A 120,082-nucleotide genomic window follows, 5' to 3' on the forward strand; every position below is an offset into this window, starting at 1 on the left:
ATACATGAGAAGAGAATAACTATTCAGTAGCCAAGTAATGTGGGAGGGAGAGGGTAAGATGGAAAATATTTAATAAATTTTATTTTGATTTTGTAAATGAATAAGTAATTTTGATATATATTTTTAGTAATGCGGCCAAGTAATATGGGACGGAGGGTGTAACACCCCGTACCTTTAACCTAAGCTTTGACCATGATCCTAGACTTAGAAAACCAGATAAAGAATGTGGGAATTGGAAATTTCCTCTTCAGCAGTGAGATGGTGGTTTACGCCCATGAACAGTGATCATATTTCAGTTTACGGGCCGTAAATCAAATCGTAAACTGGTAGTTGAATGTCATATGGTTAAATACGGACCGTATTTCACAATACGGCCCGTATTTCAAATCGTAAACTGAAACCAAGGATTTCTGAGCATTCTGGAATTTGGCAATTTGATGTCAAATGGTTAAATACGGACCGTATTTCAAAATACGGCCCGTATTTCAAAATGTATTTAGAATTTGGGAAAACTTCCTTCATGAAAGTTGTAGAGCTTTGAAATACATTTGCAACGGTATATTATGGGGGTCAAACGGACATCTGTGCAAAGAGTTATGACCATTTTACTAAAGAGACGCAGTGCAGTCCATATGTCAAAATACGGACCGTATTTCAAAATACGGCCCGTATTTCAAAATACGGCCAGTATTTAACTGGACCGAAAATCTAATTTTTCCCGAACAGTATATATTCATCCATATCAGTTCAAATCATTATTTTTCATTCGTTCAAGCCCTAGAACGACTTCCTACCCTCTTCCATCATCAAGAACACCAAGGTAAGCCTACTCTAATTATTCCAAATCAATTCTAATACCTATCCTTGTAATCTAAACAAGAAATCATCATTCCAAGACTAGGGTTTTCAAGAAAACCTATCTCAAGGTTCAAGAATTCAAGATTTTGGAAATCTTCTTCAAAGCTCAAGTCTTTAATTCAAGTTTTGAAGCAATTAAGGTATGTACAACTTCCATTCACATGTGGGAATCTCTACGTTCTTCCCCATGCTCCGTTTCTTGATATCCATGAAGTTCAAACCCTAGGGCATTAAACCCAACATATTGGTAGCCCGTATTTATGTATTTATGTACATGAATTTTGTATCTATATTCGTTATTGTATTCCTAATCTTCCATTACGGTTATTAGGAACCCTAGCTTAATCCATGAATCATGAATTCTCATTATGTTTATATGAAACTTTATGATTTTTTGTAGCAAGTTACAAGCATGTTTTCAAGTCAATTATATATATATAATTTTGAACTATTGTTATTACTTATGAATCAAGAACATGTTTGCAAAACTATGACAAGTTATCTCATGAAACCATATTACAAGATATTTCATGAAACCATGTTTACAAGTTATTTCATGAAATCATGATTACAAGTTATTTACAAGTTATTTCACGAAAATCATGGGCTTCTTAGCCAACTATATCATGTTCATGTTTTTGGGAATTGCTTAGTTAACCGAGAAGGCTCAAATAGCCTGAAACTACGTTGCCACCGTAGGATAAGGGTTGTCAGCAAGGAGGCAACACCTTCATTATGCAGTTTGGATCCTTACATGCTTATTATTACTTAAATCTCATATCCCTAGCAAGGTTGTGAGTGTTCTGCTGGTAGGACGCAAGTACTAGACCATGTTGTCGGTTATACTATAGCATTCCCCACGTTACAAACAGTTTTACATACATGTATTTTCATTGATTTACTGTTTTCAGACTTTACTCACGTTTTATGCTCATGTCCAAGTTACATTCAGTTTCAGTTCATATCCTATACCTATACTGTGCCATGTTCTTCATTTCAGCAGGTTTTACATACTAGTACTATTCACCATGTACTAACGTCCCTTTTGCCCGGGGCCTGCACTTCACGGTGCAGATACCGATTTTCAGGAGCATACATCTGCACAGTAGGATCAGTTCAGTTATCAGCTTATTGGTGAGCCCCACTCCTCTCGGGGTTCAACATAGAGTCAGCATTAGTATTCAGTTTATGGTAGTCTAGGGCCATGTCCTGATAGTTAGTATTCAAACATGTTTTAGAGGTTTCATAGACAAATGTTAGTTCACAGAGTCAGTTGTGCTTTCATGTTTGCAGACTATTATGTTTTCATGATATTTCATGCTATGAGAAAATTTCAAGACTTTATTCCGATAATTACATTTTCTTGATTCATTTAAATTGCATCATATATATTATGTTGTTTTGATGCCCATGTTGACAAGCAAGCCATGAGGTTCGCTCGGACACATGCAAGCAAGGCCCGAGTGCCGTGTTACTCCCAGGCCATGGTTCGGGGCGTGACAGAGGGAGTACTTCATTTATTAATTCTTAAAGAACGTAAAAAGTCAAAAGTGAACAAGTAAAAGTGCACGGAGGAAATAAATGTGTCAGAGAATTAAAATTGAAGTGCATACGTGTATACATGAGAAGAGAATAAATATTTAGTACAATGATATATGTCCATGTGGGATAAAGAAGTATTTGGTTAAGGTGTACAATTTATATAGCTTTTGGTACAAGTATCCATTGCTATGTTAAAGTGTACAATTTATATAGCTTTTGGTGTAAGTATTCATTGCTATGTTAGTCCCTCTTGGACACTTATATATAATAGAAACTAGTGTCACTTGGCCCGTATTAAGTCCGGGCCAAATTGATGTTTAAAATTAAATTTATGATTTTTTTTTAAAAAAATATGCTCTTAGTTTTTGTTTTTCTAATATTAATTTGACACATTCTAAAGAATTGTAAAATATTAAAGTACGAAAAGATATCTAAAAGTTAAAGAAAAATACTTTTAGTTTATATACTAGACTTTTTTAAAACAAAAAATCAAACAAATGAAAGCTTTTCTAATTTCTATTTTGCAAGTTTTTTGAGGTTATTCCGATGATCCAAATTGAGCTATTTATATGTTAGATTAATTTCATTTATTTCTCTAAAAATTGAACCCACATTAACTAACTCATTTTTTGCAAAAAGATGTTACAGTATTCAATTAATGTCAAAAATATTTAATGCTACAATATTTTTGTACGATGAAATCAATAAAGTTAACATATAAATAAATATAACTAACCAAAAGCCTTGGTAGTGTAAGATACTTTTGTAGATGTTCTTTCAAATTAAACCATACAAAACAATAATGAAAAATCAATGAAATTAAATTGTTCTTACTTTAACCTTTCTTTTCTTTCCAAAAGATGCATGTTAAAAAATAACATTTGCTCCCTTTTTTTAATTTACTGAATCTTTTTATAATTATACAATGTAATAACTTTTTCATGTTGAACTTAACTATTTTATTCGAAATTATATAAAACATTGACTATCCCGTACTTCGTAAAATATTTTAATATTAAAAATTTGAAAATATGTTTTTTGCAATTGTTTAGTATTATTACTACTTGGAGATCAAATCATATTTTCTTTAACCACAATTTTTTTTTTCAAAAACTTTCAGAATATATATGAAAACAATGTTTTATACTTCCTCTATTAATATACTCATTTATTAGGTAATTTTATGATCAAAGTGTGTACACATAGAATTAGATGAATTAAACCGTACTTTGGAATTCAATTTTCGGTTGAGACGGATGGACTGTAATTTACATTTTTGATACATTTTAAAATATTTAACAATGAAATAAGTTATTTGTGTTTATTCTTTTGTTAAAGCTTAATCCTATCTTAAGTGAAATCTTTGTTAATTACTTATGTTTAAAAGCACATACGACACAAAATTATAAGGAAAAAATAAAATAAAATAAACTTTACGTTTAATCGGATGAATAAAATTTAAATAGCAAATGATAAGTTTCATAACATCAATAAATAATAAATAATATTATAAGAACAATACTTTAATTCAATAATTCAACATATATTAAGATAAAAGAAAGACTCAAATATATATGAGTGTGTTTTGTGGGGGTCACTAACACCTTTTTTTCGTGACATTATCACTTTTAGAGATATGGAAAAAAGTTTTCAAGTTCTTAAAATTTACCAAAATGTGGGAGAACTTACAAGGTCATTAAACTTTAATTAAGGCTAAAATGAGACAAAATTCATGTGGACTATAAAAACTTGATATTCTCCCTTATATATAGTAGTAATTTCTCTCATTACATTGGGGGATGGGAAGGGGGAAGGAAAGTCACACGGCCGATGGGGTTTGAATCCTTTACCTTAACCGTGAGGCAGGAGCTTACTATGTGAGTTCGTCCTCAACTACAATTTGCTTTTTCCCTCTTTTCTAAATTCAATTAATTAACTTTAACTTTTCATAGCACCAGTGAGTGCAATGTGCTGGATGAGTGTGTTTACCTTTAACTAATGTCTTGTATTCAACAACAACAACAACATATTCAGTGTAATTCTACAAGTGTATCCGGACCTTATCTCTATCTTGGAAAGTAGAGAGGCTGTTTTAGATAGACCCTCGACTCAAAGAAAGGCAAAAAAAGCAACCCGGACAAAGGAATAACCAAAAGTAAAGGAACAACAAATAATAACAAAAATCAGTCTGGAAAAAAAGGAATAATAACACAACTGCTACAAAATCATAAGATAATCGAAGGACAAGAAACACCAGATAATAACAGAAATCAAAGGACAAAAAATTACAAGAGAAAGACTACGACTTCAAGTATGGAAAGAAAAGCATGACAACGCTCAACTACCTACTAGCCTTCTACCCTAGTTCTTGTCCTTCATAACCTCCTATCTACGGTCATGTCCTAGGTGAGGTAGTACTGTGCCAAGTCTGTAACACCCCGTATCTTGGAACTAAGTTTAGACTCATATCATTAGAGTTTTAGTGGAAAAACTGAAGGTTTGAACGTTTCGCGAAAATGGTTGATAGGCCTACTTCGGGCAGCGATAACTCCTTGATTAGTTGCGAATTTGGGAAAGTACCCTTAATGAAAGTTGTAGTATGTAGAAGTACCTTTCTAACGATATAAGTACCAGGACAATCAGAGATCGGAGCAAGGAGATATGATCGTCTCAATATGGCTAATAGTAAGGCACTTAATTCTATAGAATCGGCTAAGTTTTCGATACGTTTGCGTTCCAGTCAAATTTCGTGAAAATCCGTTGGGCATTTGAGGACACTTAAAACATGAAAGTTGTAGCCCCTTGAAATAGCTTTCCAACGGTATATTGTGGAGCCCCACCAGAGCTCTGTACAAGAAGTTATGTCCATTGTACCAAACACAGTGCAGAACCGACACCCGTCGCTTCTCGGGGCGCGTGAAGGCGCGTGGAAGAGCGCGCGATGGCCCTGCTTCACGGAACGATCTCGAAACTCTGAGTTTTTAGCTACAGACTATTGCGCGATGCACCCGCATCGTGAAACCATCACGAAACAGGTCGATTTCGGGTTAATAGTTGGGATTTCGCGTTTTAAGTTACATTTAACCTTGGGGTTTATTTTCCTAACACCCCTAGTCACGAAAAATCACCCTAAAGTCATAGGGAACAAGTACCAAGCCTCAAGAACCCTCCAAGGTAAGTTTTATCATGATTCTAGGTTGAATTCAAGTCCCTAATCTCTTTCTAACTTGAGTAAACCCTTCTAATCAATAGAGTTGTGAGTGGAACATTATTGTTGGGCGTGGAAACCCTAGAACTTGAATTCAAGAGGATTGAACATCAAAAAGGTAATGTTTCTACACTCTAATCATTCATAATAGTGAATTGATGAGTTCTTGGGAGAATAGTAAATGGGTTTAGTAAAGAGAATTACACGAACTATAGTAGGGTTTTGAATTGTTGACTTGAGATTGTTATAATGATATGCGTGATGGAGAATGATGTTAATTACATCTAATTGAGATTGTAGAATCACCTAGAAGTAATAGAATGGGAATTGGGTGAAGAAACACCATTAATGGAGATTGTGGAGCTTTATGCCCACTAAGTGTTTGATAAAACGCTTAGATCACCAAAGCATGAATATTATTGCTAATATAGAATCCCTTTGGCTTGTATTGATATAGATCAAAGTTGAAAGGGGTGACGAACATTGTATTACGCTCAAAGGCTGGAATTAAGGTATGTGAGGTTAACTATCTACGTTAGGGAATGTTCATGATTCTCCCTACGCCTCATTCTTCATACTTGTCAGTAATTTGACTCAAAATATAGTTTAGCCCTAGTTTCATGATATGTTGTAGAACTGTTATCTTCTAGGGTTGCCGTTATAGAATTCGTTCATGGTTGTCACTTTGAATATCATGAACTCAGCACGTAATCTTTATAGACTTATGTATTGTTACCACATGAGTCTCAGTCTAGAAATTCAGTATGCTCAGAAACAGTCAGTGTTTTCAATTCAGTCCAGCATGTCCATTTCAGTTCAGCATTGTTCATTGTTGTTATGGTCTCAGTCCTTATTAATTAACCATAATTATACATATGTGATTTTGCCCAAGGGCACAACATAATCTTGTGTATACGAATACATGGCCGAGGCCATTGACTGACGCACTACTAGGCCGAGGCCATAGCGTGCATTTATTATGGGGTCGAGGCCCCACATATATAAACACAGATAATACAGATGATTCAGATACAGAACGGTGAGTATTCATAGCTCTACTTCCTTGCTATTACAGTTACAGTTATCAGTTTCAATTTCAGTTTCAGTAATTTATTGCTTCAGTTACATTACATACCAGTACAATTCAAATGTGCTGATGTCCCTTTTTATTGCTTGGGGGCCTGTGTTATGACCCGTGTTTTCACACGTTTGGAAAAACTTGGAAATATTGGATTTTTTTTTTAGACATAAGGTCAAATTTGATATTTTGTTGAACATAGGAGTTGTGCATGAAAGAATAGAATCATGAAAGCGTGGGACAAGGCTAAGGGTAATTTTGGAATTTTGAAAATTAGTTTCGGGAATTACAAAATACGATCCACACCTTGTTGGGCTTGAAAAATGTGAAGCAAAAATGAAGCCCAATTCCTAAGGGTGGCCGGCCATGCTAGGCCTTGGCCCAAGCCCATTTTTAGTTGGTCATGTGCTTGGTCATGTGACCAAGCACTTCAACTACATATATACAATTGAAGCCTTAGGATAAGCATAACAAAAAAAAAAACAAGAACAAGAAAGAAGAGCAAGGTGCTCTCGGGTTTGCCCTTCAAATTTAGCCCTAAAAAATATTGCTTCAAAAATTCAATTCTTGTTGATTTCCCACTAAGTCAAGGTTCCTTTGCATCTTGGTGTAGTTGGTTTGGAGTGGGGAGCAATAGAATCTCCAAGTTGAACATAAGTTCAAGTGAAGAAAGCTTAAAGGAAAGGTAAGAATTTCTACCTTTTTATTGTGTTGTTGAGCTTTGTTTGTGTTGTAGTATGTGGAAATGTGTTGATTGTATGAAGAAATAGAAGTTTGCAAAGTGGGTGTGTGTGTGAGTGTGTGGCCGTGGGTATGTACTACTTATATAGCCTCTATGTGTTGAATTTGTGTTATAATCTAGTCATGATTGTAATGAAATGCATATGGGAATTGAAAGTTGGATGAAATTAGTTGATGTTGCAAAAGGAGCATATGGCCGTGTGGTGTAATGGTCTTGGGATAAATATGAATCAAGTTGTGTAATGTGTTGGAGTGTTGGTATTGTGATGTTTGTAATGTGAATGAAGCTAGAATGATATAAGTTTGTGTTGAATTGGAATGTGAACACTTATGTCGTTTTAGTATGATTTTCCGATATTAAGAAAATGAAGTGTTTGGCTGTGAATTACGATGATCATTGATGAATTTGGAAGTTGGAAACTTGTTATGAAATTGTATGCCAAAGATTTGATGTTTTGCATAAGTTATGATTTTGGCGGAAGATTGTATATCATGTATATCGAGTGTATATCTTAAGGAAAACAATATGAAATGTTTCTAGAACTATATGGTGATGATCATGATGGTTGTTGAATATGAAATTATTGATCTTAGTTGAAAGTTGGGTTGAATTGAAGATTATGTCAACTTGTGAGAAAAATGACTAGTTGAAGGATATTTGTGTTTTTAATGTTCATTGTTGATATTGTTGTTGTCGTTTGGGTTGTTGTTGATGATTTATAGCCGAGTTGAATTCTCGGGGTGTCATATGTATAGGGGAAGTGCTGCCGAAATTTCGGTAGCCAAATATGCTTAAAGTTGAAATAATGGCATTAATAATTCACAATTGGTAAACTTGACCAATTGCAGTTTTTCGACGAAACGGGAAGTGAGTTTGGAAAGGCTTAAGGAGCGCGAAAAGTATGTAAAGCAAACCCAATTCTTCCCTTGGCATGCCCTTAGTGTATTAGGGTCGGATCCGGGCCTCGAAGGACCTCTTGGCCCTCGGAATCCGCAAGACAAAATTTCAGTTTTTCCTTCAGTAGAATTGAACCTCTTTGCTACGCTTTTTCTGAAATTATGCAAACTTGCTCTAAATTATTCAGAAAGTCATAGAATGTCTGTATAACCTCTTTAGGTGACACTATATGCTTAGAGGGCACAATTTGAGCCCGCCGCCTTATTTGTCCCGAGGCGGGCCCACTATTTACGGTTTTGCCCCTAATACGCTAAAGCTTCCTTTTTAAGCGATTTTTGAAAGAAATGTTTTAATTACCCTACTAATCGCTTAACGAATATTATTTTAAATATTCTATTAAATCTTATAAATTATTTTGACACTCGGAATGACTTCGGGAAAGTTAGACTTCTGTAATTTATTATGATATCTGGAATACATTTATTATGATTCCGTCCGACTCCATTTGATTTGTTTGTCTTTGCTACGCCTCATCGAGTCTTTGAAAATACTTATGATATTTTTAAATTGCATTAGTCTCTCACTACTCCATTCGTGGATGTCCCAATGTTTCGCACACTGAGCCCGGGCCAGGATATGTTGTCAAGCGTAATTCTCTGCATTGTTCGCCGCGTCCCGATGTGAGGGGGCAGGTATACGCGTACATGGGTCTGTGGAGTATGATGTGCCATGTCCGCCTATTCTGATCTGATCTGTTATGGCCATTTTGATATGACATTATATGATACGGGGCCACGCCCCTTTTTCGGATTTCTCTGTATAGTGGCACCAGCGTCGGGAGGGTGGCCACATTCTGTCTGCCGAGTCCTGTGGCAGGGACCGGATATGATATGATATGACATATGTTTCTGTACGCATTCTGTCTGTTTTGGAAATATGCATTTGACACTCTGGATTTTGTACTCATTTTCTGTAACCATTATGAGTTGACTTCTGTGATTCCGCTTTGCATATTCAGTACATATTTCGTACTGACCCCCTTTCTTCGGGGGCTGCGTTTTCATGCCGCGCAGGTACAGACGACAGGTTTGCTGATCCGCACGTTTAGGATCCCATTTCTGCTATTTTGGGGCGCTCTCTTGTACAGAGCCCATCTTTTGGTACAGTCTGTCACTGCTATCTGGATATGTACTTTGTTCAGGGTATGACGGGGCCCTGTCCCGTCTTATGATTATGATATGTTCTGTAGAGGTCTGTGGATACATCTGTGTGGGTTCTGTACATATGTTTGGGATACTTTGTTCTATGATGGCCTTATCGGCCTATGTGTGCCAAGTCTGCTTTTTCTGATAAATTCTGTAGCATCCACTAATATTATTATATTATTATTCTGATAATATGCTAATTTGGGTATCGGGCACGTATAGGTGCCCAGCTAGGGCACTGGTCGCGGCCCACGGGGTTGGGTCGTGACAGCCTGCATCTCGCGATGCATTCAACGATACACAGGTTGACGAATCAGCTATTTAGGAGCACGTATCAGCTACTGGTGAGCCCCAATTTCCTTCGGGGCGTTGTCAGCTATCCAGTCATTTCAGTTTATAGATAGCTTTATTATTCAGTGCTCTTAGAGGCTTCATAGACACAGTTCAAACAGTCAGATATTTATTATGTTAGCCTTGATGGCAGTTGTTCAGTCGTTTTGGTTTAGCCATGTTGGCTACTTTTACATATATTTCAGATTGTCTATGTATTTCGACATTATGATTTCAGTCAGACCTTTAGTATATCAGCATGTGTTTAGTTGGTTCCACATTCAATTATGTTTTGATATCACATGTTGATTCAGTCAGCCAGTTGGTTCGCTCGGTCACATGCAGTCAGGCACCGGGTGCCGTGTTACGTCCAAGCCCAGGTTCGGGGGGTGACAAAGTCTTTGTCTAATCAACTCTCTCCAATATTTCTTCGGCCTACCTCTACCTCTCTTGAAACTATCGATAGCCAATCTCTTATACCTCCGTACTGGGGCATCCGTACATCTCTTCTTCACATGCCCGAACCACCTCAGCCTCGCTCCCCTCATCTTGTCCTACACTGAGGTCACCCCCACCTTGTCTCGAATATCTTCATTCTTAATCCTATCTCTCCTCGTATGCCCACATTGTCATGCCCCGAACCATGGCCTGGGCGAAACACGACACTCGGTGCCTTACTGTATGTGACCGAGCGAACCACATGGCTTGCTGAATCATCATGAGGCATAACATGAGCGGAATATAACGTGAATGCATGATGAGCCTTTATAAAACGTAGTAAGTGATAATACTTAATAAAAATACTTGTTTAAACATGAGTGCGGAAATAACATGAATGAGCCAAAATGGCTATACGACTCCGAATGTCTGACATAACATATCTGACTTGTCTAGTCTATGAAACCTCTACCATGAGTCTGACTGGAACACACACTTACTGGGACAAGGCCCCAGCATACCTTAGATGCATAACTAACCATAAAACAAACAGTTGACCAAACCCCGAAGGAGATAGGGCTCACCAATAAACTGATACGAATGCTGTCCTACAAAGCAGATGTGTCGTCCTGTAAATCAGTACCTGCATCGTGAAATGCAGGCCCCCGGGCAATAGGAAGGGGACGTCAGCACTTTGAATGTACTGGTATGTAAAGTAACTAAAAGAAATAACATGGGATATGGAATAACATGATAAGAACTGAAATTGAAAACCTGGACATGAGCATAAGCATGAGCATGGGTACATATCTATATATATAAGAGCAAAATATGATAAGTAGGGAGAGCATTTCATAAACCGACATGTGATATCGCCACGTAGGTACGTGGAGTCTGGTACCTCGCCGGACCAGCAGAGCCCTCATACCTTGCCAAGGTATAAGGTGGTAACGTGCCTGATGGATCCATTCAGTGTAAAATTAAGGTATCGTCCCATCTGGGCGGAGCGATCCTTGTCTTACGGTGGCTACGTAGTTTCAGGCTATCTGAGCCTTTTCGGTAATTCGTGCAACTCCCAAAAACATGAACATAATATAGTTGGCTAAGAAGCCCATGATTTTCATGAATTAACTTGTACTTGTCTTGTAATCATGATTTCACGAAATAACTTGTAAACATGGTTTCATGAAATAACTTGTAAATATGGTTTCATGAAATAACTTGTATTTAGTATGTATGTATCTTGTATCATAGCATGAAAGTAATTATATAATATAGTTGCATGAAAACTTGTAGACATGTAGGATATTCATGAAATAATCATTTTATTTAAAAACATGCATGCAAGAACTCATAGAATACAAGATATGGGTTTTCATGGATTACAGACGGATTCTCAATAATCATAAAGAAATATTAAGAACTCAATGATGGAATTATAAAAATTCATACATAATATAATAATGGACATGGACCTAGGGTTATCATGAGCATGGTATAGAAACTCTAGTTTTAGTAGAGAATCATAATTTATGGATTATGAGGCGTGGGGAAGAACAATAATGTTCCCACACGTAGATAGTAACTCTACATACCTGGTAATACTCAAAAACTTGAATTAAAGATTTGAACTTTGAAGAAGATTTCCAAAATCTTGAATTCTTGAACCTTGAGATGGGTTTTCTTGAAAACCGTAAGTTAGGAATGATGATTTCTTGTTTAGATTACAAGGATATATATTAGAATTGACTTGGAGTGATTAGAGTAGGCTTACCTTAGTGTTCTTGATGATGGGAGAGAATAGAAGGTCGTTCTAGGGCTTGGGGGTGTGAAGAATGAAGTGAAAAAGCCTTAAAACGAAGTTGTAAAATTGTTGTCGGACCCATTTTACGCCCCATTTTACGGCCCATAAAAGTTTTACGGACTGTATATCCCACCGTAAATCAATTACAGTGATTTGGGCTTTCTGGACCAATTTTACGGCCTGAATATACGGCCCGTATAATTTTCACGGCCCGTATATTCCACGGTAAATCGGCAGAACACTGTTTTAGTAAAACGGGCATAAATTTTTTTACAGAGGTCTGTTTGACCGCCATAATATACCGTTGGAAAGGTATTTCAAAGATCTACAACTTTCAAGAAGGAAATGTTCCCAAATTTCTTACAGATTTTTGCGTATACTCATTTAATTGAGATATGGTGCAAACTCACTTGAAAACACGCTCCGTATGGTAGCTTCCGACTTTACTTTGCTCAAGGACTCTTCCCATGTCTTGATTGGGTTTCAAACACCATTTATACAGTACTCAAATTGGGTTCATTATACGTCTTACGAGTCAAATCTTAGCTCGAATGCACAAGGTGTTACACACACATTCATCGCAAAATCCTTATCTCTGCCGCCTTCAACTTCTGGACGTGAGAGTTCTTGATTGGCTAACACTCTGCTCCATACAACATAGTAGGTGTAACCACCGCTTTGCAAAGCGGAGCCACATAGGGCCGAGGGGGTTCGGCCTTCGCCGGAAAAAAAACACTGTTTATACATGATTAAAATTATTTTTTATGTATATATAATAGATGTTGAACCTCCTTTGGCTTCTTCGTATGTGTGCTTTTTTATACTTTGAACCCCTTTAGTCAAAATCCTAGCTCCGCCGCTGCCGCTCTGTTGAACTTACCTTTAAGTTTTGGTGACACCTTCTTATCACACAAGACTCCGGATGCAAGCTTCCATTTCATCCACCCTGCACTAATACGATGTTTGACATCTTAGTTAATTTCCGCATTTCTTTGAATAATATACCAAAAATACTTGAAACTTTCTCTTTTGAATGACCTGGGTATCGAGCCTCACCTCAACGCAAACCTAATACGTTATATCATTAAACTTACACTCCAAATATTCTGTCTTAATCCAAACTTTAAAAATGGAGAACTCGTGATAGCCAATAGAGAAACTTTTCCTTTAAAGGCTCTAGACGACAAAAATATGAAATAGTCTGACCAGTAAGTGTTGGATATCGGATAGTTAAAGAAAGTTTTAACTCCACGATGTAAATAAAGAATCCATAAGATCTTTAGGTAAAGATCATATGATATTTAAAACTTGAAACAAGTAGGACAGGATCTTCCAAACTAGTGTCACTTATGAGCTCTTGAAGTTCTTAATAAAATAGAGCGTAAAGCTTGCTGAGTTGCAATTAACTTTGAAAAGAAGAATAAAAAGAGGTTATTTTTTGGAAAGTGCAGAGAGAAGGATAACTCTCAATTAATCATTTTTTTCTCGAAGACAAGTGAATGATTTATCCATTGTTACAAGTAATTTCTCTGTCTCAATTTATGTGATACACTTTTTTTTTTTAATCTATTTAAAAAAGAATGATACATTTTTTTATTTGATAATAATTTAACGTTAAACGTTATCTTTTACGCTTAACTAAATGATTTATAATTACACAAATATCTTTTACTTGTTTTAGACCACGAGATTCAAAAGGCTTCGTTTATTTCTTAAATTCTGTGCCGAGTCAAACTCTACTACATAAATTGAGATTGCGGGAATATCACGTAAAATAGGACGTGAAATCGTAAAAAAAGAATGTGGAAAATAATACTCCTCCGTCTCATTTTATATGAAGGTGTTTGACTTGACACGAAAGCTAAGAAATAAAAAAAGACTTTTGAAATTTGTGGTCTAAAACAAACCATAAAAATTTGTGAAGCTAAAAATTATTTTATTAAAGGTAAAAATATAAATTTAAAGTTAATTTTTTACTAAATGTAAAAATGTCTCATTCTTTTTTAGAGTGACTAACAAAAAAAAGTGTCATATAAATTGATACAAGTAATGATCTGAGCCTACATTTTTGACAAATGGCAATTCCCTAGTGATGCCACTTAGGTGGGCTAAGAAGCATAGGCTAGGCTGGTGCAATTATTAGTGGAAAACATACGATAAGCACGTGAAAGAGTGGTCCTAATCACATGCTGTGGTCCACATGTAGGTTAACATGTGGCTTCTATTCAGGAACTGACCGTAACAAACCGTTTCACTCATTATACATTCCCATTTGGCACTTCCAAATTCCCTCGATATATATCCAACTTCTCTTTGTTTATTCATTTCGGTCTTTATTGACCCGATTAATTTAAATTTGAATCATCTATAGCTCGTTCAATAGGAAGTACTTACCTTTGAACAAGAACAGAAGGTTTCCATTCATCCTAAAACGGCACTTTGGTAATCCAGCTTTAATCTTATTATTTTATTTTTATTTTACAACAAGAACAATATACGCAGTATAATTTCACGAATCCGGAATCAAAATACCCCCAAAAAAACATTTTCAACCAAAATACCTCAATAAAAAAAAATGTTATCAAAATGCCTTTAGTGCAGTAAATTACTGCGCTAAAGCACTTAACGGGGACGACTCCGTTAACTGCTATAGCGCAGTAAATTACTGCGCTATAGTGCCTCCTTTTTTTTTTTCCGACCCTTTTGGTTAACCCTTCTTCCATTACACCTTTTAACGTACTTTGACCATAGATTAATCATGCTTGGGGATCCCGAAACTTCAATATTTTATATAGAACCCTACTTATTTTTGTGCGATTAATAAGGTAGGATCAATACATCAAGGATACGCAAAAGTTCGGATGGCCGTTTTAGTGGCTGAAAAGTGCTCGAACGCCATTTTCGTTTGAAGGCTCGGTGACATTAGCTTAAAGTTCTTTACGAATACTTAAACTTGTTCATTAATAATTAATCAAAAGTTAGTCAAAATGGCAGCATTCATACAAAAAAAAAAACTTAATTAAATTGCATCATTCATTCATAACCTTGAGTAGATGAAAATACTTAACATACTAATTAATAAGAAAGCCAAACTTTTTAAAATACAATCACCAAAGTAAGAAAAAAACTTAAAAAACATTCATCAATTAATGCCCTTAAGTTGATCTTCCGCCACCACCGCTAGATGTGCCACCACCACTAGAGGTACTTCCACCACAAACGTTTCCTCCACCACGAGAGGTACTTCCACCGCGAGATGTAGTTTGACCACCATGTCGAAAGGGACACTTGCGCTTATCATGACCAACACAATTACAAAATGAGCATTTTCGAGTGTAGCTCCCCAGTGGAACATCCATTTCATTATGAATACGCGAGTATGCATTCTTTCTGAATTTACGGATAAATGCTTTATTTGCAACCATTGAAAATGGATCCGGTGGCCAATAACTCTCACTGCCAAGTGGGTAGAACCTTCCAACATACATTCTTGCATAATTTTCAACTGTATATTCCTCGGCCATGTACGAGGAGGCGTTATTTCCCATTGTGATAAAACACTTGAAGGCATAAGAACATGGCATGTGATATGATTGCCACTTGCCGCATGTGCATGTTCTTGGAATCTCACAAATTGTGTGAATGTTACCTCATTTACCTTGGTGCACACTTGTTGTGAGTTCAAATATGCGCTCTGCAGGATTGTACTCCATCCGGTCATGTTTCTGAGCCTTATATTTGTGGTACTCGAACAGTTTTGACGGTTTTGGCATCCATCTTAGACCTTCTGTTGCGTATGCTTTGGCCTCTTTTGATCTAGTGACGAACCGCTCCACAACCTGCATAAATGTCATTCTCACCGTTGCGGTGACGGGTAGTCCGCGTGCAGATTTCAACAAGTCATTGAATGACTCGGAGCTATTTGTTGTCAGCATACCCCATCGCCTACCTTCATCCTGGTGTAATGTCCATTTGTCTTTATCAATTGCATTCAACCAGTGGAAGGCTTCCTCATTCGCCCGCCTAATAATGTCCATATCAGGTGTATTACCCCTAAATAATATAATCGACATCATTAGTAGCATTCAAGTGTCACTACACATAATAATAATAATAATAATAATAATAATAATAATAATAATAATAATAATAATAATAATAATAATAATAATGTAAAAAATGAATATTTACCACTGCCCGTCAAATTGATGACTTAAACTATCCAGAGGCATTTGGCTAGTCAAAATGCTTTCATAGGTACTCAAGTCAGGGTAATTGTATTGATAAGTAGGTTCCGCTTGAGTGACTTCGGCCTGAATTATAGACGGGGCTTCCCGACGAGGTCTATTTCGGGCTTCCCAAAGCCCTAGCCATGAATTCAAGTTGATTAATGGGAACCTTCTCTATATACATTTCAAGGACGTTTAAAGTTATGCATTACCTATAATCATAAGGCGCCTTCAAATTGTCACACTCTAATCTTGATAGGGCATGATGGGCACCCGACCCTTACATAGGGCCGAGCGAACCCGCTGACTCTTATTACACACATAATCTCTTTGGACTCTTAAATCAAATAAAAATGAAATACATAGTAAAAGCTTTCAGAAACATTCTTTTCGTCGTTCTCAAGCCAAGTAAAATCTGTAATCATATGGAATTTGTAACATAACGCAAAATGGTACATCGGCTTGCAGAGCCGCTTACAAGACTGACGACCCACATACGTGACTCTGTCTGCAAAGTCTCTAACATCAATCAGGAATCATAACATATATACTCTAACTCGGCAACACTCCGGAAGGAAACGGAGCTCGCCAATCCCGCTGGAACGTCTTCTAGCAATGTCTTCTACTCATCTGTGTGTACCTGCGTGGCATGAAACGCAGCCCCCGAAGAAAGGGGGTCAGTACGAAATATGTACTGAGTATATAAAGCATAGAGTATAGCAAACAGAACCATAATCCGAACAAGAAGTACAGAAAGTAAGTACATTATCCAAAATATCAAAATGCTTACTTTTAAAACACAAATCATGCATGTCAAGGGGATATGTCACATCCGGCCCAATATGGGACTCGGTGGACAAAACATGGTCGTCACCCCGTCACTGGCTCCATAACACATCATACTCCAGAATAGGGAATAACTCCGTAACACATCATACTCCAGAATATATATACATATACCGTACCCGGCCCTCTAATGAGGGACTCGGTGAACAATGCAGTGGAGTGCGCACGATAACATATCTTGGCCCGGGCTCAATGAAGGACATATTGAGGCATCCACGAGCAGAGTAGTGAGAAATTATATGCACACAAATCAATTTTTAAGACTCGATAGATAAGTACACAAAACGACACTTGAAGGGTCGTAAACACGTTTCGGGTCAATCCGAGTTTGCATAAGAAAGTTATGATCATCATTTACTACAGAACCCTCTACGAACGTTTTAAAGCAATCCGAGACCGTCTACGAAAGTTAGGGACATTAATACTTATAGAACTCTTTTAAAAACAAGAACTCTTTATGTTTTGCTCGTTATTCAATCATACAATAAGCTCGTCTATACTAAGTATACTCATATCAAGAAGTGAATAAGAATCGTAAACAAGCTCGGAAATAAAGAGTAGAGTTACCCCAAGGTGCGTGTCATACCTTACTTAGCTCTAGGACATGCCAAAGAAAGAAAGGGTAAGCCTTACATACCTGGAAGATGATTCTCGACTTTCAACTTACTTCCCGTCTTGCAACTCGCTTAAGAATTATTTGTAGCCTCGTATTCTACATATGGAATCTTCATAATATCATTAGGATCATCGTCGTACGTTCGTCTCGAAACTTTAATTAAAACCCTTTTAAATTCTGCCGAAATTCGGGCAGCATTTCCCCTGTTTATATGCCTAGCCCGAGATTCCAATTCAACAACCAACAACATCAACAACAATACCAACAGTATTAACATCATTTCCAATACCGACGTATGCCATAAAACAGCCCGCGCACTGTTTTCTAAATTTCTCAACCAACCAAATTTGCGATATAACTATTTAATAATTTTATTTTGCATAAAGAAGCTAAAATTAACACTAACAACATCAATAACCACATCCTCCACATTTTACAAGTTAAATACATTTATTTTCATCCAAAGGTTTCTCCAAATCTCGTTCCATAATTCACAGCACTAACAAATGAATTTATCAGGCTATTCTCTCTGTTCTAATCCGTTAAAACTCTAAATAAACTCGTTAACAATGAAAATGAACCTTATTCATACCTTAAGCATGCAGCCACCACGTTATCACTCTTCTCCTTGGTTGATTTTTAGCTCAAATTGAAGACAACGCAGCGCACAACACTTTTCTCTTCATGGGCTTCGGGATTCGGGGCTCAGATTTTGGTCAAAATTGGTTTTTCTTCTCTCCAAGGCTCTTCTCTCTCTCTTTCCAGAATTTTCTGGTGTTCTTGGTCTGAAAAATGAGGAGAAAGGGCTAAAATTTCACTTAAATAGGCATGGGTCATGGGCCTAACCCGGTTGGGCCCGGATTGGGCCTAGCCCACTGACCTTTCTGCCTTAAAACGTCTGTATCTCATTGTCCCGACGTCTCCTATGGACTCACGAGCTATGGTTGGAAAGCTAATTCAATTATCTACAACTTTCATTCTGGGAGGTTTCCCAAATTCCCAAATACCGATGGGGTTATGGCCTCCCGAAGTCAGATCACCCAAAAACGTAACTTAAAATTATTTGTTTGGAGGGTTTTCATTTTGATTTGGCTCAAGGGTCCTTCTTGAGTTGTGTTTAACTTCACATACGTGATTCATATAACTTATCACATGTCCCAAAAAATCTCGACGTGTGGGCCCCACCTCAGCTTACGAATAATCCGACGTACAAAAATACGAAATATAATACCATCAACGTGAGTTTGCATTATGTAGCGACAACATGATTGTCAATTTTGAGGAAGCACGTGTCACGCTCATGCTCTGAAAACGCGGGGTATAACACAAATAATCAGTCAAAGAATCATCGTCTTGAATGTACCACTGTCCATAACTAGTTATATCTTGCGACGTAAATGACATTGGATATTTTCCAATTATATTTAGATCAAAATCACTTCTACTAACTTGTAGTCTATTATACAAGGCTTGGAGTAGTTTTGAGAATTTTAAGTCAAGTGGAAACTTAACATGGTATTTTGGGGGAGAATCGTAGCGCAAATTATTTTCCTCGAATATAATTTGTCCGTCCCAGAATAAAGAAACTCTAATTCTTGGAACATCTACCATATTTTGAATAATTGCGGAGGAATACAAAATGCTAAAACTAGTTGAAACTTAGAATTTTATGCTTTTTTTTTTTGCCTTATACGAACTCGGTATTAATAGAATTCGAAGTTTGAATATAAAACCAACGCATGCATGCAATTACAGTGTCTTGCAGTGTTACGTCAAATCAAATTAAGTATAAAGTGTTGCATAACGCATGAAATAACTGTGTTATGGCAGAATAGCGCAGTAAATTACTGCGTTATTCTGTCACAGAGCCTCACAACGCGGTAAAATAATGCGTTATGTCAGAATAACACACTAATTTAATGCGTTATACTGGTATAACGCAGTATTTTACTGCGCTATGCTACTGTATCGTATTGTCACCTCAACTGTCAAACAAAAAAACGTCATGATTCGAATCAAACTTTATATAACGTAATTTGACGAATAACTTACCAACACAACATTCCACACAAAATTGAGTTACGATGTCATTTTTTGACCAATTTAGAGATATTAATCGTGTTATATCGTTCATTCCAGCAAACATCTTTGAAGCAATGGGTAGGACCTGCGAACTAGGTGATGATGATTTTCATTACTCAAATAACCCTAACGACAGATTCAATCGAGAATACAATAATAAAATGAGAGAGGAGTGGGATTGGCGTGTTAGGGAAGCTGAAGCACTGGAGCACAAGTTAGCGTCAGTCTGGCTTAAACGCCCAAAAAAACGTGCTATGTCAATGCCTCGCGGAACTCCACAAGAGTTTAATTTGGCTCTTAATCGTTTTCGTGAAGAGAACAATCGGATGCAAATATGTTACCATAGGGTAGAATATGGTATACATGGTAGCATAAGATTTAGATCTAAGTGGGATTCGGACTGTGAAATGTCCGATGAAGATTAATATTTTTCTTACAATAAGGTAAGTAGGTAGGGTCATAAAGACCCTCCCCCTCCCCCCCCCCCCCCCCCCCCCCCGAAGGTACTTGTGGGTTTGCAACTATATAAGTAGCCCTTTCTTTTGTTATTAGACTACACCATATTCAATGTCGAGTAGTAGAAACTCAGCTTGGTCTTTACTCCTTTCAAAAGAACCAAATAGCAGTGATGATGGGAGTTCAAATCATAGCAGTTTTTCGAGCGATACCAGTGATTTCAAACTAGATGAGCTAAATCCCCACCTTCTTATAGGGCGTAATGATGATTTCTGCAGTGTGAAATATTCAGATCCGCGGGAATATTATTTTGGTTTACGCCAAGAATGGTCACATCGGCTTGCCGAATCAGAACATCTTGTTCGTGACTTGAAAAATCTCAACGCTCCAATCCCAACAAGGTACTCCTTAACCATGCCTCAAGTAGGTCCAGAAACTTGCGAGCTTGCCGTGCAAAGGATTAGAAAAGAAAACAACAGAATGCTGGCAAGACGATGTAGATTTTACATGCTACAGTTGGCCGAAGAACAAGCATCATCAACCAGTAGAGAACTAACTGCTACTGAAAAAAGATGTGTCTTAAGAAACCGCCAATATTTTTCTGAGGACGATATTGAGGACTTGTACTCTGATGATGATTAAGAATGTTGTGATTTTAGTTTTGAGTTTAATTTATTATTATGCTGTTATTTTGAAGAATATTAGTATGTTAAGTATTTTCATCTATGCAATTTAATTTATTTTTTTTTGTATGAATGCTGCCATTTGACAAATTTTTGATTAATTATTAATGAACAAGTTTAAGTATTCGTAAAGAACTTCAAGCTAATGTCACCGAGCCTTCAAATGAAAATGGCGTTGCGAGCACTTTTCAGCCACTAAAACGGCCATCCGAACTTTTGCGTATCCTTGATGTATTGATCCTACCTTATTAATCGCACAAAAATAAGTAGGGTTCTATATAAAATATTGAAGTTTCAGGGTCCCGAAGCATGATTAATCTATGGTCAAAGTACGTTAAAAAGTGTAATGGAAGAAGGGTTAACCAAAAGGGCCGAAAAAAAAGGAGGCACTATAGGGCAGTAATTTACTGCGCTATAGCAGTTAACGGAGTCGTCCCTGTTAAGTGCTTTAGCGCAGTAATTTACTGCGCTAAAGGCATTTTGGTAACATTTTTTTTTTTAGGTATTTTGGTTCAAAATGTTATTTTTGGGGGCATTTTGGTTCCGGACTCTAATTTCACTGGGAGGGAGGGTGGGTGTCTGAGGAGGGTAGATAGGGGAGGATTTAGGGTATTGCATGGGCTATCTCGGAATCAATAACTTTTGCGCAAATTCTTTATTTATATTAAAAAATCCAATACATATATAAAAAATACAACTTGAGAACCCATTAGTAAAGTGTGTTGTTGGACCAATGGTAGAAAAGGAACCTTTAAACCTATGCTGCCCTCTTGGTCGAATCGGATTCGAATCCCTTGATCACCATCTAGGCCTTTATTTTGTCTCTTTTTATTTTTCAATTTGAGATAGATGAGAACCCATAAAATGTAAATCCTGGATCTGCCTCTGAGGGTAGAGTGTGACCAGAGTGTGCCTACCTCGAGAGGTAAAGAAGTTGTTCCCCATAGACCTTCGGCTCAGGATAGTACGCTAAGCGAATAACAAGAGACAGTAGATAGTAACACTAATCAAAGGAAAAGAAACTACATGAGAAATACTACGACTACAGTAAGGAAGGATAAGCGAGATAACGCTCTATTACCTACTAACCTTCTACCTTAATCCCTGTCCACCACAACCTCATATCTAAGGTCGTGTCTTCGGTAAGCTGCAACTGCGCCATGCCTTATCTAATCACCTCTTCAGACTACTTCTACCTCTTCTGAAGTCATTCATAGCTAACCTCTCACATTTCCGCACTGAGGTATCCACACATCTTTTCTTCACATGTCCGAACCATCTCAATCTTGCTTTCCGTATCTTGTCCTCCATCGAGGCAACTCCCACCTTGTCCTAAATATCTGCATTTATGATCCTATCTCACCTAATTGTCCACGCATTTACCTCAACATCCTCATCTTTCCTTTTGTTTTACGCCGGCGCCAAATACAAGGTACGATGATAAAAAGTTGAATTCAATAAAAGTTTAAACATAAATTTCAGTACTCTCCATATTTAAAATTACACAAAGATCAGAAATCATAATGTTGTAGCTATAAATATTTAGAAATTGCTACTCATTTTATTAATTATATTTCTGCACATTATTTTGAAAAAATTCTGAAATAGAAAAAGATTTTCATCTGACTTCTGATATTGGTTTTTTCCCTACAAACATCATTACAAGGTGACAAATTTCATGCCATGTCCAGAACTCATATAGAACGTTTTCATCTGAACTTGACACCATTTTGGGAGATTTAAGTAAAGTGAAAAATGATAATGTGATACAAATGTAAGAGACATTTTGCTGACCTGGGCGAAAAGTTTTGTAACAATGAAAAATAAAAGAGGAATTAAAAAGAAAGAACAGCACAACGACTTTTCTTTAATGGAAAGTGTACGGTGGAATGACATTTTCATTATAACGAGATGTGCGTTCTGCCCTTTGTTTCTTGGAGTCGTACCATGGCTATTATTAAAATAAAATACAGCCTTAATGCATATCAACCCCCTAAATTTATCTCTTTTTTTTATTTTGACATCTCAACTAAGGCCCCGTTTGGACATAATTTAAAATCAGAGTTTGACACATAATTTGAAATTATGTTTGGACATGCGATTTGGATATTTTAAGGAGTATTTTCTCTTATAGACATAAAAACCCCACAAGTTGTGAAAACTATCAAAACATTCTCAATTCTTATACAATCTTACCAAATGAGCAAGTCATAATTTATAACAAAATTAATACGCTAATTCATAGCAACCGACTCAAAATTAATACTAGAAGACCTTTCTAAAAATACAACATCAATTGATCAAATTTTAGTTCAATAAATAAAATTAAACTATGGGTCTTTTTTTTACAAAATTAAAAGGTTGGTAGACATAAATAAAATTTGGTGGAAGTTAATGAGATTGGTAAATGATTGATGGGGGTAATTGTTAAAAATATCTACCAACTTATGGGTCTTTTTTTTATAAAATATAAACTTATGGGTTAAATTTTATATTTAAAAAAATTAAAACCATGCGTAAAAACGCATGTCCAAACGCTAGTTTGAAACCATGGTTTCAAAACTCATGGCCAAACGCCTACTAAGTGTTGTTTCTATTGAACCTCTGAACTTATCCTCAAGTGTGTCTATCAAACCCTCTAAATCTGATTTTTATTAGAAGCGAACATAAATTGTGGTAATGAAGGTAAAGTAATATTTTAGACGTGCGTTAAGCAATTCTTTAGGTCATGGATGTGTCAATTTCTGCTGGTTCTGCTCTTTCACTGCCAACTTAATTAAGAACTTACTCTTTTTTCCCTCTCAATTGTTGCTAATCTTAGCTAAAAATTGGCATAATTAAATTAGAATATATATTAGCATGTTGCTATATTGAAGATAGAATACTATGTAAGTCAGATGGTGCTTGATAGACACACTTGACGACGAGTTCAGGGGTTCAATAGGAACAACACTTAGTTGAGATGCCGAAATGAAAAAAAGGGATAAGTTCAAGGGGATGCATATGCATTAAGCCTAAAATAAATAACAATCTGAAATAAAAGCTGGTAAAAACATTTTTCAAGCGTCATGTAAATTTATCTTTTTTGGTTAGTTCCTACATGTTGTTTGATATTCGTATTGGGTCCAATTAAATTTGAACTTTGCATCGGATAATCCCATATATGAGGAAAAGTGTTCCCTAATATATCCGCTTCATACTCAGGACTCAAAACTCAAAATCTCTGATTAAGAATGAAAAAGTACGTATCACTCTACCACAATCTTTGTTGGTTATGTCATCTAAAATGTCTAAATAACTTAAAAGGTGGCATCAAACATTCAAACGTTTCCTTTTTCTTTATCTATTAATACGCAAATTCAGTACTGACTCAACTTATTCCAATTACAAAGTGTACAAAAGTTAAATATGATAAATAAACATGTAAATTTATCTTTTTTGGTTAGTTCCTACATGTTGTTTGATATTCGTATTGGGTCCAATTAAATTTGAACTTTGCATCGGATAATCCCATATATGAGGAAAAGTGTTCCCTAATATATCCGCTTCATACTCAGGACTCAAAACTCAAAATTTCTGATTAAGAATGAAAAAGTACGTATCACTCTACCACAATCTTTGTTGGTTATGTCATGTAAAATGTCTAAATAACTTAAAAGGTGGCATCAAACATTCAAACGTTTCCTTTTTCTTTATCTATTAATACGCAAATTCAGTACTGACTCAACTTATTCCAATTACAAAGTGTACAAAAGTTAAATATGATAAATAAAGTTTTAAAGGATTTCGTTTAAATAAGTGCGCATAGCTTATAGAGTGGAATCTTGAAAATATATAGCCAAATGTTCTAGAAAAGAACGAAGGAGTTGAGTAAGAGGGTCAAAACTTCAATCTCAATTTTTGTATATCCATTTCTACATAATTTTAAATTAAAAGTAAAAAAAAAAAAAAATACATGAAAAGGTCCGGTCAAAGAGAAATTATTTGACTTACTAGATAATACCAATTTTATAAAAAGCGAAACAATATATTATTTTCTTGTTTAACAATTTGGAATGTTGAACACACTTATTTTTACTTATTCTTTTTGGGTTGATTAACGGCCAATTCCTTGTCTTATTTATGGAATTGCAGGGAATCCTAGAGCAGCCTGAGTTTGGTAACACTGTCCTCATTGTATAGTTTAGCAGGCAACTAATAAGTTTAACAACATCACCATAATCCAAAAAAAATTATTAGAAATGTAACTCTCGGTCATTTATTCGGAACCCATCAAGGTGCGCAAAATTTTATTGGTTACAGTAGAGTTTATACCACTAAGGCATGGTGTAACAACCTTATCTGGGACATAGCCGTCACTCGGTATAGTTTAATAATACTACAACCTTTTCAACCTCTAAGCTTGGTCTACAAGAACATATATAATGACTAAGCAAAACTTTTAAAAAATTTAAGTACACTATAATATCTCCAGAGACCAGAAATAAATGAAAACACCATGTCTGAATACCAACGACACCACTGTGGGGCTCACCAGAATTCTAGCTTGTAGGAAATAATATCTATTCAACTCTTCACTCTGCCGTCGCACATGTGTTCTTTAGAATATGATAAAAGAGAGATAATGATATCCTAGTTCATGCCATGCGTTTTACGTGTGTCATGTTCCGTATCCGGCCCCGCTAGACCGATTTACTGGTCGCCGATTTATCGGGGTTCTATACCGAGCCAGTTTTTAAAAATTGTGACTGGTTAACCGGATCCGACCACTTAAAACCTGTTAATCGGTAAAAAAAAAAAAAATTACTGCACCTACTGGACCGTTGGCCAACGGCTAAAAATGGCCATTTTGGCCTCCCTTTGTTCCCCAACCCCCCAAGCTTTTTTTTTATGCATTTTAATCTATCCCCCACCCCTATATAAACCCCTCTTCATTTTATTTTCATCCACACCAATTCACACTTTTCTTTCTCTCAATTATAGCTACTTTGCAACAATTAGTCACTTTAAATTTCTCTCAATTAAATACTATAAAATTTTATTCTAGTTACAATTTTATATTTCGCAATTATAAAAAAAAAAGTTGTTGGTGGAGTTAGTGATTTTGCAACAATTCGAAGTAGCTCAAAAGCTTTGGTGGATTTGCAATTCTAGCCACCTTCACTTTGGTGGAAATTAGTCCGACAATTTGGTACCTTCGTTCCAACTCTATCTTTATTTTTCGCTATTTAATTTACGCAATTTATTTCTTGTGATTTATTTGCATGTGATTTAAATTATTTCTATTAATAATGTCGAAGAGAGTGAGACGTGGTGGCGGTAGTAGTGGTAGTGGTAGGGATGGGTTTATGGAGGAAACATTTGTGAACGAAACACCTAATTTAGGTATTAATATTGGTGGAAATAATCCACTTTTAGATCATGAGGTAATGGAACACTATACCGGCACTTTTAATGAAATTGATGATGATGATGAAACACAAGCCCCCAAAAATCCCATACGAGATACACATCCTGCACAATCACATACACAAGACAAACCGCCAAAAGCTCGTAAGCCAACCTCTAGAATTTGGAAATTTATGACTAAAGATAATGAAAGACAATTAGCTATATGTAATATATGTGGAAAAGAATTTAGTTTCAAGCAACAAACTAGTAAGGATGGTTGAACGGGTTTACTAACGAATCATATGAGAACTAGACATAAGGATGTTTCGGGAGAGCAAACGGGTTCAAATGGGGGGGGGGGGGGGTATTCAACAAACAATAGACCCACGAACCGGTAAAATTTTTAGCTATGACAAGAAAAAAGATCATATAGAAATAGCTAAAATGGTTACTTTTGATGCTCTACCATTTTTCTTTCCTTCGGGTTCGGGTTTTGTTATTTATATTCAACATTGTTATAATCCGTTGTATCCGTTGTTTGAGGGTATACCTAGAAGTACTTGTAGATCGGCTATTATTGATTTATATAAAAAATATAGATTTTATTTGCGCCATGTATTTAATTCTTTAAATTGTAATGTTTCTCTTAACGCCGATATTGGTCTTAGTCTTAACAAGTTAGATTTTTTTGCTATTACATGTCATTGGGTTGATGATAATTGGATGATGCAAAAAAGAATTATAGCTTTTTTATATGATGAAGGGAAAGGTCGTCATGACGGAATTTTTTTAGCGGATTCAATGTAAACTATTATGAAATTTTTTAACATTTATAGAAAAACACCTTGTATTGCTTTAGATAATGCTTCTAATAATACAAAGGCAGTTGGTCTTTTAAAAAGGGAATTAAACCTTCTGCTAGAAAATATTTTTCAGGTGAGATGTAGTTGTCACATTTTAAACTTGATTGTTAGAGATGGCCTTGACTATTTTGAAGATTCTATTTAAAGGGTTAGAAATGCGGTTGCTTTTCTTTTTTGTAATGTTAATAAGCAAAAAATGAGAGATTTTAAGAATTCTTATTTGCAAAATAACCTTAGACCTAGGAAAATTCAAGTAGAAATTGACACTAGGTGGAACTATACTTACATTATGTTACAACAAGCATATGATTATAGGATTCCCATACAACAAGTTCACAACCATCACGATACGGAAAGTGATGAGTAGATAAATAATAGCGATTGGGAAGATGCTAAGGAATGTATTGAACGTTTACAAAAATTTTATAATGCAACTCTTGCTGTTTCTAGACAATTTTATCCCACGGTAATCGAAATTTTAGCCTACTTAAAGAAAATAGCTAGAGTTTTATATGAGTATAAAGATAAATCCGGTTATCAAGCGGCTATTTTTTCTATGACAACAAAATTTAAGAAGTATTTTTTTCATCCCAACTTTATTTATATTGGGTTCTCTTTTAAATCCTTGTTTTAAAGTGTCTTATACTAGAGGATTGGTTAGTCAAATTTCTAAATATTTAAAAATTTCCGGGGGAGTTAAACCATCTTTAATTGACGCCGAGCTCGCGGTTGATGCCGAATTTAGAAAAGCTTTTACTTATTATTCTACTTTGGAAGAAAGTGCGACACCCGTTGCTCCACGCCCTAGTACTTTCCAAAGTAGCAAAAAGGGCTTGTCGGGTTTGTCGATGCTAAAAGTTTCACATTCACATCCAACTCCTTCTAATAATGCAAACTTTGATGAATATCACCTTTATTTGATGCAGCCAAATGTGGATATCAACCAACTAGATGATTTGGACGTCTTAGTATGGTGGAAGAAATACAAGGCGAGTCATCCGATACTTTCAAGAATGGTTCAAGATATCCTTACGGTTCAAATATCAACCGTAGCTTCGGAAAGTGCATTTAGCCAAGGAAGACAACAAATTGGAGACCATAGACACTCATTATCCGGATTTAGCTTACAAGTACTAGTTTGCTTTCGCAATTGGATTAGATCGGAGCGACGCAACCAAAACTTAGGAGCGGTGGAAGGCGAAGAGGAAGAGATTGAAGATTTGTGTTATATCGCGTAATTTTGCACATTTGGACCGAAATAATTGTGACTAGTAAGAGATAAGGCAATATTTTGATCTTATTACATATATAAGTTGTTCATGAACAATATTGATGCGGAAATATTGAGGAAGGCTAAGGACAAAATTGAAATTTTAGAAAATAGTTTCATGAATTACAAAAATTAACCATAAGTAAGTGGGCTTGGAAAATCAAAAAAAAAAAAAGGAAAAGGGCCCAAGATGTGGCCGGCCATAGGGCAATGGCCCAAGGCCCATGTGAAAAATTAAATCCATGAAATGAATAGAGAAGGCCTATCATTTGTCTTCATTTAGAACCTTCAAGAGAAAGAGAGATTGAGAGCACAAAAAAAAAAGGCCATTCGGCCGAAAAAAAAGAGAGGAAAAAAAAATTGGAAGCCTTCCATCTTTGATTCAAAAAATTCATTTCTTCTCGAATTCCTACTAATTCCAAGACCCTCTTCAACGTGGTATAATTATTAAAGCAAGAAAACTACTTTTGTGACAAGTACAAAAATCCTATTCAAGTGGAAAATTGAGGGAAAAGGTAAGAATTTCTCTTCTTTTATATGTTATGGAAGGTTTATATATGTTGTAGTAAGTAGAATTGAATGAAAATCATGGAAATGTTATGTGTTGTGTGTGGGCCGTGTGGGTGTGTTGTGAGTGTGTGGTCGTGTGGTGTTAATTAGTGGAGAAAGGATGAATTAATTTTACTTAGTATGTTAGTTGTGTTGTTGTGGCCTTTATGATGTAAATGAAGGTTGAATGGTTCAAGTCGGCATTGAAAGTTGTTGTGGGTTGTTGTAGGAAATTATGTGATTTTAATATGGTTTTATGTAATTGTGGAAAGGGAGTTGCTAAAGTGTGCATTGTTGTTGTAGTTTGTGAATTTGAAAGAAGAAAATGCGACGTTGTAGTTTTGTTGCAATTGTAGAGATTTCGGGTGGAGTATGGTGTGTTGGTGGAATTGTTTGAAAATTGTATAAATTGGTTGAAATGTTCTTGAATTGTGTTTGAATGATCTTGGATTAGTAATGAATATGTGAGCGTTGATATTGGCTTGAATGTACGTAGTTGAATTGAATGTGATAAGCTACGTAGAGAAGAAGGTTACTAATGTTAGAATGCAATTTAAATTGATTGTTGATGTTGTTAGTATGGTTGTTGGTATTGTTGTTGATAAATTTGTCTGAGTTAAATTCTCAGGGATGTTGAATTTACAAGGAAGATGCTGCCGAAATTTCTGTAGACAAGTACTAGTTAGAATTGAATTTCTAAGTACTTGTAGCTAATGTTTGGTAATTGATAACGTTATTTTAGATATCGGGGAGCCCGAGACTTGAGTCGAGATTTGTTTAGCGAGCGATCGAGGTATGTAAAGCCTACCTTTCCTTCTTTTGGCATGACCTTTATGAAATGAACAAATAACGTATATGTATGCTTCTAAAGAAAATCCTATTCTTAGAGCCACTAGGATGGCTAATATCTTTGACTTCCATAAGCTATTCCATATGGCTTGATACGTATTTATGATGTTCGAAGATTCTAGTTGTTATGTTTCCGAATGTTGTTCGAAAGAAAATCGAGATGACTAAAGTCTTTGATGAATATTTTGGTACGTAAATATGGTCCTAAAGTCTCCATTTGATTTGATCCATAATGTTATTCGAAAGTTACCTAGATGGCTTATGAAATGTTTTTAGAAGGTTTTGTACTTCAAAAGCTCGTAACTTTCGTATACTAATTCCGATTGACTCGATACTTGTTTCTGAGCTTTCTGATATCGGTATATATATTTATTCATCGAGTCTCGGAATCTATTTACTTATATGCATATGGTTTCTCACTACTCCGCTCGTGCATACTACTACTATATCGTTCGCCGAGTCCCGGGCCGGTTTTGTTATCGTGCGCACTATGTTACATTCGGCAGTATGATGTGTTACGGTTCCCGAGTCCCTCGCCATAGGGCCGGGTACCGCTTATATACGGCGTTATGATGTGATATGGCATATGATGTGTTCTGATGTTGTGATATGTTATGATGATACGATATGTTCGGGGATTGTACGGAGATTTGAAACCTTCTGGAGTATGATGTGTTGTGGCGCCAGCGTCGGAGTGGCGACCACGTTCCTGAGCCCTATGCATGATTTTTATTTGCATGATTTATGTTTTCAGAAAAGGTTTTGATATACTAACTCTGTATCCATTTTCCATACTCCTTATTTCAGTTATGATTTGGATTACTGTATTTCATGTTTTACATACTCAGTACATATTTCGTACTGACCCCCATTCTTCGGGGGGGCTGCGTTTCATGCCCGCAGGTACAGACGTTCGTTCTGGTGACCCGCCAGTGTAGGATCCCTATTCTGCTATTTTGGAATACTCCTTTGATCCGGAGCCCATATTTTTGGTACATATCTTTTGTTGTACATGTTCTGGTATATATATATGACTATTTGGGGTACGGCGGGGCCCTGTCCCGTCATATGTTTCTGTTGTGGTTTGTAGAGAACTATAGACATATATGTGGGTCATGGGTCGTGTTTGTTTGGTTGTGTCTGTGACTTGTGTCTTAAGCGGTCCCGTTTGCCATTATGGCCAAAACGGCCCATATGTTTGTATATGTATGTATATTCGGGCGATGTGTATTCCGCCAGCCTGCCGGCTTTTGTATGATGTTTCTGTTACAGGTGACCGCTTAAGACGACGTCTGTTCTCAGTATCTGTGCAAAATAACGTATGCTAAATATGAATAAGTCTTTGATATGTCGATTTGGTAAGTGAATGAGTGTGGGTGTCCAGTTAGGGCACTAGTCACAACCCACGGGGTTGGGTCGTGACAATTTGATAGCAAGTGGAGTAGACCAAATGGAAGACTTTGAAGATATCTCAATGACCGAATTTAATATTGCGGAGATTAGAGAAATGATTCAAACTTTTTGATTTTATTTTTGTACTACTTTTTTGCAACTCATGTATTATTTGCAAGTTAAAAAAATTACAACTTGCAAATAAATGAATAAAATATATGGCTCATTGAGCTTTCTTCTATTTACTTGTGTTCATATGCTTACTTATATTAAGTTAGGAATATACCTAAAATATACTAATAATATACTTATAATATACATCTACTTAAATTAAAAAATAGAAAGTTGTATACTTGAAAAAATAACTTAAGTTATAATACATATAACTTAAACACACACACACACACACACATATATATATATATATATAATAAGTAGCTAAGCATATAAGTTAAGTTTTTTCTAAGTTTATAAATTTCTATTTTACAACTTAAATATATTTATATTATAAGTATATTTTTAGTATATTTTAGGCATATCTAGTATAAATATACTTAGGTTATAAATAGAAAGTTATAAACTTAGAAATAACTTAAACATACTGTATATATATAAGTATATTTATATAATATAGATATACTTGACCTTGAGTTATAAAATAGAAAGTTATAACCTTAGGGGAAAAAAAACAATCTCGAATTTTATAATATTAATAAGTTTTTAGTTAGTAAATATATAAACTTAATTTATGATACATATAACTTAAGCATATAACTATATATATATATATATATATATATATATATGTGTGTGTGTGTGTGTGTGTTGTTAGTTAGTAAATATATAAACTTTAATTATAAACTTATATAACATATATAAATATACTAAGAAATACTATAGTATACATATACTTAAGAAAAAACAAAAAAAAAAAAGAACTTTTTTTACGTTTTAACCGGCCGGGTCCAACATTTCCACCCGGTTAATCAGTGACCGGTGGCCGGTTCTGGGTTTTTGACCGAAAACCGGCCGATTTTCTAACCAGTTTTCGGTTCTGGCTGGGTCCAACGGGTTGACAGGCTTAACTCTGCCTTTGCACATGTGTTCTTTAGAATATGATAAAAGAGAGAAAATGATATCCTAGTTCATGCCATGCATTTTATGTGTGTCATGAATCAAAGCTGCATGAGTCATAAGTGGTGCTTGACGAATTATTATCCATTAAGCGGACCCTGAATCTCGTCAACGAACAAGGCAAATAAAATATAAACGAGACAGATAAATATCCAGAACATAGTAATCCTATCATAATGATATATAGTGACAAACACAGTACTAGTCAATTACCAATACTTATACTCGCACATGGAGTACCTAAACAAGAGTCAATTGAGGTGAGACGCAAGCCAACAAAATAAGTAAAAATATTCACTGGTCATTTTTTGTTCTTATCTTCGAAAAAGACCTATTATTTCAAAATTTTAAATTCTACAAGTCAAACTTCATGATAATATTTGATAGCTAATTTTAAATTGCAGATATTGAAACATAACTAGTTGTAAATTTTACTCAAAATAAAATAAAATAAAGCAATCCTTTGAACTTGTCCCTTTTTTTTATTTTGACACTTCAATTAAATGTTATTTCTATTAAACCCTTGAACTCATCCTCAAATATGTCTATCAAATAACAATCCAACTTACATAATATTCCATCTTAAATGTAGCAACATGCTAATATATATCTAATTTAATTATGTTATCTTTTAGTTAAGATTAGCAGCAATTAAGAGAAAAAAAAAGGAGCAGCTCTTAGTTAAGCTACCAGTGAAAGAGCAGAATCAACATAAACCGACACATTCATGACTTAAAGAATAGCTTATCACATGTCTAAAATATTATTGCACCTTTATTTTTTTAATTTAATTTTTGCTTTTAATAAAAATCAAATTTAAGGAATTTGATAGACATACTTGAGGACGAGTTCAGAAATTCAATAAAGCTAACCACAAAAAGAAAAAATAAAGATCACACGTTCTCCTGATCAAAGTTAAGCACACGTTTTACAAATCAAGCGGCAATCATATATAAATCTAAAGTTAAAAAAAAGTTATGAACAATAATGAAAACACATGTCGACGTGTCATGTGTTTTCATTAGGAGCTACTTATATTTATATATATGTTCAAGTTCCATTGCACCAGCCACCAAGTACAAAATTGGTGATAATTAGAGAGAGCCTCTCTAACATCAACCTATGGCTCACAATGGAATCATTTTTTGGTAATACTAAATTCCAAAACCTAAGACGCTAAAAAAAACATAAAGCTCACAAACTAATAATGCTAATATTACAAGAAGTACTACAAATATAAATTATTTGAGAATATTGACTAATTTATTTATTTTCAAGAAAGAGGAGATCTTTGAGGGGCTCCCTTTCTCCTATTGCTCAATGAAAGCACAAGGCCAGTGAAAAACCCACTGCCCTTTTTCTTATTTTTGACGATACGGCCATCGTGTGAAATACCAGAATTGTCCATGACATGATTTGAGCAAGATGAGCCTCTGCTTTCTAATGGATCTTCTAGAATGGAGTTTGGGGTAATTTGGCTTTCCTCATCCAGCAAATCAGAGGTGTCCACGTGGAGTCCCTCGAATTGGGAGAGTGCAAAGTCAGACTCATCAAACCTACAGAGGATATTTGATAGGTCTTCACCTTGATGCACCATATAATCAACCTGCATCATATATAGGGTTGCATAATTATTGAATAAATTTGACTTTGCAATGCTAAAAATGTAATAATCACATTAATTTATTACTAAATTTTTTGCCATAATTCCATAAGAAACGAAATAAATATATGGTAAGAATATAAATACTCCGACTCTTTGTAACTTGGTGATGCTTTCAATAAACATTTTTCATGGCTACTGACATACCCTAAAGTCTAAACAAATATTAATTTCTGAACCATTTAGGGTAGGCTGCTTTACATCACACTCTTTGGGTACGGTCCTTCTCCAGATCCTACTAACGGGAGATGCCTTGTGCATCAGATTGTCTTTTTCTTTTCAAAGGTATAATAACAGAATTCTAAAGTTGAATTTCATTAAATTCAACTTTTGAATCTGCCTCTGCCTACAGGAAGATTGCTTTGGTTGTGCATATGTGGGGCGGAATCAGTTTGTTCTTTTCTTTTTCTTTTAATTGCGTGGGTGGGTGGCTTTTGTGGGGGGTGGGGGTAGTTGTGATTGCTGGGCCAAAGCCATCATAATTTGGTAGCTAAGGTCCAAATTGTGTATTTGTGTTAAAAAAAAAAATCAGTTAATATATATAAATAATCTATTCGGAACTCAATAAGCAAAAATAATTATGATTCAAAACACATAAATTAAAAATTCTGGTTTCGCCTCTGAGAAAGAGAAGAAAAAGAATAGGAGTGGACCTTGCAAGAGAGAGAGCAAAAGTTGAAGGGGTCCTGAAGAACTCTGTCACAAGTGAAACAAGAGTTGCCAGAACCCTTGCATGACCTTGATTGTGCTCTTTGGTTCAAGAATATAACTTTGGCACTGTTTATTGTGTAAGGCTGTCAAACAAGGAATAGCATATATTATCATCTTTAAATAGGATAATTAAATTCTACAAGTATTGCCATTAACAATAAAAATACCTGAATGTAGGAACAGTCAATAAGCTTCTCAAGGTCATCCAATCTTATAACATCTTGGTATACATATCTTCTCACCTGTCATATACAATTACAAATCAAATTATTATATCAAGTGTAATAAATTACTTTTGAAATTCTTTTACCTTTTTATATCAAGTGTAGTAAGTTACTCCGGAAATTGTTTTACCTTTTTCATGTGTCAATTCATAGATAGTTATTGAAATCAGGTTATTTTGTTCTATAATTTTTTTCAAGATTATAGTATAGATTGATAAGGGGCGGCGCTGAGGCGCAAGGGGTTCCTCCGGAAAATATACAAGATCAAACTTTTTTTTTTTTTTTATGTATAAGAGATGTTGAATTCTCTTGACTTCTTCATGTGTTTACTGATTTATATTTTTGAATTCTCTTCGTAAAATTTTTAGCTCCGCTACTAGAGATAATGTTATTGAAACATAATAGTATTCGTACTGTTGTTAAATTCCTGTAAATTCAAACAGATAAATGTAATATAGAGAAATTTTGGATGCCGTCTTAGTATTTTTAAGGTAAATATAATTATGGGGTTAAAGTTCTTATAACTAAATTTAAGGGATGTCACAACATTGATTATGTGGTTCTCCAACCTACCTAAATTTAATAGGAAGAGTAAAAGGTAGCCAAGTTTGGATCCAAGAAAAGTAAATGTGAATAAATGAAGTGACATTGGGACAGAAAAAGCATCATATAGAGATGAGTACTGAAAATGTTCGACTAAGAAAGGAGAGGAAAAAAAAAAGATTTAATTTTGAGAATTGGGTCAAAACGGTCTTTGAAAGCAACAGGCAAGGAACCTTTGCAGGGGAAAATTAGGTGTAAAAGAAATCTTCTAAAATAGGAAAGCAAACAGCTCCAAAAAGAGGGAGCTATATATAGCTCCCAAACACACTACTTTTAGTAATTGACAACACACTAGAGAAAATCAAGATGAAATCTTGGATATTGTAAGGAAATATCCAAAACCATTTAACCTTTAAGCAAATCCACTTAACTTAATTTAAGAAAATAATTTCAATTGAAATACTCAAAATTATTTCGCAAATACTACCATCAAAATTAATTACACCTCAATTCTAAACAATTTAGGAAAAATTATATGATTAGTGAGTGTCCATGTTGGCTGCCGCTCCATTTAAATTCATTAATTTAACAAATAAAACATTTAAAAGAAAATTACTTCTTTTAATTTCACAAATTCAAATTGTTTTTACACAAATTTGAGCAAATTCCCCTGCCCCTAGTACAACCTAGCTCCCATAAGCAAAGAAGAAGAGAAGGAGAAATTTTGAAATCACCCTAAAAGAATTACTCCAAAGTAGTAGTACTACTTAACATCCAAAGTAAATTAAAAAAAGAAATACCTATTATTGAAAAATCAAATTTATTATCCTAGACAAAAAAAATCAAATTCAAGAAAATAACCAAACAGCACATAAGACATGTTACCAAAATAGTGGCTTAGGAGTATATAATTAAAATTAAAAATTCTCACAGAAGGAACCAAAACCTCAAATGAAACAAGTATTACTTGTTCAAGTTTTATGTGGTGCATATATATAATTATTCAAGTTTAATAGTGATATTAAAGAATTACTAATTAATAAAAGTGTAAACCTGGAGAAGAGGATGGGAGTGATGAGAAGGAAGACAGTGAGGGCAAAAGCTTTGACAACACTCTAAGCAGAAGATGTTTTTCTCATTTTTCCTCCTGTTATGGTGGACTCCACAACTTGCAAAGAATTTTTCAGCCATTAATCCTTCTAACCATGCAGGTTTCATCTCTTCCATTTGATCTTCCTTCCTTCTTTATTTCTCTTAACAATTAACAAAAATTATATAGAAAGAAAAGGTCTCAACACAGCTAAATTATGTATGAAATAGAATTCTATCAGTTATATAGAATATTTTTTCTTAGTCCAGAGAGGGAGGTAACTTGGTAAGTGGCTTGTGGGGGTGATGGGGTTGGAGAGGTGTGGGTCTGATGGGATGGTGAGCCTGAGAGTACTGTGGTAGGAGTACTTATATATTTATAATGCCCTTTTGGTTTTGGTAGCCCTGTTCTCAGAGGCCCTCTTCTATTTATAAAAGATATTGCTGCTTCTTGTTTAAGTTATACGTGTATTACTCTACCTCTTGCTACATTTGTTTTATATCTTGCTATTTATTATTTTATTTTTCTTACAATTTTTCGTCGGATACATTTCTTTTGAACTAAGGATTAATAGGAAACAACATTTCTAACTCATAAAGGTAGGGGTAATGTCCGCACACATACTACCCTGCCTAGACTCAACTTGTACGATTACATTGAATATATTATTATTTTATTTTTCTTACAATTTTTCGTCGGATACATTTCTTTTCAACTAAAGATTAATAGGAAACAACATCTCTAACTCATAAAGGTAGAGGTAATGTCCGTGCACATACTACCCTGCCTAGACTCCACTTGTACGATTACACTGAATATGTTGTTGTTGTTATTGTATTGACATCGCAAAAGATATATACATAACAATACATGTAACTGTATTTAAGTATCATTGATTAGTAGCTTAAAATAATTGATAAGTAATATGTCAAATTATATGAATTGTTTTAAAAAATTAATATTGATACTATTAGTGTATATAACTTAAATCACAATCTTTTTGCATCTCTTTTGTCAAGAGACCAAATTACAAACAACAAATACTAGTTAAAAAAAGATAAACAACGAATCACTTTAGTTTGGAATTCCCAGTTCTTTTCATAGGAGAGTTTATCTAGGTCCCTTCCACTTGACATAGTATGAATGGTTAAAGCTGGTGTATCTTATTCTAGTACATAAAGAACTGTATAGACCAATTTACCAACGGACATACTATGTGTTTTTTTCTTCATAATGGTGATCCTACGAACATCTCGATTAATTTGATGCGGTGCCCTGTTATCATTTACACAACACAAATATTGGATAAATTTGTTCACCAAAGTTTGGACAAAAAGGAGAAGAAATCGTCTAGTATTTTTGCCCCGTCAGAGATTTAAACATGAGATCTCATGATTCTCATCTCACTTCATTGATAACTAGACGACACCGAATGAACTTACTATCATCGATCATCGATATAAACTAGAATCAATATATTTTCCATTTAGTTTACCATCTTATAAGAAAGGCAAGAAAAAATGATTAAGTGCCATTCAGATTATTTCGCTCACCTCAAGCTGTGGAATGCGAGTGCAGTATGATCTGTGATTTCTGTACACATATATGTTTCAAACTGATCAAACCCATAGCATTACTTAGGTCATAGCTATCACATATCAATTTTATTAGCAAGGGGGACAACAACGTATGAAGTTGTAGGATGACATGACTTTCTGGCTTTGATGATCTCTCCAAAAGTTCAACTCTTCCAATTGTGTATTTGTTTCCGCGTTTTAATTAAGTAAACTTTGAATAATTTTATATGATCAAAATCAAAATAAAATGATTCTTGATAAGATTGGCTTATCATGAGATTGGGGAGAGTGTTGTAAGGGGTGGGAAGACGGGCCATTAACATGTGTGTACTTATCTCTGCCCCCTACCCCACACTAAAAAAAAAAAAAAAAAGAAACACAAATGATTTAGATAGTAATAGCACGGATTAGCTATTTTTTAGTCATGTAATTGAAAAATAGCCAACCCGTTTGTAGTGGGACAAATTCTTTTTGGAGCAGCCCATTTCTTGACTAGCACCTGTAAAGCCCAACACTATCTTATGAACCAAAACAAAAAAGCAGCACTCAGATAACTGCATGTTAAGGTGTGAAAAGAAAAAGAAAGAAAAGGTAACTGCATATTAAGGTGAAAAGTGCAAGATTTTTATTTTCTTTCATTTCGACTTTGAAACAATTGTAGCCTGCTGGAGATTCTAATCTCTATGAGGTCTTGGTTTCTGAATTATTTAGTAGACATGCATTAAGGAAAAGACTGAACAAGAAAAAGTACTCCATATATTTAGAAGTAAGTATATGTTCACCTACCAATCCAACATTTTTTTAAAAACTCATTGGGATATGAATCACAGACCTATTGTGTGCTCAGTTAAGCTATGAGATGGTTGGTTATTGGTAGATTCTAGTTTTTACATTTTTTATTGTTGAATTGTGGAATATGCTTGTGAAAGAATTCACTCTTGACTCATAGTGTATCAATAGTAAATTCTTGCCCGTATTAGGTATTTATATCAAATAAGTTCAAGTTACTATGGTTAAGTGACTTAATAAAGTAGAAATATACATTTATTAGTCATGATTAAGTGATATGTATCAGCGTCTTTTAGCTGTGTACATCAATAGCGAAGACAAAAATTTTACTAAAATGATTCATCATCTACTATATTTTATATAAAAATAAGTTTGACGGTATATATTACAATGTACTTTTCCATCGAAAAAGACTCGGATGAAACCCTTTCATCCCTCTAGGTTCTAGTTCTTCCCCTAGTGTAATAGGCCATGTTTTTTCAATGTTTTATATTTCATAGTATTATTCTAGTAAAATTATAGTTAAGTCAAGTTATGTGTCAAGTTATTATAGTTAAGTGAGAAATTAAAATTAGAGTAGGTACTAAATTAAGTAAGGTTAAAAGACAATATCTTATTTAACACATATAATGTATACATCAACTGGTAAATATATTTTTAACTAGATATCACAACTCACAAAGATCAAAAACATAACTTGTCGATGTTCTATGGGAGGGGGATAAAAAGAAATTATAATTTGCGGAAGTTGTAGGATTTGCTTGGATTAAAAAATATTTTTGATGAAAAACTTCTCAAAGAAAGTAAGAAACTTAAACAAAATGCTCTTAAAATTTTTCAAGAACTTGTAAAAACTTTTCTCAAGCAAATGGCCTCCAAAATTTGTGTCTCATCACCTTTTCTTTAGAGTGTCCTTTCTAAAGGTGGCACTCTGGTACAAAGGACACCCCTTCATGTGGTACAATGCATTTATTTCTAATTTTCTGCATTCTAGTAAGAGTTAATTGCAATTTACCCTCCAAAAGTATCTACGCCCTCCATTTCAATTAATATGGACATATTTAACTGGGCAGAATTTAAAAAAGAAAAATAGATTTTTAGAACATATAGTCTTATTATAATATTTGTATAACTATAAAAGTTTCTCATTAACTGAAAATAGAAGTTTATATTAAATTATTTTCAAATTTAGAAAGATATTATTCTTCTTAAAATGAGGTAAAAAGAAAATAAGTATACATAAATTGAAATAGAGGGAATGTAATGTATCAACAACAACACTCAAGGGTGTGGCTTAGTGGCCAATCAATTTTTTGCGCGGATTGCCCTGCTTTTGGGGTGGTCTTTAAATTTTGCCCCTCATATTTATGGTCTTTAAATTATGCTCCTCATATTGCTGGTCTTTAATTTTTGCCCTTCGCATTGAAACCCTAAGCGTTCACGCAGAAATCATGAGGTTCTGAGTTCGAACACCCGCTCAAGCATAAATTAAAAAAAAAATTGCAAGGCAAGGTTTGGGTCGCGTGTATGTCGGGTCTGTTAAGGAATTACCAAATTTATGCCGGACCCGACATACTCATGCCTTATGGGCAGACTTGGCATATAACTTTGGTAATTACTTCACAAGTTTATGCCGGTGGGGGCATACTTATGGGCAAACTTTTATGCCGAACCCGGCATAAACTTGTGAAGGAATTACCAAAGTTATGCCGGACCCGGCATACTTATGCCAAGTCTGCCCATAAGGCATAAGTATGTCGGGTCCGGCATAACTTTGGTAATTCTTTCACAAGTGTATGCCGATGGGGGCATAGCGAAATTTAAACTCTGTCTTGCGAATTTTTTTAAAAATTTTGACTGTGTGGGGGTTCGAACCTGAAATCCATGGATTTTAGCCGAAGGGCAAAATTTAAAGATTTCAAATTTTACAGGCAAAATTTAAAGACCACCCCAAGAGAAGGGCAATTCTGCGAGCCAATTAAGTGGCTTGAGGTATTTACACAAATTTATGTATGTTGTAAATAGGATCTATTTTTTCTATCACAATATATCTAATATTTATGCTGTAAGATCAATATTTTCTATAAGAATTTTAAATTTATTGTAGCCTTTGATAAGGTCTAATTATGCACTGAATAAATTTTGTGGATGTGATAGCCTTCACAAAGGAATTTTCCAAAATTGACATGTTTTAATTGTGTGTTTTCTTCTCAAATACCATGCCCAGTTTTCCAAACCCCATCATCAAAAGAAGGAGAAGTAGTGCAAATATTGAACCACCACCAATGGTTTTGGCCTATGGGTTGGGTAGATGGATAGGATTTCTTCAATTATAGTGATAGGTTTCGGGTTTAAACTTTGGGAATGAAACTTTTTTTTGATACAAAGCGCTTCCAACTTTAATGGGCTTATACGATGCAAATTTAAATTAGCAAAGACTCTAAAATCATATGCGGAGGTAGTATATAACATGTGGGTTGAACCCAATAATTTTGGTCTAGATTCTAAATCTATACTTAAAAAACACTAAAATTACAAAAAATAAATTCAAAACTAAGTTACTAGCATTGGATCAGGAATTGTCCTAACTGTTAGGACTTCAAAATCCTAACTCTACTTCTATAAAAAGCGAAAATATAAACATAATTTAGAAAGAAAAAAGAAAGGAGAATAGAGGGAATTGCCTTTGTTGGAATTTGAACACACACCTTGCATCCATTACACACTATATTCTCATGCCCTTTTTATATATTTTTAAAATTCTAGCATACTTTTGTATATTTGTCTCATTTTAGCTTTTCCTCGAAATGGAAGTTTAGACTGGTGGACAGATGACAAAGTTGTCCTTGTTAATAGTATTAAATTTGTAATTCATATGTTTATTCTGTATTATAAACTAGTAAATCTCATTGAATAGTGAACACTACAACAACAAGTGCACAAAACTGTCGTTGAATGACTCGAAACACCAAATTCCTGTCCTCTTTTTGTCTTCTTATTTTTGGAACTTGTGTAACTTAAGATTAACAATCATATTTAAAACAGATGTATGTGATCATTTTTGGGTAATGATGTAAGATGTCAACTTATTAATCTATAGAAGAATATGTTGTTAGAATTATACAGAGAATCGAATGCATAACGGCGAATCAAAGCATTAGACAATTGCACTTATTGGTCGGTGTAGTCTGTTGTTAATTTTAATATGTAATAAGTTTCACATTTCTTATTCAGACGGTATTTTTGGGTAAAAAATATAGAAGCTTATATTACGCACATCGTATTCTTTATGACGTGAATTAAGCAATGGCAACTTGAGTTTAGTGGCGGATTCAATAATACGTTCAAGAACTAATAGAACCCAGTGTTTCAGGGTGGAATTCCATATATAAATGCAAAAGCAAATATAGATGGAGTTAAATATACATTTCACACACTCTCATACAATCCTTAAAAGGAATCCAATATTGTTTGTAATGCCATACTGGAATTAATTTATTCTTTGATTTAGCTCATTAACTGTGGTTTGCATCGGTCTTTACGCTCATTTCATGGCTGTTTGAGATCTATAGGCTTTGCCACTTGCTTGGAGATTTCATAAATTGGTTGAGGATGGGAAATGAATGTACTGGATTGAGAAAGGATCAAGATTCTGTATCAAGCTTCTAAAATTGGCTTATTTTAGAAAAGTATTTTTAAAAAAATTACTTTTGGTAAGACGTAGTTTGTGCTTGACCAATTAATTTATAAAGTATTTTTGAGCAACAATTAGTGTTTGCCTAAGCTTTTAAGTGTATATTTTCAAAATGTGCTTTAAGGGAAAAACTACTTATTTTAGTTTCCGCTACTCCCCAGAAACACTTTTTTTTTCCCAAAAGTTTGCTCAAACACCTCACTTTAAAAAAAAAAAAAAAAAAAAAAAAACCTTTAAGCCTCCCAAAAGCTTGGACAAACAGGTTACGTGTCTAAATAAGTACTGTATCTATTCAAATGAATGTACAAAGCTGTTGGTGGGCTGTATATGATCAAGAAGGTTGGGCTTGGGACTGGACTAGAGTGTTCTAAGCAGCATGTTTATTTCTTAAATTTGTTAGGTCATTTGCGCTTTTGGCCTTTTTTGTGCTGGTCTTTAATTTTTCCTCCTCAAGGCAAATAAATTTTTCGGGGGTATAAATTTATATTTTCGCATCATAATATCCCACAAGTTATGCCCCATACCCTTAAAGAACTTGTGCCCCACTGGATATAAGTTCGATTGTTAAGGACCAAAATTGAAGACCAACCTACTTGAAGGAAAACCGTCCAACTACTTCAAATTTTGTATACAAAGGCAAAGTAGCCACTACTCTGGCCCATTTGCAAAAATGATCTTTTCTGAGACCACTCTTTAATTCTGTTCCCCTAGCTCAGTGAATTAAATTTATGGGAAAATTAAGAAAGTCATCCAATTACTTTAAAGATAAATTTATTTCACATAGCTCATGGGGAACAAAATTTAAAGAATGGCCTTAAAAAGACTATACAGTGCGAATAATCTCGAACAGTTAACCCAGTTACCAGCCCATCAACACAAATTGGACAGGGAAATAAAGCCTCTTAGGTGGTGAGAAGGAGTGGGCTTTCTGATTTGAAAATTAGGATAGCTTACTATAAAGGAGTCTTTTAGGTTTGGGCAATTCACAGAATTGCCCTTCTTTTGGGGTGGTCTTTAAATTTTGCCCCTCATATTTGAAATCTTTAAATTTTGCCCTTCGGCGAAAACCCATGGGTTCTAGGTTCGAACTCACACACAGTCAAAATTTTTTAAAAAAATCGCAAGGTAAAGTTTAAATTTCGCTATGCCCCCACCGGCATACACTTGTGAAGGAAATACCAAAGTTATGCCGGACCCGGCATACTTATGCCTTATGGGCAGACTTGGCATAAGTATGTCGGGTCCGGCATAACTTTGATAATTCCTTCACAAGTTTATGCCGGGTCCGGCATAAAAGTTTGCCCATTAAAAGTATGCCCCCACCGACATAAACTTGTGAAGGAATTACTAAAGTTATGCCGGAAGGGCATAACTTTTCCTCCAGGCATAGTTTTGTTTTGCCCCTTATGGGGCAAAACTTTTCCTTAAGGAACTATGCCTTATGGGACAGACTTTTAATTAAGGCATAACCAAAAGTATGCCTCATAAGGCAGAACCTTTAGTTATATTTTATGAGGCACACTTTTAGTTATTAGTTAAGGCATAACTAAAAGTATGCCCCATAAGGCGGAACTTTTCCTTAAGGCATAATTAAAAGTTTGCCTTGAAAAAAAAAAAAATGTCTCAAGGCAAAGTCTGCCCCCTCCGGCATAACTTTAGTTTTTCCTTAAGGATTGTATGCCGGATCCGGCATACACTCCCCCCAGCCCTGCCTTGCGAAATTATTTTTTTATTTTATGCCTGAGCGGGGGTTCGAACCCAGAACCTCAGGTATCCAAGCGAAAGGCAAAACTTAAAGAACACAAATATGAGTGGCAAAATTTAAAGACCACCCCAAAAGAAGGGCAATCCGTGCAAAAAAATGTTTAGGTTTAAAGGACTTCTAACAAGTAATAGGGCGATTTCAAATAAAAACACACCTCAAAATCGTTAGGTGGCAATTACATCAATTAAAAAATGTTTTTTTTTTAAAAAACTTTGGACAATTTTTCATATAATATTCATGCTTCTGTTTATAGAAATTGTACGTAGTACTAAAAAAGTGTGAAAAGGGGGGTTAGCAGTTTCTATCCCATACTCGATACATGATTGAGTAATTTAGCGGAGAAATCTCCTTTGAAATTAAGACTTTAAAGAGCATGAAATTGCTAACGCATTTCGCGAACTTCAAGTCTTACCGCGATAAATGGGTTTTCAATCATTTCAAATCTATTTTATGATTGTACTACTATACAAAATTACCATAAGACGTCACATATTATTCAATTAGGGAGGAACAATTCCCAAGAATCTATATAGACGTCACATTTTATTATTGTTAATGAAAGAATGAGCCATTTCGAGGGCTACTGATTTCTTATTTCTCTTGGTTATTCTTAGTACCAGGTCCGCCTTTTTTCTTCCTTTCTACTACTACTGTTTTTGTTTCTATACAGTGATATTCCGCTATCTTTTTTCTTTTGGGTGAATAATTAAGGTGTGAAAATCATAATACAATCACAAGACAGTTGACATGTTAATTATAGGAATTTTTCCTCCATAACTCATACGTTTTATGTATGGCTGGATTTATAATTTTTGTCAGTTTTTTTTTTTTTCCGTATTTCTTCGTCATTCATCATCTTCTTCCCATCTTTATATGTAATACCAATTGTTCCCTCTGATTGTAAAACCCGACTTAGTTGATTGGGGTAAGCTAATGAGTCTTTGCTTTCTTGTCTTGATTGCAGAAGAAAATTCACGAGAGTTTTAGCAATAATTTGGTCTGAAGAGGTTACAAACATCAAATACAAGATTGTTCTCAAAATTCTTAGAAACTAAAAAAGGTATAGTTCCTCTGTCCCAATTTATAGGACTTTTTTTTTTCTTAAGAATTAAATTATGTAAACTTTGACCGGTATTTTAGTTTGAAACTACATCTTATCATGATATTGACATAAGAAGATATCTATATTCCAATTTTATAATATTGAGTTGATTTAATCTAACTTAGCTTCGTATTAGTCAAATTAACTCTCGACAAGCCAAATTAGTCACATAATTTGGGATGGAAGGAGTATAATTTTTCCCTTTTATCTCAAGCTGTTAAATTATCCAATTGTTGCTTTTCTTCTTTTTAGAAGTAGGTTTTAACTCTAACTGAGATGATTTTTGTTTTATTTGATGATATGTGATTAGGGTCGGTTTTTTTTTTTTTTTCTTTACAAATTTATAGGTTGATGTCTGTGTATCTGTTATTATAGGCTCTACCAAATCAACAAATTATAAATGTTATGCGAGATTCGAAAAGGTTAAAAAAATGACGAAACAAAAGCTACCACAACTCTTAAAAACTCTCATGTCATTTCTATTCCTACCGATCTCTTCCCCTTGCACCACTACATGCGAGTTTGCTTTTTAGATTTGCAATCGTTATAAAAAAAAATTGACAATTTATAACAGTAAAATATTTGCAGATATTGAGGTATCCATTCTGTTAAGTTTTATTTGATTTTTTTAATTTCAGGTCGATGCACTAAGAGAAAGGTTCACGACTAACAAGCATGCGTTTATAATCTTTTTATGGACAAAATAGTCAATAAAAAAAATGGCTGACGTTAAAATTATTCCTTACTGTTTTACTGATCGGCATGTAAATATCATTAATTTTCTTAAATTGCTTTACTTCGTACTTTTCGGCCTGTAATCTTTTTGATTTTTTTTTTTTTTGTATCAAGTTAATGTTCTCAGAGAGGCTTAAGGCTGACAAACATGTAATGTTTTTATTGCCCTTTTCATCTTTTTTTCTCTATATTTTTTTCTTACTTTTCACTAAATCTACGACTGTTATGCTTATTAGCATGTTTTACTTTTTATGCATTTATAAAATTTTATTTCCTTGGAATAAATATATATTTTAAACTAAATGCGGAGATTATCAATATTTTACTCATTTACATAAACTTTTTTGTATCTTTTATTTTATTTTAATCAAATTTATGATTCTTATACGTGTAAAGTAATTTCTTTTCAACTCAGCGAAGCGCGAATAAGTACACTAATACTTTAATATGCTTATAATAATGAGAATCACAGCTACTTACAAAAACATTGTACTTTGATGACACAATTATCACAAATTAGAGTTAAGTCTAATAGTTTAGAATTGACGGATCAAACTTTTAAACACGTGTCTGACTAAAATACTTATCAAAGTTTAATAGAGTATAGTATACCAAATATGATTTTAAACCACACAAAGTTCTTGGATGCAACAACCAAAGTTAATTCAAATTCCAAGATATGATGGCCGACAGCGTCCAACCTTCCTTAAGAACTAATCAATCCATTTGAAAGTTCACCAATTATTGAACTTTGCTTATTGGAAGAATAAAGAAAAAGGTGCTACGAGTACTTTTTCTACTAATCATTCATGGGAATAAACAGATCACTGGCTAACTAGTTTCTATATATCAATCAGAGTTGCTAAGAATATTTCTACTTCAATTAAACACCTTCTTTTTTTTTTTAATCTAATTAAGATCGACTCTAATTTTAAAAAAAACAATTTGACTATTTATCAGAGTAACCGGATAATTTTTTTAAAACTACTTAAGAAAATACACCACGAGTTGAAAAAACAAAAGAGGAAAGAATAAACAATCATGGTCTTAAGTTGAAGATATTCAGCTAACGAAGAAGAAATTGGACAATTATTTTAAAAATAAATTGAACAATATTTTTCAAAAATAAGTGGATTAACATTATCGACAAAATGTTGCATACTACTTTATTTCAATTTATATGTCTTAATCTCCATTTTGTAGGTATTAAGAAGAATATAATTTTTATATTTAGTAAGTCTTGAATTTCGAAATCACACAACATATTTAAGATCATAATTTATTTAGAATTTTTTGCCCAGCCAAAGTATGACATATAAAATCTATTAAATAATCCATTTTTGTAACTCTTTGATATAGAGTACTCCCTCCGGTTCAAAAAGAGTGTTCACTTAGCCATTTGCATACTCCTTAAGAAAATACTAGTAATTTTGAGGTAAAAATAAGTCATTTTACTAAAGTATCCCTAATCAAATGGATATTGAGATTTGATCACCCAACACTTAATAAGAGCAAATCTGAAAAATTAAGATGAATTATTTCTTAATTTAGTAAGTAAATCCTCTTTTTAAATCAAAAAATAAAAGTTAAGTGAACACTATTTTTTAACTGGATGGAGTAGTCGACAGTGGCACATGAATTACCTAAAATAGAGGTAAAGAAAAGGCTCTAGCTGTCTCGTAGTCGTGAATACATTAATATCTAGGAAATTACCAATTATATTATGTGTCCAATCATCAAAGCACATTTACTATGTCGAGACTATAGATTTCTACATCTTGTGTCGGTCTTTCGATTCTTTCTTAAGGGTGTCTGTTTGAAACTTTAAAATTACATTTTTGAAAACATTAACAAACCCCATAAGGAAACTTTTTTTTTTCTGCGTGGGGGTGGGGTTGGGGGTGGATTGGAGGTTGTGGAACAGTTTAAACAAACACTTTTTACAAAGATAACTTGTTAAAACTTCAAAAACTATTTATCAGTTGATATCACACTTATATGTAATGTCCATGGACCATGATTGAATCTTAAATTCCAAGACTATACAAAGAGACCTATCAGTCACACCCAAAGGCGGATCTAGGATTTGAAGGTAGCGGGTGCCACAATTTTCTTCAATGTACATCTTGTTAGGAACGTGTATTTGGATTGGATCCATCTCTTTTTAGTTTATTCGGGTCAACTTAATAGTCTTTTTTTTTAATTTGCAAATATGAAACTACATCTCAAAAATCAAGAAACGAACATAATTAACATCTTAAACAAGAAATCACACCCATTAACAACAAAAATAAAATTAACATTTTCACCGAGCAGGGACTTGCATTCTTATGTATATTATGTCCTGCCTTGTATTTCACTCCTACGTATAAGAGAGGTTAGGATATCAATTTTCTTATTAGCTGCATAAATAAATATTATTTTCTACTATCAATCATATTCAACAAGTCTCCTCAACGGCTCAACCTAAAGAGGAATTATGAAGCAACTTAATATAATATAATATAATAATTCACAGTTACCCTTGTGGTTGAGCAAAGAAATGGACACTTATCCTTAGGCTTTTACTAATCTAGAAACATATAATTAAGATAATAAAATTAAATTAAACTTTCATTCGTGTTTTAGGAGCTATTCTTTACTTTGTAACATTATACATACAGTTTTTTTTACAGATAAACTCACCTTCTTATTTTCAGATTTTAAAATTATCAAAAGTGACACGTGTTTTTTCTTTTGGGACCATTTCTCACATATTGCCAAACAGTACTTCTATTTTCCTAGATAGGAGTAGCTTTTTGTGAATTATAATACAATAAAAAGATAGGCATAAATACACCATTATACAGTAAAATTCTAAACAAAGGTAATGGTTTACCTGAGTTAACTCTTTAAGAAAATATTTATAGATTTATAAAAAGGTTTTTCGCTTCAAAAGCTAATTGTTATGGCACAGTTGACTATTGTAAAGGAAACAATTATTTCCACTGCGCTCTTTATTTGAAAAAAAGGCAAATGCTAATAAAAAATCATAATTAATATAATTAATGAGCTGAAAAGTATATGAGAATATTCTAGTCCCAAATAACACTTCGAAATTAAAAAGTCCCAAATAACATCAATGAGCACGTGCACATAATTTGTGGGCACCCATGGTGTCACGTGACTATGGATCCTAGACAATCACGACATAGATCTAAAGTGGATTGGGACCAATAATTTTACAATTATCACTTTTGGATTTCTCATTTTCTTTTAATTATATTTAACTGTTGCAATAATTACCAAAATTTATTAGGGAAAGTTTTCATAAAATATCATTTCCTCTCAATTATGGCCTTTCTATCATGTATTAAATGATAACCTTGGATCTTGTTCATATTCGTTTTTTAATAAACATCTTTCTATTGCTAGAAATACTTTAGAATTATCTCTACTTTAGTTTATTCAAAAGCTTAGTAACTACTAAAGTTTTCATAAAATATCATTTCCTCTCAATTATGGCCTTTCTATCATGTATTAAATGATAACCTTGGATCTTGTTCATATTCGTTTTTTAATAAACATCTTTCTATTGCTAGAAATACTTTAGAATTATCTCTACTTTAGTTTATTCAAAAGCTTAGTAACTACCTCATCCACCATTTGTTCTAAATGATTGAATCTAGAAATCAAAAATCAAAAGAGTTCTTTTTCATTGCATAATGTAAAACTTAAGATATTTCCTTTCATTTTAAGAAATATAATTGGAAAAAAGATAAAACAAAGCAACATACTTTAAAAATTTGGGAATTGACCGACTGAATAGAGAATGTTAAAAAATAATCATTTTCTATATATTAGTGATAATAATGATCAAAGTAAATATATAATTTAGACCGGATAAATATCTAAAATAAATAATAGATAGTTGTATCAAATTTAAAATTTTGTATAGTATAAATGTGATTTAAATTCTTATGTAATTTTTTTATTAAAGTAAATATCTCTAAGGATCATTGACGCAGGTCGCTTGGAATCTAACAACACACTCCAAATCAGAACTCCAACTGAGGTCATTTTATTTTTGCTTTGAAACTAATTTTATCATTTAGTTAATATTGTCATATTTAATAAATTGTTGTGGCTTTTGTCGGAAAATTGATTTATGATGAATGAGATAGAAATTTATCGAATATAAGGAGGCTGACCCTAAGTAATAGAGAAAATCCAATTAACACATGATTCTGATTGCAAATGCAAGAAAAAAACATTTTTTTTACTTTCCCCTCACACAATATTTATATGCTACTAATAAAGAAAGAAAGAAAGAAAAAAGAATTTGGCAAATCAGAAAATGTCGACTTTAAAAAGAAAAATGAAACAATAAAAGGAAAAGGTCCAAATTTGCTCTTCTATTGACTGAAATTGTCCAATTTTGAACTTTGTTAAATTTTGATCCATTCGTATTTTTGTCATTATCAAATTACCTCGTCTTTTGTTTGGGCCATTAACGAAGACCCACTCATGTATCCAAATTCTTTGAAGAAAATATCTAAATTTACCACTTAATTTTAATTACTATTTAAAAATACTTTCAGGTCAAAGGCTGCTTTCAAGAATAAGGCAAAAACAAGATCTTTTCCTGGGCCCGTTTGGATTAGCTGGAAAAAAGTAGTTTTTAAGCATAAGTGCTTAAAGTACTTTTTAAGTGTTGAAAGTTATTTTATAAATAAGCGGTTACGTGTTTGAATGAAAGTGCTTAAAGGATTTTTAGAGGTATGGATAGTATTGGAATTAACCGAAAATATAAAGGATAAAAGGGTAAAGTTGTTGGTCAAACCAAAATAACTTTTAAGCCAAAAAAATAATAATTTGGGGTTGACCAACTTCTTGATTTTGGCTTATTTTAAGCACTTTTTAACTTAATTTAAGTTATTTTCGATTTTACCAAACACCTAAATAAGTTAAAAATGGCTTATAAGTTGGTCAAACCAACTTATAAGCTAATCCAAATGGGTTCCGAATGATGTGATAATATTAGACCACGAATCATAGAGGGAGAAATTTCTTAATTTGCAATAGTTTAACGGCAAAGGCTCAAATGTCATTAACGTTTGCGAAATTGTACACATTTGCCTGTCGTTAAAAGGTTGGTGCAAAGATGCCCTAACGTTTTTTTTTTGCCATACATGCCCTTGAGTTAATGGAAAATATTGGAGGACATATTTGTTTAGTTTCGCATAGTATAGGGGCATATTTGATCCATTGAAATTCCTTAATATTATGGCGCAAATAATTCTCAGATTTTTTTGCAGTGCACTTTATGCTAGCTAATGATTTATTGCAACTGCATTTTGAAACTCCACACTTATCGTACAACCCCTCACTTTTCTCTCTTATTCTTTCACTTGTTTATGAAATGTCGGAAGCTTCGAGTTCTTCAAATAGTTGGGGAAGGGTTTGTGGATGTGGAGTTGTGGAAGAGTTTGTGGACGTGGAGTTACTGCACTCTATCTCACTTATGGACTTCAAATAATTCTACTAAATTTCGGTTATGGGTGAAATTCGTGAAAGGGCCAAACCACATTGAATGTTATGTAAGAAACCGTATAAATGCTTAAAATGTGATACTCTTTCTATTATTATTATCAAAATTTTGAGCACTTCGGGAGACATTTTTTCACATGTCATAAGTCTAATGTAAGTTGTCTCCTTTTTTATGTTTATGTTTTATTACGACAATTGTTGCATCCATTATCGTGTAGATATTGAGACTGAAAAGACGAAAAATATCCAGAAAGAACTATCCAGATCATCAACAAATTAAAAAATAAAAATGGTATTATCATTAGTAAAAAAAATCTTTTGAAAAGGGAAAATGGTGCTCTTGTTTGTGAAAACAGTCTTTAAAATATGGTTGTAATTGCATCTGCTTTTTTTGTTGTATAATTTTGATGTAATGCAATGGTGGATGGATTGTAATTACAAATATTTTTTTTTATTTTTTTTATTTTTTATGTTTTGAAATGTAATGATATTTTGTGGCATAATATTCAGGAATTTCAATGGGTCAAATATGCCCCTATACTATGCGAAACTGAATAAGCATGCCCTCCAATATTTTCCATTAACTCAAGGGCATGTATGGCAAAAAAAAAAAAAAAAACGTTAGGGGCATCTTTGCACCAACCTTTTAACGACGGGCAAATGTGTACAATTTTGCAAACGTTAGGGGCATATTTGAGCTTTTGTCGATAGTTTAAATCTGATCCTCTTTTTAAGTTAATGGTAAAAAAAAAAAAAAAAACACGAATCATTACTATTTCACGAGTTTCACACCCCTAATTATAAATTATTCCGTTTTCATATCTAGTTGTTCTCTTTTTTTACCTGAGCATTATCATCCGAGTCTTAAAACACACTTAGTTAGATAGATGGATAAAAAAAAGAAAAAGCTGATAGTTAACCAAGTTAGCTTTGAGGTGTGTTTATAGTTCATATAGAAAAAGGGATAGATGGTCATACTTTAGGTAGAAAAAGGGAACAACACATAGTTGGAGTAGTATGAAAATCGCGAAATAGTGATAGTTCACGTGTGGTTTTGATCATTAAACTCTTTTTTTTTTTTTTTTTTCAAATAATAAATTTGGGTGTGTAGAGGGCAAATTAGTCATTGAGCCTTGTCCAATACAGACTCGATTCTTGTCTTCCTCGTTACTGTATGTATGTATGTATGTATGAAATAACCACCAACCGTCAGCACAAATACAGCTCACAATCACAATGACCAAATAAACACACACTCTCTCAATTCTATCACTCTGTGTGTATATAGATCTAGAGAGAGAAACAAAGAGATCTAGTGAGAGATAAGAATGAGGGAACCAACAATGGATAGTAACCCCCCAGTATTATCTCCACCACCACAAGCCTTACTTGAAAGGCTCAAAGATTATGGCCAAGAAGATGCTTTTGCTCTTTGGGATGAACTTTCTTCTGAAGAAAAAGATCTACTTGTTAAGGATATTGAGGTACATCCCTTTCTAACCAATTTAATTTAACTATGGTACTGCAATTACAAGGTAAAGTGTGTTTCTTCAAGTAAAAATTGTTTCTTTTTATTGAGTTTTCTTTGTTTCTGTTATAATGTCAATTACATGATAAAGTTAGAATTTTTAGATTAGCTCTCAGTTGATATTGTGAATTGCATTTTTTTTCTTTCCCAAAGTTTGGGTACTACTGATAAAGTGATGATTTTTAACATGGAAGTATATTTTATTGCAGAATATAGATCTCCCTAGGATTGATCGGATCATTCGGTGTTCATTTCATTCACAAGGTTGGTGCCAAGAACACTTTTTTTTTTTTTTCGTATTAATTTTTATCGGAAACAACTTCTCTACCCCGCAAAGGTAGGTTAAGGTCTGCGTACACCCCACCCTCCCCAGACCCCGCTTGTGGGATTGCACCGGGTATGTTGTAATTTTCATCATATTATTAGTTATCAAATGAAAAAAAGATTGTTTGCCTTAAAGCATAAAATTTGTTCAATATTGATTTTCAGGACTCCCAGCAGCGGCAATAGAGCCAGTGCCGGAGAGTTGTGTGTCGACAGTGGAGGAGAGGACAATGGAAGAGAGAGAGAAGTGGTGGAAGATGGGCATGAAGGCCATTGCAGAAGGCAAGTTAGGTGTGCTGCTTTTGTCTGGTGGCCAGGTAATGTTACCAAAGAGCTCAGGACATTCTTGACTTTTAAGCATAGTAAAGTAACGTCTTTTATGCTTTTACTTGGTCCACCTGAGGTGTCATAAATTTGGTGGCTTGGTTAACCACTTTGGAATGATTTCTTATCATGAGGATTTGTGCTGCCACTATGGAACCCTTGATTTTAATCAAGGGAACCAAAAGTAGGCTATGATTATGTTTCTGCAAACCAAGTTGATTTAAAAGATGTTTTCTCCAGTGAGATCTGGATCACTGATAATCATTTCATGTTTAAAGTAAGATAAAATGTATTAGTATTTTCTTTTGATAAGCAAGAAAAAGTGTATCTGTCTCGTAATGATATAGATTGTAAATTTTGCTATCATTTATCATTCTACTCATTATGATATAGGTTGTAAACTTAGTAAATGTATCTACTGGTATAATCACTCAACTTACCATTTAAGGATGAGAAATAATTCCTGATCCTAAATATTTTATGGTGTCTTTGTAGCATACCTGTAAGGATTGACTCTGTTTTGCTGCCTCTTTGTTTGACTGATTGGTGCTTTCTTGCTTGATGCTTCTACTTGAAAAAATAGTTATATCTGTCCTCATAAAAAGAAAAAAAGTTACTTCATTCCGTAAAAATATCATAATAATTAATATTTTAGAAGTGTATTGGTTATTTATCATAAAATATAAAATAAATTTTTGATTGTTCTAAAAATATTCTTGACTGTGTTCCTGTCAAAGGTTAGATATATTCTTAGTTTCTCAGTACTATCAGGTTAATTAAAAAATTCAACTCTCATCTTTTCCCCCCTTTTTTCTCTTTCTGACGGCAAGCAAAAATGATTTCCTTGTTATTGAAATGCAATTTCGTTTTATAACTGGAGCTTTTCTTTTCCTAATTTATTTGTTTACCCTTTGGCTAGACTAATTGGCATTATGATTGAGGAGAACGGTTATAGATCATAACACTGGCCTAACAGGATCATCTTTTGGTCTGTGTTAAGAATTTTTCCTTTTGCTTTAAAAAAAAAAAGAAAAGAAATCATGATAATGGTAAGATCTATCGGGGCCTGTTCAATTTTCAATGGGAGTGACATGACATGGGATGATTTGTCCAAAATTTTTTGGCTTGTGATGTTACTTTTTTATTTCAAAGTTCTAATATAGGTGTTCTGGCTATTCTAAATTTTGTAGTCTACATGTTGAGAATATGACTTGTTTGGTGCAGGGGACTCGACTGGGTAGTTCAGACCCCAAAGGATGTTTCAGTGAGTAATTTTTAATATTTAGTTGACATCCTTACGAGTTGCCTAATTTTCTGATTCTTTTTATAGATTTTTGTGGTTATTTCCTCCAATCACACTCAAAGATGTAGTCTACATGATGTACACTATTTGCTATAATACCTTATTCATAGTGATTACCTGTCAACAATATGTTCCCAAAGTAGTTTATGCTTGGTTAATTCTGGTGATGGTTTTATAAACAAGTACTTTTTTCTTTAGTAATGTTTATCTTCGGTGCTGTATGAATTCCTGGTGTACAACAGTTAGTTTTCTTTGGCATTGTTCTTAGTATGTAACTATCAACATTTTTTATGACAATAAAAAGAGCTAAGATATTAGTGATTACCTGTCAACAATATGTTCCCAAAGTTGTTGATGGTGAGCTAAGATATTAGTGATTACCTGTCAACAATATGTTCCCAAAGTTGTTGATGGTTGGTTAATTCTGGTGATGGTTTTATAAACAAGTACTTTTTTCTTTAGTAATGTTTATCTTCGGTGCTGTATGAATTCCTGGTGTATAACAGTTAGTTTTCTTTGGCATTGTTCTTAGTATGTAACTGTCAACATTTTTTTATGACAATAAAAAGAGCTAAGATATAAAAAACTGCACTTCTCAACTTATAATCTACAAGCCTCACCAAATCTTGTTATGTTAGATGGGATGGACTAGATATTTGTTGCAAAAGTATAACAAAGTTCACTTTTGAGTATTTTGTTTATTGAACAAGGTGAAAAGTTAGGTAGTAATGTTAACGAGCACGGTCATTGATATATTTATTTCTGATTGGCATCTTTTTGTACTGAATGGCATGGTTTCACTCTTGGGAAAACTTCAACAAATTTGAGGTGGTATATCCTAATACACACAAATATTTTGTGATTTTTGAAATTGAAACTTAATAAGTAGAACTTTCTGTGTTGATCATGCGGAAAATGTGGAAATGGTTGTAGCAAATACCAAAGATTTTTCATGTATTATTAATAAAAAAGAATCAGATAAACCTAATTACTTTCTTTTTGGATGGATTAACATGCAACTTCTATATTACTTCCACCTTTTCTCTCTAAAGTGGGTGAGGGAAAGATGGTGGGAAATAGAACTATGGGGAAATAAAGCTTCTACTTATTCATGTTCTTTTTCTATTCTTTTGTACCAGATATTGGACTTCCATCTGGAAAGTCACTTTTCCATCTTCAAGCTGAGAGAATTCTGTGTATTCAAAGATTAGCAGCTATAACTGCAAATGAGGGTAAGCTTCTCGTTCGATGCCCTTGGATGTTAATTCATGTGTCCACACTCTAATCTATTGCTAGTTTTCAGGTGCTGGCATTGTTCCGATACAGTGGTACATCATGACCAGTCCATTCACTGATGAAGCCACGCGCAAATACTTTGAAAGTCATAAGTATTTTGGCCTTGAACCAGATCAAGTAAGATTTCATTCGTCATCCTTTGTTTCTCTCTCATTTTTATCTAAATTAATCTGAGAGTATTATTGGTTTTTGATATTCTGTTCGCATTAAGACAACATTTGTTAATGCAGGTCACCTTCTTCCAACAAGGTACCATACCTTGTGTTTCAAAGGATGGAAGATTCATCATGGAGACCCCATACAGGGTAGGTGACTTCTTTCTTTGAATAAATGTTCTATCACGTGATTTCACAAAGTCAGGCATCAAATCTAATGGATATCTTCAAGCTGCAATGTTTAGAGAAAGCATTTTACAAGCATATGCGAGATATTTTGCTGCTACTAATGAAAGTGTAATTGTTCAATAATTAACTTTAGGTGAAGTAGAACATTCTGTTTAAGCTCACTTAACTAGATTTGTATGTCCAACTAGAGATGTCTCACTTTACCTTCTTTTTGCCGGGATAAGTAGAGATATTTTAGCTACTTTTCAGCCTTATGGATAAAGCTTGCTAATGCTATCTGTCTTGAGCAGTCAATACCTTACCATTTTCGTAGATAAAGCTTATGGATAAAGCTTGCTATTGTCCTCCATATATTGACCATCATATAGTGTACTTGTCAATCTATACTTCTGTCATTTATTTTTTTAATTACCAGTTACGTCCTAAACTTCTGTACTGCTGAAACTTTATGACACTTGGTGATTCGTGTTGGAACCATAAAAAGGGGTCTAGTTAATTTGAAATTCCAGGTAGAAGATGTCTGTGAAATCAATAAAGCATGTGAGGTCGATCCAGGGTAAATTGAAATGTCACTAGTAACTGAGAACTCAAAGAGGAACATAATTTTCCTTGAATCTCTATAACAGACTTAATTAATCTGCTAATTTTTGCTGTGGATGGTTCTTTCTCCCTCTCTCCCTCTGAGAGGTCAATTTGGTGGAGCAAAGAGGCAAAGAGTGCCTGACATAGTGACTAAGCAATCAATTAATTTTGTTACAGTTGCTGATATTATACCAGTTTCTACTTGTAAAATATCTGTATTTCCATCTAATTTTTCTTTTATATTATTACTTTCAGTTTATGAAATTACAAAGTTACTACTTCTGTTGTCGCCATATTCTAAAAAGTTAAGAGGTTATTAAAGCTTTTTGTTGAAGCAGGTAGCAAAGTCTCCAGATGGAAATGGTGGAGTTTATACAGGTACTCTACCTCAATTCTTTTCCTGATAAGGAGCCTTACCTTACTTTAAGCATCTTTTTCTCAATGCGATAGAGTACTACTTGTTAACTTGTAGAATTGGAGAGATGTTATTTGCTTGTCGTTCTCATACCATACTGAAGTAAGTCAATTAACATTTAGATTGTGTCCAGCTTTGAAATTTTCAAGATTATTGGAAGACATGAACTCAAGAGGCATTAAATTTGTGGATTGCTATGGAGTTGATAATGCTTTGGTAATTTGTGCTTTTCCTACCACCTTTAATATCGTTTTCCCACAGACTAAAATTTCTATCAATTTGTTCTGTTTACATATTTATTGTTTTCTGGAAGCAGGTTCGAGTGGCAGATCCTACCTTTTTGGGTTATTTCATTGATAAAGGTGTGTCTGCTGCTGCAAAAGTTGTACGTAAGGTGAATAATTTTGTTTTTGTTTTTTGCTTAAAAAAAGAAAAGTGCTATACTTCTCCTATTCAACTTTTTGTACATGCAATTTAGCATCTGAGAAGAGTAGGAAGTAGTTGCAATATTTCCAATCCAGTAGCTGCTCAGGATGCCAAATCGGATCATCTGAGTCTTTTGTTACCTTTATAGAGTTTCCTTTTGTTTTGGGAACTCAAAGTCACTGATACAGGTGCTTTAGATAGGTTAAAAGATGCTCGTTCTCAAGTATAAATTTAACTGAGCAAATTATAGTAGAGTTGTGAATTTTTGAAGATTGATAAAAGTTGATGAGTTTATTTTTGTCACTTCATAATGAATTAATGTATGTCCCTTATGAAGGTGAACCGCATAGAGAGGAAAAGTCGCCTGTGTTTTTTGATGAAAAAAATGCTAAGCTTCACTTTCATGTTCAGACTCGTATTTTGTAGAATATTAACACCAGGAGCTTTATCCTATTTTCACATTCCTTGGGTCTATATATAGGTACTCTATAACGCTGAAATATGCAAGCATGATGGTAATTTTAGCTAGATCAAACAATATAAGCTTGGCATCTAGTTATTTGCCTTTAGTGTTAAGTTTGACTTGTTTAGTATCTTGGTAGGGTTCTTCCTTCAATCCACTCTTTTCCAAACTAATGTTTGGATTTTACATTTCTGCTATGATTGTCCATCTTCCATCAAATCCTGGAATACTCAATTCCCACAAAATAAATGGACTCTCCCTAAGAGAAGCAAAACAATAACCAGCAGCAGGGTATTAGGCACATTGATCCTACTAGAGAGAAAAATCCAGCCAAACACAACAGAAATAGTGTATGAGATGCTATCTTTTTAGTCCAAGAAGACAAGTAGAATTTTGGTGCTTCTTTGATGAAGCAGCACAAGAGCTTAGATTGGACATGAATTACATTTATTTACCTGACTTGTCAACATAATCTCATTCTTTTTATAGACTACTCAAAAAAAAAAAAAAAAAAATCTTTCTTTTTGTAAACGTAGTGCATCACAATTTGGAATTCTCATCAATCATCATGTAATTCTTGAATAGAATACTATTCAGAAAGAAGTTATAATGTATACATATTGATTTTTATCCACTCTAATTGTAGGCCTATCCACAAGAGAAGGTTGGTGTGTTTGTCCGTCGAGGTAAAGGTGGACCACTTGCTGTAGTTGAGTACAGTGAATTGGATCCTTCACTCTCTAGTGCAGTCAACCAGGAAACAGGACGTCTTCGCTTTTGTTGGAGCAATGTAAATTCAACCTCTCACCTCTTTATTTCTCCTTTCTCCGTCTTTCCTTAGATTTGTGTCTCTTATTCTTCCCCTACAAATATTTTAGTGGAATTCTACTAATAGTTTACAGCAAGATGTTTTCTCATGTCTAGTCAGAAGCATTCTGTTGATTTGCGACGTTATAATATTTTTAATAGTATGGAAACTGAATTTTGTGTATCCTTCTTGGTTCACTTGCAAATAATTTAGGCTGTTGTTTTCAACAGAAAACTGTGCTATAAATCTTAGCTAAAACCTTGACCATTTTCCTTGAATGATTGTAGTGGGAAAATGGTAGAGTTCCTATATTTAAAGAGAGTTGTCAGTTGTCACTAAATCTTCATATCAAGATTTTGCGCTGCCAAAGTTATTCTGATAATCACATTACCATGCTAAAGAACATTTGATAAGAAAAATATACCTCTATCTTTAATTGTAAGGAAACATTTCGAAATAAACCTTCCTTTTACTATAATATGTGAATGAGTTCTCTTAGTTGGTGTAAGTTCAGATTTGTGTGCATTAACTATTTCCGGGAGCTAGCTCTTTTTATTTTTCGATAAGTTAAAGAAAAGAGCTTAGTTCAAGCAACAAAAAAGATTCTTGCTGGAACTGTGCTCATAGATGTGCCTGTCAATAAACAGAGAGAGGATTTAATATTTCCAATGAATGCTGTAAACAATTTCTTGTTTGTTAAGATATTTTATTTGTTATGTGGGACAAAATTTCACACCCCGCAATCTCGATGATATCTGTAAAATATATAAATAGTTATAAAAAGAAAAGAAAAAAAGGGTGTATAATGGACCTCGTGAAGAGGAAAGCACAGTTGCCTTGTATGCACATGTTTCTTCTTTTGTAGAAACCTTTTTGATTTACTCGTGTGTTTTATTTTCAGGTCTGCTTACATATGTTTACTGTAGATTTCCTAAATCAAGTGGCAAATGGCCTTGAGAAAGACAGCATGTGAGCAATGCTTTTCTCCTTTGTATTTTGTTCCGTGTGGTTGCCTAATAGATGTAAAGTTATGGCTTTAATGGCTACTTGTTGGAATCAATCACATAGTAATAATAGTAGTATAAAGGCCGTAAGTCGGTGGATGGCCATGAAGTAAGGCTATTACTCTTACACCTATAGAGATCAATCCATCACGAAAGCACCCCGGACTATACTTTACATGTGCTCTGCATAATTTGACTATTTTACTCTCCTCTATTTGGACTCTGGGGAGTAGCTATGTTCTACAAACATAGGTGGAGTTGGCTATTATTGTCGGGATACCAGTCTAAGAACGCTGTTGCGATATGATTGCAGTTATCATCTTGCAGAGAAGAAAATCCCCTCAATTCATGGTCATACAGTGGGATACAAACTGGAACAATTCATATTTGATGCTTTTCCTTATACACCTTCAACAACACTATTTGAGGTAATTGTCTTTCTATTGACAGAATACTTCCAGTCTCCAATAGCAGCTAAATGCGTATCGGGCAGTATCGGCCTAATACCGGGATCTGAAATATTTTACCTACATAGGTTGTTCGTGAAGAAGAATTTGCTCCAGTTAAAAATGCAAATGGGGCAAACTTTGACACTCCTGACAGTGCTAGATTGCTTGTTCTTCGTCTCCACGCCCGTTGGGTGGTTGCAGCTGGAGGCTTTTTGACACATTCTGTCCCCTTATATGCCACAGGTAATTTGATGTTTGAGGAAGAAAAGATTTTTGTGAAGTTCATAATGCATGGTGGAAAAAAATGATTAAAGGTTAATTATCGTGACGAATGAGAACTTTCTAAGCGATCCAGATCCTCAAGTAAGGAGGGGTTTAGTTTCACGTATATTTGGAATTCTCATGGAATACAAAGTATGTTAAACAACAGACATAGTTGTCTTGGTAAGTCCTGAATAGTCATGAGGCCAGGGCTGCTAAATGGTGACAATACAACTCCTTGTCAACATTGCAAGAACATTAGGAGTTGTTTGATATGAGGGATAGGGAAACTTAATCTGTATAAAACTCTGCATTACTTATTCAGTGTTTGGTTTCTCATATAAAGATCTATCTTACTAATATAATCTTCGCTCAACTAATTGTGGAATATTTGGTTTGCGATGTTGAACTTCATAACTTATGAGAGTTTAACACCAGAATCCAAGTGTTGCTAACTAATACTGTTATAATCTGTGTATTGTCTTTTACCGGATAGAACATGGAATAAAAATGTGTTACTACCAATTCGTGAAAAATTATTCATCTTATAACGATCCATGCATAACTATCCACCATATAACCTCTACGTTATTATTGACTGCATAAAAGTTCACCCACCTTGTTTGAGACTGCATGAGGCGTGGTTCTTGTAGACCGTGAACCAAACAGCCCCTAGTGTAACAAATGTAAATGTTTCATAGTCTTATGAAAATTGCGCGTTTAATTTTTCAGGTGTGGAAGTTTCTCCGCTTTGTTCATATGCTGGTGAAAACCTGGAAGCTATTTGCCGTGGAAGGACATTCCATGCACCATGTGAAATCTCGTTTTAGTTTGATTTGATTTCATTAAGTAAATGCCTGGAATTTTTCTCCATTTTATACAGTTCCTACGACTGTTTCACTTTTTTCTTAGTAGTAGTTTTTTTCATGTTCACAAGGGTCGTCTTTTCATACTGTTGTAGACATTAGTGTAAGCGAGAATACTTGATACTACTAAATGAGGAAGCTTTGGCTTGTATTTTACAAAGATGATGCAAATGTAATAATTTCTTCTTCTTTTTTCCTGGTAAGTCAATCATTATTATTCCACATAGGGGACGTAATGAAGTACATCAAAATAGGGTTCTTCTGAGTACTCAGGATGTAAGGCATTACTATAATGCTCGACACGAAAACATGATTTACCAAAATACTAATCAACTAGATTTTGTAAGGACAAGAGCTTGTACTCCATTGCCTGCTCCCGAAGTGTTTTCTTGTCTTACTTAGAATGTCAAAATCCCATTTCATAATATCACTATTGCAATTATAAGTAACTGTCTTCGTACTGAAGGAGCTTTTCAAATCTACTCTCACAACTATATCAGCTTTACATCTTGAGATGGTAATACTTGTCAAGGAGCTTCTCAGTGTATTCTCCAAAAGTAAGAGATCCATTGGACTGAATCAACTCGCGATGAATATGCACATCCTCTGGAAAAGAAAGCTTTTGATCCCAATCAGGTTGCATGAACAAGGCAAATGTTGTGCGATCAACACCAGATGCAGCATCACCCTTTGGTGCCTGAACACAGTGTGGTGTTGCACAAAGCCGACCACTTGAGAGGATCTCAGTTGTTTCACCTATTTGGTATGCTATTTCATCCACCCCATACTCCACCTTAACTATTTGACCAGTTCTTGTTTTCACATAAAGACCAGCAGCATTATCAGGGCAATGTATTTCTACACCATCTCTAGTAAACATACCACGTGTAAGACCTGTAAGGGAACCGTGATCTGTATGCCATCCACACCACGACGATATGGAACCATGGTCAGGGCTGCTATGCTTCTGAGCTGGAAAATAGTAAAGCAGACGACCTTTATGACATCTAGAACGAACAAGCGTCTGTTCAAGACCTTCACCCTCAAGCATCACATAACGATCACAATGATGCGCCAAGAGCAACCCCACATCCAGTATCAGCTTTCCAAGAGTTTTAAACGCTGTTTCAAGTTCTGGCAGAGCGTTACGAGGCCATATATTTGATCCACAATACGATGGATATCGTTCAATGAGGGATTGGTCTGTCGTAGGTACATCTAACACTGGATTTGCATAAAAAGATCCTTTCAACAAATCTAGCTTACCCGATTCGAGCTTTTCTTTTCCATGACTCCATCCAAAGTTGTACCTACTATTAGGATCTTCAAGCTCCATTTTCACATCATCGGGAAGGTTGGCTAACATGGGACCAAGTTGGAGAAGATTCTTTCGACACAATGAATAACCAGGAACGTCGGATATCGACAGAATTCCAAGACCATTTGGGCCAAAACCTTGTTGTATTTTTGCAGATAAATCAGCATTCTTGTCACTTAGTTGGGTATATGATATTGAAACAGTTGGAAGTGTAAGTGGCGGAACTAACGAGCTCATGATCGGAGAAAGAGTCATTCTGCATTTTAAAGCCAAATAGTAATGATTTCAGTATGTATAATTTTCATTTTGGTCGATTGGCATATAATAAAACTTTTTCAAGAATAGAATATGTGAATTGGTGGCTGAAATTTCTAGAGGTCATCCGAATATAAAATGTTTTTTTTTTAATTTGTTGAAAATATATGTGAAAGACTCAAAACCAAAACACTTTTAACTCTATTTTATTTCAGTATGTCTAATTGAACATTTTCACCGTTATACAACAAAAGGAGGTAGAATATTACTATAAGTTTAAGAAGAGGGGAAATAAACATAAAAGAATAGAATAACTAACGACGGGAAACAAGCATCCATACAAAGAGGGGAGGTAATTTGTACCTGTTGTTTTATTAACGTAGGTGGTGAGGGAAACAATTATGCGTCGGAAAGCAGCGCCTACAGGATGTGGATCTACTGCTAAAATCTCAGGCAAACGCCCTAAATTTAGAGAATTGAAGATGGAGGAGAAAACCGACGCAACGGGAGTCTTGAGGAACGGGCTCAAACTGCGTTGAATGCCAAAGATCGGTTTCACCCAAGACTCATATAGCTTTCAAAATAAGCTGATTTAAAAGTCGTGCCAAAAAGCTATAAGTATTGGTAGAAGATTTTGGAGGGGCTCTTTTTAACCGCAGGTGACTCTTAAGTCTTTTTTTGAGTGGAGGTGACTCAAGTTTTATTTATTGAGTGGAGATGATGTTTTTTGATTAGTGATTAAGAGGTTTTGACCTTGTTCAAAAGTTTTCATTTTGACATTTAATTTTATTTCTAACACTTTTCCCTCAAGTTTTATTTTTAACACTTTGACCCAGCCAATATAAATCCTAAAATACCAAAATGGGTCCAAAAACAAAAAGGGCGCCAATAGCCGCACCCGTTTTTGCTCTTTTCCCTCCACTGTTCTTCTTCTCCTTCCTCGGTTCGTTCTTCCTCCTTCTTCTTCTTCTTCTTTTCCATCAGCCTGTTCTCATTCTTTTTCTCCCTCAATTCTTCTTCCTCATCTTCCATTGTTGCTTCCCCTGCTTCTTCTTCATCCATTGCTGTGCCATTTTGAAGAATCTGCTCAACAAAACAAAAAACTAAACCACCAGATTTGCAATTTTTTTGGCTGGATTTCATTAGTGTCTACATGGGCATTACTTCATAAGTATTGTTGCTTCCCCTGCTTGTTCTTCTTCCATTGGTGCGGCATTTTGAAGAATTTGCTCAACAAAGAAAAAACGAAACCAGCAGATTATGCAATTTTTTGGCTGGGCATTACTTCAGAAGTAATTTCCGCTCATTTGGTAAGTAAAATATTGCTGTTTTGTTTCAATTATTTATCTGGGTTTTGGTGCTGATTTTCCAACAATTTACAGTAGCAATTGTACTTGTTGCAACAAGTGCTAAGCTGCTGTATAAGAGCTTCTAAATTTTTGCAACAACTGTTGTAGTTTCTGCAGAAGCTGCTGTAGTTTATGCAACAGCTATTGTAGTTGCTGCCACAATTACAACAGATTATGTAGTTGTTGCAACTTCTATACTAATTGTTGTTAAATACGTAATATGAATAAGTTGCAACAGATTTGTGAGTTGTTGCAAGTAGTGTACTACCTGTTGCAACAAGTATCTTACTTGTTGCAACAACTCACTGGTCCGTTGGATTCAGCTTCAATCCAACAGAACCCAAAAACTGGACCCAAAAAACTGTAGCTGACTCCAACAGATTAGTTAGTTGCTGCAACAAGTGTATTACCTGTTGCAACAAGCAATATACTTGTTGTAACAACTCACTAATCTGTTGGACATCTTTAACTGTCTTTGGATTAAACAGAACTCAAAAAACTGAAGCTGACTCCAACAGATTAGTTAGTTGTTGCAACAAGGATAATACTTGTTGCAACAGGTAATCCACTTGGTTGCAACACCTGATTCATCTGTTCCAACAAGTCATTAAGTTATTGTATTTTGTTACTATACTGTCATGACCTTTAAAAAAAAAACAAAATATATTCAGGTAGCATTAATGGGGGGACTCAATAAAAATAGGCGTTGATTGCCATGGCGAATGGATCGAGAAGAACAATCGATATATTTGGCGATGGAAGGGTAGTCACATGTTAGAAATGATAGCGATGAGTGTCCAAAGAGATGTTGTGTTTGATGATTTTGTGAACTTAATCATCACCTATTGTGAATTAACTTGTGAACCGAAAGATCTTGCCATCACTTACATGCATAGCTCTTTTGAAAACCAGAGGGTCTTGCCTTTTAAGATAACCAATCAGGATCGTTTGCGTACTTATTTGAATGATGTAGCTAGGCCCATTTTAAGGGTATACGTGGTAGGAAGCCCGGTAGAGAACCATAATTTAGGTCAAGACTAACAAGATGTGTTAAATGATAAATTGGATGGGGTGGATATGGATATGGATATGGATATTCCAGATAATGGAAGTGGGGGTGAGCCGATTCCTACACCCGAAGTTGCGAGCAATACGCCGTGTTCTACACAATCTTCATAGTGCAGCCATATTCAAGATGATGAAACAGGCTTTTATAAAGGAATGTCATTCAAGAACAAGGAACAACTAGAAACTATGCTGAAACTTGCTTGCTTGAAGAAAGATTTTACACTCAAGAAGGTGATTAATTCGCGTATTGTGTATTGCTTTAGATGTGTACATCCGGAGTGCAAGTGGGGGATGAGGGCTATGAAGCTTTTAAGTTTTGACAGATTTTGTATTACAACCTACGTAAAGTATCACACATGTGGTTCTGAGCATATTACTAGCCATAATCCACACGCCACAGCGAAAGTCATTGGTGAATACTTCAAAGATAGGTTTCCCGACGGTAAAGGCCCATCTACAAAAGATATGAGCTAATTATTCCGCACAGAATTGGGTTGTAAGGTAAGTTATTGGAAGGTCTGAAAGGGCATAGAGATTGCAAAATCTTTGACAAGAGGGACACATGAGCACGGGTATGCAGTGCTTGATGCGTATCGTTATATGCTTCGTTCCGCAAATCCAGGAAGTAAGACGACATTGAAGGTTGATGCTAATGGGAAGTTCAAGTACTTTTTTGTATCCTACAAGGCTTGGATGCTTGGTTTTGCGCAAATGAGAAAAGTCATAGCTGTCGATGGGACATTCTTGAAGAACAAGTACGAAGGAGTGTTGTTGTCAGCCGTGGCGCAAGATGCGGAGAATCATGTTTTTCCTGTGGCATTTTGTGTAGTGGACAAGGAGTGTGATGCCTCATACAAATATTTTTTTTGAACAAATGAGAAGCTTTGTAGATGATACCAAAGAGTTGTGCATAATTTCTGATAGGCATCCAAGTATCAAAAAGGCAGTTTCAATTGTCTTCCCTTTATCTCATTATGGTTGTTGCATGAAGCACCTTGGGGAAAATCTCCGAACCACCTTTCACAATACGAAGGTCGTATCTCAGTTTTATAAAGCAGCAAAATCGTACAATATAGATGAGTTCAATGTCCATTTCAATCAAATCAGAGATACCGTCCCTGGGGCCACCGAACATCTTGAACGTGTTGGATTCCACAGATGGAGCAGGGTATTCTTCCCCGGAAATAGGTACTCATACATTACTTTTCCAATAAGTAACACATCTGTTGGAACAACTAACTCACTTTTTGCAACAGGTAAGTTGGTTGTTCCAACAACTCGTTAGTTGTTCCAACAACTCGTTAGTTGTTGCATTTTGTTATGACACAGAGACTATAACTGAAGCTCTTTCCAACAAGTAACACATCTGTTGGAACAACTAACTCACTTGTTGCAACAGGTAAGTTGGTTGTTCCAATAACTCACTTAGTTGTTGCATTTTGGTATGACACAGAGACTATAACTGAAGCTCTTTTCAACAAGTAACATATCTGTTGGAATAACTAAATCACTTGTTGCAACAGGTAAGTTAGTTGTTCCAACAACTCACTTAGTTGTTGCATTTTGGTATGACACAGAGACTATAACTAAAGCTCTTTCCAACAAGTAACACATCTGTTGGAACAACTAACTCACTTGTTGCAACAGGTAAGTTAGTTGTTCCAACAACTCACTTAGTTGTTGCATTTTGGTATGACACAGAGACAATAACTGAAGCTCTCTCCAACAAGTAACACATCTATTGGAACAACTAACTCACTTGTTGCAATAGGTAAGTTAGTTGTTCCAACAACTCAATTAGTTGTTGCATTTTGTTATGACACAGAGACAATAACTGAAGCTCTTTCCAACAAGTAACACATCTGTTGGAACAACTAACTCACTTGTTACAACATGTCACTTAGTTGTTGTAACATATTTAAGAAGCTGTTTGATATTTTTCAACAGCTATAATCGTTTGTACGTTAAGGGTTACGTTATTGTTTATTTTCACAGGTATAATCTTATGACGCCAAACATTGCTGAGTCGGTGAACTCAATGTTCAATGTTGAAAGAGAATTTCCCATTACTGCTTTATTTGATGCCATAAACAGGAGATTTGCAGAAAATTTCATGAGAGGCATATGGAGTTCATCGACTCACCAAATATCTTTGTTCCTTCAGTTGATTTTTTTTTCTTCAAAATTTGTTAACTTAGGGAACAAGTTATTAGCCCATCAAATAGCCAACTACAAGTTCAGCGTCATCGGTCATGGTGCATTTACGACAGTCGATCTGTAAAGTAGATCTTGTACTTGTAGATTTTTTAACCTGGACAAAATACCTTGTCCACATGCAATGATAGCGCTTCGTGTCCAATATGGTGACGACTTTGGAAGGCGGATTTATGACTACTCATCTCCATATTATAAGGTGGAGAATTACATAATTGCATATTGTGAGGAAATTTATCCTGTGCCTTCTGAGGCGTGGAATCAGGGAATCATTTCCAACGAGGAAAAACAAATGCTCCTTATGCAAAACAGCTGGCCACAAAAAAACAACATGTCCAAGCCTAAATACTCCATAGTTGTAAATTGCATTATGCTTTAATAATAGTTATCTGTTGGAACTTTATGACATTTTAATGTTATTGTTTCTTAGCAAGGTAATTTATGTTTAATTTGTTCAAATCACAAATGTGTGTATTTGTTAATAAATTATTGAATAGTTTCCAGCAAGTAATAAACCTGTTGCAATAACTAAGTTACATGTTGGGGTTTTTTCAACTAAGTTATGTGTTACAACAGATACTGTGCTTGCTGCAACAGATACTACAGCCGCTGCAACAGATACTACAGTTGTTGCAACAAATTCCTCACGTGCTGCAGCAGATACTACACTTGCCGCAACAAATACTATAGTCGCTGCAACAGATACTACAGTTGTTGCAACAGATTCCTCATATGCTGCAGCAGATACTACACTTGCTGCAACAGATACTACTTGGTTCACTTATATTTAGTGATCAACTACTCGATTCACCCATATTTAGTGATAAACAAAGGAAATCAACCATATTTAGTAATCAACAATGGAATACTTAATCAATTTGATGTATTTTGAGTCAGCAAAGAGGATCTCCTAAGTCAGTATGCACTAAATCAAGTGATCATTAGGGTGAATTGATGTGAACTACTCGATTCACCCATATTTAGTGATAAACAAAGGAAATCAACCATATTTAATGATAAACAATGGAATACTTAATCAATTTGATGTATTTTGAGTCAGCAAAGAGGATCTCCTAAGTCAGTATGCACCAAATCGAGTGATCATTAGAGTGAATTGATGTAAACTACCCGATTCACCCATATTTAGTGATAAACAAAGGAAATCAATCATATTTAGTGATAAATAATGGAATACTTATGTCACAATGCAAGTACATTGTTGCAACAACTAAATAAATTATTGCAACAGAAGATCCATATGTTCCAACAGAAGATCCATATGTTCCAACAGATTTCTTACTTGTTGCAACAACTAAGTAAATTGTTGCAATAGAAGATCCATATGTTCCAACAGATTCTTTACTTGTTGCAACATCTTCAGCAGTTGCTGGATTATTTGCAACAGAAGATCCATATGTTCCAAGAGATTCCTTAATTGTTGCAGCAACTAAGTAAATTGTTGCAACAGATGATCCATATGTTCCAACAGATTCCTTACTTGTTGCAACATCTTTAGCAGTTGCTGGATTATTTGCAACAGAAGATCCATATGTTCCAACAGATTCCTTAATTATTGCAACAACTAAGTAAATTGTTGCAACAGAAGATCCATATGCTCCAACAGATTCTTACTTGTTGCAACATCTTCACATCTGTTGCAATATTTGCACTAGTTGTTTTATTTTTACCAACAATTTAGGTATTTGTTCCAACATATCTGTCACTTACGTAAAACTACTGAAACAACTTAAACAATATATAAGGGTACTGAGCATAGAATATATATTTAACAAATTTACATAATGTGTTCATCCACCGTAATTCAAATGCAAGCAAAATATGAGAGAAATTATTTAATACAAACATAGTTTAAGAGAAATTGTTTGTCCCCACATTAGGGCTCCAACACCTTATCAATAATTCCACAAGCCCACCTCCATTGCATCCTCTCCACAATATTGTCACTCAATAAGGTATCGGGCTTGGTCATATTCATGCAGGTAAGCAAAGCTTCAACAAAAGCAAGTGACCAGGAAGCACATGCCTTATTAGTTTCATTGCGGGGGATATCCTTCTTCCGATCATACTTCCATGATTCATTCAGCAACTTTTCAGGTAAGTGTAAGAACATGCCACTCTGCTTTAGTGTCACGCCCCGAACCATGGCCTGGGCGTAACACGGCACTCGGGCCTTACTTGCATGTGTCCGAGTGAACCTCATGGCTTGCTTGTCAACATGGGCATCAAAACAATATAATCTATATGATGCAATTTAAATAAATCATGAAAATGTAATTTGCGGAATAAAGTCTTGAAATTTTCTCATATGAAATATCATGGAAACACAATAGTTTGCAAACATAAAAGCATAACTGACTCTGTGAACTAACATATGTCTATGAAACCTCTAAAACATGTCTGAATACTAGCTACCAGGACATGGCCCTGGACTACCATAAACTAAATACTAATGCAGACTCCATGTTGAACCCCGAGAGACGTGGGGCTCACCAATAAGCTGATATCTGAAGTGATCCTACTGCGCAGATGTATGCTCCTAAAAACCGGTATCTGCACCGTGAAGTGCAGGCCCCGGGAAAAAGGGACGTTAGTACATGGTGAATAGTACTAGTATGTAAAACCTGCTGAAATGAAGAACATGGCACAACATAGATATAGGATATGAACTGAAACTGAATGTAACTTGAACATGAACATGAAACGTGAGTGAAGTCTTAAAACAGTAATCAATAGAAATACTTGTATGTAAAACTACTTTGTATCGTGGGGAATGCTATAGTATAACCGACAACATGGTCTGGTACTTGCGTCCTACCAGCAGAACACTCACAACCTTGCCAGGGATATGAGATTTAAGTAATAATAAGCATGTAAGGATCCAAACTGCATAATGAAGGTGTTTCCTCCTTGCTGACAACCCTTATCCTACGGTGGCTACGTAGTTTCAGGCTATCTGAGCCTTCTCGGTTAACTAAGCAATTCCCAAAACATGAACATAATATAGTTGGCTAAGAAGCCCATGATTTTCGTGAAATAACTTGTAAATAACTTGTAATCATGATTTCACGAAATAACTTGTAAACGTGGTTTCATGAAATATCTTGTAAAATGGTTTCATGAGATAACTTGTCATAGTCTTGCAAACATGTTCTTGATTCATGAGTAATAACAATAGTTCATAATTATATATATATAATTGACTTGAAAACATGCCTGTAACTTGCTACATAAAATCAAAAAGTTTCATATAAACATAATGAGAATACATGAGGAAGAATTCATGATTCATGGATTAAGCTAGGGTTCCTAATAACCGTAATGGAAGATTAGGAATACAATAACGAATATAGATACAAAATTCATGTAGATAAATACATAAATACGGGCTACCAATATGTTGGGTTTAATGCCCTAGGGTTTGAACTTCATGGATATCAAGAAACGGAGCATGGGGAAGAACGTAAAGATTCCCTTATGTGCATGGAAGTTCTACATACCTTAATTGCTCCAAAACTTGAATTAAAGACTTGAGCTTTGAAGAAGATTTCCAAAATCTTGAATTCTTGAACCTTGAGATGGGTTTTCTTGAAAACCCTAGTTTTAGAATGATAATTTCTTGTTTAGATTACAAGGATAGGTGTTAGAATTGAGTTGGAATAATTTGAATAGGCTTACCTTGGTGTTCTTGATGATGGAAAAGGGTAGGAAGTCGTTCTAGGGCTTGAAGGAATGAAAAATAATGAGTTGAACTGATATGGATGAATATATAGTGTTCTGGAACTTTTCACTTTACGTCCAGCAAAATACTGGCCGTATTTCAGTTTACCGTAAACTGCAATACGGTCCGTATTCTGCCATATGGACTGCACTGCATCTCTTCAGTAAAATGGCCATAACTCTTTGCACAGATGTCCGTTTGACCCCCGTAAGATACCGTTGGAAAGGTATTTCAATGATCTACAACTTTCATCAAGGAAGTTTTCCCAAATTCCAAACAAGTTTTGAAATACGGGCCGTAAAGTGAAATACGGTCCGTATTTAACCATATGACCTCAAAATGTCAAATTCCAGAATGTTCAGAAATTCTTGGTTTCAGTTTACGGGCACTGTTCATGGTCGTAAATTGAAATACGACCACTGTTCATGGGCGTAAACCACCATATCACAACTGAACGGAAAATTTTCAATTCCCACATTCTTTATCTGATGTTCTAAGTCTAGGATCGTGGTCAAAACTTTCGTTAAAGGTACGGGGTGTTACATTTAGCAACTTGGGGAACAAATCCAATAACGGTTGCATGTGGCAGAAGAAAGCACTGTCTTCATTACATGGGATATTGCAATCATAAACATTTATGATACCCTCCTCAATGATGATCTCAATAGTGACAAAATGGTTGTCATTAATAATCATGACAGCTATGATCCTTTTGGCACCAATCCACTCGCAGCCACCTGGGTAGGGCACACTACCTCTGGGAAAAGCGATACCATCATCGTCCCACCTAAAAAGAGAAAGTCTTTGATCATAGGGCACGACACCTACATTTGTATACTCATCGGACAACCCTAAGTACCTGTTGCGACAGTGATGGTAGAAGTTAAGGTCCATGATTCTATCAGAGGAATCATAGTGCTCAGGGAAATTGAGCTGCCTCATACGCATCAACAATAAGATTTCATCTACATACTGCAATAAAAATATCAAAATAGTCAGCCACTTGCTGCAACAGGTAGTTAGAGTTGTTGGAACAACTAGTGAACTTGCTGCAACAGGTTATTCACTATTTGGAACAACTAGTTAACTTGTTGCAACAAGTTCATCGAATTACATGACTTGTTCAAACAACATACTGAATTATATACATATATATAAGTGTTGAAACTTACCCAATCCTCCCACAATTCGTGCATGTTTGTCATAACCTTGAAGTTTTCGGCCCCAAATTCATGCATTGAGTACAGCGCTCTCCCACTCTTTTTGGATTTGATCAAGGTTTCAAGCTTTTTTTTTGGGGAGGTTTACACGCTTGAAAATATCAACTTTTTCAGCACTTGTGGCACAACTTCAGCAGGAGGAGTAGCAATAAATTTCTGTGGAGTACTTGTTTTCCTTGCTCTACAATCAGCAAGTGCCTTGGAAATTATTTTTGCCCTCTTGCGAAACCAATAGGAGTATAGGGTGAGCTGAGTTTTTTGGATGGCTGGACACCCCTCTTGGACATCAAACTCTTTATAGCTAAATTCGTATCTTTTTGTGCCTGAAGCAACTCTTCAACCTTGTTTATCAAACCCTCCATTTTCGGCCTGCAAGTACTGCATTCACAAGCACAAGAATACACCTTGGAGGAGCCGGCACCAACTGAAGAATATTTACCCAACCTATAAGGGATATCTGTGGTCTGCCTACCACTACCACTTTGGGGTGTATATCCACCAACTCTACCACCAACTCCATCACCACCACCATCATCATCTCTTCTTTTATCAACAAGACCTTCCACTGCTTATCTTGCAACATCAACAACAATATTCATATCGACAGCATCACTAACACCATTACCATCACCAACATCATTAACATCACCATCACCATCACCACCACCACCATCAACAACACCATCCCTTATGATGGTTGTGGCTCCAGCCAATTCCTCTTTTATCCGATCAATCAATTCATCATGCACAGATTCCCTATGCCCTAAACTAACAAGACATGGTATCTGCACCTCTCATTTTGTCGGGATAAGCCTTGGGTGCACAACCTACAACAAACAAACAGATATATTCAACTAATAAGTGTGCAATTTGTTGGAACAACCCCCACATATGTTTCAACAACCTCCTATGTTGTTGCAACATATTCTTTAGCTGTTGGAAAAACCAAAACAGCCGCTGCAGCTTCCTCTGCAACTGTTGTGATATTTTCCAACAGATTGTGAACCTGTTGCAACAACTGAGTAAGTTGTTCCAACATCTTAGGAGTTGTTGCCACATATTCACTATCTGTTCGAAAATATCAGAACAGTTGCTGCAACTTCCTCAGCAACTGTTTTGATTTTTCCAACATATTTTGAGGTTGTTGCAGCAGATAAATGTATCTGTTGCAACAAGTAGTTACTTGTTATAAAATTATTCAGGGATATTTTCCAACAGATTCTGACTTACTGCCTCCTTGGGGGGGGGGAGGTTAAAAGGATCAAGATTCATTTTTTTGTTGTTGTTTTTGGTAGTCAACCATCTGAGGATCCTTGGAAAACAAACTTCTTCCGAGTAGTCCCTGACTTGACTCCGTAGGTGAGGAATGGCTTCAAATGCCCAAGCCTAGAAAAAATTATGCCACCAAAAATCAGAATAATCAATGAAGGAAAAGAATTAAAAATATAAAACATTGAAGAAAGAAATTTTACCATGAAGGCCCAAGGGAAGCCATAGATGTTGGAAGTCTTCACTTTAGGGTTCAAGGTTTTACACAAATATTCAACAGTCAACTTAAAACTTTTATGACCCCATGGATAGTTATTGAATGCCTCATAATCCTCCGAGAGTTTAATCAAACCAAGTTGTATATTATTCTTTACATCCCTTGCCCAAAGAATAGAATTCACAAACCAAACTAAGCACAATGACTCCTTGTGCTTTCTTGACATAGTTTCTGACTTCAAGTCTGCTAGCAAATCCGCTACCTTGTAGCTCTTTCCACAAACATCCACTAAATCCAAATCATCATCAACCTTGGCTTTGCCTTTCTTGCCTTTCTTGGCTGCCTTGGATGACTTGGTGTCTTGGCTCCCTTGGATGACTTGGGTGTCTTGGCTCCCTTCTTTAATGTAACTGTATGAAGAGGTTGAGAAGGAGCATGACACCTCAGTCCGGTGATTATGGCAAACTTCTTGATGCCAAAACAAACTGGCATGCCGCAGTAGTTTATCCATATCTCATAAGTTTTGCTGCAAATAATTCTTCGTTTGAGAAGACCATACACAATGGTCATTTGAAACCTTGCATTGTTCAAAGGGCTTGCCCATGACTGATTTTACAACAAGATCACCATTCAAATCACCTAGTTTATCCATCAGCATCTGCATACGGAACTTCTCAAAACTGAAAGTTTTGACAACTTCATCAGTGGAAGGTCTGTCAATATCAGTCCCAATAGAAGAATCAACAGCCCCGGTCGCCGACCTTTCAAAAGATGCAGTTTTATCCTCTTCATTGTCATCATTATTTACATCATGTTCTTTTTTCTTCTTCTTCTTCTTCTTCTTCTTCTTCATCATCATCATCATCATCATCATTGTTTTTTTCTTCTTCTTATTCATCATCATCATTGTTTTCTTCTTCTTCTTCTTCTTCTTCTTCTTCTTCTTCTTCATCATCATCATTGTTTTCTTCTTCTTCTTCTTCTTCTTCTTCTTCTTCTTTACTTTTTTGGCAAGAAACTCCTACTTGAGAGGTTTCCTGTTCAGCAGTTTATTCAGAAAGAATATTTGCCTGTTCAGCAAGATCATCTAATGATGCCCCCTTTTCTTTTTCGTGAAGACATTTTATCTGCACACAGGAGATAAGCAAAAACACTTTCAATTGATTTGTGCACCATTTAAAGTAAACAAATAATGAATTTTTACAACAGCTGAAGCATATGTTGCAACAAGTGTGTAATATATTGGAACAACTCCATCATATGTTCCAACAACTTCATAAGTTGTTGCAACAGATTATACATCTGTTGGAAAATATCAATACAGTTGCTACAACTTCCTCAGCAACTGTATTGATTATTTCCAATAGATGGATAATCTGTTGCAACAACTGGTAAAGTTGTTGGAACATATGATTGAGTTGTTCCAACAGACTAATCTATTGGAAACCATCAGAACAGTTGTTGCAGCTTCCTCAGCAATTGTTTTAACAATTTTCAACAGATTTTAAATCTGTTGCAACAACATATTCATTTGCTGCAACAGCCTCAGCAACTGTTTGGGTTTTTACCGATAGATTAGAAATCTGTTGCAACAGATTACTCAACTGTTGGGTAAAAACAAAACAAAAAAAGGCAAGGCCCTTTTTCCTAAGCCTTACAAGGACAACAACATCTATTTCACTATCAAGGTGCAATATCAGTGTATTACAAACACACAACAGTAAAAAATTGAACAAAATACACAGCATTGCATAGATACACCCTGCCCATGTTTTTCCTCTTCTTTTTTAACCAAAATTAATCATTTTCGTACTTTTATTTCAAAACCCTAACTTTTGAACCAGAAAAAAAATATTTTTTTCGATACAAACACACAGCCATCACAAGTTAAACAAAATAAACCAACCTCAACTGTCAAACAAGTGCTGAAGTTGCTGCAACAACTTACTCAGCTGTTGGAAAAAATCCAAAAAAAATTCAAACCCTTTTTTCGAAACCCCAAGGAGAATAAGAACACAAACAGTACCAAAAACCATAATTTCACAACCACATACACTATTTAACAACACAGAAACCTCAACAAGTGGAACAAATAGAGCAAATACGGGTTTTGTCAAGCCCAACAAGCCCTTTTTTCGAACTCCTAAGGAGAAAGAGAACACAAACAACACCAAAAATCAGAATTTCACAACCACATACACTATTTACAAACACACAAACCCCAACAACTCGAACAAATACAGCAAATAAGGGTTTCTCAAGCATTGAACAACAAAATAAACAACATTGTAGACAAACCCATGTTATTCTTCTTCTTCTCTGACCAAAATCATCATTTTCTCACTTTGATTTCAAAACCCTAACTTTAAAAGAAGAAAAAGTTGAGCGATTTTACCTGAGAAATATGGAGAGCAACAGTTCATTGTTAAGTCGACTTTTGAAGAGGTTGACGACGGTTTGAAGAAGCACATTTAGCAGTTGAGATCAGTTCGTGGGTTTGAACTTGAAAGTTTGAAGGAGCAGTTAAGATGATCGTGTGTTTTGAATGAAGTTCGTGTGTTTTGATATGGACCGATGTTGAGTTTGAAATAAATGGGGGGTTGGATTAAATGGTTTGGGGTCTTTTTTATATTTTATAAAAGATTAACAAATTTTGCAAAATACATTTTCAACCCCAATTTTCTTAATCCCAAATTTAATTGGGTTTTGACTTGATGTGGTCCCTACAAGTCACCTTTAGTAATTTCCAAACTTAAAAGTCACCTGGAATTAAATTTTTGTAGAAGACTAACAAAATTATTCACTTAGCTTTTTTTTTTTTTGGGTAAAAAAAAGTGTCCACTTATTAAATTAAAAAATAATTAACCTTATTTTTTTAGATTTGTTCCTATTAAGTGTTATGTGATCAAATCTCAACGCCTATTTGATTAGGGGTAGTTTAGTCAATTTACATTTTTTTTTTTTTGGAGTGAGTAGTTTCTTAAGGATGTGCAAATGGCTCAATGGACTTTTTTTTTTTTAATCCGGAAGCAGTAGTAGATTAGTTGTATTTCTCTTACTAGTAGGATTAGTATTTTATTTTTATTTTAGTGTTTTTTTTTATTATTTTCATATTTCCTATTCTTAATTGGCTATTACTACTTGTCGTCTTTTCTGCTTTAGTTTTCTTATTTTTTTATGTTGTTACAGAGTATGTTTTCATGTGTTTGCTGTGTTTCTGCTTTACGTGAGCCGATGGTCTATCGGATACAACCTCTCTATTGTCAAGGTAGGGGTAAGGTCTGCGTACACTCTACCTACCTCAGACCCCACTTTATGGGAACACATATTGTTGGTATTTTAACAATTTTGTTACAGTTATTGTCCTTTTTTTTGGAATGATTTGTCATGCTAATTTTAGTATTTTACTGTGGCTTTTCACTTCCATTATTTCTTTCCCGTACTACTTTAATATGTTTTTTCCTTAGAATTGTCTGCGTACACACTATCTCCCTAAACCCCACTTGTGGAGTACACTGGGTTAAGCCTGTTAACCGGTTCTAACCGGCCCGGACCGGTAACCGGTTAGAAAACCGGCCGGTTTCCGATCAAAAACCCGGAACCGGCCACTGCTTAACCGGTTCCGGTTAATCGGGTGGAAATGTGGAAACTGGAACCGGCCGGTTAAAACATATAGTATTTCTTAGTATATTGTAGGTATATTTATATATGTTATATAAGTTTATATATTTACTAACTAACAACATATATATATATATATACACACACTTAAGTTATAAAATAGAAATTTGTAAACTTAGAAAAAACTTAACTTATATGCTTAGCTACTTATAATATATACTTAAGTTATAAAATAGAAATTTATAAACTTAGAAAAAACTTAACTTATATGCTTAGCTACTTATAATATACATATATATATACTTAAGTTATTTTTCCAAGTATATAACGTTCTATTTTTTAATTTAAGTAGATGTATATTATAAGTATATTCTTAGTATATTCTAGGTATATTCCTAACTTAATATAAGTAAGAATATGAACACAAGTAAATAGAAGAAAGCTCAATGAGCCATATATTTTATTCATTAATGGATAACATTTATTTGCAAGTTGTAGTTTTTTTTAACTTGCAAATAATACATGAGTTGCACAAAAGTAGTACAAGAATAAAATAAAAAAGTGTGAATCATTTCGCTAATCTCCGCAATATTAAATTCGGTCATTGACATATCTTCAAAGTCTTCCATTTGGTCTACTCCACTTGCTATCAAATCTTCAACTTCGCCTTCCACCGCTTCTAAGTTTTGGTTGCGTCGCTCCGATCTAATCCAATCGCGAATGCAAACTAGTACTTGCAAGCTAAATCCGGATAATAAGTGTCTATGGTCTTCAATTTGTTGTCTAAATGCACTTTCCGAAGCCATGGTTGATATTTGAACCGTAAGGATATCCCGAGCCATTCTTGAAAGTATCGGATGACTCGCCTTGTATTTCTTCCACCACGTTAAGACGTCTAAATCATCTAGTTGGTTGATATCCACATTTGGCTGCATCAAATAAAGGTGATATTCATCAAAGTTTGCATTATGAGAAGGAGTTGGATGTGAATGTAAACTTTTAAATTCGACAAACCCGACAAGCCCTTTTTGCTACTTTGAGAAGTAGTAGGGCGTGGAGCAACGAGTGTGGCACTTTCTTCCAAAGTAGAATAATGAGTAAAAACTTTTCTAAATTCGGCATCAACCGCGAGCTCAGCGTCAAGTAAAAATGGTTTAACTCCCTGTCACACCCTTTTTCCGCCCCCGCGCGATAAGGCGCACAAAGGTTTTTATTATTAAAGGGTTGTTCCAATTGAAGTGACGGTTTTGAATAGGGATTAATTATTTTACAGAGTCGCCACTTGGAATTGAGTTTTGGTGTTCCAAGTCACGTTATGAATCCCTAATAAAAAGGAAATGACTCTTTTATTATTGGTCCGCGAAAACATAAGACCAGGTAAGGAATTCTGTTGACCGGAGAGAAGGTATTAGGCATTCCCCGAGTCCCGTGGTTCTAGCACGGTCGCTTTATCGACTTATACTAGCTTAATCTATTTTTGGATAAACTGTGTTACAAGCCTTGATTCGCTCTTGCTTTTTATCGTTGAACTTTTATTAGTCTTAACCCGGATGCGTAGCCGCATTCTTAACAGAAATAGGATTAATTATTAAAACAAGATTGACCAAGGTGTGTAACCGCATCCTTGAGTTATTTAAAGCGCCTCGAAATAAGATGTGTAACCGCATTCTTAATCGAAACAAACATCTTGAAACGTGCCTAAAACTCATCTAGCGTTAATAGCAATTATTTGTCTCTAAAATCCGAGACTCTTTATTTTATCATTTTTAGTCATTTTTCACTCTTTGACAACGGGTTTTGAATAACTTCGCAACCCATCTCGCTCCCTTATAATTGGTTTTTCCACTCTTTTCTTTTCCTTTAACAACGGAGTTTGAAATAAATTCACATCTCATCTCGCTCAACTCACAATTAATAATTATTTGGGACTTAAACTTTGTCTATGCCCCAAAACAAACTTTTAATTTTTTAACCCGAAATAGGCAACCCATTATCGTAACAACCATAATTCTTGCATTTGATTCAACGAGATTTTTAAACAAAATAACACACAATTAAATAATGAGTGTTCATATCAATGTAGTCTAATAATAAATAAAATGGACTCATCTAAATACATGAACACCCAAAATAACTAAACAGATTCGTTTAGGATGGGTCTTGTATAACAAAAGTATCTCCCAGATTCGTTTTATCTTTAAACAAAGAAACTACCACAACAAAATATACAGCAAAAACAAGAAAAGCCAACTACAAATATCATTATTAAAAGGAACGGAATTAGAATATGGAGTAGGACCTCAAATTTTGGACCCTTTTAACAGTTAAGAAATAAACTAACATTTTATTCTTTTGTATCATTATCTTGAATTCATAAGGCAAAAATTTAAACCTGCACAGAGATAACCCGTTCAACATTCAACATTATGCAATAGATTTGGAACATGAAATTCATCTTCTCAAGGAAACAAAGGAGAACTTAATGAAGTAGGTTCATTCAAATAACTTATAAAAATAGAAAAATACAAGTAAAGAATGGACCTTTAAAAACTGAAAAGTTCCTTCAATACATAAGGACCAGAGATACTCCAAGCTCACGTACAAAATGGACTACAGCTGACGCCGACGGGACCAAAACTCAACTTCGACCATATATGGAACGGGATCAAATTTTGTTGGGTGATTCAACGAGGTCTATATGGCATTGGTGTTTGTTTCGAGTAAATGGCTGAAACAGTGGTGCAGCTTTGTTTTTCAGGTGGTTTTACATGAAGGAAGATGAAGCCTTAATGGAGGTTTCTACGTTTAATAGAGGTGCTTTAATGGTGTTTTGGAGGATAAAGCTCTAAGGTTCAAACATGGCTTTTCGTGGTGGTGATCAAAGGTGGTTTTTTATTTTGTGTTTTTGTGTGAACTTTCTGTGAAAAACGTGAAGGGTAAAACAACTTTTGAGAGAGCCTTTTCTTGAATGCAATTGCTGCTGTCTATTGTGTAGGATTTCTACTCTAGGCTTAGTTTTTTTATTATAAATTGCGGCTGGTGATGATGATGTAGGCTCCCATTTCTATATTTAGCTATTTATAGTGTGTCTAGGTATAGGGTTTTGAATGTGTTTATTCTTTTTTTTTTTCTCAAAATGCTCATGTGTAAAAAATATCTTGGGAAAGAAGAATGAAATATTTCTTCTCAAAATTAATTGTGCTTTTTGTGTGAAAGAGTGGAATTTTGCCGAGTGACAATATACTATTGGTTCTATTTTTGATTTAATTGATAAAAATACTACTCCTAATTTAAAAAGCAAGATTAAAATTAATCAGTTACTCGATACTCTTTTATTACAATCTTTAACTTGGAAATTAACTAAAATAGATAAAAAAAAATGTATTTTTTTGGGAAATTTTCTTTCTTTTGTCACAAATGAAAACAAAACTTATTATATTCTAAAATGAAACTCCTTTTTTTGCCGTTTTCAAATTCTCTAATAAAAACCTACTAAAAAAGGAAATAAAAGTTAAAAATGTCCAAGATTAGACTAAAAAGGAACATTAATCAATAAGACAGTGAAAACGTTTCGGGAGGGTCAAAAATCACGTGTCTACACTCCCTCGGAAATTTCTAAATGTTTATAAATTTGACCAACCAATCCTCTAGTTAGGGGTGTACATGGACCGGGTTGGTTCGGATTTTTTAAACACCAAACCAAACAAATTGCGTCGGGTTTTTAAATTTATACACCAAACCAAACCAATAACATTCGGGTTTATCAACCTCGGGTTTTCTCGGGTTTCTCGGGTTTTTTTCCGGAAGAGTTTTGATACAAAACATATAACTTATATTTCAAATATTTCTTTAGTTCTAGTAAGATACAACTATCTAATTAAGGTATTTCTTAAGAAAACACACAAAATGTGAGAAGAGTGATGACATTGTATTAAAATATTCAACAAAAGCTAATAAAATCGGTTAAAATAAATATTGAAGAAAATGACCATAATCTAAAAATACTAAGTCATGCTAAAATAAGTACGGCTAATAAGTCTTAATTACATGACAAAGAAAAAAAAACTTAAGTTATGTATTTTCACTCTCTAAATCAATTATGCAAAACTAAAGAATAGATATCTAACATTTTTGTCATTGCTAGTGGTAAATTGAATTTCTTTTGTTAGCATTAGTGTTGAGTTAGTTTTGGTTTGGACTTTATTTGAGTTACTAACATCCATGAGATATAAAACTTATTGACATCCAAATTCTAAGTTCAAGCTTGAATAATATGATAATAGATTAAAAAAAACCGAAAAAATTTAAGAAATATTTATGAATTGCATTACAAATAAATAATTTTATGTATAAAATATTACAAAAATTGAATACATGTAATGTCGGGTTGGTTTGATTCAGTTTGACTTTTTTTAGTTAAAATCAAACCAAATCAATTATGGTCGGGTTTTTTTTTCAACACCAAACCAAATCAAACCAAATCACTAGTCGGTTTTTTTCCGGTTTGACTCGGTTTATCGGTTTGGTACGATTTACTTTGTACACCCCTACCTCTAGTATAAGACATTATAAAACAAGGATTTAAAAGAGAACCCAATATAAATAAAGTTGGGATGGGAAAAAAATACTTCTTAAATTTTCTTGTTATAGAAAAAATAGCCGCTTGATAACCGGATTTATCTTTATACGCATATAAAACTCTAGCTATTTTCGTTAAGTAGGTTAATTTCCGGTTACCATGGGATAGAATTGTCTAGAAAAAGCAAGAGTTGCATTATAATTTTTTTTGTAAAAGTTCAATATATTCCTTAACATCTTCTCAATCGTTATTATTTATCCACTCATCACTTTCCGTATTAAAATGGTTGTGAACTTGTTGTATGAGAATACTATAATCATATGCTTGTTGTAACATAATGTAAGTGTAGTTCCACCTAGTGTCAACTTCTATTTGAATTTTCCTATGTCTAAGGTTATTTTGCAAACAAGAATTCTTAAAATCTCTCATTTTTTGCTTATTAGCATTACAAAAAAGAAAAACAACCGCATTTCTAACCCTTTGAATAGAATCTTCAAAATAGTCAAGACCAACTCTAACAATCAAGTTTAAGATGTGACAACTACATCTCACATGAAAAATATTTTCAGCGGAGGGTTTTATTCCCTTTTTAAAATACCAACCGTCTTTGTATTATTAGAAGCATTATCTAAAGCAATACAATGTGTTTTTCTATAAATGTTAAAAAATTTCATAATAGTTGACATTGAATCCATTCAAAATTTTCCGTCATGACGACCTTTCCTTTCATCATATAAAAAAACTATAATTCTTTTTTGCATCACTCAATTATCATCAACCCAATGACATGTAATAGCAAAAAAATCTAACTTGTTAAGACTAAGACCAATATCGGCAGTAAGAGAAACACTACAATTTAAAGAATTAAATACATGGCGCAAATAAGACCTATATTTTTTTAAAATAAATCAATAATATTTGATCTACAAGTACTTTTAGGAATACCCTCAAACAACGGATTATAAAAACGTTGAATATAAGTAACAAAACTCAAACCCGAAGGAAAGGAAAATGGTAGAGCACCAAAAGCAACCATTTTAGCTATTTCTATACGATTTTTTTTCTTGTCATAGCTAAATTTTTTACCAGTTTGTGGGTCTATTGTTTGTTGAATATCCCCCACATTTGAACTCGTTTGCTCTCCTCAAACATCCTTATGTTTAGCTCTCATATGACCTGTTAGTGAACCCGTTCCACCATCCTTACTAGGTTGTTGCCTGAAAACAAATTCTTTTGCACATATATTACATATAGCTAATTGTCTTTCCTTATCTTTAGTCATAAATTTCCAAATTCTAGCAGTTGGCTTACGAGCTTTTGGTGGTTTATCTTGTGTATGTGATTGTGCAGGATGTGTATCTCCTATGGGATTTTCGGGAGCTTGTGTTTCATCATCATCATCATCAATTTCATTAAAAGTGCCGGTATAGTGTTGCATTACCTCATGATCTAAAAGTGGATTATTTTCACCAATATTAATACCTAAATTAGGTGTTTCATTCACAAATGTTTCCTCCATAAACCCATCCCTACCACTACCACTACTACCGCAACCACGTCTCACTCTCTTCGACATTATTAAATAGCAATAATTTAAATTACACGCAAATAAATCACAAGAAAATAAATTGCAACAAATTAAATTGCTAGAATTAAAATGCGTAAATCAAAATAGCGGAAAACAAAGATAGAGTTAGAACGAAGCTACCAAATTGTCGGACTAATTTCCACCAAAGTGAAGGCAGCTAGAATTACAAATCCACCAAAGCTTTGGAGCTACTTCGGATAGTTGCAAAATCACCAACTCCATCAACAATTTTTTTTTATAATTGCAAAATATAAAATTGAAACTAGAATAAAACTATATAGTATTTAATTGAGAGAAATTTAAAGCGGCTAATTGTTGCAAAGTAGCTATAATTGAGAGAAATTGAGAGAAAGAGAAGAGTGAATTGGTGTGGATGAAAATAAAATGGAGAGGGATTTATATAGGGGTGGGGGATAGGTTAAAGTGTATAAAAAAAAAGTTTGGGGGGTTGGGGAACAAAGGGAGGCCAAAATGGCCGTTTGTAGCCATTGCCAACAACCATTTTTGGAAAAATGGACAGTTGGCCAATGGTCCAGTGCACTACAACAATATTAAAAGAAAAAAATACCGATTAACCGGTTTTAGTAGGCCGATTCCGGTTAATCGGTCACATTTTTTGAAAACCAGCCCAGTATAGAAACCCGATAGACCGGCGACCGGTAAACCAATCCATCGGTTCCAGTTAAACCGGGTCTGGTTACCGATTTCAACCGGTTCAACCGGACCGATTGACAGGCTTACACTGGGTATTGTTTTGTTGTATTAAGATTTTTTAGTTTCAAATTTAATTGGTTAGATTAGTCTTCAATATATTACTACTTGTATTACGTCTTCATTTTGAGAGAAAATAAATTTGTATTTTTATATATAAAAATTCCATACAGTTCTAGGTTCAACTAGATACGGAACCCGTGCCACCACGTGCTCAATATATTTATAATTTTATCTCTATGCAATTTTAAGAAATTTTCAACATATTCTACGACGTTTTTTGAAAGTCACAAGTGAAAAGTTAGAAGTTTTGGGAGCACGGGTTCAATAATTTGTGTTATAGTATTTTAGATTATTTGAAATGCTTTGAAAAGTTATATATTTGTGAGGTAGTAAATCATCTCATTAAGCGCAAAATGAATAGCGGATAACTATTACTATTAATATTGGTAAAAATATTAAAAACAACAATTATATATTGGGGTAAAAAAGCAGCCATAAAACCTTTAATAAAGTGTAGAAACCATGAATTTACAAAAATAACCTCTGCGGAAGCAGGCATGTCAGCGGACAGTTGTCTGCTTCTAGTTGGTTATTAAATGACTAGATACCGGAACCCGTGCCAGCACGGGCCCAATATATTTATAATTTTATCTCTATGCAATTTTAAGAATTTTTCAACATATTCTACGACGTTTTTTGAAAGTCACAATTGAAAAGCAGGGTTCAATAATTTATGTTATAGTATTTCAGATTATCTAAAATGCTTTTAAAAAGTTATATATTTGTGTGGTAGTAAATGCGTAAAGTGAATAGCGGATAAATATTACTATTAATATTGGTAAAAATATTAAGAACAACAATTATATATTGGTGTAAAAAGCAGCCGTAAAGCACTTTCAATAAAGCGTAGAAACCATGAATTTACAAAAATAACCTCAGCGGAAGCAGGCATGTCAACGGACAGTTGCCTGCTTCTAGCCGCTTATGTAATAGTAAAAGAAATTTAGCACTTCCACAGTTTAGCTGTATTTATTTCTGAAATTCTAAATAGAGTTGTTGATTAATAGACCTCTAGTTGTATTAGCATAGAGTTGTTGATTAATAGACAGACCTCTAGTGTATTAGGAGAAGAAAAGAAGTATACTTCATACAAATTACCACTCCTTCAAAACCTTAAAATCACGAAATAAAATCCCCTTCATTGATCCTCATTCCTTCAACTTGGCAGAGCAAAAATTCAGTGAGAAAAAGTATCTAGATTTCGGGTCCATTTTCTTTACTAGCCTATTCTAGTATGCGTTTGGATATGCGGTTTGAAACCATGAGATGAAACCAACGTTTGGACATGCATTTCATCTCATGGTTTCAAATCTCAAACCATCCACAAAGGTATGATTTGGGGTTTCAAAAAATTTAAATAAAAAATTTGCCCCATAAATTTATATTTTGTAAAAAAAGACCCATAAGTTAGTAATATCTTTAACAATTACTCCCACCAATCTTTTACCAACCTCATTAACTTCCACCAACCTTTACTTATGTCTACTAACCTTTATTTATGTCCACCAATCTCATTACTATTCATGTTAAAATTTTCGTTTTTATTGAACTAAAATTTGATCAATTAGTGTTGTATTTTTTAGAAAGGCCTTCTAGTAGCGTATTAATTTTGTTATGAATTATGACTTGCTCATTTGGTAAGATTGTGTAAGAATTGGAAATGTTTTGATAGTTTTCACAACTTGTGGGATTTTTATGTGTATAAGAGAAAATACAACTTCAAACATCCAAATTGCATGTCCAAACATGATTTCAAACCATGGAACTAGGGGTGTTCAAACGAGACCGAAAAATCGATCCGAACCGATAAACCAAGTCAAACCGATTTAATAAACCGAAAACCAGCTCGGTTTGGTTTGGTTTGGTTTTAGATTTTTAAAAACCGATAACATTTGGTTTGGTTTGGTGTTACTCATAAAAAAACCGAACTAAACCGAACCGAACCGATAAATATGTACATATTTAAAATATTATATATATTTATATATGTTAATATTTATATATGTTAATTAAACTTTATCTATTTTTTAACTTCTTCATAATTTAGGACCATTCCAAGAGAAAAGTCTAGCCCATGTTCCCCAAGCCCATTTACAGTTAAAGTAAAATAAAAATATCTTACTAAATAGTTAACATAAATAAACTCTCCATGATTACATTTGTCTGTTAAGAGGTTTGTCTGCTGAATTTTTCTTATTCTACTTTTTGGTAATCTTTTTTTTTTTTTTAATACAAACACATGCTAAATATTCTAAAAAGAAGTTGTGTTTTGTGAGTGCATCATGCACTATCTTTTGTTCCTTTTTTCTCTTTTTCATGATGTCCATTCTTGTCTGTTGTGGCTAGGCTTGTTAAGTGGTACTTTGTGTTGTTGCGTGCCAGCTTCACCACAACTCCACATCAGAATCATCATCAAGGCAACAGAGCTTCGTCCTTTCAAGATGAACAGCAACCGCTCTTGCCGGTTGACTTGCCATTCTGTTCTTGATTGAAGCAGCCATAGCCATGAAAGCCTGTTCTACATTAGTGGCACTTTTTGCACTTGCTTCCATGAAAGGTATGCCAATTTCATCAGCAAAAGCCTGAGCTGTCTCTGTGGAAACTACCTTCTGTGCTGTGAGATCACACTTATTTCCAACAAGAAGTTTGTTCACATTATCACTTGCATATCGGTCTATTTCACTCAACCATTGCTTGACATTGTTGAAGCTCTCTTGGTCGGTTACATCATAAACCACAATTATTCTGTGTGCACCGCGATAGTACAAGAAGCTTTAATCCCTGTAAGTCTGTAACTTTTTCTTCCCTTTTATTTTTTGGTTACTTTTTGTATGTTCCCTACTCTTTGTTTGTGTAATTATTTTTGTGTCTTTGAAGTTTTACTTGAATGAATTGCTTCTCTAGTCTTTCATCTTGTATGTGTTTTTTATTTTATTTCTCTGTTATTTTAGATTTTCTCCACTGATTTAGATTTTTTCTGTTGATTTAGTTTTTATCTAATGATTTTGAATTTCTCTATTTATTTAGATTTTTGGATACTTTTTTTCAGATGGAAACTACAACTACTCAAAAGTGCAAGTTTGTAAATAAGTTTGTCAATTTTTTTGCATTATAAAATATATTATTACAACCCGGAAAAACCAAACCAAACCGATAAAACCGACAAAACCGATAGAATTTATACTATAATGGTTTGGTTTGGTCTGAATATTAAAAAAAACCGCCTTGATTGGTTTGGTTTGGTTTTAGCCAAAAACCGAGTCAAACCGGACCATGAACACCTCTACATGGAACCATGTCCAAACGGCTCCTTAATTAATTCACGGGCTGTTGATTTTAGTATTCTCTTTTTCCTTTAGTTGAGAAAAGGACATAAATGGTCCCTTAACTATGAAAGTAAATTCAAAATAGTCCCTGACCTATGCTTTTAACGGTTTTGGTCGTTTAAGTTTGCCACAAGTTAACAAAAATGATCCCTTAACTATGAGGGTTAGTTAAAAATAGTCCCTTAAGTATGCACTTAACAGTTTTGTTCCTTCTATATAAGTTTGATATGATTATGTATTCTGTAGGTTTTATAAACAAATTGACAGTCTTCTTCATAATCGAGAATCCGGAGGGCAAGCGGTGCATGTCCACGCTTTGAAACTCCATGGATAATGTGCTTCCTCCTCTACCCTTCTCCACTTAAATATCAAGTTTTTGTATGATGTGTGCCGCCTTAACTCACACATTACACGTCACGCTCTTACCACTAGACCAAAGGGTAACACAAATGAACACATCTACTTGCACAATTTCCAATGTTGGCCCCCCTAACTTAGAGTTTAACTCAACTAAACATCTCTACTTGGTTAAAACTCACATAATAAGTGCCTTTGATCGATTTCTATCCATGTGGCGTTGTTATTGATCGTTTGCCATGCGTGGTGTTGTTATTTGCTGTTGTTGGCTTTATTGCACAAGTAGGCTATTTTTGCGCCAGTCTAAAAATTGTCTCCGATTTTGGCAACTGTTCACAAATAGTCTCCCGAGCGTAATGAATTGTCCATTTAATGAATTACTTGTGGACAAAAGTACCCTTCAACCTAAAACACCAGCTCCAAAAATATAAAAGTATTCTATGGATTACACATATTTAAGTTGTCATTTCTTCTCCATGATTTTTTAGTCTGTTCTCTTTCATTATGACGAATAATTGATTTGAAACCTTTGATTGACTTCCCACGCCCTCCTGTCCACACCCAAGTATTCACATGTGCATGAGAGCTGACATTCATATTTCAAACATAATATGGACCCAAAAGAAGTCTTCATTTAATCCACTTGCATTTATTAAAACAAAAGAAAAGAAATTGATGTATCCAACCAATAGTTGAATGGATAGCGTGTGCCCATATCTGGAAGTCAATTTTGAGGTCTTGGCTTCTAACTACCTACATTTTATTAAAATTATTCTTTCATTACATAGTATAGTATTTCTTTTATTGTACTCGCTCCGGTCCTATTTATATGTCATACTTCCTTTTTTAGTCTGTTCTAAAAAATATCATACTTCCATTTATAAACAATGTAACTTTAAATTTCTTATTTTATCATTATTGACATGATTTATAAACATACAAACGTCTATGATTTGTTTAGACTACAAGCTTAATAATACTACATTTTTTCTTCATACGTTAGCTCGTGTCTTTAAGTGTAACTCAACATTATCTCCCTTATAAAGATCTCAACACAACGCGCCTTTAGCATGTAAAGGTCAAACTGTACTGCGACAAAAAGAAATGCATTCAAATAAGCAACTACTTGCACTTCCAAGTCTAAACAACAACTACTGCTATCACGTTTAAATTATAATTTCAGCAGCTAAGCTACCACGAATCTGTCACCAAAATTTATGTATATATCATACTAACAAACTTGCCTATCTATCAAAGCCACCTTTTTTTGCACATTCTTATCTTAAAATTTCACAGAAATGAAAGGGCTGTACTTAGTACTTGGCCTGTTTTTCTCTTTAACAATTACCTTTAAGTTTAGTTCGTGTAGTGGAATTTGCAAGGTAAATGAGAAAAATGCTTTATTAAGGTTAAAGAAAGAAGCAAATGATCCCACAAATGTACTATCTTCTTGGGTTGATAAAGAAGATTGTTGTAACTGGGAAGGAGTTTTATGCAACAATCTAACTGGTTCTGTCATTGAGCTATCCATTAATGGCTGGGATTCGACTGAACTTAAAGGCCTAAAAGTTGATAATTTCTCTTGGTTACCAAGTGTCGACAATCTTGATCATTTGGACATGTCTGGTGTGGATTTAAGTGAAGTTACAAATTGGCCTGAGGTGATTAACATGCTTCCTTCTTTGATTAATCTTCGTTTTTGGAATTGTAGTCTTCATTCAATACCCCCTATGTTTGATCATAATAATTCTCTTCTTGAAAATCTTGATCTTTCTCTGAATAACTTTAGTTCTCCGATTCCCGGGTGGATTTTCAGTTTTAGTAGTCTTGTTTCTCTTGAACTCATTGGTAGTAATTTCATTGGTTCATTTCCGAATGGCCCTTTTAACTTGACTTCTTTCACAACATTAAGAGCTTCTAGCAACTCCTTTGGTTCTGTTTTACCTCAATGGTTATTTGATCTAAATAATCTTGAATATCTTGATTTGAGTTTTGGTGGTTTTGAGGGTCCAATACCAAGTGGTGTTGGAAGTTGTACCAAGCTTACTTATCTTAGTCTTGCTTCCAATAATCTGAATTTCACTATCCCAAATTGGCTCTATAGATGCAAGAATCTTGAAACACTTATCATGAAGGGAAACAGTCTTGAGGGAACAGTTTCGGATTCGATTTCAAATTTGACATCTCTAACTAGTATTGACATGTCTGAAAATTTTCTTTCTGGAAAGTTACCGAGTGTAATTGGAAAGTTGTCAAAATTAGAGGATCTTGATCTCTCAGAAAATCGATTTCAAGGAGAAGTATCCGAGATTTTCAATACTATGAATAATTGCCCTCCAATAGGCTCAGGAAATTGTTCTTCTTTGAGGACTTTAAGACTAAATGACAACAAGTTAGTAGGAAATCTTCCGAAAAGTTTTGGACACCTTCCAAGTTTACAATTCTGTTTCATGTCCAATAATAGGTTGGAAGGGGTGTTAACAGAAGAACATTTCACTAACTTGACAAATTTGATGTGGTTATATGCATCTAGGAGTAATTTGACTTTGAGTGTGAGTTCAGATTGGATTCCACCTTTCCAAGCTAGCGACATTATAATGAGCGGTTGGCGCTTAGGCCCTGAATTCCCTTTGTGGATCCAATCCCAACAATCAATCATGAATTTGGACATATCGAATGCGGGTATAGTAGGTGAAGTTCCAAATTGGTTCTGGAACTCATCGTCTCAAATTCGTTTCCTCAACATGTCTCATAACCAACTCATTGGTGAAATTCCAACTATCTCAATTTCTGATAGCTCCATGGGTCCTTGGTTGATCTACTTAAGTTCCAACAATTTTAGTGGTTCACTCCCTCATATTCCAACCATGGTAACAGAGTTAGACCTTTCAAATAACTCTTTCTCAAAAGGTTTAACAAACTTCTTGTGTGATAAAACGAACGCATCTTACATGTTAGAGATTCTACACCTCGGAGGAAATCGTTTCTCCGAAAAAATTCCTGATTGTTTTATGAATTGGCCAGAGTTGAGAGTTCTTAACCTGGGAGAAAATAGGCTTACTGGAAGCATTCCAAGATCCATTGGGGCTTTAAGCAATTTGAAATCTTTGGACTTGAAAAGAAACAAACTTTCTGGTCCATTGCCTTCATCCTTGATCAACTGCACAAGATTGTGGAAAATAGACTTGAATGAGAATGAGTTAGACGGAAAATTTCCATCTTGGTTAGGTACAAGGCTATCAAAGCTGATAGTCCTGAGTCTTCGGTCAAACAAATTCGATGGTGAATTAGCTACTGAACTTTGCCAACTCAATGATCTTCAAATCTTGGATCTTGCCAGCAACAATTTGTTTGGAGATATACCTCGTTGTGTTAACAACTTCACAGCTATGGTGAATGGAAGGAGGTTAATTAGAGATGAAGACGAGGAGATGGACTATTCTTATTATGTTGGAGTTTTCAGGGAAAGTGCAACAGCAGCAACTAAGGGCAACATACACCAGTATGACACCATTTTGTCGTTGTTTACAAGTATGGATCTTTCTAATAATAATCTTTCTGGTACCATTCCTATGAGTCTTACAAGTATTGTTGGATTGAGATCATTAAATTTCTCCAACAATCATCTCACCGGTAGTATTCCAAGGAGCATCGACAACATGAAGGTATTAGAATCACTTGATATATCGAATAATCAACTCTCTGGTGAAATACCACAAAGCATTTCGAGTTTAACCTCTTTGAGCCACTTGAATGTGTCTCACAACGACTTAAGAGGGCGAATTCCTGTGAGCACTCAACTTCAAAGCTTTAGCAATTCTAGTTTTATCGGAAATAAACTTTGCGGGCTTCCACTCACGGAGAGTTGCAGTAAAAAGAATCCTGAGGTTGAAAATGAAGAAGAAGATGATAATGAAGTGGAATGGTTCTATGTTTCCATGGCAATAGGATTTATTGTGGCTTTTTGGGGCGTAAGTGCTCCTTTGCTTTTCATAAGACAATGGAGACATTCCTATTTTAGTTTTTTAGATAGAAAATGGACAGACATAATGTGTAAATATGTGACATTGAGGAGATCTCTCTTCATGCATAGATGACATTTGTTCATTTCTTCTGTACTGCTGGATAAGGAGAAAATTTTCATTAAGTTTCTCCTTAAGATAATGTGTCTAAATGAATTTTCTCGACTAGTTTAAGCAGCCATATATGTATCCTGCCAATTAAGTAACAATTTATCTTCTAACTCCTCTATTTTATTTTATTCTGCCGGTAACCCTGTCTTTCTTTCATTAATTTTCTTTAACATCAACTATACACAAGCTAAGGGGATCACACAATTCTATAAATATTTGAATAAAGTACAATAAACATCATTATATTAGACTTAATGACATAAATAACCCTAATTTATCAAATACTTAATACCCCGATATTACGTAAAACTTAAAACTAGTTAACCTCGCTAGGCTAACCCATTTAAATACTATACTATACACCACGTCTTAGTATGATATCTTCCGTTATTGCCCTCAGATCATCGAGTCTTTGACATGGTATATGTGACTATTTTATGATTTGGCATACTAAATTGGTTGGTTTTGTGATGCTTTTTTTTTAAAAAAAAAAAAAAAAGAGGGGGGGGGGGGGGGGGGGGGGCAGACAATATAATATAATTACCAATCACACAATTGAGTACCAAGACTTCAAGATATTGCGAAGAAAATAAATAAATTGTAAAGATCCCGGCTTCTTATTGGCCATGGAAGAGATTCAGGCAATTTGTTAAGATGTACAAAGAAGTATCTTAAAATTTTGCTCTTTCATTATTCTAGAATAAAACAAAATATATGAAAACCTTTTTAGTATATCACCATTCAGTTTCTTCGAATTTTGACATTTTATATTTGTTGTCTCCATATGTATGAGAAAAATTGTCAATTTTGTTTTGGCAGGGTTGAGTTATAGATGATTTTTTTATGATCTACTTTGTCTTTTGAAATAATAGAGCAAAATTGCAATATTAAGTGCTGAAATTAACATGAAAAGGGTAATCTTGTCCTTATATCGGGATTCCCATGGTATTTTATATTAAGTATTTAATTTTAATATACAAAGAAAATCTTCGTAATTGAGTCGTAATATATGGATATTTGACGAAATTACTGCAAGCACTTTTATAACTTCATAGAAACACACATTAAATATCAAGCATTTTTAAAACAAATAAACTCTATAACATATATAAAATTATCAAAAACAACACAAAATATTCATAAAAGGTAAAATATTTTTCCAGTCATGCCCCCCTCATAAACTAAGTTTCTGCCCACTCCGGCCAAATCAATTTACCTGAATACCCCTCGCCCAAACTGTTTGGTATCATGAGGATTGAGAGAGCCTCACTTAGGATTGAAGCAGTCCTTCATGATACTATCTCAATATATGATATATATCATGATGGTACCATGAAAGTCCTCTGTTATACCATTATGGTATATAAAAGATATCATGTTGGTATTACAATTTTGGGGGCACCATCACGGTATATAAAAGATACCATGTTGGTATTACAGTTTTGGGGGCATCCAAGTAAATAGTTGCGGGGGCATGAAAATAATGGGCCAGAGCTGAGTAATTACTTTGGGTGCAGTGGGTATTTGTGTTCTTTTCCCATAAAATTAATGACCAATTGTTACACTTGCATGCTCAATCACTTCTGGGTGGGTCTTCATTCTTCAACATTGCTCTACTCTTTTTTTGAGATAAGGTAACTGAAACATTGCTCTACTCTTCTCATACAATAACTAGCCCATTAAGTAGTTCCAAGCAAAATTTCCCATAGAACTACAATTTTGCTATGATACACACTCATACTCCCTTCTAAATCATAGATAATTCCTTAAAACTATCAAGCACTTTCAGAGATGAATGTTAGCCATCTCAAACACTTTGTAAAGATAACAGATTACAAGTCTACTGATGCCCTACCAAAACATCTAATGCCTGAAGTGTCTCACATTGGTGAAAACAAGAGAGACTCCATACTTGTTGCAGCACTCCACTGCATCCTTGTCCCTTATGCTCCCTCCTGGTTCTGCAATAACGCTCACTCCACTTTGGCATGCCTCTTCAACAGCGTCATTCCATGCTGATTTAATTCAGGAAACAAGTTTGTTAAAGAGAATTCTAGAAATATTTGTCCGAAGCACATTAGAAGATGAAAACATTTTCTTTACAAACTTCTGAGTTACCATTCTTTATGGTACATTTTCTTAAATTTGCACTATCGACTACTCAGAGTTTGTCGTAACCTATCGTCTTACTTTCTTTTAGATGTTAGATTGGCTATACTGGTACATGTATAACCCAAATAGAGGTACATACCAAATGGGAAGAAAGCATCACTTGCCAAAGCGGCTCCTTTTACTTCATCTCCAGCTTTCCTCATAGCTATCCTCAAACTCTCTCGACGATTCGGTTGTCCACTCCCCATTCCTAACATACAATTGTTCTGCAATACAAAAATTCTATTTAGAAAATAATGAAAAAAAGGTCATCCATTAGATATATCATGCAAAAAGTACCTTTGCAATTACTATGGCATTGCTCTTGACATGCTTGACACACAACCAGGCAAACTGTGCATCAGTAAGCTCATTTTCTTGTGGAGTTTTGTCGGACATGACATTAAATTGGATATCTTCAGGGGTCAAATCATCCGAGTCCTGAGCTAACCAACCACCACCAATCTGTCTGAGAGAAAGCTTTCCCTTGCTGTTTTTACTTGCCTCAAGGATTCTCAAAGTCTTGGACTTCCCACGGAGAACCTCAAGCCCCTTCTCTGTATACTTTGGTGCGACTACTATTTCATAAAACATCCTAGTCTCACCATCTGTAGGGCTTCTAAATTCTCGAATATCCTTAGCAAGAGCCTGCAAAGAACCAAAACAGATTAATTAAAAGAGTTAGCCACCTTGACGCGACACCTAAATTTAAGTTCGATTTTGCATTTACTCAACACCTCAAGGTGCGGGATAGCAGACAATTTTTTTAAAATTCAACTGCAACTCCTATAAAAAACAGTACCAAATACAAATAACTGGTCGACACTGTATTGTCATTTTGAAAAGGAAAGCAACACAGAGACTTATTCTAGGCGTCCAATTTTCCTAACCAAATAACAGTCAGGTATTCATCTTAATTGCACAAAATATCACCCTTGTTGACAAATAAGAAGGGGGAACAGGAACAGTCTTTTCGCACGACTTATGTCATAATGCTTGGAGCCTCGACCTGTTCTCTTCTTTGGTTAAATTGTGTGAAACTTTAGAACTTTTCTCCTTTTTGTTGTTCTTTTTTTGCGCCTTACAAGAGTTCTTCCACACACCTCTTATGCACTAGTTGAACAACAAGATTACTTTTATTCTTGAAAGGGTATATTGTACTAACAACATATAAAGCAAATGTTGAATTTTCTTTTTTTAATAAAACCATATAACAAAAGAAGATGAATAGGACATGGAAAAGATAAATGCACTATACAACAGCGCAAACACATTCTTTTTGGATGACAAGGGAAGCCACTACAGTGCAAACACATTCTTCTGACTAGCTCTTCAAGGATTCAAATAAGGAATGCTAGGTGATGGTGGTAGAACCTAATCACTTCAACGAACTCAGATATACTTTTTCCTTCATTTTTCCCCTTAACTGTTGATACGAGATGGAGGGAACAAATGCCCTATCACTGTCAAAAAAGTGTTGTGGCGTCAACAAAACAATGCATCGTTACACATTTAGGTTTGTAGAAAAGAAACAAGAAAAAACGCAATTGCAAGATCATAATCAACAAAGAGATCAAGATAAAACGTTACCTTCTCAAAGAAAAAAGATCAAAATATGTATCTGAAAAGGTCCGTTGAGCAACTTTACCTCATCAACTTCGACATTGAAGGCTACTATGCCACCAAATGCACTAACTGGATCTGCTTTCACAGCCAGCCTATATGCTTCAATGATATCATCCCGTGATGCTACTCCACAAGGATTTGTATGCTTCACAACAACACATGTTGGTTTATTAAAATCACACACACAATTCCAAGCTGCATCGGCGTCCAGATAGTTGTTATATGACATCTCCTACATCAAGAAGAAGGCAGAGTCATTAGCCCTGAAACTTCAACTAGATGAATTCCATTCATGTGATGCTAAATTTAGAGCAACGAACTATCCAGCGCACAAATAGACACTAAACAGAATTTGAAAATATGCGAAGTTATGAACATTAGAACATAAACATCAGAATTCTAACCTTGCCATGGTGTTGGATAACGGTTGCAATTCCACCAGCGTTAACCTCAGATAGAGACTTATCAACATAAACTGCTGCCTTCTGATGAGGGTTTTCACCATATCGAAGTGGGTCTTTTAGAGAAAGTGGCACTGTCAAGCTGGGAGGGAACTTATCTACCAACAGAGATCACAGTCATCAATCAGCATAATATCAGATTAAAAAAAAAGCCTGATCCCTCCCTCCCTCTCTTATTCAATAAGATATTCCATCTCGAAGCACAATGAGGCTTAGCAGGCAACTGTTAAATCAAAATTAAAATAAATTTGAAGCCTTAGTTTTCTATAGAAAACTCTCAACCTTTCCATGTTTTTCAAATGTAGAGGCTGAAGATGATCGTTTTAATGTTTTCAAGTTCTTTACTTGAACCTTTTTTTCTTGTTATGGGGAGAGGGAGTTTTTGTATTAACATGGCTGTATGAATTTTGGAGAGGGAATACCTCCTACAGTCTGCTTCCACAGCCACTCTGAAACTGCAGAATCATAAGAAGCGACATGTTGAAAAGCTTTCCAGGCCAACTTCCTACGAAATTGTTGGTCATCATTATCTCCACGAAGAAACTCCAAAAGATCTGGGTAATCTTCAGAATCAACTACGACCAAAACATCCCTATGATTCTGTTAAATAAGCATTGTCCACGTTTAGACACAAAGCTGTATACAACACAAAGATTCAGCCAAGCATTTTTTAGAAAAGATTCAGCAGGCATTATATAAAGTGTAAGGCAATAACCATGATTTTATCAGATATAGTTTTGTTATTGATGTATGCCAAATAAATTGTATCATGCAACATATAATCCAGAAAAGCAATTCATAGAATTTAAGCATAGTTGAAACACAACTTAGCTCCTTGTTCAATTCAGATACTCTATAATGGATAAGAGCATCCTACACAGCATGTTATCCAATTAAGACCAAGAAGCAAAAGCATATGCCTAAGAAAACATAAAGCTGTAACAGAGTGGTTTGCAGATGAAAAACTGTTGGTTCACAAGTGAAATATATGTGCGAAAGCTTTAAATTCTATGGGACAGATGTTGGTATCATATGTCTTCTAATATTTATAACTAGAGAGATGCCACAGGTGTAAAAAAAGGGGAGAATGCATTAAGATGAAAGTAACTTGTCTTATACTAGTTACAGGTCAGGGAAAAGTAATAAGCTAAGCAACCTTTGCAGCAGCTCTAATCATGGCAGGTCCGCCAATATCAATGTTTTCAATTCCATCCTCAAAGGAAATTCCACTTGAAGAAGAAACCTTCGCATAAAAGGGATACAAGTTGACCACAACAACATCAAATGTACCTGCAGATGGAATCACCGTAAATTTCATTTGTTTCCTAACATTGCATCATGCTCCTATAAGAAGAGTAGATGTATGCCAAACCCCAGGCTTTTTCTGGCAACCAAGCAATAAGTGTTTTTACAATGCAAAATACTATTTACTTGGAACAGAAACCTTGATTCCTGAAGTCCATATCTAGTGTTTTTCACCATTTTTGGATTAGTTGCATCTAAAGGCTAAATGTGTGAAGTTTCAGCAGCATAGTATGAAAAGAAAAGCTGCATCTTTGGATGCTTAGCGAGGCATCCCAACTAAGCCAGGTGGACAAAGTGGCGGGTCTTAGATAAACTTTGAAAACGTTGGGTGTGTATAGGGTTGCACGTGTGTGTGACATAGGGATTTGGCCTCAAGGTCAGGGGATAAACTACGTATTCTATCATACTTAAAATCAATTAGCTCACCAATTTCATGCTTTTCAAGAGCTTCCATGTGATGCTCCTGATCTCTTCTAGCAAGAATACCTCCATGAATGCCAGGATGCAAAGTCTTTACACGGCCATCAAGCTGTGACAAGGACAAAAGTCCTCAGTTAAGTTTTTGAAGTTTACTGCCATGATTCACCGCTCTCATTTCCAGATGGAAGTTACAAAATCAACAACAAGGATGTGTAAACACAACATTTATAGGACCAAGCAATAAGAGAAAAGTTTGAATACAATATACTATCAATAATACAAAGATGAGCAAGAAACATGAAATTGCAAAAGGAAAAAAAAGGTAAAATTATATCTAAACCACAAAGATATGCAAAAGAAGTCAACCATCACTGCAAAGACAAATAAAAGTAAAGCAGGTTGAAAAACAGTGTTAAGAAGTGTAGCAAGGGTTGGCATTTTACCTATCATAGAGGTAGTACTCCATAATTTTTTTATTTTATAGAGAATAGATTTATTTTTTTAATTGCGGTGTCGGGAGCAGCTTGTGCGCACCTCGACTAATTCCACGGGGTACCTGCTACCTCCCACCAACACAGATACCGGCTAACTCTATCCACAATGGACAGATGAGAAGAATCGTCAAGTGTTTTTTGTCTCTACTGGGAATTGAACCTGAGACCTCATGGTTTTATTGAGAATAGACAAAAGTATAGATATCTTATAGAAAAAATAATAATTGATCAAGCTTATAGAAAAAAATAGATTAAAAAGAAAAAATCAAAATGTACAAAATTTGTTTCAACTATAAAGGGGAAGTAATACATGCAAACAATAATATTCCAATGCATTAAGTTCTACTCCCTCCGTCCCAATTTAAGTGTCGTACTTTCAATTTTTGTCTATCCCAAAAAGAGTTTTCTATATTTAGTAAGTTTTAGCAAGTTTTAAGCCACAAGATTTAAATGACACACAAATCTTTAATTTAAGCTCACAAGATTCAAAAATCTCCCTTTATTTTTTAAACACCGTGCCCAGTCAAACTAAGACACTTAAAATGGGACGGAGGGAGTATCTTGTATTAAGTAAATAACATTTTATTAACAATGGGCACAAAAAAACACCCGTGTAGAAGTTATATTCAAAGTTTTACAAGAAAATGTTCAATGGTGTAGATGGAAGACATATCAATGCGTAAAATGTGTATAAGCCACACAGCCTAAGGTGTAAAGTGCATATGGGTCGAATGCCCACCTATCGAGGAACTAGCCCCGTGAGACTTAACCACCTCATGGTCGTCTTGGGGGGAGTTTAGAGATTGCCTCACCCCAGGGCCAGTCCCAGTTATACCTATAAAACATTAGTCAGGAGTTCCTACCATTTCAGGGAAACGTGTCAGCTCTTCCACTTTGGTGACAGACACACCAGCATCTTCCAAAGCTGATGCAGTGCCTCCAGTTGAAACAATTGTATACCTGCAGAATAGGAAATAAGAAGTCTTTGCAAATTGAGAAATACCCAAAGGGAATGTAAATAAGTTGTGTGATTTTTGCCAGTAAATATAGGTAGCAACTAGACACTTCAATTTGCAAGATAATGGGTACAGTTTCATCAAAAGGTGCACAAAGGAACTAACTAGATAGAGGGGACACCAGCTCCAATCAGATTAAGCCAAGATGATAACATAACCCTGTGGCATTGACAAAGGGAGAAAGGGCCACTTTACCCTCAACATATAGATATATATATAAAATTGTTAAAGTTTATGTTTTAATATTCTAGAGATAGATGCTTCAGTCTTTCAGAAATCTTGTCAGCAAATGAAGGCAATCCATACAAAAAAAAAAAACAGGAGCCTTAATATGTTCGACAGAACAATTTCCAGTTGGAATCTAACAGCCACAATTTAAAGCTCTTGTTCAATTAAGCCAGAAAAACCAGTGCCATCGGAGTAAGAGTCTCAATGCCGTTTCATGTGAAGCTCGACAGCCTTTTTTTTCTTTAGAAAGGTAACAGCGGCAGTCTTATGCATATAACTAGATATAGACACACTAAAAGCTCTAGGCAAAGCGATTTCACTAGTAGACGCTGCAACTATCCTTACCCCAAATCCTGCAGCCCGTTGCCAAGCTTAGCCAAGTCGGTCTTATCTGAAAGTGATATCAATGCTTGCTTCCTCCCTAACATATATACATGAATAGTAAGTTCACATGAAAGTATAGCATTCTAATACACACTGGTTGGTATCATGAAATGTCCAATTTACTCCAAAAAATTACCAGAAGTGGACAAGTTGGGAGCAGATTGAGGAGTAGCTACAGTTGTTTCAGCCATGGCCTTTACTGGATGAACAATCACCCTATATGACGTCGTTGAAGACTGAACCACACAGACAAATATCAACAAAAAGAGAAGGAAAAACTATTAAAAGAGTGTTTTGTTTTTGCAATACCTGTTGTGGGGCAGAGCAATGATTAGTTCTGGTTCTGATGCTTTGGAGCTGTGGAATTCTGATGTAGAAACCGGTGGCGGAAGAGGCGGAGGTAGTGGCTCTACTCAAACCCAGCATTTTGGTACTAGCTACTCTGTAGGGTTACTACTACTTTTTGCGTATTTTTGCCGCCGTATTATTCAACCAAGTCTCTCTTTTTTTCTTTTTCTTTTTGTGTGTGTGTTCTTTTTTTTTTTTTTTTTTTTTTTTGATGATGGGGTATTTTACTTTTGTGTGTGTGTTCTTAACAAAGGCGCCACCCACTTTATTTTTTATTTTTATTTTTATTTTTTTTACATAGTGAGTTGTATTGCCCTAGTTTGCAGTCCGGCACTTTTGTAACCAAAAAAAAAAAATTTTGAAACAAAACTAACCTATTAAAAAAAAAATCAAACTAGGCTTCACGTACAGATTCTGTGCGTGAAAGGGACAAAGTGCACTTTTAGAGTTTGGCCCTTTCACGCACAGAATCTGTGTGTGAAACCCTTGCCTAAAACCCCCGACCCCAACACATGCATTCTCTTCTCTTTCATTTCCTCCATCTTCACCCTTTCAACACACTTTTGCACTTCCAAAAACATGTCTCAAAGTTTTAAAACTTCAATGTTTGCTATACAACCCGATATTTGTGAATGCAGTTATTACTGTAAACTAAAAACATCAAAGACCCAAGATAATCCGGGTCGCCCTTTTTGGCGTTGTAAAGTGCCCGAAGTAAGTGTTTTTACATTTTTTTAGTGTTTTTTTTTTCACGTTATCCATATATTTTACTTTAAAAAATTGATTTTCTTGTAATGTTTATAGGATATGGGCGGTTTTAAACACTTTCGATGGGAAGATAGCATTCACGTGGATAAAACGGTGGCGGCGAAGTTTAAAAATTCACTTTTGGATAGAGATACCGTGACTTCACGTATCTCTAGAGATATCGCTAAGTTGGACTCGCAATTTAAGCTTGTGGAAGCTGGAAAAAAATTGAACGCTTGGAGGTGTTGCTCACCTATTCCGGAAAAAAATGAATTTTGCTGAAGGCTAAACTTAGAGAGACTCAACACGAGAAAATAGCTTTGAAAGATAAACTTAAATTGTGGAAGATTATTTGTGCTATCTTGTTGTTGCTCATTATTTATATGTATTTTGTTTATTAAGTTTAATATTTCTATGGATTATGTTTTTTACTAGTTGTACCTTTTCCTTTATAATGTAATCTGCACCCTTTATGTACTAATTTATTTGTGTTTCTTTGTGAAATTTTCAATTAATAATAGATTTTAACAATAAACTTTGAAGAATTAAAAACACACCAAACTAATTCAAATTTATGACTTCATCATAAAATAAAAATAGGAATTAACAGCCTTAGTCTGAAACTTAAATGACCCATAATCTAAGACAGTGAGCCTAAATAGACCCTAATCGTCATCAGAATAGAAGTCCTCAATATTGTCCTCCGAACGATATTGGCGGTCTCTTAACACACATCTTTTTTCAGGAGATGTTAGTTCTCTACCGGTTGATGATGCTTGTTCTTTAGCCAACTTTAGCATGTAAAATCTACAACATCTTGCCAGCATTCTGTTGTTTTCTTTTCTAATCCTTTGCACGGCAAGCTCGCAAGTTTCTGGACCTACTTGAGGCATGGTTATGGAGTACCTTGTTAGGATTGGAGCGTTGAGATTTTCCAAGTCACGAACAAGACGTTCTGATTCGGCAATCCTATGTGACCATTCTCTGTGTTAACCGCAATAATATTCTCGCGGATCTGAATATTTGATACTGCATAAATCATCATTACGCTCTATAAGAACGTGCGGATTTAGCTCGTCTAGTTTGAAATCAGTGGTATCACTCGAAAAACTGCTATGATTTGAACTCTCATCATCACTGCTATTTGGTTCTTTTGGAAGGAGTAAAGACTAAGCTGAGTTTCTACTACTCGACATTGAATATGTTGTAGTCTAATAACAAAAAAAGGGTTACTTATATAGTTGCAAACCCCCAAGTACCCTCGGGGGAGGGGGGTCTTAATGACCCTACCTACTTACCTTATTATAAGAAAAATATTAATCTTCATCGGACATTTCACAGTCCGAATCTCACTTGGATCTAAATCTTGTGCTACCATGTATACCATATTCTACCTAGGGGTGTTCATGGTTCGGTTTGGGTCGGTTATGTCATGACCCAACCCCGTAGGCCGTGACTGGTGCCCGACCTGGACACCCGTAGACATGTTCTTTAGCTATATGTTCTTTTCACAACAAACTCAATATGGATCTTATAACGACCAACCATGGTCTCAGATTTGTCACATAATTATACATATAAAAGCAAGCCGACAAGGCTGCCATCACATATCAATATCATATGCAAGCCAACAAGGCTGCCATTATAGACGAACATCATACCACAGCACATCGTATAGACACAGCTGAACAGAACCCATACACAACCCACACATATGTCCACAGACCTCTAAGAGTTTCAACAGTAAATATGACGGGACAGGGCCCTGTCGTACCCTTGGTCAACATATGCATATATTTAGATTAGAAAGGATCTATACCAAATCTGGGCTCCAGAACAACGGAACTCTCCAAAATAGCAGAAGGGGAATCTTAAGCTGTCGGATCACCAAAGCGAGTATCTGCACCTGCGGGCATGAAACGCAGCCCCCCGAAGAAAGGGGGTCAGTACGGAATATGTACCGAGCATGTAAAGCATGAAATACAGTTAACGGGATCATAACTGAAATAAGAGGTACAGAAAATGAGTACAATAACCAGAATACCAAGTACTTGTTTTTGAAACATAACTCATGCACATCAATATTATATGTCAGATCCGGCCCCATTATGGGACTCGGTGAACATGGTCGCCACCCTGTCTCTGGCGCCATAACACAGCATACTCCAGAATATAATATAACTCCGTAACACAGCATAACTCCGTAACACAACATAACATCATAACACAACATAACTCCAGAATATATATATATATATATATATATATATATTGTACCCGGCCCTTTAATAAGGGACTCGGCGAACAATGCAGTGGAAGTGTGCACGATAACATACCCGGCCCAGGACTCGGTGAAAGATATATTGAGGTATGCACGAGCAGAGTAGTGAGAAACTATATGCAATTCAAAACATTTTTAAGGACTCAATAGGATAGTCAACACGAACCATCGTTCGCAATTTCAAATAATAGTCATACCATATACCTTTCGGATGTCCCTGTGGATCATATCAAAATGGAACTTTGAAATCATGTGTACATATCAATATATATAAAACAAAACATAAGTTATGGGAATCAAGATCAATAGTCATCCTAGTGGCTCTAAGAATAGGAATTTCCTTTGGAATCGTATATATATCGTATATTCATTTCACAACGATCATGCCAAAAAGAAAGAAGGTTTAGCTTCACATACCTTTAGCTCTTATTCGCCACACAATAAGTATACGCTGCCCAATAATACTTCAACCTATATTAAGATGCCAACAAGTACGTTTAAGTTACCGGGAGATTCAAAACGTATTCTAACGTTAGTAACTCCTTTCTAGATGTTTAGACGACATTTTCTCTTGTATCCAAACCAACCACATACAACCAATCCAACATTAATAATTATGTGTTCAATACCAATCCGGACAGCCCACACAATATCCCAAACAGCCCACATTCACAACATGCAATAACGATTCACATACGGCTACTACATTCTCAAGTTACTTCTAATAGTTCGTAGCCTTAACGTTTGCATGTAACAACTTATAACAGCCTATCCAACACAATACATAATCTTAATTATCATTAATCTCACAAGCTCAATAAGAATAACAACAACGTGTCAAAACAGTCCGCACATTACAACACCCAATAATAGTCTACATGCGATTATGACACGTCCAATTTATTCTTGTTAGTCTATAGTCATAACATTTCGTCGAAACGATTCTATAACATCCCCACCACTATGACAACATGATGTATATTCTTAACTATAATTAGTTTTTCCAACTTAGCCAAAAAAAACACGTCCAAAACAGTCCCTAACCAACAACATGTCCAAAACAGTCCCTAACCGACAACATAAAAATGTTCGGAATTCTTGCAAACGTTTACGAACATACTAAGAAAACCACATATGATTCTTACACATTATTTCATGTCTTCTTTTCATATAATTTCAGTAAGTTATGACCAGCTATCCACACGACAAGTACAACATCAATTCATACGCAACTAAGCTACATCGTCATCTCTATAACCCTTACAACAATTCACAAACGACTTTGGTTTCAACTCCAACCATTAAACACCTTCATTTCCATCATAAAATTCATGACAATAACAATCAAAATATCAAGTAAAATCAGTTCACTAACTTCTTACAAAAACAGTCCATACACGGTTTCAACATGCTTCAACATCACTCACATAAAATCATAGATTCAATTATTTTCATACTAACACAACTTCACTCTTAACCTTCCAATTCTTTTCATTCTTTTTACCATGAGATCTATGATAGCAACAACCATAATTATTAAAGAAAATCAGTCCACCATTTCCACCAAAACAGTCCCTACGACCACAATACCATTCCAACACCAACATTCATGATTTTATGCATACAATTCATACTCATCAAGTTATAACCATACTTCAACATCAACATATATAACTCCATGGTTACTATCATGTTCCAACATCAACACACATCATTTCATGCATACAAATTATATTTACACATCTACATCACCCTTAACACATGAAAAAGAAAGTTAGATCTTACCTTGACAACTTGACTTCTCAACTTGGCTAGAGTTTGTGAATTGAAATGAAAATGGTTCTTGTTGCTCCAATGAATATCTTCACGTTCTAGGGACCTTCTAAAGGGTTGAAACACCTTGGAAAATAATTTTTGGATCAAGACTCAAGAGCTCAAAAATCAGCCATTGTGGCCGAGAGCTTTCTCTCTCTAGGTTTAGGTTTTCTTTCTTTGTGTTGTGTAGTTGAAATGAATGTATTTGCTCATCTCCTTAGTCCTTATTTGGTTAAACTATGATGCCTACAAGGTGGACACATGCTCCACTCATGGCATTGAGTCACTCCATTAACTTTACACAAAATTTCCATTTCTTTTTCTCCTACTTTCGGCTAGGTGTTGGCCAAATTGTCCATCTTTGTTTCCTTTCTTCTTTCTTTTCAATTGTTTACAAGACAATTGCATGTGTAGTGGATGATTCATACACAATCCCTTGTCCATTGTAATCATACAAGATGAATGGTCAATATTTAATGTGAAATGATTCCTCCACCATGTTATGTCTTCATAAAATAATGCATGCTTTCATAAAGTAATGGATGCTTCAATATTCAATTGCATGCTTCAACTTTTTCTCCTCCAATTTTCAGCCATCTTGGCCGAGTATTACATGTATATTTCTTCCAATTTAATTGTCCACAATATAATGAAAGTGTAGTGGATGAATCAACATTAAATGCATATGTGTATGTCTTCCATAATAGCCTTGTTTTAGATGACTTTGAGTCATCTTTTGTGTATTGCACGTTGGTGTTCCTTCTTGGTTCATGGTTGTCACAAAATTTTAATTAACACCACAATTAAGTAGTTCATAATCTCCAATAACATTTTTATACTAAGTAACATTTATAACCGATTAGTTCTAGTTTAGAAATTAAAAATCCGAGGTTTCTATCTCACGTCGATTCCTTCGCGAATAACTCGACGTATTAAATACGGGGTCTAACAGGTTATTTATTAAAACCATAACCAAACCAATTTAGTCGGTTTTTAAATGTCTAAAACCATAACCAAACCAAATAAAATAATAACCACCGGTTTGGTTATTATCGGTTTGGTTCGATTTTTCGATTTATGACTAGCAGCCATGAGACTTATCAATAAAACATTAAAAAGTTGAAAAATACATGTCCTTTTTTTGGTTCAAATGATAACTTTTATTTATAGTTTAAGGTGAAACATACATCATAGAAATATTTTCACTATTAGTGATAGTGTAGTACTCAAGTTACCCAAAGTTGATAAATTATTACATATAGAGCTAAAAACTAACTTAGTAGTGGCTGCACCATTTTTGTCATCTTAATACACATACCTGGAAATAAAGTAGAGCATAGGAGCTTTTGGTTGTTGTTTACAAACATACATATTAATTAAACATAAAGACTACCTAAAATTAAAATGAAAATATATGAAATAAAGAAACTCTGTGTAATGATCCCAAACTTTGGGGCAATAATTGCATTTTGCCCTCAATTCTCCCATTTTATTAACAAAACTTTGTGTAAAGATCCCAAACTTCAGATGTTTTCCTATCATTATCCCCAAGGCTAGGGTCTCGATTACAATGAGTTGTTTTTTTCTGCTTTTTAGGAGGATTACCCACGGAAGAAGTATTAGGGCATTACCATGTGCTTGAGTTACAGCAAATGCTGATGTTACTGAAGTATCTTCTATAGGAACCTCCAAATTTACAACCTCTATCCTTTTCATATGAAAAATATTAAAAGTTTAGGACTCATTCAAACAAGAAAAAAGAAAGGTATAAATTAAAAAAAAAAAACCTAAAATCAAATGGCTGACAAAGAAAGGCTAAAAATTTAAATTAAAGACATTAGACTCTAACGTGAGCTTCTGTTAGTAGGTTTACACTTAACACTTAAAGAGTTAAAAGACTTAAAGACATGGGCTTGGACATATACTTAAAAACACGGGCCTTAAACAATCATGTGAAATAAGTAGACCAAAAATCAAATTAATGATTAAAAGGTATAAAATATTTATAATTATTTATGAAAAACTAATATTATATATAAATAATTATAAAATTTATGTATATAATTTATCTGTTTGGTTCGGTTATTTATTCGGTTATTTTTTAATAGAACCATAACCAAACCAAATATTATCGGTTTTTAAAATTTAAAACCAAATCAAACCAAACCAAATGTCGGTTTTTTTATTCGGTTTGGTTTTGGTTTTAACCAAAACCGTGAACAGCCCTAATTCTACCCTATGGTAACGTATTTGAATCCGATTGTTCTCTTCGCGAAAATGATTAAGAGAAAAATTAAACTCTTGTGGAGTTCCGCGAGGCATTGACATAGCACGTTTTTTTGGGCGTTTAAGCCCTATTGAAGTTAACTTTTGCTCCAGTGCTTCAGCCTCCCTAACACGCCAATTCCACTCCTCTCTCATTGTTTTATTGTATTCTTGATTGAATCTTTTGTTAGGGTTATTTGAGTAATGAAAATCATCATCATCTAGTTCCCATGTCCTACCCATTGCTTTCAAATATTTTTGCTGGGGTAAAACATGTAATAGAATCAAGATTACCAAATTGGTTGTAGAATGTCATGATAACTCGTTTTAAAGTGAATACTAGTTGTTTGTCAATCATGTTATATATAGTACTGCATTTTTTGACCGCTTATTTGAATTTAATTCATATTACAAAATGTTCTTGTGTGCAATAGAACATGATTTGACAACACATCATGCATGTCAATTTCAGCTTTTTTATGACACGTAAAGGACCGATTTGACAACACAATGCTGCATTTTTGACCATTTATTTGAATTTTATTCATATTACGCAATGTTCTTGTGCGCAATAGAACATGATTTGACAACACATCATGCATGCCAATTTCAGCTTCTTTATGACACGTAAAGAACCGATTTGACAACACAATGCTGCATTTACCGTTTATTTGAATTAAATTCATATTACGCAATGTTCTTGTGCGCAATAGAACATGTATGAATTTATGACACGTAAAGGACATGATTTGACAACACATCATGCATGCCAATTTCAGTTTTTTTATGACACGTAAAGGACCGATTTGACAATACAATGCTGTATTTTTGATCGTTTATTTGAATTAAATTCATATTACGCATTCTTGTGCGCAATAGAACATGTATGAATTTATGACACATAAAGGACATGATTTGACAACACATCATGCATGCTGATACACTCAAATTACACCTATTAATGGCGTAAAGCGGACGTTGTCAAATATAGTAACCCAAACAAGGTTGGGGTCGAATCCCACAGGGAATATGGAGAGAAAAGGATACTAATTGTATGCGATACTAGTCTTTAAAGGCTTTAATCCTATTCCTGATAGTTTGAAATATTTGTTGAATAATGTAATTGAATACTTTGACTTGAATTGTACTTAATGCGAGAGAGAGACTAAGGTTGTGTTCCCCATTTTGATTAGATATTATGCTTCAGGTTTCAATGTGATATATTTCTAATGGTTGTTCTATGAGTATGCACTTGATCTCTTAAGGACTTCCTAATGTTTCCCAACAGTTAGGACGTATTTCCTCTTTATGATTCTTCCGAATGTAAAAGAGTTGTAATCGAAGTGCGACCAATAATGCCAATTTAGACTTGTTCTTATCCCTAAGTTAGTCTATTAAACGAGGGTTAACGCCCCGAGTCATTGTTATTCAATCTTACCAATATAGACTCTCTTTCCCAAGAAAAGTTAATATAATGGCTTAGGCTAATGCTTGCAATCATTCCCCAACGCTAACGCGCAAAGATATAATAAATACTAACAACCATTATGCATATATCAATAGTAGAAACCCATTCACATAATATCCATCATGGGATCCACAACCTTAGAATTAAAATTAGCTACTCATAATTTTGGCTAACAAAGAAAGATTAAAAGTTAACATAATATACTTACGATGCGAATATAAGATGGAATGAAAGTGAAGTTGTTGCTTTAAATGCTCCAACCACTTCAAATATTCAAAACCTAAAGTTAATGCGCCTAAAGAAAAATCAGAATAATGAATTAAAACCCTACTTTAAGTATTTATAGGGCCAAAAATCTTCTGGACAAAAACACCCTTACGCGGCTTCATTACGGACCGTAACACAGGTTACGGTTCGTCCTTTGTCAGCGTGATGTCACAGCCACTATGCGACGGACCGTAACACGGTCCGTATCTCCCAGCGGATCATGGCCTCAGTCTTCAATTGGCCAATGCGTTACGCCATGACGTTACGTCCCGTAACCTAGGTTACGGACCGTCCTTCTGGGGCGTAACCTGTGACACTACTTAGGCAAATTTCTGGAAATTTTCCTCAGCTTACGGTACTCGTTACGGCCCGTAACATGAGTTACGGACCGTCCTTTGTGGCGGCACGTATCCTCTCTGGTACGGTTCACGTTACGGCCCGTAACATGAGTTACGGACCGTCTTTTAGCTCCAAGTTGTCCGTTTTTTCAGCATTTCTTATCATTTCCAATCCTTAGTCAACCAACCCTATAAAACACAAAAATAACATAAGAAACGATGGAAAAACACTTAAAAACAAGCAACACTTCTAGTTACAAAGGCATAAAATGTGCCTAAATTCACGACACATCAACACCCCCAAATTAGCTACTCATAATTTTGGCTAACAAAGAAAGCTTAAAAGTTAACATAATATACTTACGATGCGAATACAAGATGGAATGAAAGTGAAGTTGTTGCTTTAAATGCTCCAACCACTTCAAATATTCAAAACCTAAAGTTAATGCTCCTAAAGAAAAATCAGAATAATGAATTAAAACCCTACTTTAAGTATTTATAGGGCCAAAAATCTTCTGGACAAAAACACCCTTACGCGGCTTCATTACGGACCGTAACACAGGTTACGGTTCGTCCTTCGGTTCGTCCTTTGTCAGCGTGATGTCACGGCCACTATGCGACGGACCGTAACACGGTCCGTATCTCCCAGCGGATCATGGCCTCAGTCTTCAATTGGCCAATGCGTTACGCCATGACGTTACGCCCCGTAACCTAGGTTACGGACCGTCCTTCTGGGGCGTAACCTGTGACACTACTTAGGCAAATTTCTGGAAATTTTCCTCAGCTTACGGTACTCGTTACGGCCCGTAACATGAGTTACGGACTGTCCTTTGTGGCGGCACGTATCCTCTCTGGTACGGTTCACGTTACGGCCCGTAACATGAGTTACGGACCGTCTTTTAGCTCCAAGTTGTCCATTTTTTCAGCATTTCTTATCATTTCCAATCCTTAGTCAACCAACCCTATAAAACACAAAAATAACATAAGAAACGATAAAAAAACACTTAAAAACAAGCAACACTTCTAGTTACAAAGGCATAAAATGTGCCTAAATTCACGGCACATCAACACCCCCAAATTAGCTACTCATAATTTTGGCTAACAAAGAAAGCTTAAAAGTTAACATAATATACTTACGATGCGAATACAAGATGGAATGAAAGTGAAGTTGTTGCTTTAAATGCTCCAACCACTTCAAATATTCAAAACCTAAAGTTAATGCTCCTAAAGAAAAATCAGAATAATGAATTAAAACCCTACTTTAAGTATTTATAGGGCCAAAAATCTTCTGGACAAAAACACCTTTACGCGGCTTCATTACGGACCGTAACACAGGTTACGGTTCGTCCTTCGGTTCGTCCTTTGTCAGCGTGATGTCACGGCCACTATGCGACGGACCGTAACACGGTCCGTATCTCCTAGCGGATCATGGCCTCAGTCTTCAATTGGCCAATGCGTTACACCATGACGTTACGCCCCGTAACCTAGGTTACGGACCATCCTTCTGGGGCGTAACCTGTGACACTACTTAGGCAAATTTCTGGAAATTTTCCTCAGCTTACGGTACTCGTTACGGCCCGTAACATGAGTTACGGACCGTCCTTTGTGGCGGCACGTATCCTCTCTGGTACGGTTCACGTTACGGCCCGTAACATGAGTTACGGACCGTCTTTTAGCTCCAAGTTGTCCGTTTTTTCAGCATTTCTTATCATTTCCAATCCTTAGTCAACCAACCCTATAAAACACAAAAATAACATAAGAAACGTTGTAAAAACACTTAAAAACAAGCAACACTTCTAGTTACAAAGGCATAAAATGTGCCTAAATTCACGGCACATCACATGCCAATTTCAGCTTTTTTATGACACGTAAAGGACCGATTTGACAATACAATGCTGCATTTTTGACCGTTTATATGAATTTTATTCATATTACGCAATGTTTCAATGCGCAATAGAACTCAATATGAGTCTATTTAAGAAGAATGTTGGACAAGGTAAAAACTCATCCATTTCATAAGTTTAAGTCTCTTAAGTCATTCAAAAAAACCTCTCTTAAGTCCTACAAAAAATGGCTCAAGATATTCCACCAGTTAAGGTTTCAATACATTGGGATTGTATTATTCTTAATGACAATAGTACAGTTCGTTACAATAAAAGACCAAACGTTCATGTTAAATATCCACTTGAAATGTCTTATGAATCACTAGTCACTTACATATATGAAAAAATGAAGGTTAGAATAGATGAGTATGAAATCTCTATAACAGGCAGATATCCACAATCAGTTTCCAATGGTATAGTGCTTTATGGTACGCATTATATCAATGATGATGATTCTTTGAGGGATTATTTGAATGCACCAGAAGAATTACAACATTTAATCGCCCTTAATGTTCTTGAGATGTCTGTTGAAAAGATACCCCGAGAGGTCCCGTAAGAACAACCTACTCAAGCTAACACGTATGGAGATTTTAGTTCTTCCGGGGGTATTTTGAGTGGCCAGGTGCCGCTAGAAAATCTTACCCAGCAATTAAATCAAACTTGGTAAATATGCATTCTTATACTATTATTTTGTGCAGTAGCACGTGTTTATTGTATATATAGGTAAATAACCATTTTTAAATCTTTGTAGGGTTTACAGACCTGATACGAGTAATATTGGGCAATCATCTCAATTTAGTGGAGCAACTCATTATTATCAGAACTCTCAGTTCAGTGGAGCTGATTATTATAATAATTCTCATTTCAGTGGAGCTGATTATTATAATAATTCTCAGTTCCGTGCAGCTGATTATTATCACAACTCACCAGCGGTACCAACTGTGGATGAAAGGCAGTCCTCCCAGTTTGGTGGAGTTGATCATTCTCCACACCATGCTCATTATCAATATGTGTAGGTTCATCACCTTGATGTTAAATAATTAATATATATATATATATATATATATATATATATATATATATTTGAATTTGGAATTTAACATATGTTTTTTATCGTGTAGGAGGAGGCCTTTCTTAGATTGCGCTGATTGTCCAAGTTATGTGGATACATCAGAGAGTGATGGCGATGAACCAACTAATAATACAGAGGTAACCGATGATGAAGATAGTGAAGGGGATGAAGAAGATACACATTTTAGTCCCCAGAGGCAACCAAAACTAACTCACCACCACGCACCACCTCCGATGGCGGAAAATCCAATCCCTGACAGCCCAATGCAGTGGCATTCTGACTATATTCAATATCTTGACAATCTCAAGGTCGTGAGGCTGCATTTGTCTTCACAAGAGATGATGATCAAAGTCACCAAAAAACGTGGATTGAACCAAAAAATCCCATGACTGATGAATGCGTCCTTGCAAAGGGAATGCAGTTCACATAAAAAAAAGATGTTGCAACGGGTTGTCAAAGTGTATTGTATAAAGGATATGAGGGAGTTTAAGGTTGATGACTCAAACAAATCGGTATGGAGGCTGCTTTGTAAGCGACATACTCAAAGCTGTCGGTGGTTGCTTCGGGGAATTGCTAAGCCCGATGGTCTGTGGGAAATCACAAAATTCCACCCTAAGCACACTTGTGATATGGGACAAAGTTGAGCAGGTCATGTGTTACTTAAACACATTGAGGAAACTCCAAGGTAACTTATCTGACCGTTTACATTATATATCTTATAGCAATTAAAATATCATTGCTAAATGTTATTTGTTTAAACTTATGTAGGATGCCTATCAAAACTTGTATTAGCATGGTCCACTCAAAATATGGTAAAATCATAAGCAAGAGAAAGGGATTTCTCGGGCGTAGACGTGCTTTTGAGACGATCTTTGGAACTTGGGAATCCTCTTTTCGGCCATTGCCGGGGTATATAGCGGCTCTAAAACATGCTAATCATGGCACTATTGTACATTGGCGGATTTTAGAGAGCAAAATTTCCGACTTCGTCTTTTAGGCATTCAAACCAAGAATTGATGGTTTTTTGCTCACTGCCGGAATGTGATATCGATAGATGGGACGCATGTATATGGCTGATATGACATTAAGCTCCTAATTACAGTAGGTATGGATGCCAATGGGTCAATATTCCCTCTTGCTTTCGCAATTGCCGCCAACGAGAGCAACGAGACATGGGGATGTTCTTGACTCATCTACAAACTCATGTTATTAAGGGTCGTCAGGGCATATGTGTCCTATCGAATCGTCATAAAGGCATATTGCACAATATGCGTACTCTGGAAGGGTGGCAGCCTCCACATGCTTACCAGCGATATTATTTAAGGCACTTAAAGGCTAATTTGCAAACAAAGTTTGGAAATGGCACTGTAAACAAATTGATGTGGGGGGCAGCGATGCGACATCAGCGAAGAAAATGGGCTGCAAAAATGGAGCTGCTAAGGGAAGTGAGTGAAGAGGCATATGTTTGGTTGATGAAATTAGAAGTTGAAAAATAGACACTTTATGCTGATGGAGGAAGGAGATGGGGCATGCTCACAACGAACAGCTTTGAGTCTTTCAATGGACTCCTCAAATCTACTCGAGGACTACCTGTCACTGCAATGGCAAGACTAACTTTCAAGCAGGTCGTGGAGCGATTTGCTGATAGGACAAGGCAGGCGAGAGCTATATTAGCCGACGAGAGAATATGAATGCCAAAGCCCTACAAAAAGATGGAGCACCATAGAAGAAAGGGAGAGGGTCACCAAATGACCGAGTATGACGTCATTCAACGAGTGTATGAAGTTAGAACGGGTTATTGCGACGGCAAAGGAGGAAACAAACATATCGTTACTGAGGGAACAAAATCATGCATTTGTGGTAAGTGACAAACGTACCACATGCCATGTTCTCATGCACTCAAGTGCTTTGAGAGAATGGCCAGAAATGTAACTGATTATGTGGCGGAGGAATATAAGGTCATAAAATACCTTAAAGCATATGAAGGCCACTTTCATCCCCTTGGCGATCAAGCTTATTGGCCAGCCGCGCTGTTTTCTATGATTGCAAACAAGAACCATATCCGTAAATTGGGAAAAAACAAGCTAACCCGTTATCACAATAAAATGGATGTTAGCGAAAAGACTTACTCTCGCAAGTGCTCGACATGTAAGCAATTTGGGCATGATAAGCGTTCATGTGGGCAAAACTCCCGTGGTGGCAGCACATCTGGAAGTAGAAGAGTGTCTAGAACTTGATTTTTTTTTCTAAGTCTATTGTAATTTAATGATGTATTTCGTTGCTAATGGAATGAAATATTTTTCAATTATTATGAACCTCTCATATTGGAATTATTTTTAAATATTATATTTATTTTTGCACATTCAAAAGGTGCCGATTACACAATACAATAACAAAATAAAAAAGACATAAAAGAAAAAAAAAACTAATACAAAGCAGAGTAATTTTTTCTTTCTATCTTTCTTGAACCAAAAAAGTACTTTCATAGCTTTGGCAGTAAAACAAAAGAGATTAATCAAAACCCTATAAAATATGACACTTAAACCTAAATATAACAAGTTTTCAAACGTACTTCGGAGTACTTTACAACCCCTAAAACGACGATCCAAATGTATATGTATACTTGATGTAATGAGCCGATATTATTGTACACTAAAAAAAACATGAAGTTCTATATAAAATATTTATATTCCGGTGTTTTGAAACGTGACTAATCTTCGGTCAAAGTATGAAAAAAACCTTAATTTTGAGTTTGAATTCCCATGAATAAAGGTTGGGGTCGGGGGTTTTAGGTATGGGTTTCACGCACATATTCTGTGCGTGAAGCCTAGTATTTTTTTTTTTTTTTTTAATGGATTAGTTTGGTTCCAAAAAAAAAAAAAATTGGGTTACAAAAGTGCCGGGTCCCTAGTTTGCCCAGTAGACTTTTCCGGAAAACTTTCATGAAGTTGTATTTGGAATTTGAAAAACACCAAAAATCTTGTTTTCACTTTTTTCATTTTTATTACATTCAAACAACCAATATTCTTTGCAAAAACTATAATCAAACACAACTCCACCTTCAAAATTCCAAATATAGTGAATTATTTTTTTGTTTTCATGGCGCCTACTTAGCTAGTGTCTAGCCATTCATTTTGAATTAGATTTTGAAAATTTATCTTCAAATATTTATTTTATAATGAAATCTGATTAGATTTTGAAACTTTATCTTTAAAATATGTTCAAACTTTATTTTAAATATTTTTCAACTGAAATTCATGTCTAAACACAACTTTAAATTCCAAAAATCATAACTTCGACAACTCAATTTTTCAAGTTTCAAGTCTAAAATTTATGGCCAAACTGGAGCTTAATTATTTTTATTCTACGTACATTATTAAAAGTGATTTTCCATGTGATATATTTGATTTAATCAATATTATTGAATCTCCAGTAGGAATAGAGATATAAAAAAAAGTAAATTATCCTAAACATCTTTATACATCGACGTTGCTGTTTGCAGAGCTATAAATACATCAATTATATTTTGACATCAAACACATACACCCTTTTACAAAAGAAATCATACGTAAATATAATAGTATTGTTGTTAATTTTCAAAAGCAAGCGCTATAATACATTTAATAGAAAACTTTTATAGCGAGACGTTCAGATAACTTAGTAAAATTAAAATATTTCAAGTGGAACAATAAAACAACTAACTAATAAAAACTGAGAAATCCCTCCATGTTAGTACAGTAGTTGTTAAATATGTTACATATTCAAGATGCAAGAAAATTATTATAAAAATAATTCGTTAAAAAATTACTAATAATTGATATATTTTATTAAGTAATTTATGATAAGAAATCAGAAAGATTGAAAGATACATATTTCTAAAAAGGTATATTCTCTTTGCCAATCAAACTATGAGTAAGAAATTCAAAAAAAAAAAAAAAAATCACTTTCTTAAATTTAACAAAATTAAATATGTATGAACCTTTGATTGTAGTTATATAATATGCTTTGTTACGTCGATACCTCAATTTTTTCAAAACTAAGGTCTTAACACCCTTCGAAGCAAAAATGAGAGGAAAAAAAAAGGATCTTAACATCCTTGTAAAATGTAAATATAATTCAAACTAATAGTCTGCAAAACTATTTTGCAATTCCATTTTTATTTTTATGCATGACTCTTGCTAGTATAGTTTTCACTGATCACGCGACTCCCTTTCTTCTAATCTACCACTGTTTTTTCTTCTTTTCGGCTGGAGTTCTCACAGGACATGATTACCATGGCCAAAATGATTCTTTACTAACTTTATTTGTTAGTCTCACTAATTATCGCTCAATAAGGTTAATCATGAAAAAACTGAAGTAAAGGGTGATAATCAGATTTAAGATCTAATTAAATAATGTAACTTATGACATAAAGCTGTGTGGAGGGGGTGGCGAGGATGAAATCTACACGAGTCTGGCGCCAAAATGGCACGTTTTTGAAGCCTAAAGACTAAAATGACATGTCAACATTTTTCTATGCCAAAATGAGTTGTTCGTTGCACAACCAACGAAATGTTTAAAAAAGTTAAAGCCTTAGTCAGTTTTAAGAAAAACAAAAAAAATCGCCCAGCAAGGAGCGAACTACCTTTAAGTATAATTTTTTTAATTAATCGCTAAACTACGTGCACTAATAAAAAAAAATTAAATACAGTTCGTTAGACCTGTAGCGAACTGTACTTAAATTTATTTATTTTTCGCATTTCGCTAGGCAACCAGCGAAATGTTTTTTTTTTCTTTTTCCATTGAATGTTTTTTCTTTTACGTTTAATGTATCGAACCCTAACCCCACCGACACAAGACCTTCTCCTTCTTTTCTCTTTCTCTTTCTCCTTCACCTTCTGCCCTTCTTTTCTCTTTCTTTTTCTCTTTCTCCTTCTGCCCTTCTTTTCTTCTTCCTTTCTTCATTCTTCTTCTTACTCTACGAATACAAAACAAGTATACCTCAACTTTGTACTCCGTAATTTTTTCAAATGATTTTGAGGTAATTTATTAATTTTGTAACTTTTTACATATATTATTTAATTTAGTCATTATAGATTAGTTCATATTTAATTTTTGATTTATTTATATCTTATACTTTGTTTGTCAAAAACCAACATTTGTTTAGTTGAAAACAAAAATCACGTGTTTGATTTCATATATTGCATGTGTTTAACTAAGTACTTTCTTCTCTTGATATGACTCACTTTTTTTTTTCTTTTTTTTTGTGTGACAATCTCTTGATATGATAAAGATAAGAAAAATGATGAGATTGGAATATAGTAGATTAGAATAAAGAAAAAAATATTTGCTGATTAGATTAAAAATCAAAAGTTCAATACATTATAATAAAGAAAACAAAAGTAACAAGTTTAATTAATCAATAGTTGCAAATTTCAATTGTTGATTCAATTAAAAAAAAAAAAAAGCTTTAACAAATATTAGTTACAATTCGATAGTTGGTCAACAAACTACAATAAAAAAACTAAAAATGATTAACTACAATTCGTTGACTACATATCGAACTGCAGTCAATATTTTTAAAAAAGTTATCTTGTATAATAATTTGTTCACCTTATTTTTTTTATTTAATGATGAGATTATCAATGAAATTGAACCACATTAGTCATTACCCCATTTGAGCACTAATGTCCCTTGCCTGCAATTTTGACTGAGCGAGCTTGTATGTAAGTTTTTCTTTTTGCCCATTTGGATTATATTTATTTTCCTTAGTTAAACTTGTACTCTAATTTATTTATTTTTCTTTTCTCTCTGAGTACTTAACTGAGCAAGCCTGCAATATAACTGAACTCGAGAGATAATGTCACAACCTAACCTTGATAGGGCATGATGGGCACCCGACCCCATACTCGGAGCCGAGCGAACCCCTTTAACTCTCGTTATGTTCATAACCTCACTGGACTCTTAAGTTACGAAATGAAATGCATAATAGAAATTTGTCAAAACCATTCTTTTCGTCGTTCTCAAGTCAAGTAAAATCTGTAATCATATGGAATTTGTAACATAATGCATAATGGTACGTCGGCTTGCAGAGCCGCTTACAAAACTGACATCCTATACACGTGACTCTGTCTGCAAAGTCTCTAACATCAATCAAGATATCATAACATGAATACGCTGACTCGGCAACACTCCAGAAAGAAATGGAGCTCGCCCATCCAGCTGATACG

The 120,082-nt window shown here is 34.8% G+C and overlaps 6 protein-coding genes across 6 annotated transcripts; 2 read left to right on the forward strand and 4 right to left on the reverse strand.

Annotated features, from left to right (window-relative positions):
• Positions 1 to 33,477: 33,477 nt before the first annotated feature.
• Positions 33,478 to 37,099, reverse strand: LOC132624947 (protein RGF1 INDUCIBLE TRANSCRIPTION FACTOR 1). Its single transcript, XM_060339713.1, has 4 exons — positions 36,657 to 37,099; positions 35,004 to 35,078; positions 34,779 to 34,919; positions 33,478 to 34,068 (listed from the first exon to the last, which is right to left on the reverse strand). Exons 1-4 carry the CDS (start codon positions 36,828 to 36,830, stop codon positions 33,736 to 33,738), a joined length of 723 nt encoding a protein of 240 aa, XP_060195696.1. The 5' UTR covers positions 36,831 to 37,099; the 3' UTR covers positions 33,478 to 33,735.
• A 15,993-nt stretch (positions 37,100 to 53,092) lies between these two features.
• LOC132625066 (UDP-N-acetylglucosamine diphosphorylase 1) lies at positions 53,093 to 62,437 on the forward strand. The gene is made up of 15 exons (XM_060339840.1): positions 53,093 to 53,368; positions 53,622 to 53,676; positions 53,902 to 54,053; positions 55,285 to 55,324; positions 56,503 to 56,595; positions 56,667 to 56,776; positions 56,890 to 56,964; positions 57,924 to 57,963; positions 58,134 to 58,216; positions 58,317 to 58,394; positions 59,536 to 59,679; positions 60,599 to 60,666; positions 61,015 to 61,129; positions 61,237 to 61,393; positions 62,144 to 62,437. The coding sequence occupies exons 1-15, from the start codon at positions 53,213 to 53,215 to the stop codon at positions 62,239 to 62,241; spliced, it is 1,464 nt and encodes a 487-aa protein (XP_060195823.1). The 5' UTR covers positions 53,093 to 53,212; the 3' UTR covers positions 62,242 to 62,437.
• A 5-nt stretch (positions 62,438 to 62,442) lies between these two features.
• LOC132625067 (uncharacterized) lies at positions 62,443 to 64,498 on the reverse strand. Its single transcript, XM_060339841.1, has 2 exons — positions 64,214 to 64,498; positions 62,443 to 63,851 (listed from the first exon to the last, which is right to left on the reverse strand). Exon 2 carries the CDS (start codon positions 63,848 to 63,850, stop codon positions 62,780 to 62,782), a length of 1,071 nt encoding a protein of 356 aa, XP_060195824.1. The 5' UTR covers position 63,851; positions 64,214 to 64,498; the 3' UTR covers positions 62,443 to 62,779.
• A 23,359-nt stretch (positions 64,499 to 87,857) lies between these two features.
• LOC132624430 (GTP-binding protein YPTM2-like) lies at positions 87,858 to 89,385 on the reverse strand. Its single transcript, XM_060339212.1, has 2 exons — positions 89,354 to 89,385; positions 87,858 to 88,233 (listed from the first exon to the last, which is right to left on the reverse strand). Exons 1-2 carry the CDS (start codon positions 89,383 to 89,385, stop codon positions 87,873 to 87,875), a joined length of 393 nt encoding a protein of 130 aa, XP_060195195.1. The 3' UTR covers positions 87,858 to 87,872.
• A 1,084-nt stretch (positions 89,386 to 90,469) lies between these two features.
• Positions 90,470 to 93,268, forward strand: LOC132624431 (receptor-like protein EIX2). Its single transcript, XM_060339213.1, has one exon. The coding sequence runs from the start codon at positions 90,470 to 90,472 to the stop codon at positions 93,266 to 93,268; it is 2,799 nt and encodes a 932-aa protein (XP_060195196.1).
• A 1,671-nt stretch (positions 93,269 to 94,939) lies between these two features.
• Positions 94,940 to 101,901, reverse strand: LOC132621756 (uncharacterized). Its single transcript, XM_060336141.1, has 12 exons — positions 101,699 to 101,901; positions 101,526 to 101,625; positions 101,351 to 101,426; positions 100,625 to 100,721; positions 99,274 to 99,376; positions 98,699 to 98,832; positions 97,965 to 98,142; positions 97,486 to 97,640; positions 97,104 to 97,313; positions 95,756 to 96,103; positions 95,556 to 95,682; positions 94,940 to 95,319 (listed from the first exon to the last, which is right to left on the reverse strand). Exons 1-12 carry the CDS (start codon positions 101,813 to 101,815, stop codon positions 95,168 to 95,170), a joined length of 1,797 nt encoding a protein of 598 aa, XP_060192124.1. The 5' UTR covers positions 101,816 to 101,901; the 3' UTR covers positions 94,940 to 95,167.
• Positions 101,902 to 120,082: the final 18,181 nt, after the last annotated feature.

Source organism: Lycium barbarum, chromosome 12 (assembly GCF_019175385.1).
Source record: "Lycium barbarum isolate Lr01 chromosome 12, ASM1917538v2, whole genome shotgun sequence".
In the NCBI taxonomy this organism is placed as follows: Eukaryota; Viridiplantae; Streptophyta; class Magnoliopsida; order Solanales; family Solanaceae; genus Lycium; species Lycium barbarum.

Coding starts and splice junctions, on each gene's coding strand:
- LOC132624947 (XM_060339713.1), bottom strand. CDS start 36,830: ATGGAAGAGATGAAACCTGCATGGTTAGAAGGATTAATGGCTGAAAAA. Junction 35,079..36,656: donor ACTCCCATCCTCTTCTCCAG/GTTTACACTTTT, acceptor TGTATATGACAG/GTGAGAAGATATGTATACCA. Junction 34,920..35,003: donor TTGACTGTTCCTACATTCAG/GTATTTTTATTG, acceptor CTTGTTTGACAG/CCTTACACAATAAACAGTGC.
- LOC132625066 (XM_060339840.1), top strand. CDS start 53,213: ATGAGGGAACCAACAATGGATAGTAACCCCCCAGTATTATCTCCACCA. Junction 53,677..53,901: donor GTGTTCATTTCATTCACAAG/GTTGGTGCCAAG, acceptor ATTGATTTTCAG/GACTCCCAGCAGCGGCAATA. Junction 61,130..61,236: donor CTTCAACAACACTATTTGAG/GTAATTGTCTTT, acceptor TTACCTACATAG/GTTGTTCGTGAAGAAGAATT.
- LOC132625067 (XM_060339841.1), bottom strand. CDS start 63,850: ATGACTCTTTCTCCGATCATGAGCTCGTTAGTTCCGCCACTTACACTT.
- LOC132624430 (XM_060339212.1), bottom strand. CDS start 89,385: ATGGATAGAAATCGATCAAAGGCACTTATTAT. Junction 88,234..89,353: donor CGATCAAAGGCACTTATTAT/GTGAGTTTTAAC, acceptor CGGTGCACACAG/AATAATTGTGGTTTATGATG.
- LOC132624431 (XM_060339213.1), top strand. CDS start 90,470: ATGAAAGGGCTGTACTTAGTACTTGGCCTGTTTTTCTCTTTAACAATT.
- LOC132621756 (XM_060336141.1), bottom strand. CDS start 101,815: ATGCTGGGTTTGAGTAGAGCCACTACCTCCGCCTCTTCCGCCACCGGT. Junction 97,641..97,964: donor GTGGAAGCAGACTGTAGGAG/GTATTCCCTCTC, acceptor CTCTGTTGGTAG/ATAAGTTCCCTCCCAGCTTG. Junction 95,320..95,555: donor TGATGCTTTCTTCCCATTTG/GTATGTACCTCT, acceptor GAATTAAATCAG/CATGGAATGACGCTGTTGAA.